The sequence below is a fragment of the Astyanax mexicanus genome, chromosome 14 (assembly GCF_023375975.1).
Source record: "Astyanax mexicanus isolate ESR-SI-001 chromosome 14, AstMex3_surface, whole genome shotgun sequence".
NCBI classification, from domain to species: Eukaryota; Metazoa; Chordata; class Actinopteri; order Characiformes; family Acestrorhamphidae; genus Astyanax; species Astyanax mexicanus.
In genome coordinates this window covers 34804438-34927716 of record NC_064421.1, presented here as the reverse complement: position 1 = coordinate 34927716, position 123279 = coordinate 34804438, and the positions used below count along the sequence as shown (strand labels likewise).

Genomic DNA, 123279 nt, shown 5'->3' with positions numbered 1-123279 from the left:
GCTCTGTATTAACACATGCAGAGCTCAATTATCCCCTGCAGCTCTGTATTAACCCTTGTGTGGTGTTCATATTTTTATTACTCGTTTACTTTGTTACTTGTATTTAATTCAGCAAAATTAAGCAATTTTACATTAGTATGCTTTACACATGCTTGCTTCACCTAAATTGCAAGCAATATAAACAGCTTATATGGTTAATATTTGCCCTTTACCTTTCTTATGTTACATTTCTTTCAAAAAGTGCTACTTTTTTTATTAGTTTTTTAATAAAATGTAAAATAAAATGAATTTAACTCAAGATATGAGTAGAAAATTTGTTTAGTTTCAAATTTACAAATGAAACAATGTTTATTAGCCCTTGGCCAAACATACTGTATGTAATATAAATGTGTGTGTGTGTTGGTGTACAGTGTGTGTTTATCGAAAATGTGTTTTGATATATGTTTTTCACAAAAAATGAGCCAATGCCAATGAGTTTGAGTTAGAAAAAATATTTTTTTAGTATCATTTGATGAAAATGAAAACGGGTCCCACAGACCCGAACACCACACAAGGGTTAACACATGCAGTACTGAATTAGCAGCAGCAGTTCTGTATTAACAGAACTGAACATACAGAACTGAATTATCACCTGTAGTTCTGTATTAACACATGCAGTGCTGAATTTATTGCAGTGCTTAACACATGCAGCACATAGTCTTTAAACAATGAATTAAATCTTGCAATGCCGAATTAACATTGGTTTTGCATTATTACGTCTTACCACATTGTATTAACACCTATAGTGCTGAATTAACACCAAAAGCACTGAATTAAATCTAAAAGCAGTGAATTAGGTCCTAAATTTTAGTACTGAACTAAAATCTACAGTCTTAAATTGAGTCTTAAAGAAGCAAATTAGGTCTTAAAGATCTTAACAGGATTAAAAACTTACACTGAATGAATAAAACTGGTTACTGTATATGTTTTGTTACCATATTAGGTAATTTTGTTTATTCAATCATATAACTGCCTCTCATATAACTGTCTTAGTCAGGAAACCAATAAAGTGCTTTCTTTCTGAATATTCTGAATAAAATCACAGCTGAGTCACTTCTGTTTCCATGAAAAAGCTATTGAAACAGAGGGTGTGGTCATGTTGCACTGGTAATGAATCAGTTCTGACAGTATTAAATGCTCATTTGGTCCAGATTTAAATGTACAGGAACAGTAGTTAAACACTCAACACCACTAAAGTAATACTTTACTTTCAGGCTATCCTAATATCCTAATGTTCATGACTCTAATGGGTTAAAAATAAGGGTTAAACATGCTTAAGAAGGAGTCAATGAGTCATGGTAATGTCCATCCAGGCCCTTTGCAACAAGGCAAGCAAACCAATCAACTGCCTGAGCTGGCCTGGGGCTCCCAGACTATCAGTGGTTATGATTAGAATGATAAATAAGGCCTGAATATTGTTGTGTTCAAAGAATATATTTTAGCAGCAGGTAAGCTAGAAACACAATATATGGCTAATAATAATGTTAGCTACCCACCTGGCAGTCAATAATAGTAACAAACTAAAACATTTAGAGCAGGCTGATAATATGGCTAATGAGTAATATGTTATATTAACAGAATAAGAAAAATGCAGATCTGCTTCAGATTTACTGTTTATTGTATTTAATCACATGACAATGCAATAGACTAACATTACAATCTGGCTTTGACAAAGGTGCCATAGCTTCTCTGCTACTCTATTCTACCATGATAATCTATCTACCAAATGGGGGTAGGAATAACCTATGATGATACCATACATCGTATAATCTTACTGGAACATTTAATTCTTAAACAGCAGAATGCTCAAATCTGCTATATTAAGCTACAAGTAGTAGGTCTGTGTTCTAAATATTACTAATATAACCATTAGCTTAGGACGTTTTTTTTATGCTGGATTCCTTTTAAATGTCAAACTCTAATAGTAAATAGTAACTACCTAATAGTTAATGAGCACTGTTTTGCAAGTATATTGGATTTTATAGTTTGCTGTTGGCAATTTGAGCTTTCTTTATATGTCTGGGATGTTTGTGTGATCAAATGTTCAAATGAACACATTATTATATATATATATATATATATATATATATATATATATATATATATATATATATATATATATTATTAATAGCTCTGGAAAAATAAGAGACCACTTAAAAATAATGAATTTCTTTCAATTTTACCAAATTGAAAACCACTGGAATATAATCAAGAGGAAGATGGATGATCACAAGCTATCAAAACAAGCTGAACTGCTTGAATTCTGGCACCATGAGTGACAAAGTTATCCAAAAGCAGTGTGTAAGACTGGTGGAGGAGAACATGGAAAGATGCATAAAACTGTGATGAAAAACCAGTTATTCCACCAAATATTGATTTCTGAACTTTTAAAACTTTATGAATATAAACTTATTTTAAGGTCTGAAAACTCATCTTTTTGTTATTTCAGTCATTTCTAATTTTCTGCAAATAAATGCTATAAATGATAATATTTTTCTTTGGAATTTGGGAGAAGTGTTGTCTGTAGTTCATGAAACAAAACAACAATGTTCATTTTACTCAAACATATACCTTTACATAGCAAAATCAGATAAACTAATTACGATTTTTTTTCCAAAGCTGTATATGTAGGCAGTATTTTACAGTCAAAAAATATTATAATAATATTTGTGTGTGTGGGTGACCTTTAGTTTGTCTATGCTGTGGTTCCTGTAGGCTTTTTCGGGGGTAGAGGGTGTGTGGTGCCCAGGGGGAGATGGTTCATTTTGCTCGGGAGCCCCAAATGCCTTGAAACGGTCCTCTGACCATCTTCTAATTCCCAGACTGATAATTCTGTAGAGTTTGAGAGATTAGAGGTCAGGCAGAGTCAGTGCAGTGCAGACCAAAGCACTGAAAAATAGCTCCCCCTACTGTGTGGTGCTTGGTAGTATCAGAGGTGATTAGACAGTGAATGACTGTAAAAACAGAGCTAGAGAGCAAATGATCAGTTCTATTATGATCAGTTGTGACAAAGGGACAGTTGTCTTGGTACATGATGACCAGTGGCCTAGTGATGAGGTGACCAGTTGTGTCTACTCTGCAGGAGTTCAGATATATGATGTCCAGATCTGACTGGTATCTTGACCATATAGTAATTCATCAGGAGCTCTGATTGGTGAGGATTCTCAAAGAGTAAAATAAACTGCTCTTTCGCAGAATGCAGTCCCTTCTGAGCATCACTGAAGGTCAGTATCACTTTAAGAGTTACTGAAGGCTGTACAGTGGGGGCGGGGCTTGTCTGGATCCAGTAGGACTCTCTGTGAGGCCTGAGCTGTGTGTTGAATGCAGTGGTATCAGGGTCTTGTGTAATGATCCCTCTGTGAGACTGAGAGGCTGCAGCTTCAGCTATTACTGGAGGACTCTGATTTGCATTTTAGCACAGCTTTAGACTAGCTAGCTGAAGAGCTCCTCTCATACAGCCTTGAACTTTCCAGAAGAGCTACACATAACATACACGTTACATTAACTCAGTTAAAACCTGATAGCAGCAATACATATTTAGAAAAAGGTGGGTCGGGGCAACAAAAGGCTGGACAGGTGAGTAGTACTTATAAAGACAACTGGAAGAGCAATTTGCAACAAATTTACATGACTGGGTATAAAAAGAGCAGAGTCTCCCCAGGCAAAGATAGGACCCAACTGGTTCACCAGTTGTAAAACTTACAAGGCTAAAATCACAAGGCAACTTATTGCACTAGATTTTTTAGTTTTAAGACCAAACCAAAATTTTAAATGTTGGCAAAAAACAGACAGTCGTGTTCAGATATTTAATTTTCATATGCTTTAAAACTATATATTAAGTCTTACCAACTTAAAAATTCACTTTGTGTTCATAGATGGTCTCACTTAGGTTCTATTAAATATATTTTTAGGTTCTGCTGACTATCCTTTAAGATCAACTAAAACAATTATCTTGTGTCAGTCATGTGTTTTACATCAAACTCACATAACGCACTATACACTATATTTTTTTTGTTGATAATTTAGATTATCAACTGAGAATTTATGACTATTACGTACAGTACAGACCAAAAGTTTGGACACACCTTCTCATTCAATGCGTTTTCTTCATTTTCATGACTATGTACATTGTAGGAATCTTCAGGAAACTATGAATGAACACATTCGTATAGATTATTAATTTTCGTATAGATTATAAAATAATTCTCCTGATGTATAAATCCCTCAATGGTCTGGCCCCGCATTATCTAGAGGAACGTCTTACACCTTACAATCCGCCGCGTTCACTCCGCTCCCAAGACGCTGGCCTGTTATTAGTCCCATGTATTAGAAAAAACTATGCAGGAGGAAGAGCTTTCTTTTATAAAGCTCCTCAACTTTTGGAATAACCTCCCTATTAATATACGGGTCTCAGACACACTCTCAATATTTAAATCTAGACTCAAAACATTTCTATTTGCTCAAGCTTTTGAGTAATGTCTTATCGCAATTTCTGTAATTTTCCTCTAACTGTTGCCCTTATGACTATTCCTCTTACAGCTTATCCAGCAAACATATACCCTGTCCTAATCATCTCCTTTCTCTTTCTCTCCCCATGTCCTGCTGCTGCTGCCTCCATGTGCCCATCCCACTCCAGCATTCCAACACCTTTTCTCTTCCCTCCCCTCTCTGTTCTCTCTCTCTCTCTATCTCTCTCACATGTGCTGAGATGCCCGGCCGGCCTGCCTGGATGTGTCCATCTGTGGTTCCAGCTTTCAGGAATCAGCCCTGTCCTTCTACTCATCAGAATTATTACACAACCTTTCTAACTCCTGCCTTTTTCACTTTCTTTTCTTTCTGTTTTCTCTCTATCTCTTCTACAGATGCCCTGTTCCTGATGTTCCCAGCCTGGCTCTCCACTGCCCGCTGTGTTGTACTCCGGCTCTGCAGCCCTGCACTGATTAACATTAACACACTCAGAATCTGTTTCTATATTAGCCATAGCTCTATATTATGTGCACATCATATTTTTATATTCATAAATTAGTACATGTTACATTGGCTCACATTAATTCTCTGTTCTGTTACATTAGCTATAGCTCATTCTCTGTACTGTTTTGTTTTGTTATTTGTTTGTTGTTTATTTGTTTGTACTGAGCGGGTCAACCCGAGTAGGATGGGTTCCTCTGACTGAGTCTTGGTTCCTTCCAAGGTTTCTTCCTCTTAAAGGGAGTTTTTCTTTCCACTGTGTCACTATAAAATTGGCATCTCTGTGGTGCTGCTCATAAGAGGCGTGGATCTGTTTTTTTTTCTGTAAAGCTGCTTTGTGACAACCTTTGTTGTAAAAAGTGCTGTATAAATAAAATTAATTGAATTGAATTGTTATGTACTTAAAAAAAGGTGAAATAACTGAAAACATGTTTTAGATTCTAGTTTCTTCAAAATAGCCACCCTTTGCTCTGATTACTGCTTTGCACACTCCTGGCATCATTTTCTCAATGAGCTTCAAGAGGTGGTCACCTGAAATGGTTTTCAGGTGTGCCTTATCAGGGTTAATTAGTGGAATTTCTTGCTTTATCAATGGGGTTGGGACCATCAGTTGTGTTCTGCAGAAGTCAGGTTACTACACAGCCGACAGCCCTATTGGACAACTGTTAAAATTCATATTATGGCAAGAACCAATCAGCTATGTAAAGAAAAACGAGTGGCCACCATTACTTTAAGAAATGATGGTCAGTAGGTCCGGAAAATTGCAAAAACTTTAAATGTTTCGCAAAACCATCAAGTGCTACAACGAAACATGAGGACCGACCAAGGAAAGGAAGACCAAGAGTCACCTCTGCTTCTCAGGACAAGTTCATCCGAGTCACCAGACTCAGAAATCGCAGGCTAACAGCAGCTCAGCAGCTAGGAAACCACTGCTAAGAAGAGGCAACAAGCAGAAGAGATTTGTTTGGGCCAAGAAACACAAGGAATGGACATAAGACCAGTGGAAATCTGTGCTCTGATAAGTCCAAATTTGAAATCTCTGGTTCCAAACGCCGTGTCTTTGTGAGACGCAGAAAAGGTGAACAAATGGATTCCGCATGCCTGGTTCCCACTGTGAAGCATGGAGGAGGAGCTGTGATGGTGTGGGGGTGTTTTCCTGGACCGCAGAGTGAAGGCAAAGGGGCCAACAAGTGCTAAACACCTCTAAGAACTCCTTAAAGCTCATTGAGAGAATGCCTAGAGTGTGCAAAGCAGTAATCAGAGCAAAGGGTGGCTATTTTGAAGAACCTAGAATATAAAAAATGTTTTCAGTTATTTCACCTTTTTTTTATTAAGTATAAAGCTCCACCATGTGTTCATTCATAGTTTTGATGCCTTCAGTGAGAATCTACAAGGTGGCCTGTACTGTATGTCTTAAAAGCTTTAATGTCTTAAAAGCTTTTAATGCAAATATAACCAGCTGGACCCGGCCAGCATATAGTCACAGAGCAACACAAAACACAGTAACTTGCTCTTATAGCCTTCAACACTGAGGCCAGACAGTTAACTGTTATATAACACACAAAACTCAAGAGAGGGCAGCCTGTGGAGACTGACTACACACTGATGGTGAATGAGAGGTGGGAGGACACGCATGTGCAAATAGCATGACCAACATCCAGTGAAAACCCCTGCATAATTGCTCAGTAGACCCTGTTTAAAGAGTCAAACTGAGCATGTGCAGTAGTGCAGAGAAGTTGGCTTGGCCTCAACTTTGGATCAACTACAAATTAATTAGTTAGACCAGCTTTTAACTAGAAACTTAATAATGTTAGTTGACGCAATTAGTTTACTATTGTTTATGGTGCAATTCAATATTTCCTGTTCGACTGACTTAATCACATAAACAGAACAATTTTAAGGTGATGATGATAATTCTTCATTCAGGCAGTTCGTCATCACATAATACAAAACTCTACAAACCACACCATCTTACAGTACATAGATTCACCAAAAGATCACTATTCACACACAAAAAAAACAGTCAATATTGGATGTGGGTGATCTTTGGATCCTCAGGTTGCACTGCATTAAAGCCACACATGCTTGCTGTGTCCTGTGGACTTAAGAGCAGTGGGATCATTTAGCTTGGAGCATCCGCTCACAGTTTAATAGCCTGCAGCTCTGATAGTATGGGATTGCATTACTGCCTGTGGCATGGGCAGCTCTCATATATGGAAATGTACTATTGGTGCAGAACAGAATAAAGAGATTTCTCTGCTTTCATCCGGGCAATGTTCCTTTTATGTTAGAATTTGCATATTTCAGGTAAACAATGCTAAACCATATAACACCTCCATCACAACAATGTGGCTTTTTTAAAAGAGTCTGGGTGCTGAACTTGCCTTCCTGCAGACCTAAAAACATTTTGGCGCATCATCCAACAAAGAAGAAACAGGACCGTAGACAGACAGAAAGACAGGTAGACAGACAGACGGACACACAGGCAGGCAGGCAAACAGAAAGACAGACAGGTAGCTCTGTGCTGCAGTAAGTGAGTGACAGAGGGCAGGCCTGAATACCATACACACCTCTGCATGTCTGAGCATGCTCCTCTCCACATTAACACACTCCCAAAACTGTTCTATTACTCTAAACAGTCTCTATATACACTACACACACTCTACACATTCTACACACAATCTCTATATACCCACTACACACACTCTACACACATTCTACACACAATCTCTATATACCCACCACACACACTCTACACATTCTACACACTAAACACTTTAAACACAGTCTATACACCCCACACAATCTCTATATACCCACTACACACACTCTACAAACACTATATACACACTACACATTCTACACACTCCCAAAACTGTTCTATTACTCTAAACAGTCTCTATATACACTACACACATTCTACACACTACACACAATCTCTATATACCCACTACACACACTCTACAAACACTATATACACACTCTATACACACTACACACACTCTACAAACACTATATACACACTACACATTCTACACACTCCCAAAACTGTTCTATTACTCTAAACAGTCTCTATATACACTACACACACTCTACACATTCTACACACTACACACAATCTCTATATACCCACTACACACACTATATACACTCTCTACACATTCTCCACACTTTATACACAGTCTATACACCCTACACAATCTTTGTATACACACTACACACACTCTACAAACACTATATACGCACTCTACACATTCTACACACTCTATACACAGTCTATACACCCTACACAATCTCTCTATGCACACTACACACACTCTGCAAACACTCTATACACCCTACACAACCTCTATATACACACTATACACTCTATACAGTCTATACACTCTACACAATCTCTCTATACACACTACACACACTGTATACACCCTACACAATCTCTATATACACACTACACACTCTACAAACATTCTATACAGACTCTACACATACTCTATACACACACTCTAAACACGCTATACAGTCTATACACTCTATACACACTCTATACACACTCGATAAACACTTAATACACAGGAGTGCGCAGTTTTTCTTCAGTTGTTCACCGAGGTGTGTTTCAGAACATTCGAATCGGACAGTTCTTCGCGTCTGACACTCTGGCTGAAACTCCACCCTCTTTGACTAGGTCTGCCTAACAACAGAGCGATCTATATTCTGATTGGCTCAACGAGAGTACATTATAATATAGTGTGTGAACTCGTTGAGGTGCGTATGTCACACACTCAAAGCGTGAGACTTGAGAACACTATTCTACACACTTTTTACACTTTACACACACTCTCTACACACAGTCTACACACTTTACACTTTACACACATTCTGTACACAGATTTAGTTCCAATTGACATTACAGCTGTGATGCAGCCACAGGGTACTGATTGCTAGTCTGTATGAACTGCTAGTTGTTTGGGTGTGTTGCCTGAAGAATCTAGCTCCCCTCTGGACTGAGAGTGGGGGTCCAGGTGATGCACTTGCTCCATATCTCAGGTCCTTGTGGCAGAGAGGGCTTTCATTCAGCATGTAGAAACACGCACGCTGCAGGGATCAGTGTGTGTATGTGTGTGTGTGTGTGTGTGTGTGTGTGTGTATGTGTGTGTAGGCGTGTACTCTAGGACATGTACAGCAGCTCACTCTGAACCCAGCACTGACCTCGGGGTGTGTAAGTAAGTGTGTGTTCTGCTCTGTAGTGCAGCACAGAGATTATATACAGGATTATGAAGATGCTGGCCCTGCACACACACACCCTCAGGCTTTGCACAGGCCCTGTGTGTTAAACATGTAAGTGCGTGTGAAGTGCGTGGCCGGCTGTCGTGGCCATTTCCGAGCGTGGTAAACTGCACTGACCGTAAATGGCAGATCAGTGGTCAGGGGTGGGAGCAGGGAGTCAGCTACACTGACCTCCATTCATTTGACAGACAATATAATACAAAGTGACTTACACGCAAAGCAAGTAGTACCCAAGCATGACCCTGTTATAAAGCTTTGTATTAAAGAGCCCATATCCTACATTATGTTCCACACATGTTAAAACAAAAATACAGTATCAAGAAAGTGTTCATTTTAAACAGTCTAGTTGTGGTCTCTAGTGAAAAAAAGAGCTCCAGTGTTTCTATTAAGCCCTGCTTTAGATCACTGAATTAGTGGTCTTTGAAGAAAGACTCAGGAATATTAATACATGCCAATATATATTGCCTCTGACTGGCTAACATCACTGCAGCAGAGAACGCCTACCTGCCTTCCTCTACAGCCAATTTTACAGCTCTAAAACTCAAAGGACAAAATATTTTCAGAGACACAACCTTAGTTAGCACCGATTGCTAGTTAAAGTTAACCCTTAAAACTTCGCGCAACGTCAGACTCTCAGTGTCGCTCAGCGTCGAATTGCCCTGCTATCAATGCTATCAATGCTGTGGGCTGAGCGTAGGCTGCCCACCACGGCCGCACAGATTTCCCCCTCCCCGCAGCACTGATAGTGTTTCTTTTAGCTAAACCAACACTACTAAACTCTTAACTTGATTCGGTGCTTAAGCAGTTTCACCACATCAAAGCCCCAGAGTCCGCTCTAAAATCCGCTGCAAACAGTGCCCGCTTTGACCGGTGTTCTGTCAAGTTGTGCTACCTTATCAAATCATGTTTCCATAGTGTACATTTAAGGTCTCGGTAAAATGCAAAGTCCACCAGAGATCTGATTTAAACCTATAGTTAATTACACAAGATAGCTAATGCTAACTAGCTCTGTAAACAGAAGCTGTAAGCTCCATCTTAGCTACAGCTCCTAATGCTGCAGCTCGGGTTCAGTGCTGCTTGTGGGCGGTCTCGAATCAAGGTGGGAGAGGCCATGAACTCATGATTTGACGTAGACCCTCTAACATCTCTCTGATCGATGCGTATTTCTGAGAATTTTCTTTTACTAGCAATTGCAGACAAGAGAGGCTGAGAAACAGTTTCATGTGCAGCATGAATATACAACCGGAGGGACCTATAGTATTTCACAAAGAACAAGAACAAGTGGATTTTAGCAGAAGGAGGCCTTTAATATAATTCAAATATAATAAAGATATATGCAAAATATTCTATTATGTTAGAGCAACAGTATACATTGGCTAGGAAAACTACAACTGTACCTGAATACAAGAGGACATATGAACGGTATGGAGGCATACAGGTTCCATATGGCATCATGCAGCACATTTTTGCCCACAGATGTTGCAGCTGGGTCTGTAGATCCTGTACACTTGTAGGTTGCCAAATCTGAAATTCCAGCTGGTTCTATAGTCCTGTAAATGCTTGAATTTTGATTAATGTAGCTTCCAGGCAAGCCAAGGAAGGGTTGCAAACTAGGGGAAACATTTCTGGGAAACCCTTGCTATGTGTGGGTGAACATTATCCTGCTAAAAAATGCTAGTTAGACGGATTCCGTGCACATGATGTCAATCGTATCACTATTAAGTGTGAATGACTGTTGTATGCAATGGCTTCACAGATCACCACATCAGCAGTTAAGGCTGTGTGTTGCTCCACAGCAAAGGCAGGATTGAAAGGATTCCCATGAAGCTTCTATACCCAAACCCAACCATTGTCAGTTCCTAAAACAGAACCTGGATTCATTGCTATAGATGATATGATTCCCTTGCATGAGTCCATTGCAGTTTCTCTCCAATCGGCTTCTCTCAGTGCAATGATTTAACCCATTTCAAAGTCTGTCAACCAGGCAAAATGTCTTTGACCATGTTAAAGAGGCATGTCTAGCAGACAGTGATGTCTCACCAGGAGGTACACTACCCTAAAGTAGCCTCTAAGTGCCTTTTTGTATGGCAGTGAGGAAATCAACAAGATAAATCATAAAAATAATTCATCCATTCATTCAGTATAACTGTGTCTTCTGAAATCATGGTGCTCCTATGTAGCCTATGTAATGCAGAGTTGGGGATTCATTATGGTGATTATCATGCAACATCCTGACCTCATTAATGGTGCTTTTAAAATTGTCAACAATTCTTAAAATCTAGAAGAAAATCTTCCTTGGACAGTGGAGACAGTAACTCTAACAAAAACAGAATAACAGGATAAACTCTTTTAATACCCTTTAGTATGCAAATTACCTAGAATGGATGGGTGTGACCAAACTGCTGCAGGCCACATTTACATTCCTAGTCTGCTGTAGACTAAATATGTGAAGTTAAAGTGCTCTGTGTATGTGTGTGTGTGTGTGTGTATGTGAGTGTGTGTGTCTGTGTGTATGTGTGGGTGTGTGTGTATGTGTGTGTGTGTGTGTATGTGTGGGTGTCTGTGTTTGTGTGTGTGTGTGTGTGTGTGTTTAAGCTTGTTTTTGTGTTCCATTCCTCTATCTTCCAGTCTTTATTCTGTCGGCAACTCCGCATACACACTGCAGGGACTGTAAATCAGCCACACACACACACACACACACACACACACACACAAACACACACAGTGATAAAGCCTGCAGGAGTGCGGGGGAGATAAGCCTAAAAAGGCGAGACACAGTACTCCAGTGGCCTAGTGTGTGTGTGTGTGTGTGTGTTTGTGTGTGTGTGTGTGTGAGAGAGATGGGGGAAAGTCATTCTACATGTTGAGTCATACCCTAGTGACTGTGCACACACACACACCGAGGGATTCCCTAAATTCTCTCAGTGATCTGAAAGGTTTTGTTTATCTGCTCATAAACTGTGTTCATATAATCCACCACAGTCTGATCAACACACACACACAAAAACACACACACACACACATGATTTTAGCTCAGGATCTGCTAATTTCTTAAATTTGACCAGAGCATAAATGCATTAAAAGGGGGATTAAACGGCTGTAGGCTGAATGGGTGGGGCTAAACTGCTGTAGGATGAATAGGTGGGGCTAAACTGCTGTAGGATGAATGGGTGGGGCTAAACTGCTGTAGTCTAAATAGGTGGGGCTAAATTGCTGTAGGCTGAATAGGTAGGGCTAAATTGCTGTAGGCTAAATGACAACATGTAAAACATGACATAACAGTCTATAAACAGTGTAGGTGTCACGTGGTCCCTGTCTGTTCTCGTGTTTCTGTGTTTATTTACCTTTTTCTGTGCCTGTCTCTGCTTGTGCCTGTGAGTGTGTCTCCCACGTGATCCGTGCTCCTCAGTGTTTCTTGCCCTCACCTGTGTATCATTTGTAACTCCGCCCCTTAGCCCCAGGTGTTCTCTGTTTCCCGTGTGTGTTACACTATTTATAGTCCGTGCTCCCTTTCCCTCGTGTCGGTTCTTGTGCTTTGTTAGCCTGTTGTGGTTGCGTCTCTGTTCTCCATGTTTCTTGTTTTCTGTTTAGTTTCCGTTTATTTGTTTATTTTTGTCTTTTGTTATCTGTATAATAAATACACTCGCATTTGCATCCGCTCTCCTCGTCCCTCCTTCACGCACCCTGACAGAAGAACCGACCAAACAATGGATGCAGCGAGTGGCGTCTACCTGGGATCCAGATTGGCGATCCGCCGCTCCTCCCTTTCTCGCGGCGTGCTGGAGGAGCAGCCCTCTCTTAACTCCTCAGCTAGCCGGCGCCGGAGGAGGAAAAGACGGCAGCGGCATTCTCAGCGCTCCCGCTCGCCTGAGGAGGACCCTCTCAAGGAGGGAGCACTTTTTGGGGGGGCGCACCGTGTTGGCAGGGACGCAGGTTGTGAGGAGTCTTATTTCTGGGATTATGTAGACTTCCTCACACCTGCGTCCAGCTCGGAGGAGGAGGAGGGAGATTACCTCCCTACACCAGCCCGTCTGCCGTTGCCTCCAGGGGCAGTCCTGCCTCCCGCATGCCTTTGTCCGCCCTGGTTCCTGACCGGCGACCCAGCGCCCTCCGAGCCGGACTTCACCGGCGACCCAGCGCCCTCCGAGCCGGATTTCACCGGCGACCCAGCGCCCTCCGAGCCGGATTTCACCGGCGACCCAGCGCACTCCGAGCCGGACTTCGGCGGCGACCCAGCGCTCTCCGAGCCGGACTTCACCGGCGGACCAGCGCTCTCCGCGCCGGACTTCACCGGCGACCCAGCGCTCCCCGCGCCGGACTTCACCGGCGGACCAGCGCTCCCCGCGCCGGACTTCACCGGCGACCCAGCGCTCCCCGCGCCGGACTTCACCGGCGGACCAGCGCTCCCCGCGCCGGACTTCACCGGCGGACCAGCGCTCCCCGCGCCGGACTTCACCGGCGGACCAGCGCTCCCCGCGCCGGACTTCACCGGCGGACCAGCGCTCCCCGCGCCGGACTTCACCGGCGGACCAGCGCTCCCCGCGCCGGACTTCACCGGCGGACCAGCGCTCCCCGCGCCGGACTTCACCGGCGGACCAGCGCTCCCCGCGCCGGACTTCACCGGCGGACCAGCGCTCCCCGCGCCGGACTTCACCGGCGGACCAGCGCTCCCCGCGCCGGACTTCACCGGCGGACCAGCGCTCCCCGCGCCGGACTTCACCGGCGATCCAGCGCTCTCCGAGCCGGACTTCACCGGCAGACCTACGGTCAACTCACCTACTCCTGTGGCCGTGGCTCCCGTTACCACGCCCACTCCCAGGCCCCGCCTTTCCAGGCCTGCTCCGAGGCCACCTGAACTATTTTCAGGAGCTGTGCCCAGGCTGGTCCCACAGACGTTTCCACAGACTTTTGCCAGTCCTGGGCACCCATCTATGTTTCTCGTGCCCCTGTCTCTTCCCGTTATGGTTCCTGTCTCTGTCTATGTTCCAGTCTCTGTCCCTGGTGGTTTTTCTGTTCCAGTCCCTGTCACCGTGTATGTTTCTGTCCCTCTTACTGTTTTCATCCCGGTCCCTTTGCCCAGTAATGTCCAGTCCCCGTTTTCTGTTCAGTCTCCTCTCGGGTGTCCTCTGTTCTAGTCTTGTGTTTTGTTTTGTTTTTTGGTTTCCACCCTCTCCTGACCGGCTCCTGGGGGTTTGTTTTTTCGCGCCCCAGGAGTTGCGCGTTAAGGGGTGGGTTCTGTCACGTGGTCCCTGTCTGTTCTCGTGTTTCTGTGTTTATTTACCTTTTTCTGTGCCTGTCTCTGCTTGTGCCTGTGAGTGTGTCTCCCACGTGATCCGTGCTCCTCAGTGTTTCTTGCCCTCACCTGTGTATCATTTGTAACTCCGCCCCTTAGCCCCAGGTGTTCTCTGTTTCCCGTGTGTGTTACACTATTTATAGTCCGTGCTCCCTTTCCCTCGTGTCGGTTCTTGTGCTTTGTTAGCCTGTTGTGGTTGCGTCTCTGTTCTCCATGTTTCTTGTTTTCTGTTTAGTTTCCGTTTATTTGTTTATTTTTGTCTTTTGTTATCTGTATAATAAATACACTCGCATTTGCATCCGCTCTCCTCGTCCCTCCTTCACGCACCCTGACAGTAGGAAATTCATACAAACAATATTAATTCAATATAGTTCTACACTGTTTAAAGTAGACCAGCCTTTCCCTTTACACACATCAAAATATTGGTGTCCAATTACCTATGATCATAGACTGTGTATAGCTGGACAGAGCAGCGTCTCTCAAAAGTGAAAACACCACAGGTCGGACGCCCCCTGCTGTTCGGTTTCAGAAAACCGTGTAAACCCACCCATCCCCATAGGTTTCAATGGCAAAACAGACAACTTTCAATCACGTTTTTTTCTAATATACTGTAATTCTACCTCCTTTATTTAAATGTATCAGCTAGTGTAACCTCTGCTTATATTGTAATTTTTATATCCCCACAGAATTCGTTTTTTAAAATGTTATTTAGCTCTATTTAAAATAGGTGTGTTTTTTGTAAAAGAGCTGGTTATGGGCGGGACCAATAACAGACCGTCAGCTCCGCTCTGCAGCCTGTGAGCGCGAGGCAGCCCTCAGGGGCGGGGTTATTCCAATGAGTAGGCTGTCTCTCCACAGTCTTTCTCCCTCCTCTGGTCTCTACTGCGCAGACTCGGGTTTCAGGATCGCCAACATTGCGGAAGATTTTGGCTTCATTTTCATTGAATGAATGGGAACGGCGACACGGCGTCCATCTTTTTTACAGTCTCTGCGTATGATCAATGAAAGAGGCTGCAGAGTATTTACACTGACATGAAACTGACTTTCACATAGACAATTCCAGCAAGACATAACCAGTAAACATTATTGCCACTCACTGTGGATCGTAAAGCCTTCTGTGATTCCAGGTAAACACGGAACCTGTCCACTAGCTGTCCACTAGGATTCTACGGGTCCAACACATCCTATTCATTTCAAAGAAAAAAACGGCCGCATGCCGTGGTGCATGCTGGGTTGTGTTGCGTTAAACCTAGTCCCGCCCTCCAGCAAAAAAAAAAAAAGCAGAGCTCAACTTTATTAATAGGAATCTGGCCAGCCAGTTGTGGGTATTTCCAAGCCGTTTTCTGCGGGAACACTTCATGGTCAATTCATAAACTGCTGGCCCATGACTTTGGGAGTCTAATTACAGTACAAATGCTTGAAACTACCTCCACCATGTTTGGAAGTTGTACTTTAACTCCCTCATGCCACAATGAAGAACCTTTGATAGAAAACACATTTAACGCGGACCAGGTTAAGGAGTCATTACTCAAAGTTTCTGTCCTATATTCTGTCCCAATATTTTCCCTTGCAATGTGATGAATATTATTCTATTAAAGCTGTGATAATCGTTCTGATGAAGGTCGCAGGTTTGATTAAATTAGCCTGTCTACACAGACACGCTGCTGTTTGTCATTTGCGACAGCTCTAACAGGCTCTCGGACTGTAATGGCTTTCTCAGATAAATTTTCCTGTAAACTCCCCCCAGGTGACCGTTTTATTGGTCTGTAATTGCTCCAGACGGTGTTTCATTTCTTTCCAAACGTCCAGGGACGGAGAGAGATATGAACAGAAATGATTGTCCTCAAATGAAACTCACAGACACAGAAGCAGAACAAAGATTATTATTGTAATATAATTGTCATACTTAACATTTATTCAGACAGCAGATCATCAGCAGAAAAAAAACGGCTCACAGTTGGACAGAAAGGCAAGGCAGGCCTGAAAAGCACAGAAAGGTCATGGGTTTATTATGGGCCGCTCATCTGTGGAGCATCTTCAGTTCAGTTCATGTTGTAAGGGTCCGGCAGAAAAAAACATGTGAGCATGATTGGGTTAGATACAAGGGGGAGGTGTTTAATAAATTCCACTTCTCCAAGTGAAAAAAAGGAAAAATAACCAAAAGCAAAAATGTTTAAGCTATTTTGCACAATCAAAACAATTAACCAAATGGACTATTTGTACGATGCTTAACAAATAAAAAAGGTGATGAGAAAGTATTACACGATTAAATCTTTGTCCAAATGAGTTGGTTAATCTTATTCAATATCCTAAAAGCCCCACTTTTGCCATCGCTAACAGTAACACTTCCTAAGGGCTCAACAGATCTCAAACAAAGCCTAGCTAAGAAAGAAGAGGAAGAGAAAAAAGTAGATTCAACTTAAATGTTTTGAGTTAATGGGAGGTGAAAAAATAAGTTGACATAACTTGGTTTTTTTTTCAGTTATACTACCAGAATTTATTTAAGTATATTTTAAGTTCTGTTTACTTAAAAGAATAAAAAAGTTAATTCAACAAGTTCTTTGTGTTGTACAGTGCATGCTTTCTACAGTACAATGTTTATTTGTTTAAATGCGTAATGATTACGGCCTGCAGTACTTAGTCACCATGCTTACTGGTGCACATAAACTTCCATTACTTGTTACCTTTAGTACTAAAACTTTAGAGCGATTACTTTAATAGAGGCAGGGAAGTGGTTACTGACTGTAGCTGACCACTGCATTAGCTGTAGTCAGTAAACAGTAGATTCTGCAGAGCTTTCTAGTGCGCTATAGCTGTAGCTGCCTGGCGGGTTGCCAGGTCCTTGACAGCTGCTGGAGAGCAGATTTGGAACGCTGCAGGAAAGCACAGAGGATCTGATGCCTCTGGACATCCAAAGCCTGTGTGAGTTTCTGTCCACAGTGGAGTGCTGGACTAAACTACACTGTCAATTCAGTTTAGTTTTATAGTGAAGCACTTTCAACAACACACACACACACACACTGCCCCACAGCAAGAGAACAAGCAAGAACCTTTCCTCAGAACCACTGAACAGAACTGAGGCTCCGGGCACATGTGCTCACTATTTCACTATGTGTGTCTTCTGAGCACACTCACTAGTGTATTCACTGTACAGAAGGGGTAAACGGTATGGAAAAAAATTGAGAACTCCTGATATTTTTCATGATTTTTCTTTATAAATCATTGGTTGTTCAGATCAGTGATTTCATATTAATATACCATAGAGCAGATGAACACAGTGATATTTGAGAAGTGAAACAAAATTTATAGGATTTACAGAAAGTGTGTAGTTTAAACCAAACTAGGCAGGTACATAAATCCGAGCACCCATGTTATTTTGTTGATGTAAATAACTTTATAACACTAATTATTGGAACACAAAATGTGTTGGTAAGCTCATTGACCCTTGACTTACATACACAGGTAAATCAAATCTAAGAAAGGGTTAAGCAGGGCAATGGCAAGTTTTCTTCTCTTCTCTGAAGAGTGGCAACATGGGAGCCTCAAAACACAACTTGCAAATGACCTGAAAACAAAGATTGTTCAACATCATGGTTTAGAGAAAGGATACAAAAAGCTCTTTTAGAGATTTCAGCTGTCAGTTTCCACTGTAAGGAACATAGTGAGGAAATGGAAGATCACAGGCACAGTTCTAGTTAAGACCTGAAGTGGCAGAACAAGAAAAATCTCAGATAATCAGAGGAGAAGGATGATGAGAATAGTTTATAGTTTACCCACAGATCAGCTCCAAACACCTACAACATCATTTTGCTGCAGATGGAGTCACTGTGCATCATTATCATAACTATTCAGCACACCTTACACAAGGAGAGGCTGTATGGGAGAGTAACGCAGAAAAAGCCTTTTCTGCGCCACAAACAGAGTCACTCAAGGTATGCTTAAACACATTTGAACAAGCCAGCGTCGCAGCATCGCTCCCAATCGCTTTCTCCGCCTTTCTCTCACCGCTTTGGGGCGTGTCTCCTGAAAGAGCAAGCAGTTTATATGCCACCAGCAAGAATGTGCAGAGTTGTAGTTCAGTGCTGTGTATAAATGAGACGCTGTTCTTTTTTATCGCCCAGTGAACCCTGCTAAAATATCCAGTTTAGGACCAGCTGTTCCTCCATCTCTGTTATCTTACTCTGTTATGTTATAGTAAACGCACAGACCAACCACCAAATGTTCTTCTCTGCCAATCAGATCTGTGCAGACCGCTGCCCCAGCTAGTGAATTGGGATGCGCTGGAAAAAAACATCTTTATAAAGAGAACGGGCGGAAACTAAATACACGCCGAGCACGAGAGAGAGAGATAGGTGAGGAATGTACAATGTACAAAAAATCTGTCCAGAGAGGCATTTTATTATTATTATATATTTTATTCATCATAATTCAAACATCCTTACGGGTCAGATGTTAACTTGTGTGATTCAGTGCACTGGCGATGGTCCGGACCTTGGACTGACGAAATTTTCTCCAACTGGACCATACTGAATTCTAATACCCCTGATATAGAGGAACAAGTACAACATTCTGGAATGATCATCTCAGTCCCCAGACCTGAATGTTATTGAAAATCTGTGGTGTGATTTAAAGCAGGCTGTTGATGCTCAGAAACCATCAAACCTGACTGAACTAAAGATGTTTTGTAAATAAGAATGGTTCAAAATACCTTCAACCAGAAGTCAGACTCTCATCGGAAGCTATAGGAAGTGTTTAGAGGCTTTTATTTCTGCAAAGGGAGGATTTACTAAATATTGATGTCATTTTTCTGTTGGGATCCCCCAATGTACGCACCTGCCTAATTTTGTTTAAATTATTATTGCACACTTTGTGTAAATCCTATAAATTACATGAGAACTAGAGCAACCTAGACTAAAAAAAGGAGAACCTCCTTAAGATGATGAGGAGCAATCAAGATTTACATCTATAGCATTTTAAGTGCTTTTTAGAAGAAACTAGGAGCATGATGAAGAATCACTTTGAGCAACCAAGACTCAAAAAGAAGGAAACCTTCCCCAAGAACACAAGGGGGAACCACTGAGAGGAATCAAGAATGAAAGAAGACACCCAAAATGAGCATGAGAACCACTCAGAGGACCCGGGACTCAAATGGAGACACTCCATAAGAGAAGGAAACAGACAGACAAACCAATAATAAAAGGAGAACCTACTGAAAAAATGAACAAAAATATTCAGAGGACACAAGACTCTAAAGTAAACACTTTGTAGTACCATCAAGAGGAACCAAGAGTCATGGAAATCTCTAAAAGAGCATCAAAACCATAAGCCAAACGCTAAGAAGCTGAGAAAAGAACCAAAAACTCTTAAATCGTAAACAGTCAAAGGAAGAATCCCCACTGAGAAAATGAGGAGGAACCACTGAGAAGAACCACTAATCATAAAAAATTACTGCCTAAAAATGGGAAAGGGAGAATCTCTCCAAGTCCATGATGCAGATCCAGAGGAGCTGGGCTTAATCAGAATTGATTAATGAGACTTGTAATGTGAAAGCAGCTTAAAAAGCCTGAGGAAGAACCACTGAAAGGCGGGAACTGTCAGCGCAAAACGTTAAAATGAAAGTATTTGAAGGTTCTCAGCAGTTTGTGTCTTCTTCTTTAGCCATGTTCTGAGCAGCTGGGTTGAGTCAACACTCTGCGACTCTCAGAACCAGCCTGCTCTATAATTAATGATCTGTATCACAGCAGAGTCGTTCTGTTTTGGAGCAGTTTGGCCTGAAACAGCTCCTCTTCATTACACCAGACAAGTGGCACCTTCAGAAACAGCAACTTCCATCCACAATTAAACACATTTTCACCAATACCAGACTGAATGAAGCTGCTGTCAGAAATTCACACTTAGACTCACGGCCCGTCATCCCATCCAATAGGCCTTCATTCAGACCTGCTTCGAACCACCATCCTTTATACTTGGCAGCAGAATCTACAGCACTGGCATCCTTTCTCTGGTTACCAGTAGTAACCACTTGGAGCCATTTGATTTATGTGTGCGTCTGTGTTTGTGTTTGTGTGTGTGTGCGGGTGTGTGTGTGTGTGTTTGTGTTAACGGTGTATCACAACCTTTTGTGCCAAACAGCGCAGTATGTTACTGTATAACTGCCAACCATACTGAACCAAAGCCCAAATCTGACAGTGCTGGAAACACTGATACTGTAGAGATTCCCAATAAAACAGCCAGTTAGTGGAAACTAAAGAGAAGGAGTTTCTAATAAAGTGGCCAGTGAGTAGAAGTGGATGTTATTTTAGGTGTTTCTTATAAACTGGCCAATGAGTGGAGGCACAAGTTTGTGTAGGTGTTTCTAATAAAGTGGCCAGTAGGTGGAAGTAAAAGTTATAGTAGGTGTTTCTATTAAACTGGCCAATGAGTGAAAGATAAAGATAAGGTGTTTCTAATAAAGTGGCCAATGAGCGGAATCACAAGTAATTGTAGGTGGTTCTAATAAAGTGGCCAGTGAGTGGAAGCACGGGGTAGGTGCACTTTGACTATGCGACCAGCAGGAGGGGTAAAAGAGCGCTACTTCATTCAGAGGATTTACCCCCGTAGTCTTCTAAGCCCCGCCTATGCTGCACTGTGATTAGCTAGTAGCTCAGATACTATTCTCCGTTTTAGAAGGCAAAGCCCCTCCCAATTTGCGTTGGGATTGGCTTTTCGCAAGCAGCCCGCCGTTCTAGAAGAAGTAAGCCCCGCCCCACCCGTGCTTAGTCTGGCTAGTTCTATAACGTTTAAAGAACATTTGAGCAGTTATAGAATGTTTTAAGAACATTTGAAAAATTCTATAAATGTTCTTTGAATAACATTCAAAGAACATTTGAGCAGTTCTAGAACGTTTCTAGTACATTAATCCATATTGAACCGGAGGCAGCAGCGCCGTTAGCGTACTCCTCCAACCAATCACAGCGCTGGGAGGGCGGGGCTTGTTCGAAAACAGGTGGGAAAGAAAACATGACGTGACCGGACCAGCTGACTGTCGGTTCACTCGGTTTCCTCGCGCTTTTAGAAGCACTCGAGCGCGTGCGTGAATGTGCGCGCGTGCATGTGTGTGTATGTGTGTGTGAGTGAACGAGCGAGCGAGACCCACCGAGGCTCCGTGGACCGCGCGGGATTGTGTACCGGCGCCGTTTTTGCACCGGAGAACGTTCAGCAAACGAACCGTGAGCGTGGTTTCAATCAGGTCGTTTCAACGCAAATGAAAAAGCCATAGACGTCGACTGAACCTAAATCAGATTTAACGTAACGAGCAGCCGACATCGTCCCCGGTTCCAGGAGCGCGCGCGAGTAGTTCTGCGGTGTAACATTACCGGAGTGGAAGTGAAGAGAGCGGATTGTTCCTGTCGGGCCCCAGCAGCTCCAGCAGCTGTATTCCTACAGGGACGGACTGGTTTAACTGGGACCTCTTGGAAGAAAACTCACCTGACCTCACCTGATCTCTCTCTACCTCACCTCACCGCGCATTTAGACGTTTGAGTGGAGCAGCAGGAGTCGTGCTGAAAATGCCCCTCGCTCAGCTGGCAGAGCCATGGCCCAAAATGGAGCTGGTGCCACTGGAGACAGAGGTGAGGAGGGGGGCACACCGGGGCTGAGGTCACACTGCTAAAGTAAAACTCACATTCATGACTGATCTGAACATGCACTTCTACTCACTACTGACTGATCACACTACTGACATATCACACCATTACTGACATACTGAGTCTACTAATGCACTCTGATCACACCACTGACATACTGAATACAATTATATCCTATCGGATCACACTAGTGGACTGTCTGATCACACTACTGACATACTGAATACACTAATGGACTGTCTGATCACACCACTACTGACATTCTGAATACACTATTGGACTGTCTGATCACACTACTGACATACTGAATACACTATTGGACTGTCTGATCACAGTACTGACATTCTGCTTACAAAAATGGCAAATCTAATCACATTACTGAAGTAAAACTCACTTAAATGACTTCTGTCACACTACTGGCATGTAACTTTTATTAATGAACTGTCTGATCACAATAGGGGTCTCCCTCATCACACACTATTGACATAACTGACATTATTGACCTGTCTGATGTCAGTGTGAAAAAACGTATGCTAATGTTCACTGTGCCGAGCTTATCTGTTCACACTACTGATGCACAACTCACATGACTGGTGTGTCTGATTACACTGCTGATACAGTCTTTAAATTAATGTCAGGTCTCATTATATAGTTAAGGTAAAACATGTGTTTAAGGCCTCTGTAATCACAATACTGACACAAGACTGACAGTAATGATCTGGTCACACTACTGACATAAGATTTACATTAATGGCCTGTCTGACTACACCAGTGAACGTAAATGCTCAGAATAGACTCTGTTACATTTCTTGCTAATGGACTGTCTGCTCACCATGTTACAGTAAAGATGACACTAATGACCCCTCTAAATACACTGCAAAAGTGAAACATGCTCTAATGGACTCTCATGCTTACCTCTTAATTAAGAACTGTTTAAAAATGCTAATGAAGTCAAAATGTCACAGTAATGACTTGTCAGATTTTAGTACCAGAACAAAATTCTAATTTGAATGTACTATCTGATCACACCATAAAAAAAACCTGTATTAATGACCTCCTACACCATTCATGTAAATTGTCACAGCAATAACCTGTCTGCTCAAACCAGTGAAGCAGGCCACCAGTCTTATGCACGGACTGATCTGATTATAACAGTGAAGGAAAAGATCACACTAATTCATTATTAATGATAAGTCTGATCAGTAAAAGTAAAATAAAAGTCTCATCAAAAACACTTAAGAAAAAAATATATTATTGATTTGCATGATTATACTTTAAGATCCTTGTGGTCACGCATGATTTTGTGAAAAGTGTGGAAAACTCTGAAAAATTCTGGAATGTAAACTGATCTTGGAGCATGGTTTCGAGCTGGCAGTGTTGGTGGGTTAGGCTGGCATTAAGAGACGACGTGTTCCATCAGGATTTGAGTTTTTGTCTGTGCAGAGCCCATCTCTGAGAGAACGAGGTGAACTGTTCTTTAACCCTGAGGCCTGTATCAGCTTGTTCTGTGTGTGTCAGCAGTCCTACAGCATCCAGATGGTTAGCCTGACTTTCAGAGCCAGAAACAGTAGCATGCAAATCTGTTTCTTTCTTTTTGTCCAGCAGTAATGCCTCAAAAAGACATGTCCAAATCTTTGTGTGCATCCCCTCTTATGAGTGCTTTCGGTTACTGAATGCACTTACAAAAGGACTGGCAAAAAAATAGAACTCACTGGAGCAGATAAACATAAACCCCCATTCTGAACAAGTTCGTCTCAAACCCCCACTCTGAACGAGTTAATCTAATCTCCGTCCTCCACCCTGAATGAATTCATATAAAATACTGAATTATGCAGAGAATTTTAAACATCTGTTGAAATTGAACTTTCCATATTACTGATGACTAACTGCTGCAGCATTTCTGCACTATTCCATAATTCAAACACAGGGTTATAGCAGTCATACAACCTTGAGCTGCTGCCAGCAGAGCTTTCACTGTATTAGCTTTTCTGTGCTTATCTCAAGAAGTTTGGATGTTTTGCAATGAGAGACAGAAGGAAATGATGTGGCACTCCTAAAGCCTTGGATTCACTAAGGAACTAGGAGCAGATTATAAACAGACTGAACATATTTATAGGTTATATGCAGATTATATACTGGACATTTTACACTACACTACTGGGCACGATTCACTACATGACCAAATTCCTTATCACACATGCCACCATGCACGTGACTCGCGTTACCTAGGAGATTCCGATGCTGACATTAAGGTTCACCAGCTTGCAGTCAGTGTTTTGTGCTTCTATTTGTGCAGAAGCAAACAAAAACGTAAAAAATGCTGTTGGGTAAAGTGTTGGGTTGGGAGACGTTGTCAGCATGGTCTCTATACATTACATTAAGAGCTGGAGGTAAACAAAACATTTAGCGGCAACAAATGGTGCAGCAGTAGCAGTAGACTCAGCAGTAGACTCCAGCTTCTGCAAAAGTGCTAACATTATATGATGGAGCGGACAAAAAGAAAAGGCTGTAATTATTTTATAAGTGATAAGTGTGTTTTGTTATAAATAAAAGGCTACTTTAGTAATATGCATCTAGCATAATTTAATGTTTATGGTTACACTGTTTTATAGTGTTACGTTTGTTGTACTAATATGGGCTGGTTAAGTCTGAGTCTGTAAAAAGTTTCACCTCCAGATTCAGATTTTCTGATGCTATTTTGTGGCTAAAAAAACGAGTCTCAGCCCAGACTAGAGACAGCTGGAAATCGGGGTTAAAATCAGACAAAAAGTCCTGTAGTGTAACTCCATCTTAAAGTGGCACAACATTTTACAACATGGCCAAACCTGAAACAAAACTTATAGCGGTTATATGCTCAAATAAAATGCAGTTTAACAGCCTTCCATAAAATGTATAAGGAAAGCAATTGTCTTTGAAAATTGATATAAGGCCGTGATTCCTGAGATTGTCTTATGTATCAGATTTCAGTGCTGGATAAATAGACTAATCTATTGGTTTTCAGTCCTGGTCCTGAAGTGCCAATTAACAATACATATTATTAACGACAGGGTTTAAAACACTGACCAATAAAATGTGATGCTTCTTTTTGGAAGATGCTTTGAGCTTATGGTTGTTTACCATACCTGGTGCAACCAAATTGTGAGCTGTAGGACTCTCTGGAGTGATGATGAAGCTCAATCTGCCAAAAATATTGGAGGCTGGGAGATGTTTAGCTTTAAAATCTGTGTGGTGTTTGGTTGCTTTGAGGAACTAACACGATGGGTTGAGGTGTAGCTTTGACTCATTGAATGAATGAATTTAAATCCATGGTTTCAAACATTGTAAAGAAGCCCAGAGTGCGATGATGCTGCAGTGTTTAGAAACTGAAGGGCTTCCTTCAGCTCTTTCTAGCCATATATATGGTTTATGCTGATGTGTTGAGGCGTTCTTGAGTTACTAAGCTGAGAAGACCATGTGTTTTTGTCGTCCTCATTGTGCTGTGCACCGGATTATAAGGCGCACTATCAATGAATGTCTATTTTCTGGTCTATTTTTATACATGAGGTGCACCAGAATATAAGGCGCATTTTAAGCAACACTAGATTACATATTTCTCTCTTGAAAACTGTTTATTTGGGTGAGTAAAGCGCTTCCGTTTATTTACAGTAAGCTTAGATTCCCAATATTTTCAATAGCGCGGTTAGCAGCAGTGCTAGACGTGGAAAGTATCACTTAGCTCTACTAAATGCTACCCGACAGCGCTGCACTGAGGAACCCTGAGTGTCCTGGTAAGCCAAGGCGATATTAGCTAGCGCTTCATCCCACGTAGCTTGTTTTAACACGGTAAACATACAGGCTACAGCCAGATATACTGACCTCTGAACAGCAAAAGAGCTAGCTGCAGTTAGCAACTAATGCTAATACTGCTCCAATCTTGGTACTGGAGAACTAAACTGAAACTCCTGTATAGCGCTTTACTTTAGTGGAGTGACTTTACTGCTACTTACAATCTGACTGGTAAAATTCATACAATGCACAGGATTATAAGGCGCGCTGACGATTTTTTTAAAATGGAAGGAGTTTAAGTGCGCCTTACAGTGTGAAACATACGATAGTCTGTGTGAAATACTGTGCTTTGAGCTTTACAATTAAATGTATTATTTTTTGAGGCAGAGAAAATGTCTCCATGATTTTTTTGTAATCAAGGTATTCTCATTAGTAACAATAGATTAAATAGCTTATTTATAATTTCCTCTGAAATCAAGGTTACTTTGAAAAAAGAGTTTATCCTACTTTTGTGGTTCAGGGAAGGCTTTTTACAATATTTGTAAGGATCTGATTGCTTTCAGTGACAAAAGAAGCATTCCAGAGAGTATGCACTGATTCCTGTCACATTCCTGCAGTAACACAACCCTTTTGGACTGAGTGGCAAAACATTGTACAACATGGCTGTATTTCTTATGGTTAATGGCCAAACCTGAAATAAAACAAGTGATTATATGGTCAAATCAAAGGCAATTGTGCTCCACAGTGATCCATCAAATTTATTGAGAAAGCAATTGTCCTTAAAAATCGATATGAGACCAGAAATCGTGTTTCGTGGCATTTTATGCATCAAATTTCAGTGCCAGATAAATAAGCTAATCTATTGGTTTTCAGTCCTGGTTCTAATGTACCAGTACCCTGGTGGTTTTAGTGTTTTTCTGCTGCAACACAGCATGAGCTCATCAGTTATTAAATTAGTTGGGTCAGGTGTGCTGTATCAGTGATCAGTTTCATTGGCCCTAAAATAGAACCATGTTGGACTCAATGAAATGTACTAAACTGTTTCCAAATAATTCACAATAAATATAATTCATAACCAGGTTAAAAAGCACTGTATAATTAAATGGCATGCTTTTTATTTTGGAGATACTATGAGCTTATAAAGTAATCTATGGTTATCATGCCCAGTGCCACCCAACATTGAGCTGTAGGAGACTCTGGAGTGATGATGGAGCTTCATTCAGTATCTCTGAGATAAACCCAACTTCACTGATGCACTCACTTCATTTGGGCTGAATGCAATCAAATGTTAGTGTAAAGGAGACATATTACAGTACAGGCTGCTTCTTTAGGAAAAGGACAAACCCACTGTTCTTACTCCCATTTTAGATGAGACACTGCAGAGGAGCAGGTGTCTGCATACTTTTGCCCACTGTAGATGAAGAATGTCACTCTGCACACTCTCTGTTGTGAACTGATCTCGAGTGACATGGTGACAAATGACTCTCCGTCATTGTGTGTGTGTGTGTGTGTGTGTGTGTGCACATGCTGGAACAGACCCAGATTCTGTGCTTATTCTGGTGGCCTGTCTCCTGAGCTTCTGATTGAATAAGGCCGCAGTGTTCTGGAGCAGCCGTGTGGACCGGTTCCTCCAGTCTGACGTCCGCCTGGTCCCAGATGGACCTTCATGAAGACCAGTTGACCTGTCTCCTGCAGTAATGAACTAGAGCTCTGGAGACTGCAGCATTTCTGTGTGTGTGTGTCCAGTTTTGTCTTATGACAGCAGAAACAAAAGTGTTTAATTAGCAGGTGTGAGGGTCATTAGTGATGTAAATTAGTGAATTTATCTATTCTCTCTCTCTTTTTCTCTCTCTCTTTTCCCCACTCACCTCCACTATAAAGAAAAAGATTTAGAGGGGATTCTATTACTTTGATTCTGCTGCTGGACGTGCAGATTTTGACAGGGAAACAGAACTTTTGAGTAATGTTCTAATTCATATAATGGCAAGCACTACTCAACTAAGTAAAGAAATAAAGGTCAGTCAATCCCAAAAAAATCAAGAACTTTAAAAAGTATCCTTAAGTGCAGTCGCAAAGACCATCAAACTTTATGATAAAACTGGCCCTCATCAGGACTGCTTTAGGAAAGGAAGACCAAGAGCTACCTTTGTTGCACAGGATAAGTTTATCAGAGTTACCAGCCTCAAACACTTTTAAGTTACTACATGATTTCTCATGTGTTCCTTCATAGTCTGGATGACTTCTGTATTCATTTACAATGTAGAGAAAAAAATAAAACTAAGACAAAGCAGGTGTGTCCAAACCCGATTGCCAGAGAAATTTGGGCTTCACACATTCCTGCACGTTCTGCCTTCTAAACAGCGCTACACAATTATCAAATTTGGCTGTGCAGACCAACAATTGAATCAAATTGTGTTGAAGATTCGAGTAGAATGGCATATGAGTCAGTCTGGTTCAGTAAAAGTTTCTGGATTATGTTTAGGTTTGATTCTCTGCGCATTTAGCAAGGAACACTGCCTTAATTAGCTTCAGTCTTGCAACCCGCCCACCCCCCAACGAACTCTCAGAGCCTCCCAGTAGGTTGCGACTCCGGGTTAAGACTTTTTGGGTTTGAGTCTGTGTACTTATCAAAAAAAGCAACAGTGAATCCAAAGATATTTGTTGGGTAGTTGAACTGCCAAACTGGTAATAAAAAAAAACATTTAACTCATTTAACTAATTGCTGAGGAAAAAAATCACCATTACAAGCACATCAGATGTTGAATTAATAACAATAGATAAGGGGGTTTTGATGCAAATGCAAACTACATGTAAATCATACTTAATCAGATTTGGCACCTTTACCTTGGGTGACTAGAACAAAATATGTTGTTTGGTGTGCCTGTACTGATTAATAAAGTTGAATACAATTATTAAACAAAAGAATATGAATGACTAAAATTGTGTTGCTGAGGTAAATGTATTGTGGTTTGTCTGCTGGGATATTAGTGTTCATTTGTAGTTTAGTATTTGTTTTTTTAACCAAGCTAGACGCTAGAGCTGGGCGATTAATCGATTTTATCGATTAATTCGAATTTACAGTTAAGGACAATGTGTTTTTATGAAAATCGATTTTCTTTGAGTTTTAATTTTCACCACCAATGCTCCCCTGAGCTTAGCCCCGCCCCTCTCTCCCGCGCACAGCCCCGCCCCTCTCTCCCTGCTCTTATAATAACATTTAACAACACGGCAAAAAACTGATTTATGTAATTTACGTAAAAATAAAGTTATTTTGAGATGTGACTGCCTATTTAAAAAGCAACAGAAGTTGTTCATTTGTTGAAGTTTATTTGTATAATTTCTAACATATTTAGAGTGTTTGTTACTCACTCACTTTCTCTCTCACAATGTTAATCCTTTACAGCTTCGAAAACATGTATTATGCAAATTAGGCGATGACATCATTTAGTGAGTTATAGCGACTTTTAGGAGATTTTAGTAGGTCAAAAAAATCTATTTAAATCGAAAATCTGATTTTTTTTGGGCCATATCGCCCAGCTCTACTAGACGCAATTCCACGTCAATGGTCTGCTGTACATAATAAATATATATATATATATATATATATATATATATATATATATATATATATATATATATATATATATATATATATAATGGAATGAAGAGGATAGACATAGAGAGAAAAGGATTTAAAATAAATAAATAAACATTGGCCTTGCCGCTTACTCACAGAAACCATTGCACTCAACAGCCCCGCCTTATCGATCCACACACACACACACACACACACACACTTCTGATAGTAATAGAGCTACAGTGCCACTAGAGAGAAACACATTAGTGGGGTCAGAGCGATGGTGTTACCCTGGTAACTGCAGCAAGCTGGAAAAGGACGTTTTCCTGACTGAGCTTTTAGCCCACCGTCTGCACACTGCTGAGACCCCCTTGAGCCCACTGCTCAGTTAAAGCCATGCGCTATATGTTCAAAAATATATTAGGACACCTGCTTATTCATTTTTATTATTTTTTTTTTATTAAGAAACTTAAAAAGGGGTGATCCTCCTTTTAAAAGAGTGACTGTATATATTTTTTTATGGAAAGAAAAAAAAAACGTTCCACTAGACTTTGCAGTATTGATGTGAGAATCTTATTGCATTCAGCCACAAGATTAGTAAGTTCAGGATGTTGGATCGCCTCATCTCTAGATCCCCAACTTATCCCATCTAAAAGCTCTGGACTGATGGAGCGCCATCCAGAAAACACATTTCCAATGCTCTACATCTAAGTGCTGGGGGCCTTTATATACATTTGTACATTAATTAGCAGAAATGGGTGCAAGTTATGTGAGCTGAAGGCAGCATGTATTAGATGGAGTGTCTACAAACATTTTGGCATGTAGTGTAGTTTGTGCTTCTTCTCTCTCCCAGGGTAAAACAACTTAACACAAGACAGAAGAGGTTACAAGACTGACCACAGGCTGATCACACCCCACCCAAATCTAGAATCTTACAGGCAGTAGAGATACAGTGGCTTGCAAAAGTATTCAACCCCCCTGAACTGTTGATGAACCAACACAAAGTAGCACAGACTGTGAAGTGAAATAAAAAGAAAATGATACATTGTTTATTATTTTTTTATAAAATACAAATCAGTGCAGTCAACTGCCTTCAAAAGCCACTGAATTTGTTAATAGGGTCCAGCTGTGTGTAATTTAGTCTCAGTATAAATACAGCTGTTCTGTATCGACCTCAGTGGTTTGTTAAAGAACACTAGTGAACAAACAGCATTATGAAGACCAAGAAACTCACCAAGCAGGTCAGAGATAAAGTTGTGGAGAAGAAGTTTAAAGCGGGGTTAGGTTATAAAAACATATCCCAAGCTTTAAGCATCACAAAGAGCACTGTTCGATCATTAATCCAAAAATGGAAAAAGTATTCTACAACTGCAAACCTACTAAGACGTGGCTGTCCACCCAAATTGACAGATTGAGCAAGGAGAGCACCAGTCAGAGAAGCAGTCAAGAGGCCCATGGTCACTCTGGAGGAGCTGCAGAAATACACAGCTTAGGTGGAAAAAAATCTGTCGAAAGGACAGCGATCAGTTGTGCACTCTGATAGACGAATCTGGCCTTAATGAAAGAGTGTCAAGAAGAAAACCGTTAATGTAAGAAAGACATAAGAAGTGCTGTTTGTACAGCAAGCATGTGGAAGAAGGTGCTGTGTGGTCAGATAAGACCAAAGTTGAACATTTTAGCCTAAATACAAAGTGCTTTGTGTGGCTGAAAAGTAACACTGCTTATCATCCTGAACACAATATCCCTAAAGGGAAACATGGTGGTGGCAGCATTATACTGTGGGGATGCTTTTCTTCAGCAGGGACAGAGAAGTTGGTCAGAGATGATGAGAAGATGGATGGGGATAAATACAGGGTAATCCTGGTCTCTAGATGTGCAAAGCTGGTAGAAACAAACCCCAAAGCACTTACAGCTGTAATGGCAGTAAATTGTGTATTAATATAGGGGGGATGAATACTTTTGCACTTCACACTTTTCAGATTTTTATTTGATGAATTGAAAACCATGTATTATTTTCATTCCACTTCAAAAATACTTTGTGTTTGTCTATCACTTAAAATCCCAATAAAATACATTTGTGTTTGTGGTTGTAAGGTGACAAAATGTGGAAAAGTTTAAGGGGTATGAATGCTTTTGCAAGCCACTGTAGCTGTAAGGAAGATTTGATTGATCAGGTTCTGATATTGGATGGTCAGGTTCTGATTGGTTTGTTCTGATACTCTAACTCATTCCAAAGGTAGTGGATGGAGCTCCATCATCCCACCAGAGAGCCCCACAGCCCAGTGATAAGGGACATTATACTTATAGCCCCTTAAGTGGCATTGAGCATGGTGAACATTGGTCCTAGACCTTCCTGATCATAAATGCAGCTTAAGACCAGTTCCTGCTGTTTGCTGAAGGGTCAAACCTGGTGTTTGATGGTCAAAGGGAAAAAATGGTCATCCAGGCACAAACATACCCAATACTGGTAACTGGGGTGGGAATTACAGGGCATCTGTCAATACAGTATTATCATGATAACGATAATATCACAATACTCAATACTGATTTTGTGACACTTGATATATCGCAAGACAATTCTGTACAATACTTCTGAAATACTTCTGCAGAATAACATACTTTTTACAGTAAATATTAATAATTTGTCTCACCTCTACTGGTCAACCAGCATACTTTTGTTGGTCAACCAGCTTTTTCATGCTAGTCAACCAGCATAGTCTTGCTGGTGATGCTGGTGGACTAGCTTGGTCACACTGCTTGACAAAAGGTTGTCTTGCTGGCAGTACTGGTTAAACACCTTGGTCATGCTTTTGCTGCTGGTAGACCAGCATGGGTCTTGCTGAACCCGATTTTGGACCAGCGTGATGCGGTTTGTGGACCAATGGTCCTGCTGATCTTGGTGAGGCTTGGTCATACTGGTGGTCTAGCTTGGTCTAATCCATCAAACACATGCAAAAAAGCACACCTTATTGTGGTCAAGAGTCTAATGAGCTTGAAAAATGGTCTGGTTTTGTTTTTCAGCAGGGATGTGTTCAAACCTACTCCAGAGTGTCCTGTTTTATTGGTCATAGCTTTACTATGAGTGCGGGCATCTTAAGGCACCTGAACCTAATCATTAGAATGGCTGTCCGGATACTTTTGGACACAAAGTTGTTTGTTAATTCTCAAATTTAGGCAGATTTCACTTCACAGCTGCTTTGTGTTCCTATAAAAAAACAGTACAATTGTAGCACACAGTGTACATATATGGACTTTGTTTGTGTTTAGCCTCATTGAGCATCCACATCTGGTTAGCAGAACAATAATTCTATCCATTAAATCACCCAGAATATAAACAGAGCAGGAGAAAAGTGCTGGCCTGCTCAGCAGATTTCGTGTTAGCTAACAGGCTCTTTCAGTGTTATTCAGGATTTAAAGGAGAAGTCCAGTGTGAAAAAAACTTGGGGTGTAGTGAAACATGATAATGAGTATGAACTGTTGAATGATCCACCTGCGTTCACCTTGTGCATTCCAGGATATATCGCTTTTAGCTGATGCACCGAACAGACTTAGGGGCGTAGGGTTGCCCATGCAAACCATTAACACCATTAACAATGCAGAGTACCTCCACATTTCGTTGATAAAATTTTGAATAGTGCTGGGCGATTTTCACGATTAATTCGGTCAATTTAAATAACAGTTCAAATGCCAATTTTTAAAATGGAGTAATTGCAATTTTACCTAAAATATCTAAAATATCCAAAAACACTAATTTTTAAAGTGTTTATCCGTCTTACAATGGTTATCGGCGCATCACACAGACCAACTCACGCATATTTTCTAAACATTCTGCTCAGTCCAAGGACTGAGCTTGTACTAGAAAAAAGTTCCAGCACTTGCCACACAAACATCGGGTGGGAAAAAGCGTGTATTCAGCTAGAAATAAAGTCTGCCATTTCTAAAAACTGTAGCGACGTCGCTCTCATGTCTGTCAGTGTGTGAGTGTAGATATGAGGTCAGCACGTGATATGAACGCATGGGCTTGTTTTGATTCATTGATTTACTTAATTAATTGACTCAACCCAAAGAATTTGAATACCAAACAGATGATTTTTAGTCAGGGGGGCAAATTGATTATAATATTTTTTTTAAGGCCATAATCACCCAGCACTAATTCTTAGGCCCTGATATTTAAAATGAGGCATTGAGAACTTTGAAAGTTCAGCGATTAAAAAGATTTTATTCACACAGTACCTTGAGGTAGTTCCCCAGGGCACCAACAACATGACAGTAAGTCACAATAATTTGACTGACAAGCACAAATGAATAGGTGGGATAGGGGAATAGATTGCTAAATTAATTCTGTGTAAAGTAGTGTGTGTGTGTATGAACAGGGTTTTTTTTTAAATAAACTATCTATGCACTTTCAATGTTCTCAGTGTCTTCTTTTATATATCAGGACCCTCAGAATTCTACCAATGAGGTGTGGAGCTAATTTGCTCTTGTTAATGGTGTAAAAAATATTGTTTTTTTTTTCTATATTTTTTTCCTTACACAGCACTATGCCCCTATCTCTAGCATTGTAAGCCTGTTGGGAGCATTGGCTTAAAGGGCAGTATTTTTTATTACTGGAGGTGAACAGAGGTGGGCTATTCCACAAAGGTTTGTATTTCTTATCATGTTTCACTACAACCCAAACCCAAATATAACATATGTTAACAGAGAGTCTATCTTCTATCTCTGTGTCTATAATAGAGGAAGCTTCCAAAATCCTAGCCAGGTGTATTTCACTGAAGTGTTGCGACCCAGAGCTAATGATAACCAAAGTAAGTTAGTGTTGCATTTTGTGGAGAAATTAAACTGTGGATGTATGTATATGTATTTTCTGCAACTGCAAAATACATTTAGTTTAATTTTATAAAGTGTTACTAATTAATTTGAATAAATTCATCTCCTTTTTGCTACTGCTTTCAACTGTAGTCGATGATGCATAAAGAATGCTGTAATAAACCTTAATGGGATAAAAGAAATCGAGAATAAATAAAAAAAAGTATTTAAAAGGGATCTTTTATTTTTGTGTAAGCTAGATCTGTTTATGCATGTTTTTGTCCTATAAAAAACACTAAATCTGATCTAAAGAGCTGATTAAGACCAGAATCCTAAAAACAAAAAGACACAAAGTCTGTTCTGCTTGGTGTGGCTAATTGCTAATTTTATAAGCTTTCATTAGTTGTTAGCTACATTAGCCTTTAGCTCCACTTTATAACACAATAAGCACATTTCAGAGCCTAAAACCCGCCTCAGCTGATCTGGATTTGAGGTGGGAGTTTAGAAGGACAGTGTAAATTAGATTTTTTTTGTCAAATTGCTCCTGTAATTTTCTTCTCATCATCTCCGAGCCTCATGGACACTGTGCTATTATCGTAGCGTTGCTGCAGCTTCTAGCTCTGTAATGGTGCAGGCAGTTTAACACTCGTCTGATGACATTTTAATTTCACTGTAAATGGCTCTACAGTGTCACAAGTACAATAATAAACCCTCTTCATCTCTTTTATGCCTCTCTCGCTCTCTCATTTCCCCCTCTCTCTACTTCACTTTCTCTCTCTCTCTCTCTCTCTCTCTCTCTCACTTTATTCATTGCAGTAATTTCAGCTGTATTACTGTAGCCATCTGAAGCCCCGCTGTTCTCACTGATACTGATGGGAATGTTCTGTCTGAAGTTTTGTGCTTCTACTCTGAGCTTCATGTTAAAACGTAGCAGTGAATATGAAGCTTCTGTTATTAAAATGGAATTCCAACAATATTTAAAAATCTCTGTTTTTAAATTTAAGGGCTAAGATGTGGACAAAGTCATTTAGTGAACTGGGTAAGACCAGGAGTTGAGTGTGGATATAATGGACACCATACTATACCAAATCAAAACCTATATGATCAGATTTATTGTCTCATCACAGAGTACAAATGTACAGGTAAAAATAAATAGAAAATATACAATTAACTTAATGTACACCTTAATACCATTTTGCACTTTCTTTGTGAAAAATATTGAAAATATTATGACAAAATCAAAAACAAAATTAAATCACTTAATTTGCAATTTAATTTTTCACGTGAGCACAGGTCATATGTGACAAAAATAAAATTTAAATTAAAAAGGCTTTTATTTTCATTACCATATGAGTATTTCACAGTCCAATCTAAAATGAAAAAGCTAATTGTAAAAAAAAAAGAAAAATAAAAGCTTTATTTTTCCTTTTCTTGATGAACTGCATAGTAAATTTCAAAACTAATATCAAAATGTAATTATAGCGTTTTTATTTATTAGTCCTTGTAATGGGCTGCATATCTGACAGAATTAAAATGAAAACACAAAATTGACAAGTTACATTTTGTGATTTATTGTTTGATGTTGAAGGCTCTTTAAGTTTTAAAAATAAAAAGGGAATCTTAAAGGAAGATTAGCGCTGTTTTTTGTTTTTTTCATTTTCAACTGCACCAGAGTGCAAAAACATGTAAATTAAAAGTACCATTGGAAAAAAGGTTAAGTTTGATTTTAGTTTTGACGTGTATTATGCAGTTTATCAAAAAAGAAAAGGTGAAGCTTATATTTTTCTTTTCAAAATTAGCCTTTATTTCATTTTAGATTTAAAATACCCATATGGTAATAAATTAAATGGTATAAAGGCTTTTTAATTTTAATTTTATTTTTGTCACATATGACCCAAGTAAAAAATTTAATTGCAGTGAAGTGATTTAATTTTGTTTTTACTTTTGTCATAATATTTTCACACCTTTGGAAAAAGAAAGCGCAAAATGATATTTGCATTTTCATTTTCAATTTTATTTTTGGCAGGATTTACCTCTTATACACTATAGTCAGAAAAAACTCAGGAAAGAGTTGTGGGTATCGATGTAAACACAGCAGCAATGGTTGCAGTGGTGCATGTTAGCAGAGCTACCCCTCATCTCTTACTGTTAGTTTAAAATGACAAAGGTTAGTATGTTTATATTTACTGCACTTACCTACCAAATCCACACTATGAAGATTAGTGTATACTGTAAACCTTATCATATTGGTGTGAAGTACTCATTTGTAAATATTAGGGATGCAAGAAAATGTCATTGTGTCAAAGTACCGCAATATTTTGTTCTGCAATACTGTATTGATTTTCAAAAACACAGTTTAATTTTCCTAAAAATGGTCAGTGTGCTTTATAATCCAGTGAGATTTATGTAGGAATTTTATCATTTAGGTTGTAAGGAGCAGTAAAACCACTCCACTGAAGTACAGCGTTATACAAGAGTTTCACTTTTGTTCTCCAGCACCGAGACTGGGGCAGTATTAGCATTAGCTACTAACTGCGCTAACCGCACCCTTTCACCGTCCAGAGCAGTGTATATTGGACTGTAGTCTGCGTGTTTACCTTGTTAAAACAAGCTAAGTGGGACAAACCACTAGCTAATATCATAATATTTGAAAATATTAGAAATCTAATCTTACTGTAAATAAATGGAAGAGCTTTACTCACCCAAATAAACAGTTTCTGTGTAGATTCACATCCAGCACTTTGACTTTAAAAGAAAATGTTTTTTTTTTAAGAATTACAGTTTTGTTAGCTTAGCTTAGCTTTACTTAACTTAGTTATCCCCACTATCACCCAGCGCCAAAACCTGCTAAATTAGCACCTTATCCGGTGTGCCTTGTGTATAAAAATAGACCAGAAAATAGATGCGCCTTATAATCCAGTCACCTTATTGTGTGAAAAATACGATAAGCTTCAAACAATTGCAATATATCGTGTTGCTTACAGTATTGCAATACATAACCATATTTTGAATCATAACCCCTATATTGTGAGATGTATCATATTGCATAATCATATCATGTATTGTGATATGCATTATATTTCTCAGATTTTGTCAATACACAGCCCTTGTAATGTTTTTTTTAGCTGCATACTGGGTGATAAGTGTCTGTGAGCTTAAATTAATCAGATTTGGTCACATTACTGTGGTTTCTGTGGGAGAAAGAACATGCTGCACTAAACCTCCCCAACCCTGCCAAAGCCAGCTGTTAGCATCACAGCTAACCTGATCCAGCTTTGCTGAGTCTAGCTGTTGTCTGTTAGCACTGCGTCTCTCTCCCTGCCACGGCCGGATGGTGATACAGCGGCTTATTTTCCCCAACCCTGCAAAGGAGGGCTATTAGCATTGAAACAAACCTGCAGACCCTGATAGCATCACAGCTTTTCTCTTCCAGACTTCCAAACTTAAATACTGCTTTCTATTATCATAGTGTTGGATGACTGTTTTTGTTCGTTGGAGGAATATCTGGCCGGTTTGTTTCGCCTGAAGGATTAGTCTTTCGCACACTGTTGTGTGAGCTAGTCCATCATCTTCTCTTAGAGAGCCTAAGTTTCCACAGGGTGTGACTGAAAATATACGCATGACTGAACTGGTTACGAACATCAAAATCTGAGAAACACACAAACAAAGAAGGCGTGGCTTCATTCTCCCCTCAGGACACCTTTACTCCTCTACGTTTTTACATAGAAATTTGTTGTTTGCTGCATGTTAATATTAAAATGTCAGATTTCCTACCTGACGCATCTGCAAAATTAAAACATTACTATCAGTATTTGTTTGTGCTGCCCCTCTCCTAAAGCTTACTGTTAAACTTTCGCAGATTCTAATTCAAAAAGCATTGTTTTAATCATGATTGATCACAAAATATTGCTGTGATTTATACAAGTTTTTTAAAGTGATTGACACAACTAATGTGAATGTAATTTTATTTTGCCAGTCTTGCATTAATTTTTTGTTCATTCTTTAAATTCATTCTTTATAGTAATTCTTATTTCATTTACATATAAATAGCTACAATTTAACACTTGCGTGTTAAGTGTGATTATTCATATTTAATCTCTGAATACTGCTTTGTTGATTATATTTTGGCAGCAATAGTGTTTACTAGTGTAGCCTGCACAGTTGTGAGCGTTTATACCTGTGTTACCATTGCTCTGTGGCTGAAAAGCAAAAGAGAAAACACGATGTTTAGCAGACCAATCACAGCTACTGTGGTCTGCGTCTATGCGATGTGTAGTTACAGTTCTGGGATGGTGTACGTCAGGCTACAGCATAGGCCAAGGCATAGATTCAAATCATAAAACAGCAGGAACATAAATTGGCATCTACTGCTGAATAACTGTTTGCCTGTGTCACAATTCCAGTTTCACTGTGTCCAACTTTAGCTTTTGACTTCAGAGGGTTTGTGTGATGCCTCCTGGTGTGAAACTAGTTTTTTTCCTGATAGAACTGACACCAACTGAAAGCAGCATAGATGAATGTCTAGACTCTTCTACAGTCCCTGATCCATTCCAGGGAGTTAACGGCCTAATGACTGGGCCATACAGCCCTCCTCATTAGCGCTTTTTCAGCCAGCCTAGACTGTATAGAATTAGCTGTGTTAATCCTTTTTCATGTATTTCCTGCATTTTCACTTTCTCACATGTTTTAATTAACGTAATGTAGGGTTCTCCATGTGCATGCCTGAGAGTGTGGTGATTAGAATGTTCTGCGGGGGTCTCGCAGCCCATACAGGAACACACTGTGCTGTTAGTGCTGCTGATTAGACACATGCGAGTGTGCCAGACCCAGCTGTGCAGTGAACAAGAACACACACATAAACACACACTCTCACACTAACAATCACACTTGTGTATAAGAGTGCACACAACCTCTAAAATCTGTTTTGTTGTTTTCTTCTTCTTTCAGAACGGACAGAGCACAGCTGAGGACGGCGTCGCTCCGGGAGTCAAGGTAAGAGGAAATGAAAAAGAAAACATACATACACACACACACACACTTGTTTTTTCCTGCTAGTTTTTCATCTTTATTCTGCAGCGTTGGAGTGTTTGACCATTCCTGTGTGAAAAACACTCTTAAAAACCAAGGTTTCACTAATAGTTCTTGGCTCACTGTATAATCACTGCAAAATGTTGTATCACATGGAAATTCTCACACTTCCACATCTCGTTTATGCAAATGGGTCTTAAAGAACCAGCAACTAAAAGGTTCTTCAGGGAAGTAAAATTGGCTATTCTATGGCATCAGTCCAAGGAGATTAGTTGGGCCTTTTTTATAATTTTTTTTAAAGGGGACATATTATGCAAACCTCTCTTGGTCTCCACTCTCTTGTTCTCCACTGCCCCTGTAAACAAAAAAAGAAAAAAATCTGTTTTCTCTCAGTCAGTTGAAAGATTTTAGTGCCAATTAACTTTCAATTCACGAGTTTTCAATTCATGAGTCTTTTATTGCAGTTAAGCATGAACTAGCTTGTTTGTGTTTTGCCATTTAGCACAAGCTAACATTAACGTGTGATAAATGCTGGCCAGTTTTGTTTGAATTGCTTGTTTGAATAAAAGTGACAGAGCTCTTAAACGGCTTATTCTGAAAGGGACTGAAACTGGCAGGAATGAAGCTAAAGAGACCTCTTTAGCTTTTATTTAGTGCAAAGAACTTAATGAACATGTTTTGTAATCTAGCCCATAGACCTATTCTAACTTGTGTAAAAAAAAAGGTATAATATGTCTCAAAAATGGTTCTCAGATGGGATTTCTCAGGTGGTTCTTATATGGTACCATTAGTAAACATTTGTTAGAAACCCAAACATGGTTGTTCTATTATATCTGTTCTATAAACTCTCTGGAATATTATTTAGCACCTTCTATTTAATGTTCTTTGGGGAACTTGGAATGTTTTTAGATGGGATTTCACACATGGTCCCATGACTGTCCACTCACAAGTTCTCTAAGGGATTAAATATAATGGAATTATATTTAAATTATAATATATTTAAGCTTGTTACGTTTGCGCTAGGGCACCGCCATGTTGCCCGTGCAGCACTGGAGACGTCACGAGGTTGGTTGGTGAAGAGCCCAGGTACATAACTAGCGTAAAAGAGCTTGTTGTTTGTGGAGATTATGGATGAAGACGAAGCTGAACTAGGCTAACGTGGAGCATTTACTCAGAGATCTTTCCTGCAGAAACCTGAGCAGAACTTTTCAGATGCTTTTCTGAGAGCGAGACGTTTTGGAGGTGTCTCTTCTCTCTCTGCGTGGAGCCACAGCAGGTACTGCCATCCCGTTAACTAGCTTCTTTATATAACTTACATTTAGCTATTTAACATGTAAAGTCCATTAGTCCATTAGGACTGAATGAAACGTACATGATTTAAGTGGATATTGTAACACAAACAGGCGCTGTTTGGTTGATAAATTGTTCAGTTTGGAAGTTAGAAGGCTTAGCTTCATCTAGTCAGTGTTAGTTAGTTAGTTAGCTAGCGATGGCTAGCTATGGTAAGATAGCTAGATAAGTAGCTAACGCTAGCTATGTTATCTTTTAACTGTCAGCTTATCTAGACTTTCGGTAAGTTACCTCTCTGTGCTCTGCTGGGTGGGCACGTCGTTTGGCTCGTACAGCTGCTGCTCAAAGCTGCTGCTGTTACAGTACCTCCGGTCGGACGGTCTGTACATCCAAGTTGTTCAGAGGAAAATTTTAAACTGGAGGAAGAAAGCCTCGGACTGCAGCTTATTTGTCCGGAACTAATGCTCCCGACTCAAAACCCTATCCTCTATAGTCCTGGTCTAGAAAGTGCTCGCCACTAACCTCTAGCATTGCAGCTACCGCTGAAGAACAGCTGTCCGCTTAAGAGGCGAAGTATAAAAGTGAAAGTGAACTATTTTCTCATTCTTCACCCTATAAAAGTATACTACACCCAGGGGCAATACAAAAGTGCCCCCCCGCTTTGCATTGATTTTCGGTTTGGGTTTTATTATCTATTAAGTTACTGTAGACCAATAGTTTATGTTAGTGAGGCGTTCGGGACAAGATGGCGCTGCGCTTACTTAAGAAAATGACAATTAGATTGCTTTTTATTTTAATTCAGTTTTACTGACAACTGTTAAACTTTTAAAATTTGTTAGAGTGAAAATACATCTTGTGAATTATACTAAATACTTGAAGTGTTTCATGTCCCCTTTAAAGATTCTTTAGGGATCAGAAAATAGGCTTTTGTCTTAAGTGGACCTTATTTGGTGCTATAGGGAACCAGAATTGTTCTTTACTCCAAAGGATATTGTTTGCCTTTTTATAAATTAATGGTTTAAGGAAGGAAAACGTAAGCAGACCATAGTTTGTACCTTTATTAAGGATTAGTTATGGAACCAAAGGGGTTCTTCAACAGATTTGAATCCCAAAAATGTTCTTTGGACTTTAAATGTGTTTTCCCAGGTCAACCTTTTTTTGAGATGTATCTTTAGGTTCTTTATGGAAACATCAGTGGTTCTTCTTTGAAATCAGAGGATTTTAATTTGTACCATTAAGACAGCTGTTTTAAGGGGTCTTAGTACCTTATTTGGTACCTCCTCGATTTAAGGTTGTTTAGAAAAACTTAGTGTCTTTATGACTCTATCACTCACTAATAGACATAATGTTACTTTAATGGACTTTAATATAAGAATATGAGAATCACTCATGCTGCCTTTTGCATTTGCATGTTAAAAGAATAGCTTGCTAATCTCAGATTTCTATTTATTCTCACTTTTACATCTGCACGATATTAATACAGATATGCCGTCCACTGCATTAACAACCATATGTCAAATTGTGGTTAAAACGACAGTGATATCTTTTTTTTATATGTTTTTAAAATTGATTAATGTGACCGGCCAAGCAGTATTTATTGGCTGTATATTTATATACTTTCTGTAATTTATATTTTACAATAATATATCGATTTTTAGAGCTCTCGTGCTATGCGACAGGTTCAGTAAACTGCACTGGACCATATTGTTTGAGGTGGTTAAATAAAGGTGGTTAAATAAATCATGTTTTTATGACTTAATAAGACTGTACTCTGTGTGTGTCATCGCTCTGTTAAACAAACCATATGGCAGATGGTAACCTACATATCAGGTGTGATATTGCAATATGGTCATATTTCATCTTCTATCTTCTTCTTTTCGTGTCTTGAAGCTTGTTGGTTATATGACTGTTTCCCATTTCTTTACACAGTCTTTTGTGTTTTTATTAAATATGGCAAGATCTTTTAAGCTGCACTGATTGTGTAGTAGGGGGCAAACAATGCAGTGCTGCATTGTGTGGTCCTCTCCACATTCACATTTGGTTTGGCCAACTTTGTAGATCTATCTAGCCATGGCAGCTTTTGATCGCCCTGTTCCTGTTCTCAGGCGGTTGAGGGACTTCCATTGGACCCATGGTGCTTCTGAGCCTAGAGGGAGTGCTTCATATGGGTGGATACACATGTCAAAGGGAGGGGGGTCATCCTCAAGTATTTTTGTCTATGATTGGAGTATGGTTTCTTCCCATGATGCTAATGGGGGCTGAACATGGCTGAGGAAGCTTCTCCTGGACTTCAGCCGCTGGGCCAGGGGTAGACGTCCATGAAGGGGGTGGCGTTCATCATTGGTTGCCTTGGTCTCCTCTACTCGGCTGGCTACTTCCCATCTCACATCAGCAGAAGCAATGCCAGAGAGGATGTGCAGGTTGTTTGTGTTGGTGGGCTTCAGGCAACCAATGATCAAACGGCAGGTGTTGTTATATACTCGGTCTAGATTCTTTGCATGGGATGATCTCTCCCAGACAGGACATGCATATTCCGCAGAGAAATAGCACAGAGCCAGAGCAGTACATCCTAACGTGTGTGCTGTGGCTCCCCATTTGGAGTTGGTCCGAAATATGTTATTCCTGGAATTATCTTTCAGTTTTTTTTTTATATGTTCTTTATAGGAGAGCGTGCGATCCAGTGTTACACCAAGGTAGACAGGGTTTTTGCAATGCTCAAGGTGTATTCCAGATCAAATGATGTAAAGGGGTCGATTTGCATTTCTGTTCCTTAGATGGGAAGCACAGACTTAGGTCTTCGCAGGGTGGTTGCGCTCGTAGTAGAGGTTTAGCTCATCTAGGGCTGAGGTGAGATTTGTTTCTACAGCTTCAAATGTACTCTCCTGAGATGTTACACAGAGGTCATAAGCATAGATGAATTCCTCAGTGTTCGGATCTGTTGGTTGGTTGTTGGTATAGATGTTGACATTCCGCCGTTTGTTGATAAAGACAACATAGAAGCTCCAATCTTTTGAGGATGGCTCCGATGAGGTCTGTGATTGCCAGGTCTTTTGTCATCTCTAAGACTTTTTTCAGGAGGAGGCAGTGATTCACAGTATCATATGCGGAAGACAGATCAACAAAAATGGCTCCTGTCACTAGTCCTTTCTGTACAAGCTCAAACAGCTTGTACGGGTGGCATAACAGGGATATTGGACGGAAGCTCTTTGCATATGCTGGATCTTTACCTGGTTTTAGTTTTCCTCCAGATCTTTGGGATGTTTCTCGTCATCACACAGTTATTCATCAGCTCGAGGACCCATTTATGTGTCAGAGGTCCAAAGTGCTTAATCTCCTCTGTGAAGCTATTGTCCAGGCCAATGTCTTTGCCGTTCTTAAGGGCTTTGATGCTAATATTAAGCTCTTTGGGGGTGAATGGCTCAGTCAGTCTGGTGTTTTGGGAGACTTGAACTCTGTCTATTTTTGGTCTTGGCTGTTTTGTGGTGGATTTTCCATTTAGCAGTAGTTGATGGGCAACTTGGTTGGCCGTAGTAGTACACTGTTGCTGTGCTGGGATTGATGGATCATTGCTGATTTTCTGGATGAGGCTCCATGCCTTTTTGCTGTTTCTTGCCATGTCAGTTGTCTCCAGCAGAGTTTGCCATTTCTGCTGGCGGTTTTCTGAGATTGAAGTCATGAGTCTCTCACCTGCTTTGATTGTACATTAGCAAAAGGGTCGGATTTGTAGAGCTGTTGGTATTAAGTGCGGCAACCTCTTGGGATGTTCTTTCGGGCTGCCTGGTGCACTAGCTTGATGAAGAATTCATAGTTTTTAGGGACCGCTGGAAGATGGGTAATCTTTCTTTCAAGATCTTCTTGAAAGCCAGGCCAGTTCGCTTTCCCAAAGTTGAATCTTCTCCGGAAAGTGACTGTGGCTGGGGTAACTGCAGCATTGACTGTAAGGCCAATGGGGCGGTGTTGTGTTTTTGGCAGTGGCTCTAGTACAAGCTTTTTGCTCAATCCAGAGATGCAATGGCTGGTGAACACGACATCAGGGTTGTAGCCTGCTTTCCATAGTCCACTGTTAAAGGACTTTGGCTGTTTGGCATCATGGATCAGGGTAAGCTGGTTGGTTTCGGCCCATACTTCCACTGCATCTCTATCTGCATTGTTGCTGGCATATCCCATTGTGAACTGTGGCTATTCAAGTCTCCAATCACTACCCTTAATTTTCTTGGTGTTGGCGTTTCTGACATCAGAAAAGGTGTTGCAGGTGGTTTGTAAACAGAGGTGATAGTAATTGCACTTAGCTGAGCAGTTAGAACCTCAATGTTGTTTTCGTTGCTCATTGGTGCGTAATCAAGCTTTTGGCTAGTATGGCACTCCCATATTTGGCATGGGTCTTTCTATGAGGGTGGTCATGCCTTTCACTCGAGGGCAGGGATGTTTGGGTCCTCTGTGAGTTTCTTGGAGGCATAGAACATCACATTGATATTTTCTGCAGAGTTTGGAAACAAGCTCTTCTTTTGATGCAGACAGTCCCTCAACATTCAGAGATATGACTGTCAGGGCTGGTTTTGGGAGTGGACATTGGCCTCTCTTCATATTCTCGGCTGATGGGCTACTACCAATCTTTTGCCTTTTGGCTCGGCTTCCAGTGTTTGGTAGAATTCGCAAGTGAAATTGCTATCGCTTGACAGGAATCGCGACGTAAACTCTTCTACCTTGACCCCCCCATCTTCTATTAAATGTTATAGCACTGCTCTGCTGTGGTGGTGTTATTGTTCAGAGTTTGGTGTGGCTTTTGGCTGTATTAATTATAGTCTTATTTTAGAGAAAGGCTCCACAGCTCTGATCTGCTGTCAGTGGAATGGAGAACAAGTGGAATGGATTTGTCTGGACACAGAAAGCTCTTGACAGCAGCTTTTCTAAAAGGGGAATGTGGAGTGCCGCAGGGCTGCAGTCTGGGGCCCTTCATATTGTCTGTTTGTATTTTTTAGTTTTTTATTTTAGGAAAGGAAAGACATATTGTCTGTATTTCTGGGTAAAATGTGGTGAAGTTGCGGAGGCATTGTCAGTATGTTATTTTGGACTGGGAGTCTAGGAAAGAAACAGTTATTCTATATTAAAAGCAAATATGAAACAGGAATATTTCTTTAATATGGAAACTGTCTGATTAGGTTTGGGCCAAAAATGTGATAAGGACACATTGTTAAAAGATCTGCAGCCGGTGCAGCTTTTGTTAATTTTTGAGTAATTTACTAGTTTAAATGTGTATTCATTTTTCTCTGTCTCCAGCTAAACAAGAGCCAAGTAAACTCTGTATGTAAATAATTAGCTGCAGAAGTAGGTCTGCTGGGTACGGGGGAGTTCTGCAGTAGATGTAAAATGTATTGGCAGCTTTCAGAAGTGATTGGGGGGTTGAATGTTAAGTATTGGGGCGGGAGTCTTGGTCCTATGTTCTCTGGTTCTCCTACACTCTGCTGTGCTCTGAGAAAGCTGGAGTTTACAAGTGTTTGGAGCCCACTGGCGTGTTTAGCTTTCATAAGAGCAGCCTGACCTTTACAGCTGCGTTTACTGGATGATAGACAAAATCTCTCTCTCTCGCTCTCTCTCTCTGCCTTTACTTACTAGGTTTATCGAGAAATTGGCATCAACAAAGTTGTACAGGAGTCTGTAAATGTGGAGTTCCATTCAGGTCTAAAACATTCACAAATAGTAGAACAAAACAGTATCCACCAATAGCACAGAATGTCTTATGGGTGATTAATAAAGTAAAGTCAAGCGTTTACAAGTAGGAGAAAGGAACCGTCAGTTATCCAGCTTGACTAAAATCCACCAATAAGAGAGGGACGCAGCTTAAAATTCACTAATAGTAGTATAGCACAGCTAAAAATTCACCAATAAAAAAAACTAAGTAGTTGAAGGGCATGGGTAAAAATCCAACAGGAATAAAACAACAAACAGGAGAAGGACCTTCCGTAACAGTCTACCAACAGTAGCATAATAAGGCTAATCATCTGCCAGTAGGTGAATGGTATGGCCAAAAGAACACAAATAGAAGAATGGAACAGTTAGCTGCCCAATATGACTGCAATCCACCAGAAAGAGACTGAAATATTTCAGTAAGAAAACTACATGGCTAGCAATTCACTAATATTGTAAGTAAAATCCTGTGAGTAAAAGTCCACCAGTAGTAAAAAAAAAAACATGGCTAACAATTCATTTTATATAGTTCTGGTAGATTAAGGACGTTCCATAACAGTCCACAAATAGAAGCACAGCAAGACTAAACCTCTACTAATTGGTGAATATCCAATTTGGCCCACCAATAAAGGAAGGACATGGCTAAAAATCCTCCAATAGTCAAAAAAACTTTGGCTGAAAATTCATCAATAGGACAAGGCTTTGCCCAAAATCAGTTAATAGGAATGCCATGACTAAAAATCCATAAACGGGAGGCTGATATGGCTACAAATCCACTCATTGGAGAACAACATGGCTACAAGTCAAGTAATTGCAGACTGGCATGACTCCGCTTCCACCAATAGAAGAATGTCAGTTACAAATCGACCAATTGGAGATAAGCACTTGACTGAAGCACAGCTATGACCAGCTGTGAGTGGGCAGATCTGCTGACCTAAACAGAATGTGGTCCGTTTCTGAGGGTTGGAGAGCCTGTATTAAATAATCTGACTGCAGATCTCATATTCATAAACACCTCACAGTCTGATTCAGTACTCTGACTCAGATCTCTTTCTTACAGAAGATCAGCTTTGTCTGTGATCGCTGTTGTCCACATGCTCATGACCCTCTGCACTCTGAACAAAGGCTGATTCCCCATAACAGACACACAGTGACCCCTGACCTCTCTCGTTTTCTCACTTCTGCCTCTGATGATTTTTCACAGTTATTCGGTTTGAGATCTGGAGGCGATCTGTTCCTCACTGAAGCTGTGAAGGACCTTGAGGCTGTGAGAGACTCTTTCTGTTCCGTCAGCTTCAGTCTGTTGTGTTTGATTTGGTGAATAGAGCTGTGTGAAGGGCTGAGACTGCCAAGGAATCCATGTCTCTGTGTGTTTCTACCTGTAAACTTGCACATACTGCGCTGTAATTCTCCCTACAGTGTGAAAACTCTAACACAAACTCTACAAATCAGCACTGTGTTGAGTCATATATTAACTGCAATTAATTGCAATTTTAGCCTGGTGTTTCATTTGCTGACTGCAAGTCAGTGATCACTTGGCAAGCGCTCAGTCTTGTAGTTGTAGAACTACTACTGATAGACGCTCGCCAAGCCATCACCAATTGATCGCTGCAAGTCACTGATACCCTGACAAATATCTAGAGGGTTTAATATCTAGACCAGCAGGTGATTGAGAGTCAAGAGCTGCAACTACCTACAGCCAGTGGCATTGCAAAGAGAGAGAACATGTCCAACCAACATATCTTACATATGGAGTCATTTGTAGAGGCCTCATCTTACTGTTTCCTCTGTTATACCAAAAATGACTTATAAATGGTATAAACTCTGCTTTTCTCCATATGAACCCAGGGCTGGACTGGTAATCTGGCATACCGGGCAAATGCCCGGTGGGCCAACAGTCCTTAGGAGCTGATGCTGATTTTGATTTTGACAATGACCTGACAATTCAAAAAGTTGTGTAAAGTGGACAACTGATTTCTTTCCCAAAACTAAAACAGGAGGTGGAGCCTATGAGACTGAATACACTGCGAGGAGTTGAAAATGCTAATGGTTTGTGAGGGATGTTAAGGTAACTCCCAGGAAGTTCTGCAGTTCTTGAGGAATTAATTTTAATTATACTTGTAATCGCAGAGTTTGAACTCATTTATTATGATTTGGCTCATTTTTTACATGCATAATATTTTAGGTGCTCCAGGTTTGCTCTGAATCTGACAGATGGAGCCTCTGGAGACGAGCTATTTTGGTTCTGGTGTGAAAAGTGTCACCTGTGGCAGAGTTCTCTAACAGGAGCTGAAATAAAAATGGCCTGCTAATTAACCCCTCTGGATTACAGCTAATCTGCTGCATATCAAGGCCAAAGATAATAACCGGTGATCCCATTATCTAATACAGTCTAACATTGTTCTGCACACACACACAGTGCAGCTGAAACCATCCCTCATTCATGAATGTGTGTGTGTGTGTGTAACCTGTGCGTGTGCTGTTGTGGGAGCAGGCCGTGCTGATGTACAGATGGTGGGAGTTCTAACACTGTTTTTATACTGCGTGGTGTGATGATATTTTTTACTCTCTGCTATATTTTAGTCCTGTTCGAGGTGTTAAGCACCATAAAGGATGAACTGATGGCCATTGTGAACTTGTTCTGTTCTAAGCTTTTTGTTCAGCCAGGTATTGGAGCATTTCCATTACACTGAGTAACTGGTAACACAGTATTTAGACTTTTAAATGCTCTGTAGTTACTTCCTGTAATGTGCATTAAACTAAATATGTATTTAGTTCACTTTGTATATAATCACGGTTTTAGTCCTAATCTAAAACCTGAAACTTACCTCAGTCCTAAAACATATACTACACATCTAAACCCAACCTTAGTCCCAATCTTAATCTTGTCCTAGCCTTAATCTAAAACCTCAGTTTAACCCTGGACCCAAACTAAAACCTGATCCAAGCCCTACCCCAATCCTGAAATCTAAAACTTATGTCTGGTCCTAATACTGGTCCTAAAATGACCTCTAATGCTAAACCTGGTCCTAAACCATACACCACACATCTAAACCTAAGCTTAGTCCTAATATTAATCTTGTCCTAGCGTTAATCTAAAACCTCAGTTTAACTCTGGACCCAAACTAATACCTGATCCAAGCCCTACCCCAATCCTCAAATCTAAAACCTATACGTGGTCCTAATCCTGGTCCTAAACCTACCTCTTAAGTTAAACCTGGACCTAAACCACACACCACACATTTAAACCTAAACTTGGTCCTAATCCAACATTTTGTCCTAGCCTTAAGACTAAAACCTTAATCAAACCCTGACCCCAAACTAAAACCTGATCCAAGCCCTACCTCAGTTTTAAAATCTAAACCTTGTCCCAGCCCTGATCAAAACCTAATCCTAACTTTGGTTTCCAACCTAAACCTGATTCGTAACCCAACTGTTGTGTTAAACCTATACCCAGTCATTAAACATAAACCTAACTTTGGTCTTATAACTAAACCTGGTCCCAGCTCTGACCTAAACCTGACCCCAAACTTAAAGCTATCTTTTGCCTAAAACCTATGCCTGGTCTTAATCCTGGTCATAAATCTACCTTGCCATAGCCCTGATTTTAAACCTAACCTGCATTTGGTCTTAAACCTGGTCCTAAACTACTTTTCTTGTGTTTACCCTAACCTGGTCCTAGCCCTAAAGTAAAGCCTAAACCTCGTCCTAAACCTACCTCTTGTGTTAACCCTAAACCTGGTCATTGGCCCAACGTAAAAACCTAAACCTAACTTTTGTCTTAAACCTAAACCTGGTCCTAAGATAGCTTTTGCATCTGGTGCATTGCATTTGTGTTCCCCCTAAACCTTGCCATAGCCTATACATAATACCTAAACTTAGGTCTAAAATTGGTCTAAAATTAGTCCTAGTCCTAACCTAAAATCTGAATCTTAGTTTTAGCCTTAAACCCTTGTCTTAAATCTTAGCCTAACCCTGGTTTTAAGCCTGGGTCGGTCCATAACTAACCTAATCCTAATCCAAATTTAAATCAAACCCTAGTCTTAATGCTAAACCTGGATGTAGCCCCCACCCAAAACCAGCAATCACAAGCAAAACAAGCATCGTATTCCAGCTCATCCTGCGGGATTAAACTGGGATCTGTTGTGTGACTGTATGGGACGGGCTGCTGCATCGATAAGAGATGGACACTGCAGCGGCTAATAATACCTCCATTATCCACCCCCCCCCTCCTCCACCCCCCCCAAGAGCTGCAGGGGGAATAAATAGCTTCATGTCCAGGAACTCAGGCGGGCTCCAGCAGCCGGAAGGGTTTAGTTATTATCCTGATTTTAGTTTTTATTTTGATTTTGGATTCTTAACCTGTAAAGTGGAATAACCCGTCACTCTGTCGTTCTTTACAGTGAGACTGAAGCACACAGTGGGATGTGAGTCACCTCTGCTGCTTATAATTCTAGGCCTCCAGCTGATTTATCAGGTGTTAGAAAAGGAGCTGAAAAGGTGTGTTGATGTGCTGAGCTGAATTCCAACTGTGAATTAAAGTTCAGGGACAAGCTGCTCTAAGAGAAACCATTCCAGGGTCTTCAGAAAATCTCTGAAAAAGTTCAGAGCTGATCTGTAAGAAAATAAACAAGGTTTATTGTATAATTTGAATTGATTGCAGTTGAGGTGTGAGGTGTAGAGCTTCTGTTTTAAATATGTTTAGATATTATGTCACCGTATTTGTGTATTTCATAGAACACTGATGCAGAGGCTTATTTTAGCAGTGATGTTAATATATTTATGATGTTTTTCCCTTGTGCGTGCGTGTGTGTGATGGGGTGCGGTGGGGGGTGGGGTACTATTCTGCGCCGCTGCCGTGGTTTCCTCGACGCTGTTGTCATGGTGTTGAGTAATCAGCATGGTAACGGGGCGAGCTGCTGTACTGGTGAAGTTGAAGGGGGAGAGGAGCAGCAGTTATCAGTGAAGCTCTTTGTTGCTGGAGGTTTGAAGTGTTCACAGCTATTAAAGGTGAAGTAACAAAACACTTTACTCAACAAGCTTCAAAAGAGGAATAGAACACAGAGTTTCACCATGTTTAACATGTATTTTATTATTTATCTTCATACGATTTATGATATAAAGTCTGCTGTTTACTAGAATACGTCCAACCCATCACAGAGGATGACACATGAGTCAGTGTGGCTAAAATTCTGGTGATTTATTTAATTTTCTAAATATTAAAAAACGTGGATCTGTGCATTGACCGCATTAAGAGATGTAAACATATGCAAATTGTCTACAGTATGTGTATATTGTGTGCATAGGTAGGCTCTTAGTAGAGCAAAACGTTTATTGGCTTAATTATGTGATTTCTGGTATTGTATGATTTTGTACTGTACACACAGTGTTAGCTGTGTAGTTTTAGCTGTGTAATTTGGTTTTACCATGTCTGACATATTTTTGAATATGTGTTTTCTGCTTTCTATTGTAGACTAGTTTGAGCAGTGTGCAGGGATTGTTTGGAATGTTGGGAATAGGTCTGTCCACTGTTGTACTTGGGATTGTCAGGATTGTTGGGTTTATAGGGACTGTTGGAACTATGTGAGGACTGGGTCTGTTGGGGCAGGGACTGTTGATACTGTGGGAGGTGGCACACCTGGGATTGGACTGTTGGGACTGGAACTGTTAGAACTGTTGAAATTAGGTTTGCTGAGGCTGTAGGCACTGTTGAGAGTGTTATGACTGCAGCTGTTGTGACTCTAAAGGATGTTTGGTCTGTAGGAAGTGTGGGTACAAATATTGTTGGTACTTGAATAATACAGACTGTTAAGAATATTGTCTGTAGAGACTGTGGGGATGACTACTGTTGGACCTGAGACTGTTGAGACTGTTGGGAATGGGGCTGTAGGGACTGTAGGTAATGTTCAGTAAGTTCTGTATAGGGACTGTTGTGACTGTAGGGATTGTTGAAAATGGGGCTGTAGGGACTGAAGGTAATGTGGAGTTTGTTTGGTTTGTAAGTACTGTTGTGACTGCTTGGTATGTTGCAAATTAGATTGTACTATTGGGACTGTTGAGTATGTTTGGTCTGTTGGGAGTGTTGGGAATGGGGCTGTAAGGACTGAAGGGTAATGTTGAGTATGTTTGGTCTGTAGGGACTATTGAGAATGGGGCTGTAGAGACTGAAGATAATGTTGAGTATGTTTGGTCTGTAGGGACTGTTGGGAATGGGGCTGTAAAGACTGAAGATAATGTTGAGTATGTTTGGTCTGTAGGGACTGTTGGGAATGGGGCTGTAGAGACTTGAGGTAATGTTGAATATGTTTGGTCTGTAGGGACTGTTGGGAATGGGGCTGTAGAGACTGGAGGTAAGTGTTTGGTCTGTAAGGATTTTGTAGACTGTATCTGTTGGGACTGTGTGGACTGGGTCTGTAGGGACTGTACGGTCTGCTGTGACTGTAGTTCTATCTGCGCTGCTGCTGTGTCTGCCTCCTCGCTGCAGGTTTAGTGCAGGTGCAGTAAATCAGGCTCTGCAGCCGCTAAGGGTTTTACACTTGCAGACAGATGCCCTGAAGTGAGAGCTGATAACATCTCCTGCAGAAGTGGATTACCATTCAAATCATCATTTAGCATGTGGGTCTGCTCAGTTAGTGGCGTGTGGGGTACAGTGCTGCGAGTGTCCCAATGGAAATTGAAGGTAATAAATGCTTTTTCTGTCTGTGTAAATTTGATTTGTAAACGCTCTAATGCAGGATAATGGCTTCTCCGCTTAGATTTCCACAGGGGGGGTGTGCAACACACACACACACACACACACCGCTGACACTTACACTTTAAGTGTGTATGTGTTGTGTTTTTTCTACATGGGCAAGATAAAAATTTCCAGTAAAGCCAAAAAATTGGACCTGCATACAAAAAAAAACAAATAATGTCATATAAAAAAGATGAATTATTTAACGTATGGATTACATTTGTTAGAAATTCGGCTTTCAGGAATCAGGAGTCAGAATCAGGAATCAGGAGACAGCTTGAGAGATGACTTGAGTTTATTCTCGTGCAGACAGAAAATCTACACGGGCACAGCTTAGTTGGTCGTTGTGCCCTCTGTGTCCGCCTGACTAGTCCATGTGACTTGTCTGTTACTGTCTGTGTGAGACTCTCTGACCGAGACTCAACTAGACTGAGCTACTAAGACATTTTAGCAGGACTTTACATACATGAGAAATTGCTTTGAACACAGCAGGGGGAGAAAGGGTAAGGGTTTATGGAGGAGTATGTGGGGGGTGTCATCATTGGGGGTGTCTCTATCAACTTATGTTAAACAAAGGAGAGATGTGAGAGATAAGGGTGAGGGGCAAAAGGTTAAGAGTGTATAGGGAAAAAGGGGGGTTAAGGAGTGAGACAGTTTAGAACCTAAGAAAACTTAATAAAAGTACAATTTGTTGTTGACAGAATCTCTCACATTATAAAAGTGTGATTGCACCCCAGATCACCACATCAGCAGTTGGAGCAGTATGTCAGTCCACAGCAAAGGCAAAATTAAAGCTACCTGGACTACATGGCCCCTGATGTCTAACCTGATCGTTGTCAGACCGTACGTCACACCATGCATTAACTCTGTCTGCATGGCTCTGAGCAAAATGTTTACTGAAAACAAGCAGTACAAGAGCATGAATTACTGGAACCGTGTCTCGTGGTCTGACAAGACCTGCAGCTGTCCCCTTTCTACAGTGAAGCATGGTGGTGGGAGTGTCATGGTCCAACACACCTCCAATATAAAGGTAATATTGGACTTGCCCAGTATGTCTCCAGTTCCAAATCCAATTGAGCACCTCTGGGACATCCTTACACAGAATGTGGAGGAGCACAAGGCCTTTAACATCCACCAGCTCTGCGATGTCGTTATGGAGGCGTGGAAGAGAATTCTGTTGGCAACCTGTGAAGCTCTATTAAACTTCATGCTCAAGAAACCATACAAAATATTGATACTTTTGGCAAAATTTGGTAATTTTCACTTTGAGGTGTACTGTAATCACTTTTGTTGCCAATGGTTTAGTTATTAATGACTGTTTATTGAGGTATTTTGAGAGCACAGCAAATTTACATTTTTTTACAAGCTGTACATGGTCTAATTTACATTGCAGTGTTGACTAGGGGTGTCACGATATCGAAATCGATGGAAATTATGTCATGGTCTCGAGCATCGAAGTCAAAAAGATGATCGACAATCCCTCCCTCTAAGCAACGCAAGCACGCGCGCACTACGCAAATGGTGCAGCACACTGTAGTCGGCGCCGCGGACATTGTGACTGCTGAAAGAGCAGCCCTTTCTCCAGAGACTGTGGACATTCTCATGTTCTTAAAGAAAAACTTGAAAATATAAAAATAACAGTTGTTTTTGTCTAGCCTCAAATATGTTAATAGTTTTGGTTCCTTAAGGAGCATCTTTTTCTCAGATAAAATTAATAATATATCTTTATTAAAGGAAAAAAACTTGTCATTCTCAGGGACCGAGTCTTATTTTTCATGTTTAACTGTTATAGTAGGATAGTGTTCAGTTTGTTAAGGCTCTAATTGTTCTATTATTTTGTACATGACTGTTCCTGTATTTTTTTATTAAATATTTTATGTTGTACAATTGCTGTTTTAATAGTGCACACTGCTGCTACCAAAAAAAGCCACAAGTTGGCATTACATATATATCTTAGGCCTCTCTGCTGTAAAAAAAAGAAAATCGAGAATCGAATCGAATCGTGACCCTAAAATCGGAAATAAAATCAAATCGAGGATTTAGAAAATCGTGACACCCCTAGTGTTGACCCATCAAAAAAATGTGAGGGTGCAGTCACTTTTGTAAGATACTGTTTGTATAGAAAACATATGAGATCTGTATGTATTTGGAATTATTGAATATTATTTTATTGTGTGTGTGTGTGTGTGTGTGTATATAAAAGGGACAGGCTTTGATTTCATGTCTGCAGCCTCTCTGAAAACTGTTTGAGGTCATGGTCTCCGAAGAGGCACTCATCAATTTTTCAGCAGTTGGAGCCGGTTAGTGGCTCAGACTGGTTGCCGTGTTACCTGATGCCTGTTAGCATTAGCGTGCTCAGCTCTGTGTGTGTTTGGGTTCAGCCAGCTGTCAGACCTGGATATGAGATCAGGGAAAAGTCTTTAAAGTGACAGTCTGTAGAAAAATGTATTTGTTTATTTGTTTGTTTTTGTGGTTCAATTAATTCACTATTTTATTTTACATTTTATGTAATGTCTGCCCAGAGGCAGTTGGGAACCTGATCACACACTGATCTGAGTGATTGAGTAGGGGTACTACATTACTGCAAAAAACTACATTCTGACACAAAAAAATATCTGATATTGGTTTGCTATTTACTGTATTTATTTGATTAGTTTGTTTGCAGTTAAACACGTGCATGAGCTATAGTGTGTAAGTGTGTTTGTGTGTGAGAGAGGTATAGCTGGTAGCAGGTGGTGTTTATGGTGTGTAGTATCGCTGCATCTCTTCCTCTTCACTTTAATCTGCTCTTTAATCTCTCAGTTCGAGGTGCAATCTGCTCACAGGCGAGTGGGTCCGCTTCTCTCTTTCCTGGAATGAGTAAATGTGTGTGTCTGTGTGTGTGAGATTGCAGAGGGTTATGAGAAGTGTTTGAAAGCTTGGCGTACACGCTCTCTGCATTTGTACAGGTTTCCTTTTTTACAGGTGGCTCAAACACACACACACACACACACACAGAAAAACACACACACAAAAACACACAAACTGAGTTAACACTGCATTTATTTGCGGTCTGGCTGCTGTGTTTACGACGTCTGATGATTTCAGTCTGGCGCTGTGGTATGATGCTGTTTTAGAATAATTACAAACATATGCAGATTCATAACCCACTGAGACGCTCCTGTGTACTTGTACATACTTAAAACACAATGAGGCCTAGTTTATTCAGTCAGAACAGCCATAACCACATGCCTAATGTAGTGCGGGTTCCTATTGGGCCCTGTAACAGCTCTGACTAGTAGAGGCATAGTCTGAAGGTGTTCAGTGGTATCTGGTACCAAAATGTTGCAGCATATCTGTTAAAGGTGCTTAATCTCACACTGTAAACATTAACCCAAAGCAAATTTTTCACACCAGAAGGCTCACCAGATTATATCAATCGATATCAATAAACGTCTATTTTCTGGTTCATTTTCATACACTAGGCGCACCGGATTCTAAGGGCATTATGCAACACTAGTAAGTTACAGGGGTATCGCCATTTTATCCTTCTAATTCAGCTGTAGTTCTTAAAACATTTTCTTTTAAAGTCAAACGAGGAGACATCAGGAAATATCAAGTTGGCAATTTCTATGAGAGTCGCATGTCTGTTGACACAGATGTTCCTAGCCAAGTGCTTTCAGTCAACCATCATTACCACCCACTGCCCTGTCTACTGAGGGTGGCAATGCCTTCTGTGATGTATTCCTGTAAACACATGACTCTGTGAGTCAATGAATGTCAAATGCCTACACAAATCTTTCTAACTCTCATTATGGACCTTACCTTTCCATGAGCATGCTGGCCAGTGTTCAGCCTCACTTACAAGATAACACCTCACAGCTCATACAGGTGCGGGCACTTCCATGCCGTCTCAGCAGGTAACACTTTGTTTATGTCTTGAATGGTGACATTGGAACCATCCTCTGTGTTGTTCACATTGGCTGATGAAGACTTTGTGTGTGTGTGTGTGTGTGTGGTCAGATGTTTGAGTCAGTGTGTAGAGCAGTAAGCCCTGCGCTGTGGAGTACTCCAGAGGAGCTGAGCTGAGTCATCCAGTCTGCTGAGTCTGAAGTTGACTCTTTCACTGACTCTCCGAGAATGTGGTTCACAAACTTAATGGTTCAATTAAAACCCAACTCTGTAGGTTACCCAAGTGGCTACCCAAGTGTAAGTCAGTGTGTCGTATAAATCTTAATAGTTCACTGACTCACAAGTGTGTTCATTTATTTTCTACCTGGAGTCTTGACTTGACTTGTAGAATGACAGTGGAGAATACACAGGTTGTGTGTGTGCGCATGTGTGGGTTGGTGAACTGCTTGAGCTTGTCTTTAGGAGGGTCTGAATGCTTCACATTCCTGCATAGCTCTGTGTGTGTGAGTAGCAGGATAAGACAGAACTTGTGAGCACACACAGAAAAGCAGTGAATAAGATCTTGTTCAAATGATGTGTTCTCTCTCTCTCTCTCTCTCTCTCTCTCTATCTATCTATCTACTCTGGGCTCCTACATCATAGTGTTCACCACATTATGGTGCACACCAACTTGTGAGCACAGACACAAAAAGCAGTAAATAATGGGTTGTTTAAAGGAGAAAACATGATGGAGTACTAACCTTTGTTTAATAGTCCACTTCTATTCTGTGTGTGGCTTTCTGAGATCCAGTCATTTTTTTGCAGTTTCTCCAAACACGCTTAAGAATGGATGATATGGGGCATATTTTTCCCCTGCAGATAAATCGCTTTTTACACCATTACCCAGGCTCAAACACCACCATTGGTAAACTCATTGGTAGGGCAATGACATTTAAAACAGGACATTTAGACCTTTTAAACATTTAAAACTGCATGAGAAGCGTATAAAAAAAACACTGTTTACAACCTGCAGTGTAACCCAATCTAACTTTACCCTCAGATGGTGGCTCCTGGAGATTAGGGCAAAATATATCATCCATTCCAAAGCATGTTTGGAAAAACTGCTAAAAATTACTGAAAGCCACGGGAGAGTGGAGATGGGCTTTAAAACAAAGGCTAGTACTCTTTATCATGTTTTACTACACCAAAAGAAAATTTTACACAAGTTGTTTTCTCTCTCTCTCTTTCTCTCTCTCACTCTCTCATTTTTTCTCTCTCTCTACCAACCCCAGGCTTTTACATCATCCTCTCTGACATCATGGTGTTCACCACTGTGTGTTCATGTATGCAAGCGCACAGCAGGAGTTATGTCATAAGGACTCAAGAGAACCATCCTTTCCCATACAGTCCTGTAAACACACAGAGAGAAACACAGAGTCATCGTTTATTAATTATTCATTATTTGCTGAATTGTGAGAGAAGAGAGCCCAACAAGAGCCCACTCTCTCTCTCTTACTCTTTCTCTCTCACTCTCTCTTACTCTCTCACTCTCTCTCTCTCTTACTCACTGTGTGTGTGTGATGCTACTGTTCTGAGTTGGAGATGAAACAGAAAAGAGACAAGAGACAACAGCCAGAGGCTAAAGTGTGTGTGTGTGTGTACGTGTGCGTGTGTGTGTGTGCACGTATGTGTGTGTGTGTGTGTGTGTGTGTGTACGTGTGTGTGTGTACATGTGTTACTGTGACCCCAGCCCATATATGGACACAAAATGGCACAAACTGTCTGCTTTGTTTTCTCAGTGTTTGTGATGTCACATCAATTAACTAATTCACATATCTCCATCACTCATTCCTCAGTGATTTTAGAGTTAGACACAGCCAATCATAACACAGTTCATTTACTCATTGTGACTTAAAGACACAAACATTTTCTATTTAATTCTAAATTATGAAGAACATTTTGGGGGAATATTTTCAGAACATTAAACTACAAAAAAAGTACAATACAAAGGTTAAATTTTTATATAAGACAGTATGCAGACACTTAAAGAGAGACACTAGGTGATGGTCCCCCCAGATACCTCTAAGCCTAGTTTTTAAACTTTTCTGTAATTTCCTTACATATTTGTCGAGAAAAGTTTTAAATGGATGGGCCCAAACATTCAGAAATCTATTTGCTGTTTTCTGGTCTCAGAGTTGTCTGGAGTGTGTGTTTCTGTGGCTGAGTTATTCATATGTTTTTGGAGTGTGTTTCTTTGAAAGGTCACGACTGCTGAATCATTGATTGCAGTTTTCAGGGGATGTTTGGGTGGGCATCTATATTCCATATAAAAATGTAGTACACACACACACACGATCGCCTTGGGCCACCTATATCCCATCCCTTACGCACATGTTCCCAATCCCTTACCCCTGATGCCTTGCTCCTTACCCCACCTCTTACCCCTGACATCTTGTTCTTTACCCTCCCTTCCTTACCCCTGACGCCTTGCTCTTTACCCCATCCCTAACCCATTACCTCTAGCTCTTTACCCCATTCCTAACCCATTACTTCTAGCTCTTTACCCCACCCCTAACCTCTTGCTCCTTACCCCACCCCTTACCCCTAACCTCTTGCTCCTTACCCTACCCCTTGCCTCTTGCCCCTTCCCCCACCTCTTGCTCCTTTTCCAACCCCTTACCCCTTACCTCTTGCTTTTTACACCACCCCTTACCTCTTGCCCCTTTCCCCACCCCTTACCACGCTCTCTCTCTCTTTACCCTCCCTTCCTTACCCCTGACACCTTGCTCCTTACCCCACCCCTAACCCCTTACCTTTAGCTCTTTACCCCACCCCTAACCCCTTACCTTTAGCTCTTTACCCCACCCCTAACCCCTTACCTTTAGCTCTTTACCCCACCCCTAACCCCTTACCTTTAGCTCTTTACCCCATCCCTAACCCCTTACCTTTAGCTCTTTACCCCATCCCTAACCATTACCTCTAGCTCTTTACCACATCCCTAACCCCTTACCTCTTGCTCCTTACCCCACCTCTACCCCTTACCTCTTGCTCCTTACCCCACTCCTTTCCTCTTGCTCCTTACCCCACCTCTACCCCTTACCTCTTGCTCCTTACCCCACTCCTTACCTCTTGCTTCTTACCCTACCCCTTACCTCTTGCTCTATACCCCAACCCTTACCATTACCTTTTGATTGACACTGTGTCGTGGAGGTCCCTCTGCAGAGATTTAATTCATGCTGTTGCTGTATTAATCACCCATCGTTTCTGAACACACCCCCAACCGTACTCCATCCATCACCCAAATACACACACACCCGTATCAGTGTGGCAGCCGTTATAGCCCCGGGGAAATGAGAAAAGTCAGCCAGGCTTGAAGTTGCCCTTCAGTCCGATATGAACCTGCGGGCGTAAAGATCACATCTGTCTTCCCTCTCTGACCCATCCAGATGTAGTTCACTCTGAGATGAATTACAGCATCTGCACTGACCTCTCCCTCAGCTCACGCTGACCTCAGCACTGCCCACACTTGGAACGTGCTCGGGTTCTTGAGTACTCAATTAACTATATGCCCAGTATGCATCTTTAACAGGGAGATTTTCAAAATTCACAGCTTAAAAAACATTGTGAACCAGACGTCTGAGATTCTAAAAGCTCTCTTACAGAAAGAAACTGCATCAGATGGTTCTGAGTAATCTGCTTGATGTCTGAAACACTGTTTTCCCAGAGATCTGAGAAGATTTTGGGTCTAAAACTTATTTAGAATTTTCACACATCAATAAAAATGGTGGAAGGATACGTATGAAGTATGCAGAAAAAATTCTGAGGTAAACTGTAATTGTGATACTGTTTTACCATCATCAGCATTTCACATAAAACTTCCACTTTAAATAAGGTCTGTCTCTCTCTCTCTCTGTTTTCTCTCTGGTGATTGTTAAAGGGCTGTTCTAGGTTTATCAGGCAGGGTGAGCTGATTAAGAGGCACATACAGAGATAAGCTCTACTGACTCACACACACACTCACACGCACACACACACACACACACACACACACACACTAGAGCACAAAGGAGAAAAAGGTCAGAGAGCGAGGACTGACGGGACAAAGTGCAGCATACAGTAAACACACACACACTTTCACACACACGCTCAAACCCCAAGACAACTAGAGATGTTCTTTCTAGTGAGTTTGTGATAAGTCAGTGAGAATGTTTACAGGCACTCAAAAATCTGTTCATAATCAGATTATCGCAGTTATCTGATTATTCACGTAGCCATGTAAACAGCATACTCTCATTTCTTAGAACAGAATTACATTTAATAATCTGATTTAAGAAATCTGATAAAGAGAGAGGATTTTAGCCCAGAAGTGATATTTTACAGTATATGTATACATTTAGAGTGTTTTACACAGGACAGATTTGGGGCTTGTTTGGAGAAGAGGATCATTAGTGCTGGTTTGTTTTCACACAGATAATCTGTGTATCTGTTGCTTAATATCATGCATCACTTTTCTGTTTATAGAAACTGTCCTTTGTGCCAATATATAATATACACATAAGGTTTGCCTTGATATTAAGAGTGTAAAAGTTTTACAGACATGGAGAAATGTAATCAAGAGGATTGCCTGGATCTTTAATTGGCATGGCCTATGGGACTGAATTGGGGGATGGGGAGGGGGGAAACCAATAAGTAATAATGAATTAATGTGATAAAGTGAAGCAGACACGTTAAAAAATAAACCAATCACGTTACTCCACACCCAGCACCAGGAGCTGATAGTCTCGAGCAGACTACTGATTCTAGATGGAAAAGAAAATGGTGCTCTGGACCGCCCGGGCTTGAAACCAGTTCAGTTCAACTCAGTCAATTATCTGTACTTTCCACTTCTTACATAAAAAAGCCTTTCCTATTAGCTTGTATATGTATATAGCTTAGACTATAGATGATCCATGCAAGAGAACTTGAGTGAAATGTCCCAACTAAGCTTACATTGACATTTACATTTTACTAAAATATATATATTCAATGGGAACTTATGCAGATTTCGTCATGGGCTGGTCTCGGGTAAACTCCACGCCCAGGAGAGTTAAAGCAGTTCTGGAAAATAATGGTGGCCACACAAAGTATTGACACTTCAGGAACTTTCACTAAGGGGTGTACTCACTTTTGTTTCCGGTGGTTTAGACATTAATGGCTGTATATTGAGTTATTTTGAGGGAAGAATAAATTTACACTGTTATTTAATCAGACTACTTTCCCATGAAAAGATATACTTAAATATCTGCAGAAATGTGAGGGGTGTACACTGTATGTATATATATGTGTGTGTGTGTGTGTGTGTGTGTGTGTGTGTGTGTGTGTGTGTGTGTGTGTGTGTGTGTGTGTGTGAGAGAGAGAAAGATCAGAGTCTTTTTTTCTGTATTCACTTCCCGCTATTGCACAGCGACATGTTGTCATGGTTACTGTGCCATCCTTATCACAACGGTTACTCCCTCTCTCGCCTTGTTCATTCATGTTCCATCACGTTTTCTCTTTCATTGTCTCTCTTTTGTTCTATTTTTTCTGTTTTATTTTTTCTTGTTCTCCCTCTTTCTCTCTCCCTCTTCCTATCTCCCTCTCCTCCCTTTTTCTCTCTTTCTGTCTTGCTCTTTGATTACTTCTCTCTTGTGCTCTCTCTTTCTTAGTTATTTCTCTTACTCACATTCTCTTGTTCTCTCATGCTCTGTCTCTTTTTTATGTTCTCTTGCGCTCTCTCTTTCTCTCTCTTTCTTTCTTTCTTTCCCTCTTTAACTCTCTCATTCATGAGTGTGTGGGGTTGTTCACCCTGTTAGATGCTGCTGTATTACATCATTCAGTACACTGCCACAGATTTCCACCAATCAGAGTGTTTTTGTCCCAGTCTGGTGTTCTGATTGGGTGGTCTTGGCCGTATGTTTTTTTTTTTAACACTGTGAGGAACGAAAGCACTTTATTGTTTAGATTTTTATTTATGTTTGTATTTAATGTGTGAGGCCTTCTGTCTGACTACTGGAGGACTGACCAATAGGAGAGCTCGCTTGACTGCATCTGCCCGGATACCAAGGTGGAAAAATCCTGATTGGACAATTATTAGTTTGACTTCCCCCCCCCCCCCCCCAAAATTGTAATAATTTTGTTTCCAATAAAAACCTGTCGGTGAAAAAATTAAATAATGAAATAATTTAAACTGAAGCTCTGGAGCTCTGTGTGGTTCAGAGAGTTCATAAACAGTAGAAGCCAGTAAAGACTTAAACCCTTAAACCTAACAGAACCAAACTACACTGCTCTCTCAGTGTGTGTGTGTGTGTGTGTGTGTGTGTGTGTGTGAGGGACTAAAGCAGTTGTGACTCATTGTGGAGCTGATTTGAATTTTAACAGCCTGCTGAAACACTTTATACCTCCCACCCCAGATTTCCCTATTGACTATAACTGACTGACCCGGTCACTGACATCATAATCACTGACCTCTAATCTCATAATTTATCCTGTCTTGTCTTGTCTTTTTTCTTCTTTTCTCTCTCCTTCTCTTCTTTCTTCCTGTCTTGTCGGATCCTCTCTTTTTGTGTCTTGTCCACACTTGTTTTTTCCAATCTCTTCTTTTCTTCTCTCTTCCTCTCTTGCGGTCTCTTCGCTTATTCTCTTTTCTTGTGTTTTGTTTTGTCCTTCCTTCTCTGCTCCTTTTCTTTTCTCTTGTCCTTTCCTCTTCTGGAGGGTGCTTATCATAGTAATCAAGCTTCATGTTAACAGGAACATGTCCTTTAAAAAAATCAGATAAACATGATTGATCTCTGAGCCCAGATTCATTCGATTACGCCTCGACTACTTAAACCACTCCAAATGATCCAGAACGCAGCAGCACGTCTGGTCTTCAACCAGCCAAAACGGGCACATGTCACCCCGCCGCTCATTGAGCCCCACTGGCAACCAGTGGATGCTCGCATCAAATTCAAAACTATTACAATCGCCTACAAGGTGATGACAGAACACCGCCTTCCTACCTGCACTCACTCCTTAAGACTTATGCCACCTCCCGGCCGCTGCGCTCCTCCAATGAACGTCGCCTCGCTTTGCCAAACATTCACACAAAGCAATCCAGACTGTTCTCATACAGAGTTCCCCAATGGTGGAACAACCAACTACCTTCCACTACCAGATCAGGAGAATATCTCACTATCTTTAATAAACTCCTGAAGACAGAGCTCTTCAAAGAGCACTTACTCTCCTAACACCTCTAACACACTAACTACTTCTAACCCCATTTCATTCTTCCCCTCCTTCACTTCTCCATCCCTTTATTTCCCTTCAACCTCCTTTAAGCCCTATCTAAAATGGTTTATCTTAATTCCTGTTACTGTTTTACTTGACTATTGTAAGTCGCTTTGGACAAAAGCGCCTGCCATATGTAATAGGGGTGGGAATCGTTTACTATCTCACGATTCGATTCGATTCCGATTTTGGGGGCCACGATTCGATTCAAAATCGATTTTTGATTCAAAACGATTTGAATTATAAAAATTTCTGCTTCTGGCTTATGAATCTTATTGAAAAAAAAACCCTCCATAATATACACTGGTCCTGGAGCAGGTAATGTGTTACAAAAACAATAAAATGTGCAGGAATGTGGGTCCTCAGTGACAGAGGAATCACTGGGATATCACAATGACGTTAATGAACAATAAATAAATAATAAATAACACTGCTTTATTACCAGGCTACTAGCGGTGGTGTGTAGGTGACGCTGCTGGGCTGATGTGATGATAGCAGTGGAGCGCTAAAGTTCAGGAGCAGCTGCTGATTAACTAGTTAATTTAAGGTCGTTGTATTTCTTCAGAAAGGGGGCAGGAGGTGGAGAAATTAATTCATATGGTCCATTCCTTAATTCCTCTGTGATGAGGAGCTGAAATTAGCTCTGATTAGCTTATTGTATTTTTCCGTTCCGCCTTAAATGCTGCAGCCCGCTGCCACCTGTAGCGTTATTTAAGGTGGAACTGGAAAGTTAGCTAGTTAGCTAGCTAACAGTTACTGAAACTAACTACTAGCGATCTTTTTTATGCTTGTTATGAAGCATTCTGCCATAAAACATTGAAACTACACGTTAATCTAATGTAATATAGTGCTTGTTCTGCCATCTTACCGGTGATTCTCAAACACCTACGCTCTGTGTGTGTCTGGAAGATCTCCGTTTGAAAGGACAAGCGCTATCCCCAGGGTTGCCAGGTCCAACAAAAATACCCAGCCCAAAATCAGTCTAAAACCCGCCCCTCAGAATCGATTTTGGGACATTTTAAATCGATTCTGAATCGTAGTAAATGAGAATCAAGATTCTTATGTGAATCGATTTTTTGGCACACCTCTAATATGTAATGTAATGTAACGTAACGTAATGTAATGTAGTGTGTGTGTGTGTGTGTGAGAGAGAGAGAGAGAAAGAGACAAACACAGAGAGAGAGACAAAAACAGACAGAAACCAAGAGAGAGACAGAAACACAGAAAGAGACAGAGAGAGAAAGAAACAGAGAGAGACCAAGAGAAAGAAACGGAGTGTGAGAAAGAAACAGAGAGACACAGAGAGAGAGACAGAAAGAAACAGAGAGAGAGAGAAATAAACAAAGAGAGACAGAAGGACAGAGAGAGAGACAGAAAGAGATTGCTTTGGCAATAAGTTGTTAATTGCAAGGCATGCCAATAAAAGCTTTTTTTAAATTGAAATTGAATTGAGAGAGACTGAGACAGAGAAAGACAAAGATAGAGAGGCAGAGAGAGACAGACAGAAGTAGAGAGTGAGACAGAAAGTGACTGAGACAGAAAGAGAAGGAGACAAAAAGAGAGAAGTAGGAAGAGGGGAAGAAAAAAGGGAGAGAGAGAAAGAGAGATAGAATGAATACAGGGGTGAGGCTGTGTGAGTGTTTACTGAAGGTGGAGAACAGGAGAAACATCTGCATCACTCCTCTGAACTTTACACTGCTTGTGTGTGTGTGTGTGTGTGTGTGTGTGTGTGTGTGTGTGTGTGTGTGTGTGTGTGTGTGTGTGTGTGTGTGTGTGTGAGTGTGTGATTACAGAGGACTGTAGAAAAGTGTCTTCCTCCATGTCAGGAATAATGAGTGTGAAGTAAGTGCAGGTGCTGCCCCAAAGTGTTGAGTGTTGGTACTGCAGGTAATGAGGATGTAGTAAATGCTGCTGCTGATGGAGCTGCTGGTGCTGAACTACACAATGTCTGGCCTTCAGTGAGTGTCCTTGACTGCCCACTTCATTAACATAGCTCATGTTTATTTATTGAGTTAATCGCAGTGTTGTGAATATTAATGCCTATTTGTTGCATTAAAAAAAAAACACACTTCTCTCCAACGTAGTTTAAGTGGAGTGTGCTGCTTACAGCTGTCATCACTACATCATTTAAATTCATCACAAAAAAATTAAACCTGATCATACCTCAGTAAAATCAGAATATAATAGGAATATAGTTCCACAAATACAGCCTACAAATACACTGTACGAGTATATCAGTCTAAAACAAGGATATGTGGTGTAAATTGGTCTAAAAAAACTCAAGTACATTAAGTACACGTCAGTTAAATCAACCTAAAACACAACTATATATCAGTAAAATCAGCCCAAAACATGAATACACATGGGTAACATTGTCCTAAAACAGGAACATATGCCACCAAAATTAGCCTTATATTATATTAATCTGCCGGTATATATCAGCCTATAACACAAATATACCTCAGTAAAATCAGCCTACAAATACACAGTATCAGTCAGAATTTAAATTCAGTTGTTTTATTATTTTTAAATGTTCTGCATTACAGATTAATACTTCAGTCATCCAAACTTTGAAGAGAAGCATATGGAATTAATTAGTAAGTAATAAAAAAGTGTTCAATAGACCAGAATATGTTTTATATATTAGATTCTTCAGAGTAGCTCCTCTTGCTTAGATGACAGCTTTGCACATCTTGGCATTTTCTCCATTAACTTTATATGATAGTCATCAAGAATGGCTTTCAGCTATGCTGAAGATTTAATTACCTGAATAAATGTGTTTGATATCATCAGTTGTAAAGTTGTGAAGAGGCAGAGTTACAGGTATACAGTGAATAGCTCTATTTGAGTAATGTTTCAATCCATATTATGGCAGGCACTACTCAACTAAATAAAAAAAAATCCTTAAAAAAAAAGAAGGTCAGTCAATTCGAATAGTTTCAAGAACTTGTAACCTGTCATGCAGTAGCAAAGAAAATGTTATGACGCTCTTATCAGGCCCAAGTTTGACTACCAAATTTTTGACTGGTACTGTACGCCTGCCTACATTTTGACTATGCACAGGTAAAGTATGAAAATAAGTGATTCAAGTCGGCCTGAAACACAAATACAGCTCTGGAAAAAGAATAAGAGAGCACTTAAAAATAATGAGTTTCTTTGATTTTACCAAATTGAAAACCTCTGGAATATAATCAAGAGGAAGATGGATGATCACAAGCCATCAAACCAAACTGAACTGCTTGGATTTTTGCACCAGGAGTGGTATAAATTTATCCAAAAGCAGTGTGTAAGACTGGTGGAGGAGAACATGTAAAGATGCATGAAAACTGTCATTAAAAACAGAGTTATTCCACCAAATATTGATTTATGAACTCATAAAATGTTATAAATATGAACTTGTTTTCTTTGCATTGTTTGAGGTCTGAAAGCTCTGCATCTTTTTTGTTACACACACACTGTGCTGTGTGAGAATCTCTTTAGTATTCTTCCATCATCACACAGTATTAACGAGGACCTGATCACCGCTCACACGTCTCAAATATGTGTGAAGAGATTGTCCTCTGGCTTCATCTGCTGCTTAGCAACCTGACGCTCACCCTGGAGAGAAAAACGGCTCTGGATTATTGACTTTTATTTAGCTCTGTGTGTGTGTGTGTGTGTGTGTGTGTGTGTGTGTGTGTGTGTGTGTGTGTGTGTGTGTGTGTGTGTGTGTGTGTGTGTTTTTGTGTGTGTGTGTGTAACCTGATACTGAACACTGCATTAAAACCATTGATCACTGGGCTTTTAGGGGTGTGTCCAGCTTGTGGCTTAGGCTCTAAAATGATATTTGCCACCCCCACCTACCCTTAATGATGCAGCATTTAAGGTGGAACAAAAAAGATCTCCTTAAATCTGCATCATGTAAGGTAGACTGATCCACCTTATGTGTTTTTAGCAGAATTATTTTTATACTACCTTTTAAAGTTAGTGCTGCACAAGGCTGATGGGCCTCTTCTTTGCAATATTCTTACCACCTTAAATCCATTATATAAGATGCAATGGAAAGTATGAAAGAGGCTAAGTGTTTTTTCTCTCACTCTCTTTCTCTATCGCTCTTTTCCTTCCTCTCTCTTTCTTCCTGACAAATTCAGAAAAAGAGGAAATGCAGAATGAGTGTAAATGGCTAACTGTGCGTGTGTGTGGGGTGTGTGTCGCTTTCGACTAAGTTTTCGGACATGTGGAGGCACATCTTCCGCACCAAGCAGCGCGTGTGTGAGGCAAGTTAACATCATCCATCTAAAATTTGGATAGAGAGAGGGAAGGGGGCACTAAGTGAAAAAAGGGAATTAGTTTTGAATGAAAGGGCAGTGAAAGGCAGTGTTCCTTATCTTTCTGTGTGCTGCCGGTTCTTTTGAGTGGGGAAGTGTATGAGACTGTCACTTTGTAGTTTAGTGTGTGTGTGTGTGTCAAGGCTTCTGTGAAGATTCTTTTTACTACTACTCATTTTTGACTTTGTGTATCTACTACAGCAACTATTAGGTCTTTAAAGGCAGATACGTTTTGTTGCAGTTGAATCCGAGTTAAGGCAGAAACTTTTTGTAGCAGTTGAGTCCAAGTTAAGGCAGAGACCTTGTAGCGGTTGGGTCTGAGTTAAGGCAGAGACTTTGTAGCAGTTGAGTCTGAGTTAAGGCAGAGACTTTGTAGCAGTTAAGACAAAGACTTTGTAGCAGTTTAGTCTGAGTTAAGGCAGAGACTTTGTAGCAGTTGAGTCTGAGTTAAGGCAGAGACTTTGTAGCAGTTAAGGCAGAGACTTTGTAGCAGTTGAGTCTGAGTTAAGGCAGAGACTTTGTAGCAGTTAAGGCAGAGACTTTGTAGCAGTTGAGTCTGAGTTAAGGCAGAGACTTGAGCAGTTGAGTCTGAGTTAAGGCAGAGACTTGAGCAGTTGAGTCTGAGTTAAGGCAGAGACTTGAGCAGTTGAGTCTGAGTTAAGGCAGAGACCTTGTAGCAGTTGAGTCTGAGTTAAGGCAAATACTTTGTAGCAGTTGAATCTGAGTTAAGGAAGAGACCTTTTTTTCAAGCCATTTTCTAGTAGTAGTCTAAGAATCTGACTTAAGACTGAAACTTTAAAGCGGTCATGTCTGGGCAAATCAAGGCTGAGTGTTTGTGAAATCCTGGACATTGGTTTGCACGTTTTACTTTGTACTTTTTGTCAGAGTCTTTTATCACAGTAGCCTGTGTAGTGGTTGGTTCCAGTCTTTATTATATCATATTTTTTGCTCTATAAGGTGCACTATCAATGAATGTCTATTTCCTGGTCTATTTTCATACACAAGGTACACCAGATTATAAGGCTCTATAAAGAACTTGTAATTAAGTAGGTCTTGCCACTGGGTGATGGTGGGGGGGTAACTAGGTTAAGGAAAGCTAAGCTAAGTAAACAAAACTGTAATAGAAAAAAGACTTTCTTTTAAAGTCAAACGAATGCTTGATGTTAATCTACACAGATGGCTACAGGCCAATAATACTCCCTCTGAACGGTGAAATAGTGGTTAGCAGCTAATGCTAATGCTACTCCAATGCCTGAAACATTAAACTGAAACTCCTGAATAACCCTCAATTTGGTGTCTTTACTGCTCCTTACAACCTGCCTGGTAGAATTCACACATTAGAGGCACTGGATTAAAAGGCGCACTGACAATTTTTAAGTGCACCTTCTATTATAGTGCGAAAAATATGGTAGTCGTGTCCAGAGTCAAGTTTAAGTCTTGGTAAAGGCAGAGACATTGTATTTGATTAATCCGAGTCAAGGCATGTTTTGTAGTATTTGAGGTTAAGTCGATGGTTAGTCCTTATAGTTTTCAAAGTCATGAACAAGGTTTGGTAGCATTCGAAACTAAGTTAAGGCCCAGACTTTTAACAATTAAATGAAAATGATTAGTGATAATCAAGTTTTGGTCCAGGCCTAGTAATTGTACAATTCTGGCAAGCACTGGATTCTGATATACTACTAAAGTAGTGCAGTAAGAGTATCTGTGACTGAGTCCTCTCCCCCCCTCTGGAGCTAAACTCGATGGTGTAAGAGCGGAGAGTGCATGTCGTTGTTGATCTGAAGCTGCTGTGTTGAAATAGCAGAAGGAACAGAGGAAATTTCACTTGAGTCATTTTTACATGATTAGGCTGGACTGTGCGTGTGTGTGCTCGTGTCTCTATGTGTGTGTGTGTGTGTGTGTGTGTGTGTGTGTGTGTTTAAGGGTAGTTGGTGATTGTTTTAGTAGAACGAGTAGCTGTTTATGAGCTTTGAAAAGTGGGAAACAAAGTTATGCAGTAATGGTGAGTTGTGTGTGTGTATGCGTGCGTGTGTGTTTGTGGCATCATAGTGACTTCATATTTTTTAGCTGTAGGAGTTAAGACAGGAACTTGTAAATAAAAGACACTACATAATCCATAGTGATATTAATAGTTATATTAATATTAATAGTAATATTAATATATTAATATTAATAGTAATGTTGATATTTTAAAATTCATAATACATACTGATAAAACTTTAGCATATTTAATTCATAGTGGATACTGAATGATTCATATTTGTTTCTAAATTATTCATTGTAAATAATGAATACATTATCAGTGGATGCCAAATGATTTGCACTGGATACTGTAATCACTAAATAATTTGTAGTATATAATATAAATCAGTCATAGTGGATACTAACTAATACATAGTCATAATCATTCTCCTCCTACATTGAACAGAAGCAGTCAGAGATCACGTGGGTGGAGAAAGACTTCTCCAACATTCGACAGGTAAGAACTCACCTGGAGCTTTCAGCTTAGACTCTGTCTTTTCTGCTGTAACTGAGCTACGAATTTCAGCTACTAACCTGCTGCTACACGCTTTTTGAAGATACTACCAAATTTTCACACTATAAGGCGTACCAGATTATGAGGCGCACTATCAATAAATATCTATTTTCATACATAAACCGCACTGGATAATAAGGCACATTTTGTGACACTAGTAAGGAATAAGGGTGTCGCCATGTTTACCTTTAAATTCAACAGGTCTGTCTGCTGCGTGGTGAGACCTGTAAAGCTAAGCTAAGTAAACAAAACTATTCTAAAAAAAAATATATAATAATAAAAAAAATTCAGTCATAAGTCCGTGCTGGATGTTAATTTCCTGAAAACTGTTTATTTGTGTTAGTAAAGCTTGTGCTTATTTACAGTAAGCTTAGATATCCACATTTTTACAGCACTAAGGACTGGAGCATTAGCATTAGCCGCTAACCGCTAGTGATTAGCTGCTAATGCCGCCCGACAGAACCCTGAGTGTTCCGGTAAGTGCGATATTAGCTATCGTCCCACGTAGCTTGTTTTAACACTGTAAACATGCAGTTTACAGTCAGATATACTCACCTTTAATCTAATGCTGTGGTAAGTGGATAATGTTAATTCTGCTTCTGCAGTGCTAGCGTGGGTTAGCAGCAAGCTACAGGCCAGTAACACTCACCTCTGGTCGGCCAACAAGCTAGCACTTAGGGCGGTTAGTAGCTGATGCTAATTCTAATGCTGGGCAACTAAACTGAAAATTCTGTTTAACACTGAATTTCAGCGGAGTGGTTTTAGAGTGTGGTTTGGTTTGTTTAATTTTTATCCCCAGATGCTATTTGGTTTTTCCGTTTTTTTTTTTTTCAGTATTGCAAGTCTTAGTAATTTTCTTTGGTCATGTGGAGTATTTCGTTTCTTATCTTTTTTTAATTTGTTAGATTATATTTTTGTCAACATTTTTGGGTTTATTTTCGTTTGCTATTTTTCTAATAATAATAGTAATTACATAATTAATTTTCTTTTGTTCATTTTTTTACTGGGAAAGTAACGCAATAGTTACTTTTACTGGTAACTAGTTACTTTTATAGTGGAGTAACTCCGTTAGTAACTCAGTTACTTTTTTGGAGAAGTAACTAGTAACTATAACTAATTACTTTTTCAAAGTAACGTGCCCAACACTGACAGCTGTCTGATTTAAAACGCTTGCCAGATGTGACCTACCCAGATGTGATCACTATCTTGTTGAAACGCAGTGAAAGCGTACCGCAGTTTGAGCGCATATAATTACTTTCTCAGTGGAAGTTGGGAATATGAGTTCCTATAGTAGAGAAGCATCACTATAGTGTATGGTGAGGTGGAGCAAGTCAAACGCTGTCCAACACGTACTCTGCATTATTTATTGATAAGAAAGAGGGAGAAGTTGTGAGCGGACACTGTAACTGCATGGCAGGTTCGCAGTGTGAAAAATGAAAGCAGGCGTGTTTACTATGGAGGACCAAAAATGACAGAAGTATAAATAAATAAATGTTTAAATAAATAAATGAATAAATAAATAAATGTTGACATAAATAAATGCACATATAAATGAATAAATAAATATATAAATAAGAAATGTATTTATTAATTTATTTACCTATACAATTATTTGTGCATGTATTTATTTATTTATTCATATATTTTTTTATTTATTCATTTATATGTGCATTTACATATATATTTATTAATTTCAACATTAATTTATTTATTCATTTATGTATTTATATATTTATACATTTCTATGTGTGTTTATTTATACTTATGTCATTTTTGGTCCTCCATAGTTTACTTGTTTAAAGAACAATTTGACCTGATTTTCAATGTTTATGACTCTCAGATTAGGTGAAGTTTGCATTCATGTTAAATTATGTTAAAGTTACGTCCACTGTTTTGAACGCTCTTTACGGCTAAACGGAAGTGTCCTAGGAACAGCTACGTCACTTCCTACGCTCATGAATATTCCTCTGAAACGGTCTATAAGATGCACTCACGATTTTTGGGAAAATAAAAGGATTTTAAGTGTGTCTATACTTCTACATAGTGATACAACTCCTGCTTCCGGACTGCAATAACAAAAACTGGGTTTTTTTGTATATTTTTTGGGGGGAGCATTCTGTGAAAACCCTTTTAAGGGAACTGGTTGAATTGTAACACAGCCTCTAATTATTATACACAGAGAAATGGTGCCCTCTAGTGTACAGCACTGCTGTAGCATTAAGTCTCACTTTCTCTTGTTCACTCTACCCTAAACTTTTAATCTCTCTCTCTCTCTCTCTCTCTCTCTCTCTCTCTCTCTCTCTCTCTCTCTCTCTCTCTCTCTCTCTCTCACTTTCTCTCTCTCTTTCTCACCTTACTCTTTTTCTCTCTTTCTTTTACAATCACCCTCACTGTCTCTACCTCTGTCTTTACCCTCTTTATCACTTTACCCTTCTCCTCCATCTCTTTCTCACTTTCTCTACCATAACTCCTCAGTCTTTTTCTTTTTTCTACTTCAATCACCATCATCTCACTTTCTCTCTCTCTCACTCTCTCTCTCACTCTCTCTCTTCATTACTATGTGTAATTATTTGTTCTTTCTATCTTTATTCTCTTTCTTTTTTACATCTTACTCTTTTTCTTTTTTGTGATTAAGGATTTGTATGGGGAGCAGCAGACGGGCAGAAAGAGTGAATGCAAAATAAAAAGGAGCATGAGTGACAAATATCTATGGGCACAATCTTCACAGATAGAGATAAATAGGAGAAAGTGTCCGTATTCAAAGCATACTTTCCAAGAAAATCCAAAATATTCAGCACAAAAGTCTGTCATGTTTTAACAGGGCTTAGCATGGTGAAGTCGAGTTATGGTACATTCAAGTTTTGCTATATTCAGTAGATTAAACACCCAAAATGATTCCATGTAAAGGCCAGGTGTAATCCAGTTTTGTAGAATTGTCTCTTTAGCAGCAGTAAATCCAGAGAACAATAGCTTGCACTGTATCATCTTCAACTCCAAGTTGGAGTTATCATTCAGGAGACAAAAGCATGGATCCCAATTGTATTCTGTTTTAAGAATATCAGACAACACTGTGTTCACATATCTCCAAAATTGTATAATTACAGGACATACCCAGAACATACGAGAAGCAAAGGTGTTACATTTATGGCAGTAATAGTACATTTGAATTTTAACCTAAGGTGGTAATAGAAAGGGGGTTTGTAGAGGCTTGTGATAAATCCTAGCAACACATCCTCTTAAAGGTAAATGAGGTTGTATCTATTTCACCATTGGATGAGTTGCTATTTGAGAGCCCCTTGGGCCCATATATGCTTTGAGTGCTGATCTTATATGCAAATACACAAAATAGGTAGAAGATGGCAGATTAAATGTAACCTTAAATGACTGAAAAGAGTGAAAACCTCCATCGGTCAACGGTCAACCACAAACGTTAATACTCTCTTTTACAATCACCCTCACTCTCTCTACCTTTGTCTTTACCCTCTCTACCACTTTACCCTTCCCCTTCATCTCTATCTCACTTTCTCTACCATCACTAACTCTGGCCTATTTCTTTTTTCTCTGTCAATCACCATCATCTCTCTCTCTCTCTCTCTTTCTCTCTCTCTTTCTCTCTCTCTCTTTCTTTCTCTCTCTCTGTCTCTACATATCTAGCTTATTTTTTAGCATTTTCTCTTACTTTCTTTCTTTCTCCATCTCCTGTATGTTTCTTTCAGTTCAGTAAGTTTCTCTATCTCTCTCTCTCCCTCCCCTTCAACCTCTTCCTTCCTGTCTAACTACATTTCACATCCCTCGTTCAGGCTCTCACACTCGCTCTCGCGCTGCAGCAGTACGAGTTGTAGTGTGAGTTGTGTGAAGCTGGGCGAGCGGTAGTCAGTTAGTGTTGTGAGAGAGAGATGCCGAGGTCCGTCAGATTAACCATAGCAGGAGGCAGATAGAGGAGGTGACTGTGGGAACCCCGGACTGGTGGAGAGATGAAGAGATGGAGAGAGAGAAAGAGAGAGGGAAGTTTAAGCTGAGGCAGGTGCTCACACTCTACCTGTTTAAAAGACAACAGCGGAAAGCGCTGACTAACGGCGCTAACGACCCTAATGGCTCTAACTTCTGTCCACTGGTGGAGGCCAATAGCAGCACAGCTGCCACCGCATCATTAACTGCATCCAGCACCGCTTCAACATGCGAACAGAGGCAGTGGATGGTCAGTACACAACATGCACGCACACAGACACTATTACATAAGTCTACACTCTCTTAAGAGTTAGTGCTTCTTTAAGGGATGCCATAGAAGAACCAATTTGGTTCCATAAACAACCTGGTTTAATAAAGATTAAAAAGAAGAACCTTATGGTATAGATGGTAGAAATTAATTTTATGTGAGGCAACACCTGCTGTCCCATTACTTTTGGCATGTCAGCGTAGAAAAAAAAAACTCGCACCTTCCAAACATGGTAGAGGAAGTTTTGTACACTGTTACTGTAATAAAAAAAGATCAATGACTATATTTAAAAATATTGTCTTACACTGGTCTAATAGTTTAGTGGTGTCTTGCTGGTATTGGACTGGTTCTGATACCTGGTCTTAGATGGGTTCAGCCTGTAGTGTTGTGTGATTAGGACTGGGTCAGGGCAGCTGTTAGTTTCGATGTGAGAGGAGGAGCAGTACTGAGATGTGATGAGGATGTGATCTGTGGGTGTTTACGTCTTTTAAAAGGTGTCAAACACTCGACTCAAAGTGTAACTAAGTGGAGGTGGTTAATTTTAATGTGATATCAGCACAATTAGAAGGAAAACACACTTTGTTTGGCGTGACTTGGCTGCTCTCACTCTGTTTTCTCTATGGCTGCCTGTGTTTGTATATGGGTAGCGGTAAGTGGCAAGTAAAGGTTCAGTGCAGTCAAACTCATTAGCAATATTAACCAATAATGCAATAATATGAAAAAAATCAACAAAACATAACACAAAACAACGCAGGTGACCAAGTCGAGGTAATAGTGTTAAAAAAAAATCCTCAGAGCTGGAGGAACAAACCTTGGTAGGACTCACTTTTTTTTTTTGGTCAAACTAAACATAGCACAAAGTTTTGTGTTTTTTCCTGTAAAAACACTTTTTTTAAGTTTCTGGTGCCATTTCTGCCTGACTGGCACCTGATTGGCAGAACCTGTAAGAAATTGGCCCTGCGGCAGTGGTCAGAAGGTGTCTATGCGTTAGGAACAACTTCAAGCTGGTGCTCTGCAAAACCAAGCTGAGGCTTCATATGGAGTAAGCCCTGGAATAATTTATACAGTCATATGAAAAAGTTTGGGCACCCCTATTAATCTTAGTTCTAAATATTTGGGTGTTTGCAACAGCCATTTCAGTTTGATATATCTAATAACTGATGGACACAGTAATATTTCAGGATTGAAATGAGTTTTATTGTACTAACAGAAAATGTGCAATATGCATTAAACCAAAATTTGACCGGTGCAAAAGTATGGGCACCCTTATCATTTTATTGATTTGAATACTCCTAACTACTTTTTACTGACTTACTGAAGCACAAAATTGGTTTGGTAACCTCATTGAGCTTTGAACTTCATAGCCAGGTGTATCCAATCATGAGAAAAGGTATTTAAGGTGGCCAATTGCAAGTTGTTCTCCTATTTGAATCTCCTCTGAAGAGTGGCATCATGGGCTCATCAAAACAAAACATCAAATGATCTAAAAACAAAGATTGTTCAACATAGTTGTTCAGGGGAAGGATACAAAAAGTTGTCTCAGAGATTTGCAAAGGTAAACTAAACCTGCATACAGGAGTCTGCAAGATATCCCTTAAAAGTCTCACTCGAATGTGTGACGGTTTAAAGCTTTATCATATATATTCAAGATTCAAAATATGTGTGACTTCCTCATTTGCCTTATTTATCTGGAAAACTGTTGCACAGACAGTAGCGTAAGCTAGCCTGTTAGTAGTTAGCCTGGGGCAAAGGTGTTAGCAGCAAGCCTGTAAGGGGCTAGCATGTTAGCAGTTAGCCTATTAGCGGTTAGCCTGTCACTATTTATTTAGATAACTGTCCTGTTGTCCTGTTATTTTTTGTCTAAACGTTTATAAGTAAACAGCCTGAATGTTGTATTTAATAAATTTTCTGTTAAAAAAATAACCCAACATTTAATTATTTTGCAGCCATGTAAACATAGGACTTTAAGCAGTTCCTGCAAATTCCTGTCCCATATAATAGCATATACCACAGTAATGTTTTCACAAAAAAAAAGTGATATTGCCCAACCCTTATTGTGTTAAGATATTTAAATTGGTCTTGTTTGACTTGTTTGAAATGTACCAGTAAGGCTGGGGTTTTCAATACAGTGTGGTGCAAGATTTACAGTTAATTTGTCCAGTAAGTGCATCTGTAAAGCTGGGTATTCCAGTGGCTATTAAGGGCAACTGTAATGCTGGGTTTCCAAGTCAGTGGCCAATAAGGGTAAATGTAAGGCTGGCATTTGAAATAAAGTGGCCAGTAATCGTAGCTGTAGAGCCGGGGTTCTGATAGACAGCCTGTGCTGGTGATAGTAAAGTAGTGTGTATTTAAATCCCTCTGTACAGCGAGATTATTTTGAGTTATTTGACACTGTGGTTTAAATGGTGAAGTAGGCTCGTTTCCCGTAACTGTGCTGCGAGGTGGAGTTCCTCTGCTGGTTCCTGTGTGTGTGTGTGTGTGTGTGTGTGTGTGTCACCGCATCTGATCTCATTTATTATATGTTATTTGTTATATTATATTATATGTTTCTCAGAGCTCTAATGGGTGTATTAATAAAGACTATCCAGCGGAATTCTCTGCTGAATGATGCACATGCACTCAGAGGATTTTTGTAGCGAGGCAGAATTTAGCACAATAACTGGAAAGACAACTTATTACATTGTTAACACAACATGCCCTTCTACAAACCAATCAGTGTCAGCACACACAGGTGAAGATAACTGAACACAGCGCGCAGTTCTTCAGTTTGTTGCTGAACTGCAGTGTGAAATCAAAACTATCTGGACCTAATGTAAACGATGCATACAGACTGTGATTCGCATACTGGTCCACACGTTCAGGTGTAAAAAAAGCCCTAAATATGCACATGTTTATATTTTATACTCCCATTTCCCACCAAGCACCTGTGCTTCATTTCACCTAAAGGAACAGGTTAAACAATCTAATACCAGTTGACCAGACTTATTTGGTCCACAATGGGAGATGCTAGGCTAATATTGCTAACAAACACTGTCACTATTCTCTTCTTGCATGCTTTTGGTCTGGTCTTAAGAAGCGGGAGGTGCTTCTGGTGTCACACAGCTCCAAACCGCAGACTGCAGCTGATAATCTGACTGGTGATAATGGGGGTTTCCAGGCTGATATGCTGTTAATGTGAATAAGAACCTATGATGCTGGTTCCATGAATTAGATCATGGAAATTGTGATGTTAATCTGGACACAATGAAGCCATGAAGTGATGCAGTAGGGTTTTTTTTGTTTGTTTTTTTTGGGGGGAAACTAGAGATAAGGACTTTATTATATTTTACATTTTAAATTTGGGCTTTAAACTGTCCTTTCATTTTTATTTTGGAGTTTATTCTGTTTAAAATTCTGGCCTCTCTCTTACTGTTCTCTTAATTTTTATGTTTATCCCTATTATGTCCTTGACTTTTGATATTGTAATTTACTTTGTTCCTTATTGTTTTATTTTAAATCCTGTGTCTAGGTTTTATTAAATTTTTATTTGTTTCCAAAATAATGTTGAGTTATTAAAATAAAGCTTCCTTTATAAAACCTAACCAAAAATGTGTCCTTTTGCAGGATGATGATGTCATCAAAGAGATTAACATCACACATGTGGTTAAAGAGGGGGCGGAGAAAGCAGACCCATCCCAGTTCGAGTTGCTCAAGGTGTTGGGCCAGGGGTCTTTCGGCAAGGTATGAAAACACACACACACACACACACACACACACACACATTTCTATATTATACTAAACATTCTCTAAACAGTTTTAATTATAACCTCCTAATGCTTAATATGCAAAACCCATCCCCATGGCCATCCTCTTAAAATCTCGATGCAGTCATCAGCCATGGTGCACTGAGCACCATTATAAACTCAGTACATCACAAATTATGGGCAGGGTTTTCAGACTGGTCAATTTTTTTTTATTTGACTGTCAGGTCAGAAATTAGATTTCTGGACATGATGTGAATTTGTGTAGTTAAAATTATTTTCTGATTTCTGTTCTAATCATAAATCATTCCTAACCGTAATCTTTATCATGACCTTAAAATAAAACAATATGATGATGATTACCTAGGCCTGTCGCTATAATTACCCTATTGACTTATTGTATTATAAATAAACATTATTTCAATGGGTTTTACTCCATTCGATATTGCCCATTACATACACATGCCTGTACTTTAGCGGATATTGTTTTTAGCCACTGTAGCAGGCAACACACACACACACACACACATACAGACACATACACAAACAATATAGTTTTACTGATGCTGTAGTCTTTCATATCATTTAATCAGGCGATACCCTGATATCTGTAACTTCTGTTCAAATGCAAGTCAGACCAAACCTCAGTGCTTTAAGTGCACATCGTCTGACTCCACATGCCCTGTTCTCATTGAAAACATGTGGTCAGTCAGTCAGTTATTTACCCTACCATACTCAGTCATCCAGAGCTTCCGTGGACCCAAAGCCACCTACCTGATCTACACTCCAGCACTGTGTTTAAAAATAATAAATATTATACAAATAAAGTTTTTAAGCCTATCCAATTAATGTTAACGTAATTGATCTGCTTTGCCAACTTTATTTAAATAATGTTTTATTTTATGTATTTGTGTAAAATATTTACACATTTTTATTTATATATTTTCCTATTTTTTCTAAGAATAAACCTTTATTAATCCCTCAATGGGGAAATTTGCATTTATTGAAATAAATCCTGGGAGAATATATTGTCCATTATCATGACCGGCCTAATGATGATCAGCATTATTTTTAAACGTTGGACTTTACAGTGACCTCAGTGATATATTTTTGGCTGAGATTTTTATTTTGGGTTGAATTTTTTTTGCGCAGGTGTTTCTAGTGCGGAAGATTACACCTCCTGACAGTAATCAGCTCTACGCTATGAAGGTTCTCAGGAAAGCCACACTCAAAGGTAAAAACACAAACACACACACACACACAGACACACACACTTGTGTTTGTGTATATACAAAGGGTCACAGGTCACCCTTTTATTTCAGAAACCGGAAGGAAACGTTGTAATAGGTAAATTACATATCTGAATACCCCAGCAAGTAATGAGTGAGGGGGCCTGTCTTTTAGGCCTTGTCTGGAATAGGGCTGCATGACATTGAGAAAAATGTACTTTGCAAATATTCTTTTTCCAGGGATATATATAATGCTATATTAAACAATGCAGGGCTCATGACGTTACCAGCTCTGCCCCCACACGCATGTTGTCGCGTTCGGACAACCAGAGAAAAACAACGAAATAAATCTTCCTTTTAATTAGGCATTTAAATGGCTTTTTAAAAGATAAAAAAGAGTGTTTTTCTGGAATTAAAAGCATGAATTCAGCTATAACTGGAAATATCTGCAAAAAAACTGTGCTGAACTGAGGTGCACAGCTTTTTGCGTCTACAAGCACGTGGCCAGCCATGTGGATGGAGGCCATGCGGTCACCTCGCGTTTACTCCTGCCTCCCTCGTGCTTCCCCTCACGCTTCTCAGGCAGCAGCAGCCTGTCACTCACACAGACACAGAGACAGCGCTGTGTATCTACTTCTTGTGTCAAGAATCAAAACATTGAGACATGTGTAACGTGTTTAACGCATTTAATTGCTTTAAGTGAATTCGCACATCCTGCATTGTGACTATTGCACATGCGCACATCGTGATTACGATGCTTAAAAGATCTATCGTGCAGCCCTAGTCTGGAACCATATTTAGTTTCTGAAATAAAAGGCTGTCCTGCAACTCCTGACTGTCCTGTGAAGCGGTACATACATGCACATTTACAGTTTGAGTTCAACTTTAATTTTTGGATAAAAAACCTGCAGTTCTGATTGTTTTCAGATGCACTCCTGTGTTCTGGATGTGTTTAACACCTACAGGAGTGTGTGTTCAGTGTGTTATTAAACGACTACTGTATTTAAGACACACTTTCAGTCTTACATCCATCTTATACTCCCACATTCTCATTCTTTCCCACGCTTAAATACCCGCACACCCACACACACACACACACACACACACACACTCTTGACTGAGACCACCACACACCCTGTTTCTCTCTTGTTTTGGCTCAGTTTGTTTCTCTCTACTTCTGAAGCCTGTTTACTCATAGGGCACTGAGGCAGCGGTTACACAGCTGTGAGTGTGTGAGTGTGTGAATGTGTGTGTGGTTTGAGACTCTGCACAAGAGGCTGTTTGTGGTTTTAGCAACATCTTCACCACCTTCATCTTCTCTCCCTCTGTTCTTCATTTCTTTCTTTTGCTTTGTTTTGTTTTGATGTGTGTGTTTAATTCAGTGTAGTTCAGTTGGAGTTCACACTAAAGTGATTTAGGCTGATTGTTCAGATGTCTGGGAAAAATAAAAATGTAAAGATTAAACTAAGTTTAAGAATGAAGTGATTGACAGCCTTGGCTGGAAGAGACGGGCATGTGCAGGACCTGCACGCCACCCTTTCTCTCCACTACATGAGTTAGCAGAGCTGTAGCAGAACTTAAATTATCTTATTGTACTGTTGATATTTTACACTTACTGGACAAACTGTAAATTCATGGGGAAAAACATTCGGCTTCTGGTCTTTTAGGAGCAGTAGTCTCTCTTTTTGCTTCTATTTTTATTCAGTATATAGTGATGTAAACACAACATACTGCTAAGAAGTTCAGTTAAGTATAAATTTAATTTAATTATTAATTACAGATTTAGTATTTATAACTATTACATGACACTAAATATACATTAAAAGTAATTTTTAGGTTTTAATTCTAACGTTTTTTTTTTATCACGTTGGTTTTCTTTGCTTGATTTTGCTTTTCCAGTAAGAGATCGAGTTCGAACCAAGATGGAAAGAAACATCCTGGCAGACGTCAATCACCCTTTTGTGGTCAAACTTCATTATGGTCAGTAAGCAAATGCTCTTCTCTCTCTATGTATACAAATTGCTTTATTGCTTCATTGCATGGGAGTATGTAAATGTATAAAATATAAGTAATAACCGTATAAAATATAATGGTTTTAAAAATTATTATACATATATAACATTTATTGTTTACTTTATTGAATAATTGTGTGTGTTCAGCCTTTCAGACGGAGGGGAAGCTGTATTTAATTCTGGACTTCCTGCGTGGTGGAGATCTGTTCACTAGATTATCAAAAGAGGTACAGCAGCACCTTCAGCTTACACTAACAGAGCCGAAAATTACAACACTGCATCGCTCTCTACTGCACTTACTGTACTATATATATATGTGTGTGTGTGTGTTAGGTGATGTTTACAGAAGAGGATGTGAAGTTCTATCTGGCGGAGTTAGCTCTGGGTTTGGATCACCTGCACAGCCTGGGCATCATCTACAGAGACCTCAAACCTGAGAAGTACTGAACTCACTCTCCTCATTCACTCACTCCCTCACTCCCTTACTCCCTTACTCCCTTACTCACTCCCTCACTCAATCCCTCACTCACTCTTTCACTCACTCACTCACTCACTCCCTCATTCACTCACTCCCTCACTCCCTCACTCCCTTACTCCCTTACTCACTCCCTCACTCACTCACTCTTTCACTCACTCATTCACTCACTCCCTTACTCCCTTACTCACTCCCTCCCTCACTCACTCTTTCACTCATTCACTCACTCACTCACTCACTCCCTCATTCACTCACTCCCTCACTCACTCCCTCACTCCCTTACTCCCTTACTCACTCACTCACTCCCTCACTCACTCTTTCACTCACTCACTCATTCACTCACTCACTCACTCCCTTACTCACTCCCTCACTCACTCACTCATTCACTCACTCTCTCACTCACTCCCTCACTCCCTTACTCACTCCCTCACTCCCTTACTCCCTTACTCACTCCCTCACTCACTCTTTCACTCACTCACTCATTCACTCACTCCCTTACTCCCTTACTCACTCCCTCACTCACTCCCTCACTCACTCTTTCACTCACTCATTCACTCACTCCCTCACTCACTCCCTCACTCCCTTACTCACTCCCTCACTCACTAACTCCCTCACTCACTCACTAACTCCCTCACTCACTCCCTTACTCACTCACTCACTCACTCACTCCCTCACTACTCACTGACTTACTCCCTCACTCACTCCCTCACTCACTAATTCACTCCCTTACTCACTCCCTTACTCACTCCCTCACTCACTCCCTCACTCACTCCCTCACTCACTAATTCACTCCCTTACTCACTCACTTACTCACTCCCTTACTCACTCACTCACTCAATCCCTCAGTAACTCACTCACTCCCTCACTCCCTCACTCACCCACTCCCTCATTCCCTCACTCACTCCCTCATTCCCTCACTCACTCCCTCACTCACTCACTCACTCCCTCATTCCCTCACTCACTCCCTCACTCACCCACTCCCTCATTCCCTCACTCACTCCCTCATTCCCTCACTCACTCCCTCACTCACTCACTCCCTCATTCCCTCATTCCCTCACTCACTCCCTCACTCCCTTACTCACTCACTCAATCCCTCACTCACTCACTCATTCACTCACTCACTCACTCAATCCTTCACTCACTCCCTCACTCACTCCCTCACTCACTCCCTTACTCACTCACTCAATCCCTCACTCATTCACTCACTCAATCCCTCCCTCCCTCACTCCCTCACTCATTCACTCCCTCACTCCCTCACTCACTCCCTCACTCACTCACTCCCTCACTCACCCACTCCCTCATTCCCTCACTCACTCCCTCATTCCCTCACTCACTCCCTCATTCACTCACTCCCTCATTCCCTCACTCACTCACTCACTCACTCACTCACTCCCTCACTCCCTTACTCACTCCCTCAATCACTCACTCACTCACTCATTCACTCACTCACTCACTCAATCCCTCACTCACTCCCTCACTCACTCCCTCACTCACTCACTCACTCACTCCCTCTTTCACTCACTCACTCCCTCACTCACTCACTCCCTCACTCACTCACTCACTCCCTCTTTCACTCACTCCCTCACTCACTCACTCACTCACTCACTCACTCCTTCTTTCACTCACTCACTCACTCATTCACTCACTCCCTCACTCACTCACTCATTCACTCACTCCCTCACTCATTCACTCACTCCCTCACTCCCTCACTCACTCACTCCCTCTTTCACTCACTCATTCACTCACTCCCTCACTCACTCACTCACTCCCTCACTCCATCACTCCTTCACTCATTGATTCACTCACTCACTCTTTTACCTACAGAAGTGTCAAGTAATGAATTACAAATAATTGTTGTTACTTGAAATGTTGGTTATTTATACTTTACTGGAGTGATTATTTATTTTAAATAAAATTTTAAAATTTACTCCTGTCTCAGACCCTATCCAGATACATCTCTCCATCCAGTAATCTCTCATTAAACTACAAATTCACTCACTCCCTTACTCCCTTACTCACTCCCTCCCTCACTCACTCTTTCACTCACTCACTCACTCATTCACTCACTCACTCACTCCCTCATTCACTCACTCCCTCACTCACTCCCTCACTCCCTTACTCACTCACTCACTCCCTCACTCACTCTTTCACTCACTCACTCATTCACTCCCTTACTCACTCCCTCACTCACTCACTCATTCACTCACTCTTTCACTCACTCACTCATTCACTCACTCCCTTACTCCCTTACTCACTCCCTCACTCACTCCCTCACTCACTCTTTCACTCACTCACTCATTCACTCACTCCCTCACTCACTCCCTCACTCACTCTTTCACTCACTCACTCATTCACTCCCTCACTCACTCACTCACTCCCTCACTCCATCACTCCTTCACTCATTGATTCACTCACTCACTCTTTTACCTACAGAAGTGTCAAGTAATGAATTACAAATAATTGTTGTTACTTGAAATGTTGGTTATTTATACTTTACTGGAGTGATTATTTATTTTAAATAAAATTTTAAAATTTACTCCTGTCTCAGACCCTATCCAGATACATCTCTCCATCCAGTAATCTCTCATTAAACTACAAATTGTTGTTTAACTCGTTTATTTGGTCAATTCACTGTATTTATCACTTATTATGAATTCAACTCACATATTTATTTACTCATTTAATGAGACTCAGTTACTCTAAGACAGACAGTGTAAATGTCCAACAGATTTAGTAACTCTAACTTACTGCTCTGTTTCAGCATCCTACTGGATGAAGAAGGACACATCAAACTCACAGGTAACACAAAGACACACACACACACACACACATACAACCTTGATAATTATAAAGGTGTTTACCAAGGGTAAAATAGGTGTACAACAGACAGGCCAAATATACATTATTTGTATGTAATGCAATGTATACTACGTATTAGTGTGATGTACACTGGATGTCCAAATGTTTATGAACACCCTGTCTAACTCCTTCTGTGTGTGTGTGTGTGTGTGTGTGTGTTTAGATTTTGGCCTGTGTAAGGAGGCTATAGACCTTGAGAAGAAGGCGTATTCATTCTGTGGGACGGTGGAGTACATGGCCCCGGAGGTGGTGAACAGGCAGGGTCACATCCACAGCGCTGACTGGTGGTCATTTGGGGTACTGATGGTATGAAGACCATTCAATTACACTCCTTTAAAATCTAATCAAAACATTTTGGTGGTGCAGCTCCATGTGTGTGAGTGTGTGTGTGAGTGTGTGTGTGTAGATGTGTGTGTGTGTGTGTGTAGATGTGTGTGTGCGTGTGTAGATGTGTGTGTAGATGTGTGTGTGTGTGTGTGTGTGTGTGTGTGGAAGAAGGGCGAGTGTGAGAACAAATAACTTCCTTTAAACAATCTCTAAAGCACTCTTAACAAGAAAGGAACCGAACTTCCTGTGAACTGGTTTAAAGATGATGATAAGTGATACACCCATCAGCTAAAACAGTATGACCACTTGCCCAGTACGCTGTTATTCCTTTATATCCCACCAGAACAGCTCTCTATTGAGAAAAGCAGGGGAGGACTGAATGTCCCTTGCTTACAGGACTTTATAATTCTTTTGTTGGTTTAGCCCAATGTAGAGGGATTGGATAATATAACTGAAACACCTGTCATTTTAGTGTGGGAGGTTTCATGGCTAAATTGGAGCAGCCTGGTGGCCAAACTTCATTAATTGCACATTGCACCATTAAGAGCAGAGTGTGAATGGATCAAAATTGAGACATCACAGATTCAGGCAGGACCAGTGGCAACTTGTTTCATCATTTTCTGATTATAAATTAGAAAGTTGATAGATGAAAATAATCCTTGGATGAAGGTTGTATTGAAATCACAGGATTAGGCAGTTAAAGTATATAATAAACAGCTCCTTTTATACACCTCTGAAGATGATATCTGTGGTTGTTTACCCATCGAGTGGTTTAGGGCTCCACTCTGCCCTTTCCCCACATCCACATCATCTACACATCAGCTCATATTCATGTGGGTGTGGTCATAATGTTTTGACTCATCTGTGTGTGTGTGTGTTTCAGTTTGAGATGCTAACAGGCTCTCTGCCGTTCCAAGGGAAGGACCGAAAGGAGACAATGAACCTCATTCTGAAGTAAGCTCCCTGTTCTACACTGTTCTACAAACACAGAGCTGAATCTAGAACCTAGAACTGCTACACTCACATTACTTGCTTTATCAAACCTCACCCCTATCAAGCTCCACCCACCTCCACTTAAATTTGACACCTTTTCTCTTTTCTGTATTTGATCTTAACAATGGTTTTTATTAACATTATTATTATTTAACCTCTCTCTCCCTCTCTCTCTCCCTCTCTCCCTCTCCCTCTCTCTCTCGGTAGAGCGAGGTTGGGAATGCCTCAGTTTCTGAGTGCTGAAGCTCAGAGCCTTCTGAGAGCACTGTTCAAGAGGAACCCCACAAACAGACTTGGTAACAGACACACCCATGCTCACACACACAACACACACACACATGCACGCACACACACACTCTAAAATAAATATTACATATATTCACTATGAGTGTTTTTTGCTTGTGTGTGTGTGTAGGCTCTGGTGCTGATGGGGCTGAGGAGATCAAACGCCATGCCTTCTTCTTTACCATCGACTGGAATGTGAGATTAAGATAATTCATTAATTAACAAAAACAGAAAAGTTATACAGAGTAAACTTAGGAACTGCAACTAATGACTACAATATTTTTCACACCGTAAGGCGCACTGGATCATAATTCAATGAACGCCTATTTTCTGGTCTATTTTCCTACATAAGACGCACTGGATTATAAGGCACATTTTGTGACACTAGTAAGGAACAGGTTTGTCGCTATGTTTTCCTTCTAATACAGCAGATCTCACTCAGAGTGGCAAAACCTGTAAAGCCAAGCTAAACTAAGTAAACAAAACTGTACTTCTTAAAAATGTCTTTTAAAGTCAAATGAGCACTGGATATTAATCTACACAGATTTCTCTCTGGAAAACTGTTTATTTGGGTGGGTAGAGCACTTCCATTTATTTTACAGTAAGCTTAGATTTCCAGATTTCTACTAAGGCTTGGTGCAGCAGCAGTATTAGCATTAGGAGTTAACCATAGCCGTTAGTGGCTAATGCCGGCCAACAGCGCTACTCTGAGAAACTGAGTGTTCCGGTAAACAGGGCAGTATTAGCTACTGGTTAGTCCTACGTAGCTTGTTTTAACACGGTAAACACGCAGACCAATACATCTAATACTGCTGGAGAACTAAACTAGAACTCTTGTATAACGCTGTACTTCAGCGGACCGGCTTTACCCCTCCTTACAACCTGATGGATAAAATTCCTACATAAGGCGCACTGAGTCTTATAGTGTGAAAAATGTTGTAGTTTAAGGCTCTAGACAGATTTAGCAGGACAATTTGATGGTTGACGTACCTATATAAAATTACAAAACATATTAAAGGAAACATTCACACATGCAGGATGATATTTTCATTAAATTCTACTTAAATGTCTTCCAGTGAGATAAATAAATATTAAGACAATAATAAAATATTGACATTAAAGACATTTTTTATGTAGTACTCTAGGTAATTTACCATCACCACTAGTGTATTAGAGACAAATTGGACACTGAAACGTATATATTTAAAGATCAGCTACAGAGCAAGACCCGTTGTCGCTTGCCACTGTGTGGCAATCTGGCAACCCATGTGAGTCTGGGATCTGGGGAGGCAGAAGTGGATCAGAATTCGCTATTCAGTACTGATTGTTCCTTTAAGCCTATCTCACGACCCACCAATTTAGCACCCCATAATCAACATCCCCATTCACAGAAAAGATTTGGAGGGCACATCCCACACAGAGTAATTTGATGTAAGGCACAGTACAAATAAGAACATGCTGGCTAAGGCTCTGCTGGCAAGACATGCCACTGCTTAAACTCAGCATGTTTCCTTCTGATGATACATCCTCATCATGTAATGGGGAACTACAATATAATCCTTAATGGGTCTTTAACCACAGTGAAAAAGTATATGTCCAAACAGCCTTAATACAGGGTGTTAGGAACGTATCTTTACTCTGATAAACACAGTGGAGGATGATCTGTGTTAAATGGTTACTGGGTGTAAATCTGATGTAATTACTGTGCTGTAGGAAACAATAGTTTGTGTGTGTGTTTTTCAGAAACTGTTCCGTAGGGAGATTAAGCCTCCCTTTAGGCCGGCCGTGGCTCGACCTGATGACACGTTCTACTTCGATTCAGAGTTCACCTCACGAACCCCTAAAGGTGAGGCAGATGTGAGGTATTGGCAGTGTGTTATTAAAGAGCATACCTTACTTTTTGTGATTTATCCCATTGATCTTCTACAACAGTAATGATTCATATTTTATTTTATTTTTATTCCATAAAATGAAACTGGTTTAGGCTGTTTAGTTACTGTCTTTGACACTGAGCTATGTAAATGAGCTCAGTTTTGATTGGCTGTGTTATTCTAAAAACAACCCCCGTAACTTTAGCAGGCTAAACTGGTCTAAAGAAGTTAACACATTTTTTGGACAAAAGTTTTGGGACACCTGCTCTGTCTCTACAGTGTAGGAATGGCTTTTTATTTTGGAGCTAAGCATTTATGTGAGAATATGATTGCATTCATTTTGTCAGATGATCATGTGTTTTTATGATTCTTTTGATAGTGATATTCTTTTTTTTCCCTTTATACAGACTCTCCTGGTGTTCCCCCGAGTGCAGACGCTCATAAGCTGTTCCGTGGTTTCAGTTTCGTTGCCACAGCAATGCTGGATGATGTGGGAGGGGAGGAGACTGTTCAGCAGCCCCCTCACCCTGTGGTACAGGTCAGTGGTCAGTTGGTCGGGTCTAGATGTTTATTTGAAGACAAACAAGCCCTGTACAGCATAGAGCATGCAGTTACAGACTGTGGCCACTGTGTGGAGCTGATAGTGTAGAAAACGTTTAGCCAATAAAAGCAAATTACACACAGACTCATTTAGTGAGTGCTGGAGTAAAACACTGAGAGCTTAATGGATGGTGAGAGTGTCCTGCTGTGACTCTACTAAGTCCATTCACATGTGTGTCTGTGTGTGTGCGTGTTTGGACTCCCCCATTAATCAGACAGTATAAAATAAATCAGAGTGTTTTTAAAACTATGAATTGACAGTGACAGTGGTATAAAAAAGTTTGTGCACCATAATTTTGTTGATTTTCTCTTATAAATCATTGGTTGCTCAGATCTGCAATTTCCGTTAAATATATCATAACAGATGAACACATAGATATTTGAGTGAAAAAGAAAAAAGTTTATAGAATTTACAGAAAGTGTGCAATAATTAGAAACAAACTAAATTACTAACAAAATTAGGCAGAATTAAATTAACAGAAAAAATACATCAATATTCAGTAAATCAGTAAAAAAATCAGTAAAAATAGCAGCCTTTAAACGCTTCCTGTAGATTCCGGTGAGAGTCTGACTTCTGGTTAAAGGTATTTTGGCCATTTTTCTCACAAAATATCTCCAGTTGGAGATGGAGAGCCCGCTTTAAATCAGACCACACAAAGAGGTAAAAAACTTGCAATTCGCACCTTAACTGTTTCTCCTAATTGGATTTACCTGTGTATGTAGGTCAAGGGTCAATGAGCTTACCAAACAAATGTTGTGTTCAAATATTTAGTGCTCAATATATTCAAATCAATAAAACGACAAGGGTGCCCAAGTTTATGCACCTGTCTAATTTAGTTTAAATAATTATTGCACACGTTCTGTGAATCCTTCATTTTACTTTTTAAATAAATACTTGTTAATGATTCGAATAACCAATGATTTATAATGGAAAATGATCAGGGGTGTATGATTGTTAGGGTAAACTGTAGTCTAGAGTTAGTACCCTCATGTTTAGGGTTAAGGTTAGGTTATGGATTAAAATAATTGTTGTTTAGATTAAGGTTGGGTTCAGTATGTAAATGGTTAGGGTTTAGAATAAAGCTACATGTGAGTGTTAGTGAAGGTAAGGATCGCTGTAGGTTTAGTATGGTTATGATTGCGGATATGTTAGGGTAGGCTACAATAATATAAAAACATTGGCAGGCCTCACTAGTATAGTAAAGAGTGTGTGTGTCTGTGTCTGTGTGTCTGTGTGTGTGTGTCTGTGTGTCTGTGTGTGTGTGTCTGTGTGTGTGTGTGTGTGTGTGTGTGTGTGTGTGTGTGTGTGTGTGTGTGTGTGTGTGTGTCTGTGTGTCTGTGTGTGTGTCTGTGTGTGTGTCTGTGTCTGTGTGTCTGTGTGTGTGTGTCTGTGTGTCTGTGTCTCTGTGTGTGTCTGTGTGTGTGTGTCTGTGTGTGTGTGTCTGTGTGTGTGTGTCTGTGTGTGTGTGTCTGTGTGTGTGTGTGTGTCTGTGTGTGTGTGTGTGTGTGTGTGTGTGTCTGTGTGTGTCTGTGTGTCTGTCTGTGTCTGTGTGTGTGTGTGTCTGTGTGTCTGTGTGTGTGTCTGTGTGTGTGTCTGTGTCTGTGTGTGTGTCTGTGTGTGTGTGTGTGTCTGTGTGTGTGTGTCTGTGTGTGTGTGTGTGTGTGTGTGTGTGTGTGTGTCTGTGTCTGTGTGTGTGTCTGTGTGTGTGTGTCTGTGTGTGTGTGTCTGTGTGTGTGTGTCTGTGTGTGTGTGTCTGTGTGTGTGTGTGTGTCTGTGTGTGTGTGTGTGTGTCTGTGTGTGTCTGTGTGTCTGTCTGTGTCTGTGTGTGTGTGTGTCTGTGTGTCTGTGTGTGTGTCTGTGTGTGTGTCTGTGTCTGTGTGTGTGTCTGTGTGTGTGTGTGTGTGTCTGTGTGTGTGTGTCTGTGTGTGTGTGTCTGTGTGTGTGTGTCTGTGTGTGTGTGTGTGTGTGTGTGTGTGTGTCTGTGTCTGTGTGTGTGTCTGTGTCTGTGTGTGTGTCTGTGTCTGTGTCTGTGTCTCTGTGTGTGTCTGTGTCTGTGTGTCTGTGTGTGTGTGTGTCTCTGTGTGTGTCTGTGTGTGTCTGTGTCTGTGTGTCTGTGTCTGTGTGTCTGTGTCTGTGTGTCTGTGTCTGTGTGTCTGTGTGTCCGTGTCCGTGTCTGTGTGTGTGTCTGTGTGTGTGTCTGTGTGTGTGTTTTAGCTAAATGAGTATAATCTGGTATAAAGTGCTGCTCTCTGCTCTGCTAATACCACATTAGTAATATTATCATTCCTTTTTATCCGGATTCCTCTGTACTGAGAACATCTCTCACGTGTGTCTGTGACTTTGTGTAAGTGTGTAAGTGTGTGTGTGCATGTGTCTGGGTACACTAATTGCAGCTAGTATATGAATTATTAAAATTTCTCACTATGTGTGTCTATATTGTGAATTATTAAACCTGTGTGTGTGTGTGTTTGTGTGTGTGTGTGTGTGTGTGTGTGTGTGTGAGAGCAGCAGCTACATGGTAAGAACATCGTGTTTAGCGACGGCTACGTGCTGAAGGAGGATATCGGCATGGGCTCGTTCTCTGTGTGTAAACGTTGTGTCCACAAAGCCACCAACACGGAATATGCAGTGAAGGTACACACACACACACACACACACACACACACACACACATACAAAGTTTATTAAGTTCATATATGTAATCTGTATTTGTCAGTAGAAGGGTTATTCATTGTTAACAGATGACTAATAAATATCCTGTTATAATATTATTAATAAGACAAATACAATATTTATTTCTATAGTTGAGAATCAACAAATACAACTTTATTGGTTATTCTTATGCTTTTTGAACACTTGTAGATATTAATTTAATTGCCTTCTGTTAATGATTATTTAAACAACATTATTAGTGGATAACCGAGTAGCTTTGTTTTGTTAATAATGCCATTATTAATAGTTTACTCATGGTAAATTTGATTTGTTTCATTATTACAGTTAACAAACAAATAAATAAATACTGTTATAAATGATTAATTAACGATTAATAATAATATATTGACACCTAATAGAGATATTGATTATTGGTCTTTATTATTGTTGGTCTTAACTATTGATTCACTGACTGATTATTGATAGATAATTTATGGATATGATATTTTGTGTGAGCAGGTTATTGATAAGACGAGCACAGATCCTTCTGAGGAGATTGAGATTCTGCTGCGATATGGACAACATCCCAACATCATCACACTGAAAGACGTGCGTACAAAACTAACATCAAAGACATTAACAAACAACTCTCACATACATATAGACCCTCCCCTATTCCCCACCACTACCTCAACCATCACCCCCAGAATGTCTGACACTGACACCTCCACATATTCACCTCTTAACTTCTTGTTACTTCACATTTTCACTGTGTGTGTGTGTGTGTGTGTGTGCAGGTGTATGATAACGGTAAGCAGGTGTATCTGGTGACGGAGCTGATGCGGGGTGGAGAGCTGTTGGACCGAATCCTGAAACAGAAGTTCTTCTCTGAGCGAGAGGCCAGCGCTGTCCTGCACACCATCACCAAAACTGTGGAGTACCTGCACTCTCAGGGGGTAAAACTAGTGCTGTTGTATACTTGTGTAGTTTGTAGCTGTATTTGTGGGCTGTGTACAATCTGTAGTTTTTGTAATATTCATCTATGTGTAAGTCGTCTGCGGCAGCCGGTGTGTTGCAGAAGGGGTACCCACTATATTAACTGCACGCCAATGATGTATAATATATGTATAAATTCACTATATGGACCTGCTCCTACTCATTAACTTTTTGGGCTAAGTAAGCTAGGCTTAATATTTAGGCAACTGCGTTATGGGGTTAGGGGTTAGAAGGCTACATGTATGGGTAGGCAGAAAGCTTTACGACTTAACGAAGCTATACAAATCAGTCTAATTAAATTTTACAGGTACTGTATATATAAAATGTGTGTTTGTGTGTGTCTCTGATCTCTCATCCTCTCGTTTGCTCTCCTTCGTTCTGCAGGTGGTGCACAGAGACCTGAAACCCAGTAATATTCTGTATGTGGATGAATCTGGCAACCCGGAGTCTTTGCGGATCTGTGATTTTGGTTTTGCGAAGCAGCTTCGTGCTGATAACGGCCTGCTGATGACCCCGTGCTACACCGCTAACTTTGTCGCTCCTGAGGTGATTTTTTTTTCTCTCTTTTTTAAAAGTTTTTTATTGGCCGGCTCAGGTCAGACCTGCGTGAGGAGTACGAGGGGTCAGAATTATTTGATTTAGCAGAGACCATCTGGTCCTGCAGGAACACTGGAGCCACAAATTAGGATGTGTAAGATTGCATAACAGTGTGTGTGTGTCTGTGTGTCATAGGTGCTGAAGAGGCAAGGCTACGATGAAGGCTGTGATATTTGGAGTTTGGGAGTGTTGCTGTACACAATGCTAGCAGGGTAATAACACACACGTACTCTGCTGACACTAATGACTTTTAATTCAGTTGATTTTATTATTTGTACATGTGAGTAATTCGTACCAAGCCATTGTTTGGTGTTTTGAATCCCTCAATCACTGAAAAGCCAAAAAAATCGTAAAGTGAGGCATTTCAAAGCTGGGAGACATTTAAACTTTAAAATCTGCTGATATTTTGTAAATTATCGTGACCTTTGTGGTGTTTGGATGCTTTAAGAAACTAACACAGTGAGTTGAGTGTAAAGTCGACCTTCTGAGTGAATCAAGTGCAAATGCGAATCAATTATTCAAAACTTTGTTTACAAGTCCATGCATTGATATTACACTCTGACCCTTATGTCTACTCACAGCCAACGACACAGAGCTCAACTAGATTTAAAAAAAAAAAAACTTAAACAAAAAAGTACTTAATCACAGATCCCTCACTGGAGAGCAATGAGGTATAATTAATAAATAATATATTCAAAAATAATAATCAATATTTGGTGGAATAACCCTGGTCTTTAATCACAGTTTTTATGCACCTTGGCATGCTCTCCTCCACCAGTCTTACACACTGCTTTTGGATAACTTGGATATGCCACTCCTGGTGCAAAAATTCATACAGTTCATCTTGGTTTGATGGCTGTGATTATCATTTTTAAGTGGTCTCTTATTTTTTTTCCAGAGCTGTGTGTATACAGAAGTTTACACACACTATATAAAAAGACACATATGCATGAAATCAGAATAACCCATTCCCATTTTAGGTCAATTAGGATTACCAAAATGATTTATGTTTTTCCAAATGCCAGAATAATGAAAGAGAGAGAGAGAATTGACATTTTTATATATTTTTTTTTAAAAGTCAAAAGTTTACATACATTTCATTAGTACTTGGTACTAGTAGTAGCCCATGCCTTCTGACAGAACTGGTGTAACTGAGCCATGTTAGTAGGTCACCTTGTTCACACCTGTGGCCCAGGCTTCACTGTGTATAAGCTCTTAACCCTCTAACTCTTTAGAAATAATGGTCACAGATTTACACACAAAGCTTTTCGTTGAGAGTGGAGGCTGTAAGAGTCAGAATGTCAGAGTCAGGTGATTTAATGTTAATAATAACACACATTTATATCCCATTCTCTCTCTTAATTCTCTCACTTAGTTTCACTCCTTTCGCAAATGGTCCAGAGGACACACCAGAGGAGATCCTGAGCCGGATAGGCAGTGGACACTTCACTGTGACCGGGGGCAACTGGGACGCGGTGTCTGACTCAGCCAAGGTCAGATGCTCTCAAACTAATGTTAATTTGCATCTCAGTTACTCTATCTCCCTTTTAATCAATTTTATTGTCTCTCTCTCTATAGGAATTGGTCTCTAAGATGCTCCATGTGGACCCTCACCAGAGGCTGACGGCTAAGCAGGTGCTTAAACATCCCTGGATCGTGCACAGAGACCAGCTGCCCAACAGCCAGCTGCAGCACCAGGACGCACAACTGGTCAAGGTAACTTCACTCCGTCACCAGAGCAGACGTCAAGCCTAAAAACCCAATCTACACAACCTAAACCTAAATCCCTTCTAATAACCCTAACTCTAGCTGCTTAAACTATGAGCAATGAGACATAAATACCAAAAAAAGAACATTAAAAGATTCAGACCTCAAATAATGCAAAGAAAACAAGTTAATCTTCATTTAGAAACAACAATACTAATATTTTAACTTGAAAGCTGTAATAAAAATCAGTTATTTCACAAAATATTGATTTCTGAACCCTTAAAACATTATTTCTGTTGTTTCTAAATGAATATGAAGCTGTAAGGCCCACATCTCGCTGTCTAACCACTATTTCTATTTGCTTTATTCCCTAACCATGTTTTCTGAGGGTAAAAATCTCAATATCTATGCCTTAATTTAGCTATCTCCCCCCTAATTCCAAGTTTACTAACTAATATAACACTTAAAATTGTCTAAAGCCTACCACTTTAGCTCACTACCCCTAATTCGACCTGCCTCGTCCCTATTGTTAGCTGCATAAACCCCATCCCTAGTGTTGTAAAAATGAAAATGAAAGGTGGGTTAACACCCACCTCTCGTCCGGGGTACAACTCCCCTACGTGTTCGTTTGATAGAGAGAGTCGCGGACAGGTGGAGTGAAGTTGAAAGCAAACCGAGTATTTATTACAAAGTACTGGATCCAGGAGAACATACAAAAACAGTTATTAACTGTCCCAGTATAAGTTCTGACCCCCCTCTGATCTGACTCCATGTTTATACCCCAAATGACGTGAAACCTGCTGATGAGGCGTTGCTAAAATCATCTCATGTTAGTATGCATAATTCGCATGTTAGTAATCCATTTCACGTGTCTGACCGGACCATCAGTGTTTGGCCTTGACTGTATCCAGCCGGACAGTGTGGTATTGTTTCAGGAATTGGACAGCGCCGTCCTCCCTATGTGCGCGCGTCCTCCTCCCGCTTTGGTAGGTGAAGAACTTTGCACGCACAGAGAGAAAGGCCGCACTGTTCGTCCCGAAGTCTCCTTTGTATCAATTCAGTTCGTACAGAGTGCACTAGCTGATGATTGATGGCCGTTAGTCAGAGACATGCAGTGAACGAAATGCTTCAAGCATGAGCTACGCACGTCACACAATGGATTCCATATATTATATGTTAATGTGTTAGTAGCGCGTGGTTAGTCCGCCATACAATAGATCCTATGTTAGTAAATGCCTTATGTATCATGTGGGTTAATTTGTCATAATAAAGTCTGTGTTAGTCACATGCCTGATCAAACAATGTTTTACTATATATGTAAAGAATATATATTGTGACTGTTGGTTAATCTTCTATATAAATGCATATAGAATACACTGTGAGTAATAAAAATGATCAAATACAATGTGAGTCTTGGTTAATGCATGTAAAATACAAGGTTTCACACAATGATTATGTAATTATAGATACTAAGATAAGTAATCATAATTGAAAGATATTTGTCAATACACCCAAGGTATAATAAACAGTTACTCTTCACTAGCTACACTATATAAACTTCAATTTGCCCCAAATTCTATCAGATGTTAGCTGCCAAATCCCAAATCACATTGCTTTATTAACTAAACCTTGCTCTCTAAGATCAAGATGTAACTGTTTAACTCCTAATGTTTGCTGCTTAATCCCAACCCCATTTTATAAGACCTAAGATTAGCTGTCTACTACTGAATCTGACTTAACCCTCATACTAAGCTTTGTGACCCTAAACCATTTTCAAACACAGAATGCTCCTGAGTCCTCAGTCATTTTTGTTCTTGATGGATGTTCTGAGAGCCTGAGTTAAAAGTAAAGTTACATCATGTCATGATCTATTATTTATGAATAATATCAATAATATATTACACGTCCTTACCATTTCTTTTCTTTCTCTCTCAGGGAGCGATGGCCGCCACCTACTCTGCCCTGAAGAGTTCCCAGCCACCCCCCGAGCTCAAACCCATCGAGTCTTCATTCCTCGCCCAGAGACGCGTCAAAAAACTGCCCTCCACCTCTCTGTAGAGAGAGAGAGAAAAGATAGATAGAGAAAGTGAGAGAGAGGGGTTAGAGAGAAACGAAGAGGAAGAACAGCAGTACTGTATGGAAGACGCACTCCGTTGCTGTGTGGACTGAGCGCGCACTCTCTTCACCTTCAGCAGGCTCACAGAGGTTCTTCACACGCTGTCAATCAGAGCAGACAGTGGATGTGATTGGCAGATTGGGATTGGGGGATGAAATGCTGGAATTTAAGCGCGCCATAAATGTGTGTGTATGTACGTATGAATGTGCGAGTGTGTGTGCATGAGGCTTCGAATATAAAGCTGACGGTCCATTTTTTTGGTCCTTCAGCTCAGCTGTATTTGAATAGAATTCAGTTTATTTGCCTGGAAAAGATTATTTGTCTATATTTTGTGTTTTTTATTTTGTTTTGTTGATCTATCCAGGCTCTGCTCACAAATGTGTTCTTCCATAGTTACTGTGTCTATAAGGTGAAAGCTTTTCTTTAGGAACAAACATGCTCTAAATGTGTCATTAGTGTCAAATTGGATTTTTTTCTTCTTTTTTTTTTTTTTTTTTTTACAAATTTGGAAGAACACATCAGTGGGCAGAGTTTGGGAATATCAAATACTTCGCCAAATCAGGTCGCTCAAGGTTATGAGAAAGACAGTATACTATTGTTTGAGGAGTCTCCCTCTGGACTACATTTGACCATCCAAAGGCTTCATGAGAGAACTTCCTTTTTCTTCACACAGCTCTAAAGGCATGTGGTCATGTGACTCCTGCACAGATGCTTTGACTGTTTTTTTTTTTTTGTTGTTGTTTGTTTGTTTGTTTGTTAGGGTTTTTTTTTTGCATGGGTTCAGATTCGTTTGGTGCTGTGTTGTCGCTTTACCTCACCGCAGGCTGCCCCGAAGTGTTACCAAACTTTTTGATCGACAACGCCAATGTATTAAAACCTACAAAGCCTGAAGCTCTGTAGTGGCATGCTTAAGGTCTTGTGTTTATTGCGACGTTGTGACTCTTTCTGCATATTGAATGCCGTCTCTTGTGTTCGTTTTTCCACCATTGATTGTAGCTTTATGTTTTTCTTTATCATGTTAAAGTACTTTTATAACAGGCATGCTGAACACCACCGAGATGGAGATAAAGGTGAGCGCTAAAGTATCAGACGCAGGTCTTTGTGGGTATTTTGTAGTTTTTCTTGTGTTTTTGTGTTTTTTAAAGACCTCTTCATTCTCCTTGTGTTCAGATGAAAGCCTATTGATTGGAGCGTTTTGCTGTCGCACACACTCTCCACACTTCTAGTCTAACAGGGCTCTTTCTTTAGACTAATCAATGAACCTGACCTCTGACAATCTGACAAATTGACCATTGATGTTCTCAGAGTAAATTTTCCGTTTGCTGCTGGGAGGCACCAGCCTGTTCAGACAATGTCAAAGAGTTTAAAGAGAATCCACCCTTAAAGTTATTCTCAGAGAAAATATGATTTTGACTGAACTAAACTGAATAGACACAGTGACTGATCTCTGTGTTTTATCATTAGCCGAAAATAAGGGACTTAATTTTTTTGCAAATGCCCAGATTACCCAGAACTAATGCATTTCACATTAAAATAACAGTTTAATCACTATGGTCCAGCTTATAAATGGTCAATGATCCAAATCTCTCCTAAATGATAGTTTAGATACTGAATAACTGAAATTGATCATAAATCAAAATATTTACTATTGGTTAACTCATTTAAATTGTTGTTTAACTGGGTGGTTAATTACTGAAACACTCATAAATGACGGAGTTAGGTTTCTGATCACGGACAATGGATTTAATTACTAATCATTAATCATTTCACAAAATTTCAGTACAATTACAGAATTTACTAAATGGTTAATTTTTTTTTCAGTGCTGAATCCTAAATTAGTTTGTTTAAATCAGTTTGAGTTAAGTAGTGAAATACTCCTGAATGGCCCTTTGTTATTCAGGTTTGCCCTGTAAGGAAGTGAAGTCAGAGCTGAATCTGTACAGACTCTGAACTGGTTCTGATCTGAATCACTGTAATAAAAGAACGAGTGGCGTGCTGCATCAAATCTGCCTGACAGCTGACTGTGTTTCTGGGGCAGTAAAGATTGTGATCTTCTTTGTACTGTATATGTTGAGAAAAGTATATTATATATATATTTTCTGTATGTAAATGGTGAGTTTTATTTCAGTTTCCTCTTTTCTTCTCAGAGATTTAACTCTTCCTTTCTTCTGTCTTCTGTAAAAAAAAAAAAAAGCTGAAAACGTTCCTTCTCTTTTTTTTAAAGGAATATGATGTCTAAAAGCTGTTTTTCATCCTAAACTCCTATGAACCACATCAGTAATGTACAGTTTGGATCTGTGGATTAAATTTGATATTCACTACTGGTCGAACGTTTTAAAACATGCCTATTTTTCAGTTTTAGTGCTATTATGTATGATCCAGACAAGCTGCTTTTTTATTTTCTTTATCATCTAAGCAATGTCTTTATTACTGCACTTCACTGTAAGAAACAGGGTTATAGTCCAGCGTTAAGCTGAGCTAAAGGCGCTGTTGCCATGTGGCTCAGCCAGACGTCTTCCTGTACCAATTTTCTTCTCTTTCCAAGGGTTTTTAAGGTGTAGAAAACAGTCCTCAGTACTCAACTTCTCAATAGAAATGTCTTACACTTTTAATAGTTACAAAGTTCTCTGTGTTTGTCTTTTTCTAGTTATTAGAAAAAGTGCAGTAACACAATCTGTTACAGTTAAAGTCTTTGGAAGACTTTTTTTTAAATCCATTTCCAAAGCTCAGTTTATTTATATTGCTACTTACTAGCTGTAAAATCAACACATTATTATTTATTTATTATTATTTTTTTATTATTTTTTTTTTACCTAGTTTGTAGGTCATTTGTTTTCTTTAAAGGCCCGGGCAGTTTACAGCAAATTTTTGTTCACTGGATTTTCGAAAACATTTGACCAGTAGTGTATATATATTTTGTATTTAGAAATGAACAGGAAACACATTGACTTAAGTCACACTTATAATAGAAGCTGGTGGGCAGATCTGACTTTTAATAGACAAGACACAGCCTGTTCTGGGTGTTCTTAAATCAATAGAGCAAACCTAGCTTCTCCACCTGTGCAGGTGTTCTAGTATCCGTAGAAAATTTCCACCTGTGCAGGTGTTCTTGTGTCCATAGAGATATCTCCACCTGTGCAGGTGTACCAGTATCCGTAAAGAAATCTCCACCTCTGCAGGTGTTCTAGTATTCGTAGAGAAAGCTCCACCTGTGCAGGTGTTATAGGATCCACAGAGAAATCTCCACCTGTGCAGGTGTTGTAGTAGCCATAGTGAAAGCTCCACCTATGCAGTTGTTCTAGTATCTGTAGAGAAAGCTCCACCTGTGCAGGTGTTGTAGTAGCCATAGTGAAAGCTCCACCTATGCAGGTGTTCTAGTATCTGTAGAGAAAGCTGTGCAGGTGTTCTAGTATCCGTAGAGAAAGCTCCACCTGTGCAGGTGTTCTAGTATCTGTAGAGAAAGCTCCACCTTTGCAGGTGTTCTAGTAGCCGTAGAGAAAACTCCACCTGTGCAGGTGTTCTAGTATCCACAGAGAAATCTCCACCTGTGCAGGTGTTCTAGTATCCACAGAGAAATCTCCACCTGTGCAGGTGTTGTAGTAGCCATAGAGAAAGCTCCACCTGTGCAGGTGTTCTAGTATCTGTAGAGAAAGCTCCAACTGTGCAGGTGTTGTAGAAGCCATAGAGAAAGCTCCACCTGTGCAGGTGTTCTAGTATCTGTAGAGAAAGCTGTGCAGGTGTTCTAGTATCCGTAGAGAAAGCTCCACCTGTGCAGGTGTTCTAGTAGCCATATAGAGAAAGCTCCACCTGTGCAGGTGTTCTAGTATCTGTAGAGAAAGCTCCACCTTGGCAGGTGTTCCAGTATCCGTAGAGAAAACTCCACCTGTGCAGGAGTTCTAGTATCCACAGAGAAATCTCCACCTGTGCAGGTGTTCTAGTATCCACAGAGAAATCTCCACCTGTGCAGGTGTTGTAGTAGCCGTAGAGAAAGCTCCACCTGTGCAGGTGTTGTAGTAGCCGTAGAGAAAGCTCCACCTGTGCAGGTGTTCTAGTATCCATAGAGAAAACTCCACCTGTGCAGGTGTTCTAGTATCCACAGAGAAATCTCCACCTGTGCAGGTGTTGTAGTAGCCGTAGAGAAAGCTCCACCTGTGCAGGTGTTGTAGTAGCCGTAGAGAAAGCTCCACTTGTGCAGGTGTTGTAGTAGCCGTAGAGAAAGCTCCACCTGTGCAGGTGTTCTAGTATCCATAGAGAAAGCTCCACCTGTGCAGGTGTTCTAGTATCCACAGAGAAATCTCCACCTGTGCACGTGTTGTAGTAGCCGTAAAGAAAGCTCCACCTGTGCAGGTGTTCTAGTATCCATAGAGAAAACTTCACCTGTGCAGGTGTTCTAGTATCCACAGAGAAATCTCCACCTGTGCAGCTGTTGTAGTAGCCGTAAAGAAAGCTCCACCTGTGCAGGTGTTCCAGTATCCGTAGAGAAAACTCCACCTGTGCAGGTGTTCTAGTATCCACAGAGAAATCTCCACCTGTGCAGGTGTTGTAGTAGCCGTAGAGAAAGCTCCACCTGTGCAGGTGTTCTAGTATCCATAGAGAAAGCTCCACCTGTGCAGGTGTTCTAGTATCCACAGAGAAATCTCCACCTGTGCAGGTGTTGTAGTAGCCATAGAGAAATCTCCACCTGTGCAGGTGTTGTAGTAGCTGTAGAGAAAGCTCCACCTGTGCAGGTGTTGTAGTAGCCATAGAGAAATCTCCACCTGTGCAGGTGTTGTAGTAGCCGTAGAGAAAGCTCCACCTATGCAGATATTCTAGTATCTGTAGAGAAAGCTCCAACTGTGCAGGTGTTGTAGAAGCCATAGAGAAAGCTCCACCTATGCAGGTGTTCTAGTATCTGTAGAGAAAGCTCCAACTGTGCAGGTGTTGTAAAAGCCATAGAGAAAGCTCCACCTGTGCAGGTGTTCTAGTTTCTGTAGAGAAAGCTGTGCAGGTGTTCTAGTATCCGTAGAGAAAGCTCCATCTGTGCAGGTGTTCTAGTAGCCATATAGAGAAAGCTCCACCTGTGCAGGTGTTCTAGTATCTGTAGAGAAAGGTCCACCTGTGCAGGGGTTCTAGTATCTGTAGAGAAAGCTCCACCTGTGCAGGTGTTCTAGTATCCACAGAGAAATCTCCACCTGTGCAGGTGTTCTAGTATCCACAGAGAAATCTCCACCTGTGCAGGTGTTGTAGTAGCCGTAGAGAAAGCTCCACCTGTGCAGGTGTTCTAGTATCTGTAGAGAAAGCTCCACCTGTGCAGGTGTTCTAGTATCCATAGAGAAAACTCCACCTGTGCAGGTGTTCTAGTATCCACAGAGAAATCTCCACCTGTGCAGGTGTTCTAGTATCCACAGAGAAATCTCCACCTGTGCAGCTGTTGTAGTAGCCGTAGAGAAAGCTCCACCTGTGCAGGTGTTCTAGTATCCATAGAGAAAACTCCACCTGTGCAGGTGTTCTAGTATCCACAGAGAAATCTCCACCTGTGCAGGTGTTGTAGTAGCCGTAGAGAAAGCTCCACCTGTGCAGGTGTTGTAGTAGCTGTAGAGAAAGCTCCACTTGTGCAAGTGTTCTAGTATCCGTTAAGAAAGCTCCACCTGTGCAGGTGTTCTAGTATCCATAGAGAAAACTCCACCTGTGCAGGTGTTCTAGTATCCCTGGCGAAATCTCCACCTGTGCAGGTGTTGTAGTAGCCATAGTGAAAGCTCCACCTATGCAGGTGTTCTAGTATCTGTAGAGAAAGCTCCAACTGTGCAGGTGTTGTAGAAGCCATAGAGAAAGCTCCACCTGTGCAGGTGTTCTAGTATCTGTAGAGAAAGCTCCAACTGTGCAGGTGTTGTAGAAGCCATAGAGAAAGCTCCACCTGTGCAGGTGTTCTAGTATCTGTAGAGAAAGCTGTGCAGGTGTTCTAGTATCCGTAGAGAAAGCTCCACCTGTGCAGGTGTTCTAGTAGCCATATAGAGAAAGCTCCACCTGTGCAGGTGTTCTAGTATCTGTAGAGAAAGCTCCACCTTTGCAGGTGTTCTAGTAGCCGTAAAGAAAGCTCCACCTGTGCAGGTGTTCCAGTATCCGTAGAGAAAACTCCACCTGTGCAGGTGTTCTAGTATCCACAGAGAAATCTCCACCTGTGCAGGTGTTGTAGTAGCCGTAGAGAAAGCTCCACCTGTGCAGGTGTTGTAGTAGCCGTAGAGAAAGCTCCACCTGTGCAGGTGTTCTAGTTAGGGCTGCCACAAACGATTATTTTTATAGTCGACTAATCACCGATTATTTTTTATAATTAGTCGACTAATCGGATCATACGTTAATTGAATATAAAACACAGTTTATCACAATAGAATGCAGCTGCTATTATACAACCAACATTAGATTTCAGCTATATGCTAACTAAAAATAAAAACAATTAAAATCATAGTTCATTAAACCTTTAATGAAATATGCAGCTTGTTTACTTATTTTACTGTTTAGCATAAAGTGTAAACAACTGTGTAAAATAAGGATAAGGCACTGGCATTTATGAAACATCTCAACCGTGAGGTTGTTTGAACTATTATGAAAAAAAAGTATATTAATAAAAAATGCCTCTCTGTCCAGATATTGTGTACATTACCGTACACAGGGCAGCGGTCTGCACAGATCTGATTGGCAGAGGAGAGCGTTTGGTGATTTTACACCACACATGACTGATCTGTGAGTTTACTGCACCGAAAAGCACTGAAAACAGAAGCCACTGTCAGAATGAAATCCTTCTCTGTAGTTTATCGGTTTGGGACGGCATTTGTGACAACGTCTGGGTCCGGATCCGGATCGCAGTCCGCCTATTAGTGACCTCTGTTTTAAAGCTATCAAGATGAGTAAGTTAAGTACTAAGTTAACGCTCTGTTTACGCTAATTTTAGCAGCTAAATAGCAATTTAGCTTCTTCGTCATTTAATCAGCCACAACATGCCTCCTTTTCAGGTGCTTGCCGAGGAAGGCAAGTTCTTCATTGCAGATATTGCATTGCACGCGTTTCACTTTTATTTTCTTGGTGATCCCACACTTTTGAGTTCTGTAGCGGGGTAGCCATGAAACCAGAGCCTGTCTGTATAATGTCCTGAGATGTCGTCCACTACCTACCCCGGTTTCCACTACTGCGCATGTGCGTCCAGGACAGAAAGGCAGTCGCAGCAGTTTGGAGAGAAAAACAAAGAAAAAAAAAAAATGACTAATCGACTTTTAAATTAGTCGTCGACTATTTTAATAGTCGACATAATCGTGACTAGTCGACTAATCGTGGCAGCCCTAGTTCTAGTAGCCTTTAAGAAAGCTCCACCTGTGCAGGTGTTGTAGTAGCCATAGTGAAAGCTCCACCTATGCAGGTATTCTAGTATCTGTAGAGAAAGCTCCAACTGTGCAGGTGTTGTAGAAGCCATAGAGAAAGCTCCACCTATGCAGGTGTTCTAGTATCTGTAGAGAAAGCTCCAACTGTGCAGGTGTTGTAGAAGCCATAGAGAAAGCTCCACCTATGCAGGTGTTCTAGTATCTGTAGAGAAAGCTCCAACTGTGCAGGTGTTGTAGAAGCCATAGAGAAAGCTCCACCTGTGCAGGTGTTCTAGTATCTGTAGAGAAAGCTCCAACTGTGCAGGTGTTGTAGAAGCCATAGAGAAAGCTCCACCTGTGCAGGTGTTCTAGTTTCTGTAGAGAAAGCTGTGCTGGTGTTCTAGTATCCGTAGAGAAAGCTCCATCTGTGCAGGTGTTCTAGTAGCCATATAGAGACAGCTCCACCTGTGCAGGTGTTCTAGTATCTGTAGAGAAAGCTCCACCTTTGCAGGTGTTCTAGTATCCATAGAGAAAACTCCACTTGTGCAGGTGTTCTAGTATCCACAGAGAAATCTCCACCTGTGCAGGTGTTCTAGTATCCACAGAGAAATCTCCACCTGTGCAGTTGTTGTAGTAGCCGTAGAGAAAGCTCCACCTGTGCAGGTGTTCTAGTATCCATAGAGAAAGCTCCACCTGTGCAGGTGTTCTAGTATCCATAGAGAAAACTCCACCTGTGCAGGTGTTCTAGTATCCACAGAGAAATCTCCACCTGTGCAGGTGTTCTAGTATCCACAGAGAAATCTCCACCTGTGCAGTTGTTGTAGTAGCCGTAGAGAAATCTCCACCTGTGCAGTTGTTGTAGTAGCCGTAGAGAAAACTCCACCTGTGCAGGTGTTCTAGTATCCACAGAGAAATCTCCACCTGTGCAGGTGTTGTAGTAGCCGTAGAGAAAGCTCCACCTGTGCAGGTGTTGTAGTATCCATAGAGAAAGCTCCACTTGTGCAAGTGTTCTAGTATCCGTTAAGAAAGCTCCACCTGTGCAGGTGTTCTAGTATCCCTGGCGAAATCTCCACCTGTGCAGGTGTTGTAGTATCCATGAATATTGGGCAGAGCCTAATGTGTTTTTCAGTGTTCTAATTCAGGTGCCTTTTGGATTCACTCTGAGGTTCTCCTGTGAGGTTCTGTAGTGAAAGTCTCAGTACACTACTGATGCAGCAGATGGGGGATCAGGTTGGAGAACAGTAACATATTCCTTTAAAAACAAGAGTGGGGGGGGGGCTTTATTTGGGGCTGGTTCTAGATAATGACATGATGCAGAACTGTGTTTTTGGTTTTCTCTCTTCTTGCTGCCATGTAGTTCATGGTATGCGTTGAGCCTGACTAAGTGTGTGTGTGTGTGTGTGTGAGAGAGCGAGCGAGAGCGAGAGAAAGAGCTGTGTGTGTGTGTGTGTGATTCCTGATGCCTTTCTATTAAAACAAACCCATTTCTTTGCCCTCAGCTCCACCTCTGTCTGTTTTTGTTGCTTGTCTCTGATTTCTGCTTGTTTCTGCTTATTTAATTAAATATGAATGCAAAAATGAAAGACAACTTTGACATTGACCTACATACACAGGTGAATCCAATTATGAGAAAGGGTTAAGGAACCAACTGCAAGTTCTTCTCTGAAGAGTGGCAACATGGGAGCCCCAAAACACAACTGTCAAATAGCAGATCGTTCAACATCATGGTTTAGAGAAAGGATACAAAAAGCTCTGAGATTTCAGCTGTCAGTTTCCACTGTGAGGAAATAGAAGACCACAGCAACAGTTTTAGTTAAGACCTGAAGTGGCAGAACAAGAAAAATCTCAGATAATCAGAGGAGAAGGATGGTGAGAACAGTTATAGTCGACCCACAGATCAGCTCCAAACACCTACATCATCATCTTGCTGCAGATGGAGTCACTGTGCATCATTATCATAACTATTCAGCACACCTTACACAAGGAGAGGCTGTATGGGAGAGGAATGCAGAAGAAGCCTTTTCTGCACCACAAACAGAGGTATGCTAAAACAGAAATTTACAAGCCAGCTACATTCCAAGACAAACACTTGCTCCCCACAGTAAAATCTGGTGGTGGTTCCATCATGCTGTGGGGCTGTGTGATCAGTGCAGGTACTGGGAAAGTTGAGATTTGCTGGGATTCCAGTCAATATCAGCAGATACTTGAAAACAATTTTCAAGAATCAGTATGAAAGTTGAAGTTGCTTTGGGCTGGATTCAACAAGACAACAACCCTAAACACTGCTCAGAATCTACTAAAGCATTCAAACAGAGGAACAAGTACAACATTCTGGAATGATCATCTCAGTCCCCAGACCTGAATATTATTGAAAATCTGTGGTGTGATTCAAAGCAGGCTGTTCATGAACAGAAACCATCAAACCTGACTGAACTGGAGATGTTTTGTAAATAAGAATGATCCAAAATACCTTCAACCAGAAGTCAAACTCTCCTTGGAAGCTACAAGAAGCATTTAGAAGCTGTTATTCCTGCAAAAGTAGAATTTACTAAATATTAAAGTAATTTTTCTGTTGGGTACCCAAATTGTTGCACCTGTCTAATTTTCTTTAAAGAATTATTGGACACTTTCTGTAAGTCCTATAAACTTTATTTCACTTCTCAAATATCACTGTGTTCATCTGTATATATATATGATATATTTAAGTGAAATTGCTTATCCAAACAACCTGTGTATTCCACTGTGTTTTACATTTAAAATCTGTAAATTAACAGAAGGGTATCTTTTTAATCTTATTAAAAAAGGGAAAATGCATTATAAGTATAAAAAGTCCATTCTCCCCTTTATTACTGCACTGTAAAGAATCTTCCAATAAAAAAAGCTAATTTTACTAACCAAAAAAATTATATTATTTTTGTCTGTATGAAAGAAACATATATTTTTCTCTAAATGTACTGTGAAAAAAAAAGATTACATGGGTTAAAAGTATATATATGTATATGTATAGCAAGTCTTTGTGATGTATCAAGAGCCACGGCATCCAGGGTAATGTCAGCATACCAAGAAGTACAAACCACATCCAACAGGATTAACTGTGGACACTGTAAGAGGGAGCTGTCTGAAAGGGATGTTCGGGTGCTAACCCAGATTGTATCCAAAAAACATAAAACTACGGATGCTCAAATCACAGCAGAATTCAATGTGCACCTCAACTCTCCTGTTTCCACCAGAAGTGTCCGTCACCACAATAAAATATTGTGCTCTAAAACCAGGTGTTTCTACGGTGGCCGAGAAAGCCCAGCGCAGTGCAAATTGAAAAGCGCTGCAAAAGCACAAAACACATCCATCAAAATTACAACACAGGCGCTGCAAATAGAAAAACGCGCTGCAAATAGAACCACAACACAACGGAAGTGAGTCACAACACAACGGAATTTTCCCGGGGGACCTTAAAAGATACTGTACCAGCTAAGCTGCGTCTTCAGTAACGTCTCGGACTTCACTATGTGTACAAAGGACAATAAGTGGCAAACAAGGCGTTTTGTGAAGCAGAACTTTTAATAATATGCACACAACCGTGATAATCACAGGTAATAAACATAACTTACTTTTCAGAAGCTTGTTTGCCACTTATTGTCCTTTGTATACAGCTGGTACAGTATCTTTTAAGGTCCCCCGGGAAAATTCCGTTGTGTTGTGACTCACTTCCGTTGTGTTGTGGTTCTTTTTGCAGCGCGTTTTTCTTTTTGCAGCGCGTTTTTCTATTTGCTGCGCCTGTGTTGTAATTTTGATGGATGTGTTTTGTGCTTTTGCAGCGCTTTTCAATTTGCACTGCGCTGGGCTTTCTCGGCCACCGTAGTTTCAATATATGCTATAAATTAGGCCTAGAAATCGGTTTGTGCTGCAGACACCATCTAACCAGATCGCAGAACTCTGAACAGGGTGATGGGATTGGATGGAAGAAAGAAGTTTGACATTTATCGTGATTTCTACATTTAAAAAATAACTACAATTAAAAATACATTGTAATGAATACCATTTCAGGACAGCTATAAAGTTTAAACTCTGCATATAAATTCTTATTTGCATATTCATATCAAACTACCCGACATATCAAATTTGACTTGAGCCTCTCTGCACTAAGTTATGAGGAAAGAAAAGTCAGTGTCTGTTTTACTCTCATTTACCAGGATGCTCTTATTTAGCTTACCATCTGACAGGTGGTTTTTTAAAGTGCAGAGGACCGTCAATTTAATTTTCATCTTTAAATGGTAGGAATCCACAGACCATCTTAAACATCAGCACACCCAAAGACCACACTGATACAGGAGTGGCACAGTACCTCCCTCGGGAGGGCAGTATTCAGAGGTGCCTGAGAACATTAAGGAGAAAGAACAACAATAAGAGCTGAGCACAAAACGTCATTTCTACTGTTTAATTAACGATGGGACACTAGGTTATTCTCAAGATCATTTTTTATATTTTTATTAGCGTAATGTTTGAATTTTGTAGTTTGCTGCGGAATCAAGACTACATCTTACTTTTAGTATCCACTTTACCTGATCTCCATGTTTTTGGACTGTGGGAGAAAACCGGAGTGTCCGGAGGAAACCCACACAGACACAGGGAGAACCTGGAAACTCCACCCAGACAGGGACTTGAACCCAGGACCCCACTGCTGGGAGGCGAACGTGCTAACCACTAAGCCAACATGCTGCCGTGTGATGATGTCTCTGTGGACGACACCTCGCTTTTGGCACTCAATAACTGCCCACACTACCTGCAACATAAAATCTCTGGCCATCTGTTCACTAAAAGAGCCTCCATAGATGTGTAATAAGCTATCCAGGTCTTTGCAAGGATGAGGGCACTTCAAGATCAATATATAGCGCTTAGGCTCATCAAACCACTGGATGAGTCGTATCACACTGTCAACAGGTGTCTCGTTTATCCTCTGCTTCAGGGCCACTTCTTATGAAATGGACCTGGACTCATGAGGCTGCAGAAACACATGGAATACACGATTAGTTAAATAGTAAATGCAGAGAACATTTCAAGTTTGGCCTTTAGGACTATGATATGTTTCTGCTAATATGATTTTTGGTCATGTTTTGAAAGTAAAATTTAGTTTCAGATGCACGTAGGTTTTAGATTTATCGATCATCCTCCTGTTTTGGGACTAATTTATTTATTATCCACTAATTTATTATTTCAAAACACCTACACACAAAGACAATAAAAGGATTAAATATAATGCGGACTGAAAAGTAAGTATTTGAGAGTATAAAGTTATGAAGTTATGATTAAGAACCTGTAGGCCCTCGGAAACACGTGTTCCTGCGAATGTCACATCTTTGCCCAGAAAATAGAGGTTTATTGATAGTGTGCCGTATAATACTGTGCGCCTTATAGTGTTAAAAATGCGGTATAAATGAAATTTAAATATGAATAGCTGACCTGGCTTGTTGGCTTTTTGCTGTCTGAGCGTTCACGTCTGTTTCAATGCACCTCTGTTTTCTGGTAAATCTGTGTAGATTAACATCCAGCACTTGTTTGACTTTAAAAGGTAAGGTTTTTTTTATTACAGTTTTGTAGTCAGCATTGCTTTAATTAACTTGGTTAACAAACCCCCTCAAAACCACCACCACCCAGTGATGAGACCTGCTGAATTAGAGGAAAAACACGGCGACACCCCTGTTCTTTACTAGTGTCACATATTGCGCCTTATAATCTGGTTTGCCTTATGTATGAAAATAGACCAGAAAATAGACATTTATTTTGTTTACCTTATTTACCTTAGTTTACCTTATAATCCAGTGTGCCTTGTAGTGTGAAAAATACGTTAGTTTAAGGGTTATTTAAATTAGCTCATCAACCAGCTACAGTGGTGTAAAAAAGTGTTTGCCCCCTTACTGATTTTTTGCATGTTCGTCACACTTAAATGTTTCGGAACATCAAACCAATTTAAACATAAGTCAAAGACAACACAGGTAAACACAAAATGCTATTTTTAAGGTGTTTGAAGGTGTTTATTATTAAAAGAGAAAAGAAATCCAAACCCACATGACCCTGTGTGAAAAAGTGATTGCCCCCTAAACCTAATAGCTGGTCGGGCCACCCTTGGCAGCAACAACTGCAACCAAGCGTTTGCGATAACTTGCAGTGAGTCTTTTACAGCGTTGTGGAGGAATTTGGAATTTTGGCTCCACTGATCTCTGCAGAATTGTTGTAATTCAGTCACATTGGAGGGTTTTCCAGCATGAACAGCCTTTTTAAGGTCATGCCACAGCATCTCAATCAGATTCACCTCAGGACTTTGACTACGCCACTCCAAGGTCTTCATTTCATTTTTCTTCAGCCATTGAGAGGTGGACTTTCATCACGAACTGATGGTCAGACATTCTCCTTCAGGATCTTTTTTTTAGACAGCAGAATTCATAGTTCTGTTTATCACAGCAAGTCTTTCAGGCCCTGACGCAGCAAAACAGCCCCAGACCATCACACTACCACCACCATGTTTTACTGTTGGTATAATGTTCTTTTTCTGGAATGCAGTGTTTCTTTTACGCCAGATGTTCTGGGAAACACACCTTCCAAAGAGTTCAACTTTTGAAAAATGTTTTCATAAAGGTCTTGGGGATCATCAAGTTGAGCCGAGCTTTAATGATACTATGCAAAAAATCAGGAAATCAGGAAGGGGGCAAACACTTTTTCACACCATTGTAGGTAACTTAACTTATGTTAATACCTATTTTACATTTCACAGCTCACCAACTGTTAGCCTTGGTGGGACTTCTAATTGTTTTTTTTATCAACACAGAAATAAGATGGTTAAAGAAGTGGAAACTGGGTATTGAAAAAATACTGTTATAGTAAGTGTAAAGTCTCTATGATAAAAAATTTAAATCCCCTCAACTGATCATTTGCGGCGTGACTGTGGTGCTGCATGTCCAGGTGTGCTGGTCTCCTGCTGGTGGGATTAATGTAGTAAAGCTCAGTGACACACTTTCACTACAGCAGGGGGATTTGGGTCATGGTGGGAAAGCGCTCGCCTCAAGATTAATTTTTTTATAGTGGATTTGTTTAAATAAAAGAGAAACAAAGGATTAGAGCAGTAAAGCACTCTGATAGGTTCACTGTCCTTATCAGGTGTGTTTAGTTTGTATTTCCTTCACATTTCAGTTTAAAGCTACAAAAATTGTTCTTTGAGGTAACATAAGAGCTGAAATAACCATTTAAATACTAATATATTTATTCATGTACATTAAAATGATGATTCATTTCAATAACCTTTTGTTAGCTTGGAATATGCCATCAGCTTGGGTGATTGGGAGGCTGGAGGAGACAGGGTGGTGCAGGTTTGCAAAGACATGTCAGAACATGTGTATGAGGTAGGAAGCATAGTTATAGGATGTTAGATGAAGAGGCAGGGCTTCATTTATGTTCCTCCACCCAAAATGTATTTTAAAATGGTTCTAAATAGCACTAACATTTGTGTTTAAAGGAGTTTTTGTATGCTAAAAAAAGATATGCAAATCAAATCTTCTCCCTATATATACAGTGATACAGTGTTTGCCCTCTTCATCATTTCTTATTTTTTGCATGTTTGTCACTCTTAAATGTTTCAGATCATCAAAATGCAGTTTTTATTATTAAGGGAGAAGAAATCCAAACTTATATGACCCTGTGTGAAAAAGTGTTTGCCCCCTCAATTTCTCTAGCCACACCTAGCCACTGCTGTGTTCTGCAGCAGGACAGTGACCCAAAACGCACCAGCAAGTCCACCTCTGATTGGCTGAAGGGAAACAATGTGAAGACCTTGGAGTGGACTAGTCAAAGTTTTGACCTGAATCATCTTGAGATGCTGTGACATGACCTGAAAAAGACAGTTCACGCTCAGAAACCCTCCAATGTGGTGAAGGGTTTTTTTGCAATTCTGCAAAAATGATTGGAGCCAAAATTCTGTGCTGTGAAAGACTTATTGAAGTGACCGCAAACTCTCGATTGCAAGTTGTTGCTGCTAAGAGTGACCCAACCAGTTATTATATTAAGACTTAAGGCATTATGCAAAACAAAATGTATAAGTGCTGAATGAAGTTTACGAGAAGTATGCTGAGGCCTTTACTGTGAAGTAAGTAAGTAAAGTTTGTAAGGGGAGGAAATGTGATATCTTGCGTTGTGGGAATAAGATTTGAGGGTTTTGATAGAATGAGGTCTGAACATTGCTACTGGCTTCTCAGCAGCCTGATGGCCTGAGGACTGAAGCTGCTTCTGAACCAACTGTTCTGGTCTTTATGCTTCTGTACCTCCTGCCACTGGACAGCTGTGAAGACAGCCAGTGGCTTGGGAAGGTTTCCTTTATAATTCTTCTATAGTTCTTCCTCAGGGCAGTGGCTGGTGTATACCATGTAGTGTGCTGGACTGTGCAAACCACCCTCTGCAGCACCAGCTGTGAAGCATGGGGTTGGATGTTTCATGCGTTGGGGCTGTGTTGAAGCTAAAAGCTGAAGCTGAATATCTTAGAGGGAAGAAATTTGACCAGCTGGTTTGTTGCATAGTGGCTGGATTATAACCACTTATGGACTAAATGAAACAGTAGAATGTAATCGTTCAGTAAGAGTTGTGTCCCAATACTTTTGCCAATATAGTGTGTGTGTCTTTAAACACAGTACCTGTCACAAGTTTGGAGACACCGTAAATTCAGGGTTTTTTTTCATTATTTATTTTTTTTCTACATTGAAGATTAATACTAAAGTCATCCAAACTATGAAGAAAAACATATGTAACATATATGTCAGTAACCAGCTGGGCCTTATCCCTATATGATTAATGTTCCACTCCATATTATGGCAATAACTACTCAACCAAGTAAAAAAAATATGAAATTAGGTTCAATCAAATCAAAATATTTGATATATTATAAGAACTTTGAAAGTATACTCAAATGCAATCACAAAGCTCAAAATTGTTATAATGAAACTGGCCTGCCCCAAGAAAGAAAGAGCAAGACCAGGAGTTCCCTTTGTTGTACCGGATAAGTTTATCAGAGTTACCAGCTTCAGAAACCACAATATAACAGCGCCCCAGATAAGAGCACTTAAATGCTTCACAGAATATTTTGGTTTGTACTTTTAGGTTTACCACATGATTCCTTATCTATTCCTTCATAACATCATTATTAATTTGTAATGTAGGGAAAAAAGACAGATACTGTGTGTGTGTATATATATTTTAGGGGGTATAATGATACACAGATAAAGAGAAAGAGATAATACATCTTTTTTACTGTGACCTTCATCCTATCGTCCTTTTCCTTTGTGTCCCTCGTGCTCCTCCTCTCTGCAGCTCTGTTACATAACTGACCACTCAGCCTCATAAACACACACACACCTGGTCTTCTTCTGACACATAACTGTTCAAAACTCCCATCTTTCTGCAACACACACACAAATATGACTTCTACTAATATTTATCTCAAACTGTTCTTCATAGAGAATGTCTGGTGAAGAGCTCAAGCACACTGATGCTAAATGACATTAATCATTAATGTGGTGCAATGTCTTCGAAAAGTGTTTCAAGGTCTCAGGAGTAAATGAGGAGCAGGCCTGATAAATTTGGTGTTTTGGGTAAAATTCTTTCATACTGGCTACTGGATATCCAATATGGCACTAAAAACTCTCTGGGGATGTGAGAAACAGAACTGTTTCGCTCCACAAAGATGGCCTAGACAATAAGAAGGTAACTAACATCCTAAAGCTGAGATCAGTGACGTGCAGACGCTATGGCCCAATGTGCTTGGGCAACTGCCCTTTTGCCGTCCTTGGCTGATATTGCCCTTCCGAGGGAGGGGAAAAAATAATATAGGCAAATATGATTTCATATTTCAACAAGGGGGTTCATGTTAGGCCCTGTGTGTAAAGGAGTCTGATTGCCTGTGTGTGTGTGTGTGTGTGTGTGTGTGTGTGTGTGTGTGTGTGTGTGTGTGTGTGTGTGTGTGTGTGTGTGGAGGGATGATTCAGGATTTAGTAAAAGAACTCTGCAGCATCACAGCCGCAGCAGCTCACCTCTAATAGCAGCTAATGCAGATCCATTGTATATAAATAGCAGCACTTTATTGATCAGAGCTTATTTTTAGCAACAATCTTTATTTTATGTGGGTAAATGCATCTAAAAATATTACTCTTTTAACTGTGTCTACAGCAGTCAGCCATAACATTAATAACCAGCTGCCTAGTATCGTGTAGAGCCCCTGATGACACCAAAACAGCTCTGACCTTTTGAGACACGGACTCCACAAGACCTCAGATGGTGTTCTGTGGTTAATGGAACCAAGACTACTGTTACAGTAGATCCTTGAGGCCCTGTAAGTTGTGAGGTAGGCATCCCCCGTGAACATCAGTGAGAGCTTTGGTGCCCATGATCCTGTAATGCTTCACTGGTTGTCCTGTCTTGGATCTCTTTTAGAGAAAGAAAGCAAAAACACTGCATACTGGGAACACCCCACATGACCAGCCAGATGTTTTGGAGATGTTCTGACCCAGTCATGTCTAATAATCTGCTTTGCTTATTAATTAGACATATTTAGTCTGTTTTCAGTTTAAGTTTGTTTGTTTGTTTGTTTATTAGTAAACATAAAACAAAACAAATGTCAAAGTAATTTATATGTGTGTGTGTTGTTACGCCCTCGCTATGTTTTCCTGTGTTTTCCCCGTTTCCTAGTGTGTTTCTCTAGTACTTTTCCTTCACGTGTGTAATTTGTAGCTCCGCCCCTTCCCCAGGTGTTCAGTGTTTCTTGTTCCTATTTATAGCACAGTTTAGTCCATGTTTAGCCGTCGGTCTTTGCACCTTCCTCTGTCGTTTGTCTCGCCACGTTTGCTATTGTTTACTACGTCACGTTATTGCTCTTTCTATGTTCTTGTATTTACACGCTATTGTTTATTTCTAGTCTGTTATTTGTCACGTTAATTTCTTAGTCACGTTATTTCTTTGTTTTGTATATTATTCACTTATTTGTCCCTGTATATATCCCTAGCCCTGTTTTGTTATTATCTGTTTAGTTTAGCCACTTATCTGTTTAGCTTAGCTCTTTGTTGGTTTTCTTTGTTTGTTTGTGTACATATAACTTATATCTGTTATTCCCTTATTTGTTTACTTGTTTATTTGTTATTTATTAGTCTTGGTCTTACCCGCTTTAAATCCGCCTCCCGTCTGTTCCCCGCGTCACATGTGTGTGTGTGTGTGTGTGTGTGAATAGTGATATATATGAGCTCCTGTCTCTGGCTGCTGTCCTGTATCAGTGCCAGTCTCTGTTACTAAGCAACGCACCAGTGAAGACAGATCACCAAATGTTGCATTTGAAAGGCATACAGCTCACATCCAGCTATTCCTGACCAACGCGGGGGAGGACGAGCCTCAAACACTAAAAAGAGAGAGAGAGAGAGAGAGAGAGAGAGAGAGAGAGAAAAAGAAAGGATGGAAATACAGAAGGAATGGTAGATAGAGCTTAAGATTAAGAGAGAAAGAGGATATAGTGGTAGAAGGAGTAGTAGAGAGATAGAGAGAAAGATAGCGAGAGAGAAAGGAAATAGAGAAAGAGGATGAAGCGGGAGAAGGAATGTGCTAGAGAAAAAGAGAGAGAGGATGCCATGAGGGTGGAGAGAGAGAAATGGATGTGTGGGAAACGAAACAGAGAAAGAGAGAAAGAGAGAGAGCATCTGACCAATCAGCATCAGTTGAGTCTTAATCCTGTCCAATCAGGTTGCAGCAGACTGGTCCTGATGAGAGAGCTGCTCTGCTGCTGTTATTAATGAATGGTGCTCCTTTCCGCTAGCATCACCGCTCTCGCTCTTGCTCTCTCACTCTCTTACTTTCAGTCACTCGCTCACTCCGTCCCTGTTTCTGTCTCAGCAGAGCTGAAACCTGCAGTCACGAGCCGAACAGCTGCACAGCAGGATCCTTCTCCAGGCAGATGGACAGAAAAGGACGACCAAAGCTGCTTTAGCATCAACATCACAACACTTACGCTCTCTCTCATCTCTCTCTCTCTTTCTCTCTCTTTTCATCTCTGTTTCTCAGCGGATCCAAAAACAACAACAGGGACGACAACTGACAATAGCTGTACTCAAACCACTGTCAGAAAGGCAGTGTTAGCATTATTAGCATTGCTAACATTAGCATTATCAGCATCATCTTCGACGCAAGATGAAGAAGCGACAGCAGGAGAACAGCATTATGGACAGAACAGCATCCATCAACTCTGGACCTTGTTCATCTTCTTCCACAGCCTCGCCCCCTTCACCTACAGGCCTGTTGCCTCCTTCCGCCATGGCCGCCTCCTCTTCATCCTTGTTCCCAAAGCGGAGATCCATCTCCATGGGTGACTTTCAGCGCCTCCCTGCAGCCCAGCCCGGCTCCGAGCCTCCCTCTGCACCGTCCACAGCCCCCTCCTCCAAACTGGTGACACCCAGCTCCAGCATGGAGTTTGAGGCAGCTCGACGGCGCCTCCTGGAGGTGGAAGAGCGCCGGCTGGTGATCCGGGAGATGGAGCGGCGACTGGAGGAGCTGCGTGAAACTTTTGTGCGCTCTGAGCGGCAGGCGACTGAACACGGTGAGCTGTTGGGTCGTATTGCGGCCTCCGTACAACAGGGGGAGATACGCGTCGCTGAAAACGGGCAGAGGTTAAAGAAGGGGCTGCGATTTAAGCGCCACAGGCCTACCATCGTCTTCACATCCATGTTGGGGCTCAGGACCTGCCTGCCATGGCCTGTCAAACTTAAATAGTGGCAAATAGCAGAAATCGTAACTTTTCCTGAGAAGTGCTAACTTGCTTTTTTGTGGCTCAAACTGATTTTTTGGACAAGTTAAAGTCCGGGGACTCTTTTTGTGCAGGGAAGCACAGAGATGCTAACTCCCTCTTGCTGCTTGAATGTGACAAAAATTGCATTCCTTCTCAGAGTCAATGGATGAGAAGAAAATGAATCGTAATTTTTCTTGCTAAAATAGCTTTCAGGATAAAACTGCACTGTTTAAACCTGGTGTGTTCTGGCTGGTGTGAATCCTAATCCCACCTAAATCTGATCCTGATTTTACTCTTCAATGATCCTTGGAAAGTTGTAGCATGCTCTGCAACAAATTTTACAAATGTAAAGCTTTTAGTTAGAATTAGCCTTTGTTATCCTGCATTACAATTTTAAACTAGAGTTAACCCGAATTAAACCATTGAGGTAAATTTAGCCTGTGTTTGCTTGCGCTAAACCTCTTAAATTAAGTTAAATCTAACAGGATTAGCCTGTGTTAGCCTGAATTAAACCGTTTCGTAGAATTTAACGCTAGTTTTATACTGCGCTAACATGAGTTAGCGTGTGTGTTAGCCAATGTCAAGCCTGTTATCCAGATCCACATTAATCTTTATGTGCTTCTACAAATTGACATGTTAGCCTTGTTGGCTGCATTTGCACATTAGCATTGCATTAGTGTAGTAGCATTAGAAGACAAAGCTAAAATATTGAATTGGGCTGGGTTTTTGTTGTGTAATGTGTATCAGAGAGACGGATGTGTTTACACTGCTAAAACATAGATTAAAATCAGATCTGTGCCAAAAGAAAAAAAAGAAAACTTTACTCCAACAAAATTCTTTTGGCACAAACCTAATTTCATACAAATGTGTCTCAGACCTAAATGATCAGACCTGTATCTGTTTTAAATGTGTCTTGAGTGTGTTTACATTTGTATTTTTATGTGGTTTGGCCTTATTCAGATCTTGATACTCAAGACATATGAAATAATGTAAACTGGGTGTAGGATCAGGATAGGCAGGTGAGATTAGACTCCACACCGGTTCAGCTGGGTCATTAGAACTGCTCAGATCAACCTCAACACCCAAACTACAGCTGCAAGTACATCTACGTGCTTCAGAACTCTTCAGAACTTTTTTCATCAGGTGAAGATTGCATTTTACGCCTTTTTGAGGACAGATTTTTTTATTACTGTTGTTGGTGGCACAGATGTATTTACGTCACTAAGGCTAACTCACAAGCATTTTTTTTCTTTGCTGACCAATCAGGTAAATATAAAGGATAGACCTTCTGAAGGTTGTTGGACCTGCTTTATCCAGAAGCTTATTGATCGGTTTAAAGTGTGGATAGATCCAAACATCTAAACGAGACCAAAGTGATCTTCTGTTTTTGCTAGGAGAGCGACACTAGTCAAAAGAAGATTGTGTTCACTAAGTGTAAGAGGAGCTGAGGAAACTTTGGGAGAAAGTTCAGTGCTGAAACCAGCTTGGTAATTCTGACCATGCTGGTCAGCTGCATGGTGGTGCTTGGCCAGCATGGTCAAGTTCATCAATCTGGTTGTCTAACTTGGTCAGGTTGATTATGTATATCTTTATCAAAAGCTGCTAAATTTACAAGCAATGTTCTGTTTTTGATAACAACTACATGAACTAGCTAAGATCACATTTTAAAAAGTTCAAGCAATGCTGTTTTTGAGTTCTGAATGTTCTAATACAGCAACACATATTGAAACAAGAGCAAGGGCATTGTTTTTAGGCAATATGAACTGACTAGCTATAGCAATGTTCTGTTTGAGCTAACTGGATTACGCCTGTTAGTTAATATAGCTGATTTCTTTTAAAAATGGCAACTACCAGAGCTTTAAATCTTTTAAAACAATAGCTTGCAAGCTACACTAGATGACATGAATATAAAGACACTGAAATTAACTAAATACCCAGTTAGCTCCCTTGGCTAGCAAAACAATCCCTGCTACTTGCTACTAAAACCCAAGAACTGCTTTCTGCAAGTACAGATAAAAGTAAAAAAAAATATTTAACTAGAAAAGAAAGTCACAGCACTTTGATGTGTTGGGTGTTGGTGAGTTATCAGTTCATATATGGTACATTCTAACTGTGTACTAATTCATAATACTGGTTCTTAAGTATGATGTACACTTTCAGAACTGGTCAGTTTTTAAGTGTAGTTACATTTAAAAACAAAAAAACAACTGTGAGAAAACTTATAAGCTGCGTTTCCAAACCTAGGCTGCAGTTGAGGTAGGACAGATTCTCAGTAGGGCGACTGTCTTATAAAGTCTCCTTCTCTGTTGCCTGTTGATCACATATGGATCAGGCTAACAAAACATATGGGCCTGTGAAATCACAAAGATCTTGCCGCTTACAATTGCGGTCTGAAACTTGTGGGCCTTTTCATTTTTTCAGGGATATTATTTATAATTATAAACAGTAATTTTAACCCAATTTGTGATTTTCCCCCTTGACTGTGTACAATTACAGAATTGTGGGTAACCGGGTGCTGGGAAGGATACATCAGAACATTGGCTGCATTTCTCAGCTCTGTACTAAAAGATCCTTTACTTTGGATTAGCCTGCTATGACATAGCACCTTAGAAATGCAGTAACCTACCTCAGCTGCAGCTTTGGGACACAGCTACCATGTAGTGACCACCCCCCCCCCCCCACCACCACTTCCTGTTAGGACAAAACAGGTTTGATAAACAAATAGATTAACATGTGAACATGGCTGAGAGTAGAAGGTTGTAGGCACTGATATCTTTAGCATGATCTGGCGTTCTGTTCCAAGCCAACATGTTCATATGGGGCTCATATAGGTGGAACATGGGCTAGGTTGGCCTGGGCTCTGAGTGGGTTTCCCTGCTTCCCATACCTTTATACATTTTAAGCAATTTTATCATCTGTGTCTGATCAGTTTAATTATGGTTAGGGGCCTAATTAGGCCTAATTAGGAGATCAGAAAAGAAGTGGACATTTTTTTAAACTGCTGCTGAAACTTGGAGTCAAACAGCTGTGGACAAAATCAGAAAGAGAAGTGGACAGTTACAGAACCTGAACTTCATTGTGGACACATACAATCCTGGAGACGAGGTGGACTCAAGACTCTCCCTCACTCTGTCTTTCACTCTATCTTACTCTCTCTCTCACTCTGTCTCTCACTCTTTTTTGCTGCTTGAATGTGACACATTAGCTTAAGATTTGCTGCTGTATGAGGTGCCACTCTATGCTCAGAAATGTGTGTGTGTGTGAGTGTGTGAGGGAGTGCGTGTGAATGTGTGATCACAGATGATGGCAGATCGTGAGTTTGGTTGCGTTTATTTTTAAAGAGAGACACAGAGAGGTGCTGATTCACCCCCAGTGGGACGAGTCTCAGGTGTAACACTGTGTGTGTGTGTGTGTGTGTGTGTGAGTTGGGGAGGGAGCAGGTTGTGTTACATAAGAAAGATCTTCTCCTTCTCACTTCTCGTTCTCTTTGGAGACAGTTGCTGTGGTTACGCCTGCTTTTCTACCTAGTGTTTGTGTGTGTGGGGGTGTGACCTAGCCCATAAGGGGTGGGGCCTCACCTTGTATATGAAAACATCCATCAGTGGCTCTGTGTCTGTGTGACTGTGTGTATGGTTTAAGAAGAGGCGGAGTCTCCTCCTGTATCTCAAAATATCGGACATATGACTGTGTGAGGATTTGTAACCTAGACCAATTAGGCATCCCACAACTGGCTCTGTGGGATTTATGGCATACACCAATTAGGGGTGGAGCCTCTTTCTGTATCTCAAAACATCCCTTTTTGGGCTGTGTATGTTGTGTGTGGTGTGGGGTTGTGGCGTAGATCAAGAAGGGGCGGGTCCTCACATTTCTTAAAACATCCCACAAATGGTCTATAGACCATTATGGTGCATGTCCTACACCCACCTCTGGGTATCTACGTGTTTTGGGGTGGCCTAAACCAGGAAGGGATGGAGCCTTTTCTTGCTGTTCAAAACATCCCACCTGCGGCCTCCTCTCTACTGTTGCCTAGCAATCCTTGCTCTGGGTCAACCCTGCTCCTGTCCACTTCAAAATGTATTTCTACACTCAATCCTGTGGATGTTTGTTTCTTCTAAAGTTTCGTTATTGAAGTAAGGACCTACGTATGAACATCTTTATTTACACTTATTTTTATTGCTTAAAGAGTCTAAAATTTTATAAACTGCACAGGAGCAGAGGTTCAGATCACTAACACGCACATGCTCATGAACATTTGGGTTTTGATTGACTGTAGGCATGTTTCTGATAGTTTGTAAAGGTGTGATTTAATGCATTATTAAACTGTATAGCTCTGTCTTTAGGACTGTCAGGATTTAACAAAGGCACATTTCTATACTACATTGAACCATATATTCACACATATATACATTGACAAAAAACACATCTAGAATGATAATATTTGTAAGTGATCACAATATTAGAGTAAAAGTTTATTGGGGAAAACTCTACAACTGAAAGGAGGCTGTAGTACCCTGTTAGCGCGGATACAAGATATGATACATGAAGCAAACAGGTTCCATATGGCATTCTGCTGGACACTTGCCCACAGATGTTGCAGCTGGGCATGTTGGTCCTGCACACTCTAAGTGTTGTGATATAGTGAAGACATTCCTGAGAAACCCATGTTGTGTGTGGGTGAGCATTAGCCTACTGAAAAATGCCAGCTGGAGAGGGAACACAAATCGGTGAGCTGTTAGTAACCTCTGTCTCACTACTAGTTGTGACCTACTGTCAGACGATGGCCGCCCAGATCATCAGGTCAGCAGTCTGGGCAGTGAGTTGTTCCATGCTCACCATGAGTCCTCCATACTCAAACCTGACTGTCAAGTAGAACCTGGATTTATAGCTAAAGCTGTTACTGTTCCAGTCCAGTCTGGAAATTACTGCAAATTAAGGCAAGGTGGCAGGCTGATTGATGGCCTAGATTTTGGGCAGTTTGTTAAAACAACCATCTAGCTTCTCATGCTTCTCATGCATCCACTGATGCACCCTCTTTTATATGTCTTTCACCAAGAGGTACACTATCCAAAAGTAGTCTCTGATAGCCTTTTTATAGAGCAGTAGGGGAGCACTAGTCCACATTAATCAGACCACACCTCTAATCATTTACATACACTGTCTGACCAAAAAAATGCCACCACCAAAAACAAAGACCTTTTTTATCATTAGACCCCTTATCTACAAGATTTATTTCAATCCAGTGTAGCATAAATTGTTCCCTATGATCTTGCAGCAGCATTGATGATGGTAGAGTCTGACTGCTGCACAAAGCCTTCTTCAGCACATCCCAAAGATTCTCATAGGGGTTAAGGTCTGGACTTTGTGGTGAACGATACACTTTTTTTGG

At 40.5% G+C, this 123279-nt stretch overlaps 1 protein-coding gene and 3 long non-coding RNA genes across 7 annotated transcripts; 2 read left to right on the top strand and 2 right to left on the bottom strand.

Moving 5' to 3' along the window:
* The first annotated feature begins 21610 nt into the window (after positions 1-21610).
* Positions 21611-100099, top strand: rps6ka1 (ribosomal protein S6 kinase a, polypeptide 1). Of its 4 annotated transcripts, XM_049464085.1 has the most exons (23): positions 21611-22197; positions 39308-39352; positions 70986-71036; positions 78913-79029; positions 80202-80283; positions 82178-82258; positions 82438-82517; positions 82624-82730; positions 85527-85564; positions 85788-85930; positions 86835-86905; positions 87152-87240; positions 87360-87424; positions 88973-89075; positions 89508-89638; positions 92210-92335; positions 92873-92962; positions 93151-93309; positions 93734-93895; positions 94082-94158; positions 95322-95439; positions 95525-95662; positions 97589-100099. In XM_049464085.1, exons 1-23 carry the CDS (start codon positions 22135-22137, stop codon positions 97709-97711), a joined length of 2259 nt encoding a protein of 752 aa, XP_049320042.1. In that variant the 5' UTR covers positions 21611-22134; the 3' UTR covers positions 97712-100099. The 4 variants fall into 4 exon arrangements, with proteins under 4 accessions (XP_049320042.1, XP_049320043.1, XP_049320044.1 ...); XM_049464086.1 differs by lacking the exon at positions 70986-71036; XM_049464087.1 differs by lacking the exons at positions 21611-22197; positions 39308-39352 and adding an exon at positions 68399-68506.
* Positions 100100-101077: 978 nt separating this feature from the next.
* LOC125781087 (uncharacterized) lies at positions 101078-105638 on the top strand. The gene is made up of 10 exons (XR_007424185.1): positions 101078-101138; positions 101399-101474; positions 101775-101926; positions 102003-102116; positions 102231-102344; positions 102649-102686; positions 102725-102794; positions 103025-103366; positions 103405-103856; positions 105609-105638. It is a non-coding gene; the product is annotated as an uncharacterized LOC125781087 (long non-coding RNA).
* On the bottom strand, positions 101526-106063 carry LOC125781090 (uncharacterized). The gene is made up of 3 exons (XR_007424188.1): positions 106019-106063; positions 105601-105714; positions 101526-101614 (listed from the first exon to the last, which is right to left on the bottom strand). It is a non-coding gene; the product is annotated as an uncharacterized LOC125781090 (long non-coding RNA).
* On the bottom strand, positions 102576-105599 carry LOC125781088 (uncharacterized). Its single transcript, XR_007424186.1, has 4 exons — positions 105563-105599; positions 105225-105300; positions 103473-103586; positions 102576-102640 (listed from the first exon to the last, which is right to left on the bottom strand). It is a non-coding gene; the product is annotated as an uncharacterized LOC125781088 (long non-coding RNA).
* Positions 106064-123279: the final 17216 nt, after the last annotated feature.

Coding starts and splice junctions, on each gene's coding strand:
- rps6ka1 (XM_049464084.1), top strand. CDS start 75,076: ATGGAGAGAGAGAAAGAGAGAGGGAAGTTTAAGCTGAGGCAGGTGCTC. Junction 82,731..85,526: donor AGAGACCTCAAACCTGAGAA/GTACTGAACTCA, acceptor GCTCTGTTTCAG/CATCCTACTGGATGAAGAAG. Junction 89,076..89,507: donor CACCTCACGAACCCCTAAAG/GTGAGGCAGATG, acceptor CCCTTTATACAG/ACTCTCCTGGTGTTCCCCCG.